The sequence below is a fragment of the Nyctibius grandis genome, chromosome 4, assembly GCF_013368605.1.
Source record: "Nyctibius grandis isolate bNycGra1 chromosome 4, bNycGra1.pri, whole genome shotgun sequence".
In the NCBI taxonomy this organism is placed as follows: Eukaryota; Metazoa; Chordata; class Aves; order Nyctibiiformes; family Nyctibiidae; genus Nyctibius; species Nyctibius grandis.
Genome location: NC_090661.1, coordinates 74,763,830 through 74,908,008, shown reverse-complemented (window position 1 = coordinate 74,908,008; position 144,179 = coordinate 74,763,830). Strand labels below are relative to the sequence as shown.

The 144,179-nt window shown below is 42.2% G+C and overlaps 4 protein-coding genes across 5 annotated transcripts; 3 read left to right on the top strand and 1 right to left on the bottom strand.

Moving 5' to 3' along the window:
• The first annotated feature begins 19,360 nt into the window (after window positions 1-19,360).
• Window positions 19,361-20,944, top strand: SLC18A3 (solute carrier family 18 member A3). Its single transcript, XM_068400042.1, has one exon. It carries the CDS (start codon window positions 19,361-19,363, stop codon window positions 20,942-20,944), a length of 1,584 nt encoding a protein of 527 aa, XP_068256143.1.
• Window positions 20,945-26,218: 5,274 nt separating this feature from the next.
• Window positions 26,219-56,167, top strand: CHAT (choline O-acetyltransferase). Its single transcript, XM_068397419.1, has 14 exons — window positions 26,219-26,281; window positions 28,382-28,573; window positions 30,770-30,888; window positions 32,321-32,374; window positions 35,070-35,250; window positions 36,243-36,420; window positions 40,912-41,081; window positions 43,077-43,177; window positions 43,367-43,495; window positions 44,681-44,803; window positions 46,340-46,481; window positions 49,612-49,674; window positions 54,054-54,191; window positions 55,898-56,167. The coding sequence occupies exons 1-14, from the start codon at window positions 26,219-26,221 to the stop codon at window positions 56,165-56,167; spliced, it is 1,923 nt and encodes a 640-aa protein (XP_068253520.1).
• A 3,608-nt stretch (window positions 56,168-59,775) lies between these two features.
• Window positions 59,776-63,632, top strand: C4H10orf53 (chromosome 4 C10orf53 homolog). The gene is made up of 4 exons (XM_068397418.1): window positions 59,776-59,799; window positions 60,384-60,477; window positions 62,454-62,573; window positions 63,568-63,632. Exons 1-4 carry the CDS (start codon window positions 59,776-59,778, stop codon window positions 63,630-63,632), a joined length of 303 nt encoding a protein of 100 aa, XP_068253519.1.
• A 12,945-nt stretch (window positions 63,633-76,577) lies between these two features.
• On the bottom strand, window positions 76,578-134,296 carry OGDHL (oxoglutarate dehydrogenase L). Of its 2 annotated transcripts, XM_068398461.1 has the most exons (22): window positions 134,090-134,296; window positions 127,599-127,778; window positions 121,684-121,786; window positions 118,137-118,252; window positions 116,046-116,200; window positions 112,959-113,105; window positions 112,269-112,359; window positions 108,096-108,275; window positions 107,590-107,718; window positions 107,028-107,207; window positions 106,602-106,754; window positions 105,175-105,277; window positions 104,432-104,560; window positions 102,028-102,178; window positions 98,598-98,725; window positions 85,992-86,170; window positions 82,634-82,705; window positions 81,185-81,310; window positions 80,497-80,569; window positions 78,250-78,413; window positions 77,459-77,613; window positions 76,578-76,701 (listed from the first exon to the last, which is right to left on the bottom strand). In XM_068398461.1, exons 1-22 carry the CDS (start codon window positions 134,294-134,296, stop codon window positions 76,578-76,580), a joined length of 3,045 nt encoding a protein of 1,014 aa, XP_068254562.1. The 2 variants fall into 2 exon arrangements, with proteins under 2 accessions (XP_068254562.1, XP_068254563.1); XM_068398462.1 differs by lacking the exon at window positions 107,028-107,207 and having other exon boundaries at window positions 134,090-134,228.
• Between the last annotated feature and the right edge of the window lie 9,883 nt (window positions 134,297-144,179).

The window sequence follows — 144,179 nt, the reverse complement described above, 5'->3', positions numbered from 1 at the left end:
CCAGACAGGTCACTTATTCTCCTGTGCTCTCCCTAAAGGGCTTTGACTATCATTAAGTGCTGAGGCAAAGGGAGCATTGGTCACTGAAATACATTTTCAAGGGCCTACTGCAATGTGCAGAGACTGGCTGTGATCGCAGATTGACTGATTTATTGAGCAGGTGTAACATTCTGTGTCACTGCATCGTGGCAGTCTCTTCGTGACACTTTCCCTTAGAGAAAATAATGCTGATCTCTTACAAAACACTAAGATCTGTTGATCTGTTATTAAATATATCTGTATCATACTATTTTCCTTTTCAAGGTCTTCCATACCTTTCTATAGTAACTAAGCATGCCACATCAAAAATCAAATCAGTGCAAAATCATATTTACCCCCAACACATCACACAACTCACGTTGTTTCAGCATATGATACAAAAAGCTAATCAAAGGACAGCAAACGGTCTTTGCAACAGTAATCGTTAGACTTACTTCTCCTAATGTGTTGCACGTGACATCCTGATGGTTTCCCCAGCTTATGTGCTGCAGGCTCACCTACCCACCATGCTGCAGAACTGCACACAACACAGGACCACATCTAGGTATGTAACCTGTAACTCCTTCACAGGTCCTCTTCTAGCCATTGCCACTGCCATTTTAAATAAGAACAATAAATTGACAGAAAGTTCATTTTAAAAATGATCATTGTCTAAACCTGCTGTTCTGATTCTGATATATCTTTACCAACAGTGGTACAGACACTGCTTCAAAATTAGAGACAAAAAATTCAGTCCAAGACATTCTCCTCTGAGGGGACTGGCACTGCCCACCCCATCAAACATCTAAACATCTACACCTGCACATGCTCCCACATAGCCAGAAGCTGGTCTGCTCTCACAGTCACAGATCCCCCATGACTCTCCCACTGCACTCACAACGAGCCCCTGATCAGAGCAGGGAGCTGGTGACCCTAGATATAAATATAGGAAAATGAGCCAGGAAGGGATACATAACACAAACACAATTATGGTTCCTGGGTAATAAACTTCATCTTTAGTTTCCTGAAGAAAATCTTATTCCATCAGCATGACTCCAAAGGTGAAGTCAGTTCCCATCACCCGTCACAACAGGAAAATAAAAAATCACCTTTGGATAATCTCCTCCCGGGGATAATCAAGTTAGCTCAGCCTGGCAGACACTGCAGATCTGAGAAGCAGGAGGAGTAGATGCAGCATGATGTGCCCAGCCCAGCTCTTTATGAAAGTCACCTTCGCTCCTGGGTGGCTGGAGCCACGCTCAGGGCAGGGGTCTGCGCTTTTCTGGGCATCCCACCCTCCCACAGCAATGGCAGCACCTGACTGTTGCTGCAGCTTCCGAAACTACAGGACAAAATAGCATGATCTACTTAAACCACATGATCCACCTGGCAGTGGATTTCTGAGTGATTATCACATGCCTCAGGTTGCCTCTGGACTTTAATCACCCAAGAAGTGCAATAATCTCCAAAATACATGCCCTATTGTGGCTTATCAGTGGCAGAAAATGACAGTGATGCATAAACAAGTTGTGCTTTCCACTCACGCTTGTATCTGGCATGGATCCCAGGAGCCAACTCATGCCCTCTGTTGGGTCAAGTGCAGAAAACAGCTCTCCTCTGCCACTGCCAGCTCAAAGGTACACCACAAGGTCATCTCCAAACACACTGCATCAAAGATTTGCTGACTAGATACTTGCATGCACAGCTGGGAGACGGAAAGGTCATTCAGTGCTGTACCTCCTCTCAAAAAATGACATTAAGTGGAAGAAAGCTGCTGAATATAGATCATCAGTTCAAGACTGACAGCACAAAGCGGCAGAGAGCCAAGCAATGAGAAGGGAAAGCCACAGGTCTCTGTGATAACTATTTCTTCACTTTTAGAAATTGCTTTGATGAGCTCTCAACAGGGGGTAGCTGCCTTTTCCTTCAGTCTTCACTGAAGCTTTAGCAGAGGCATGGGCTGTTTCCGCTGGATTTTGAATCAGACATGAAGTGGACTATACAATTTCCTGCAGAAATCAGGATGCCCTCTCCCAACACCCATCCAGACTGTATGAAAAGGGAGGTTGGATAAGTAAGAACAGAACCAAAGGAGTGTTTAAGTTCAAAGATGGCACCAGAAGGATGCCTGAAAACATAAAAAATAAGCTTTGGAAGAAGGCCAAGATACAGATATGCACCTCAGACTGTAGTTACAAAATAGTTGAAACATCCAAACCCCTGGCTGACCCCTCCATTGAGCTACTTGTCTAAGGAGCCCAGCCACGGCTCAGCTTCTGGTTTATTTTAGACTTACAGGACAGAGCTGTCTGTAAAAAGTCAGAGGGAGGTTCATTGTCCAGTCTCTTCAGGCCAATGGCCACTGGCAGCACACCTCACTGCAGCTTAATCTGCTTTAAGCAGCCTAGACAAGAGCAGCTGCCGTTTGCTTTGTGCTCTTGCATAAATGCTGCGGATTTTACTGTGAAATCTGGATTTGACAAGCTGGGAGCAAATAAAGAGAGCTGATGATGATACCCAAGCATCTGAGCAGGTTGCCCTTAATGGAAACAAACTCTGCCAGAAAGATATTTGTTCCTCTAAGAAACTTACATTTTTAAGATTCATATCTTTCTTTTCTGTTCACCAAACACATGATTTGAACAACATTCATCTCCTACATTGTGACACATCTTCACTGACATCATCTTAATGCAATACTGATGTAACAAATAGAAAGAAAAAAGACAATGTCACAACCAAATTAATACCTCCATTGATCATAAAACATAGTGTACCCACTCTCAGAGAGAGGAAACCTTTACGATGATCCTCATGAACGTTTAGAGAATACAAAACTAGGACTTTCTCATACAAAACTCCTGTTGAAGCCAACAACTTTAAGGCAATTCCTATGTGAAGGAGATGCTAAATGTTCTATTAAGCACAAAAATACCAATATTTGTCAAGGAATGCATTACTTTATGACAAAAATGCTGTCTTGTAATTCTTAATTCCTCTCAAATAATTCTACCACTAAATACACAGTATCACCCTATAGAGGATCTAGTGAAAATATATAACATTTATTAACAAATTTTCTAAATATATATAACTGCCATCAGAGTCTCAGAGACTGAGAGCTGATGTTTCTGTGCAGAATTCGGTGTCAGCGCACACCAGCCAAGAACAGTACTTGTTAAAGCAGCAAATCAGTGCTTATACTGGTAACTAATAGTGAATGAAGTTTATATATCAAACACCCCAAGAGAAAATACTAAGTAAGTGAGGTCTGTCAACCTGAAGGTGGAATTAAGTTCTTAGTATGCCCCAATAACTAAGTTCCTTCTCACTTCAGAAAAGCAAGTCTTTTTTACATGCAAAAGGTGGCATCAGGTCTTTGTGCTAAGGAATGAAAAAGCAGCAGTTGCTCCACAGCTCAAATATGAAAATAAAATGTTTTCACACCAAAAAGACATGCAGAAAAATGCAGTGCTGTCAGTAACAATAAAATACTATCTAGTAAATAGAAGTGAGTTACAGTAAATAGAAGGAACCCCATACCCTGCCAGGCTGCACCTCTTATAGCAAATGGTGTATGTGCAAAGTGAAATGAAAGTCTATCAGGTAATGCTTCTCCGTCTGCTTCCACTTTGCTGCTTCTACGCTCTTTTCCCTCTGCTGTCAAGGAAAGGAAAGAGGCAGCAGATAACCGCTGCGGGGGGAAGATGAGTCAGGGCTCCCCACCCCCAAACACACGCTACCCTTGCGCCCCCTGCTGGGGAAGGGGTGACGCGCAGACAGCCCGGGGGGCCCTTCGCCGAGAGCTGCCCCCCCCCATTAACTACCGATGGTGCTTCTCATCTTAAACATTCTCTTCCTTTTAACCCCGTGATATCAATCCGATTCCAGTCATAATCTCTACCGACTTTAGTTGCAGTTAGCAGAAAGTTTACACATAGGATTAATGAGTAATAAGGGAAGCTCATGAAAATTCCTCTGTTTACGGTCACCTTCTTGCAAGGTCACTCAATTCTTTGCTTTTCATAAGCAAGGAGACCTCTTGTGCTGGCTAGAAAGGCCATTTTAATACCAAAAAAACCCTTAAGTAGCAATGTATCATTAAACAACAGGTCAGGGGGACAAACATTTGCTAGCTGCAGAAAAGAGTGCCTTGGCTATTGACACACAGAAATCACTGCAGCAGATTTTCTGTAGCAAGGATGGCGAGCCGTCTTCTGTAACCTCGGCTCTCTCCCTTTAAGGTCAGCAGCAGCAGATCACAGCATGATGATTTTATTCTTATCAGTATTTTTTATTAATTTAAATAGTAATTCAAGGGAAAATGTTCATGTTACTGGGTAGAAAATGTGTTAAAGTACTCAAGAAAGCTACTAAAGAAGTTTGATAAACTGAAACAAACAAATATCTAAGATAGCAATAAACTGATTTTTAAAAAGCATCTCTGCTGTTATATTTATAACCAGAAGGTGGCATCAAATTGCCACAAATCTGCTCCAAGTGTCCTTAACTGCTGCCTAACAGAGCCTAGCAGGGAAGAGTCCTGGGCACTTCACAACTTCACACAGCTACAAATTTGTCATTTAACCTACCACTTGGGTAAACTCCCTGGAATTAGAGCAATAGAGCCAATAATTAACTCATGCTACACTGGCAAAAAAATGCGTGATTTCTTCCCTCCTGCCTGATCCCCCCATGCGACCCGCCTCTGGCCTATCTGCCCTGGCTTTTATGGAAGACCACTGAAACTACAGGATTCAGAAGGACCCCATGTCCCTTAGCATGCACAACACATGCAATACTATCTTATGTCAGCAATGGAGCAGAACCTCAAACACTGAGGGGAGTTTCAGAGGAACAGGTTCCTATGATCCTTACCACTTACACCATCTCCAATGAAAGGGTCACACTATGGAAATTGGGGGCTTGGCTGGATCCTCTGTTGGTTTCCAGCAAGTCTGAGGGCCACACTGCCACCTTGCCTCTCCTGCAGTTTCTGTGCAACTTCAGATATGCGTTTGTATTGATTGCCCAAGCAGAGGCTTCCCAGTTTTTACTGAGAGAGAAGTTATCTCAGTAACTGGTCCACAGCCTAGAGCCCTACCCAAGTTCAATGGAAAGCATCCTGGGTGCACAGGCTCATATTGAAAGCATCTCTCAGATGGCTGAAGCTTCAGGAATAATAACCCATACATGCACACCTGCACACTGACACCAAAGAGAGCCTCAGAGCCCTCAAAGTTTCCTCCACGTGGTTCAATTGAGCAGAAGGTTCGATTCCCTCCTGCACTGCTCCAAATCTGCACTGCTCCCCTCGGTCCCGGTGCTGATACGCACTCCTGAGCAGTGGGACACCCTGGGGCAGGCACTGCTCCGGCTGCACCACCAGCTGTCTGTCACGGATGCAGAAGAGCTGTCCCATGACATAAAAAGAAAACATTAAAGGAATGCTGGGAACATCCTGGAAAATCTGCTGTTACAGAGCAACACTCACGTCTGCACTGTGCGCAAAGTGAACAGTGGGGTGTAAGAGCAACACTAGAGACAGGCACAGCTTGCCTCACTCCAAGCCTCCCGTCGGTGCAATGGCAAGATTTCCAAGCAGGCTGCGGCGAACAGCGGAGCAGGCAGAGAAGGAGAGCCAGGGTCCTGCTTCCCCTGGCCTGCCACATCCCCACACCAAGTCACAGCCACGCCACCTGCTTTGAAGGAGTGGGCTTTGCTGCCACGGGGCTAGCTGCCAATCAGACAGCTAACAGCATGCAAACACGTGGTGCTCTGCCCACAAACAGTTGCTGTCTCAACAGAGATTCTAGCGTACTGCCAGAAAAGAACTTTAAAACAAAAAATTTATTTTTTTTTTTTACTGAGATAGCTCAACATGGTTATTTCATTTTCCATTTTTCTTGAGTTGGTCATTATTCTTTTTTAGTGAAATCTTGTCTTATTTTATTCTGATGTTATCCCACCTCACCAAAAAACACACTTGGGAGAAGAAATTGCTATTTACTAAAAAGTACAACAGAAAAAAATAAGTAGGCATCCAAAGTTGCAAAATGGAAGGATCAACATTCAGGATATTTCAACTCTAGCACAGGATAAGGTGACAAGGTGAATATTGGGACTTCTTTCTGTGATCATCTCCACACAAACACAAAAGGAGACTCCAGCAAGGAAGAATCCTGGTGTCAAATTACTCTGTATTTACACAGAATAAGTAGGAACTCTCTCAGTAAATTTTTGAGATAAGGACAAAGCTCATTTGTGGCTTTGCTTAGGAAAGAAATAAAGAGAAAAATATAATAATTTTATTTCTGTCTTTCAGAGAAATAATTCAGAGGTTTCTGAGTGTTTGGAGGTTTCTTTGTTTTGAAGAAAAGGAAGGGGCTCCAGTGACAGACATTTAAAGAAGAGATCAGCTTTGCCAACACCGGTGTGGCAGCCCAGACAATATGAGTATGTGCATGCAGAGGGGAAGCACAGAAATAACATTCACTGTTGGAAGAAACCTTACCATTTGGGTTGCCAATCATCTGGATCAGCACAGCCTCCTGACAGCCCACAAATCTGCATTTCCTTTGCCTAGGACTTGGTGATGAAGGGACAGAGAGGACAGATTGAGACCAACTCTCAGCATGTCATGAGCTAGATGTGGTCAAGAGCCATATCTGGACCCACAGTATAAACGTGGCAGGGCGGGCAGGGAGTGTTTATGTATGAGCCCTGAGGAAACACAAGGCAGGGAAAGGTTTGGAGTGAACAGGCAATGGCAGGTAGCTCTGATGAAAAGCACAGTGATGCTCGGTTTGTAGCACGTGAAACTACTGAAAGACCGAGTGCTCAGAGAGACCAAGGTAAATGCAAACAGAGCCCCCGAAGGGAACCATATTTCAGCAGGTCATGAGCAAGCCAATAATGATTTCCACTTCATTTGTATGTGTGCTAAACATACTTGGCATTACTTCAGAGACTGGGGTCAAAAGTTCGATGATTATAGATCTTTGCTAAAGGCATTGTGCTAGAAGATGCATCTGGATTGCTGCTAGGGGAGGGTCAGAGCCAGGTTTGCACTAACCCTTACCCCTGCCCTGTCCTGGTAGGGTTTCCCAGCTGAGATCCATTATATATGTAACTGGTACACCGAAAAACAGCCACAAAGCTTGTCTCGTATGTTACCTCACTGCCAGGATGCTTCAAAACAGCAAACTGGAAGCAGAGCAAGTAGGGCCAGCGCTCATTTTGCATCTCCCAACAGCCTTTCCATGCTGCCAGTTTCCCGGGCCAGGAAGAGCCTTCCTTTGCTCCAGACCCTCTTCAGCATATCCTCCAAAAACATATTTAAGTACAGCATACACAAAAATTAAGTCATGCATATATGAGGGAGGGGGAAGGATAGCCATCTTCCCTATCAGCCGTCAGGGAAAGGTAGGTACTTACAGAAGGCAAACTAGAGAACTTTGAATTAGCCGGTGCCTAACACAGAGAGTGCAAATACTCCCCCTTGCAATAAGGCAGCATACACACTCTTCTTGTCTCCGCAGTGGTGCCTGCACTGCGGTTGAGGCCCTTGTACATGTTTCAACACCCACTGATTTCTCACCACACAGCAGGACACCCATTTTCCAGGTACAAACACAGCACCCAGTCTTGAGGATATCCTTATGGGGCCTAAATGGGACCTAACTGTCTGCTGCTAAAGGAAGCTTTGGAGCAGCCTCATTCCCCCAGGGGAAGTAGTAGCAGATACCTGTTCCTAACGCCGGGGCAGCTCTGCAGCAAGCCAGCGTCCCTCCAAGCACCCCAGCCCCCAGAGCAGCACCAGCAGGCAGCTCCCTCACAACCATTGCCTCTCTGGAAACAAAGGACACTGCACCCTTAGCTGCTTCACTGCTTGCCTCCCCGTAATGCAGCAGCAGCAGCAAAGCAAGTCCAAGCACTAGCTGATTTGCCTTGACCAAAGAGAAACACTTAGCAAAGGGTCAGACAGTGAATAACTTAATTTCTTGGCAACATTGACAGCGTTTTAACCTTGCCCTTTAGGTTTTGGTGGTCTGGTGGACTCACAATGTCAACCCCACACACTGAGATACATGCTGGAGCTCCCCCCCCACCTCCAAAGAGGTGGTCCTTACACCACCCCTTATGACCACAGTAGCACTCAGCTGTTGCTGCTTGGGGATAAGATAAAGAGAAGGTGACCTGCAAGCATAGGTTTCTCTGCCTGAGGAAGATAACAGAGCTGCAGCAAAAAAAAGAGGGTCAAGTACACAACCACAATGCTGGGAGTGTCCTTTTGCACCAGCTATTGATGTCTTGGCTCTCTTGCCTTTCTCCAAAACATATCTGTGTGACAGAGACTCACAACTCACTGAGTTTCAGCACACAGTTTGACTTCCTTTATATTGAACTGTCAGGAAAGGAGGAGATTTCTGTTGGCTCCAGGGGCATTACACTGACTGTGTTTTCCAGCTATGAGTCGCCTCACAGAAAAGAAATCTTCCAGGGAAACCCCAAGCAGATTCAAGGGAAATGGAGGACCAGAGGCTTTTATTAACTCACACAGGGCTTGGTTGAACTGGATTCGGGTAATGAATACTGGCTGAGGAAGATATGGGTTCATTTTTCAAGGATTCCTGTGCAATTCAGTTGGACTTTAATAGGAGCTTGCAATGCATGCTCTAAGGATACAAACCCGAGAGACACACATTGTCAATTTGACTTTTCACAAGTGGGGGAAAAAAATACAAGGAAAACAAACCCATATCTTTTTTAGAAACTTCCCCCCCGCCTTTTTTTTTGTTTTGGTAATTAAATTCACCATAATGACGACTGCAATCTAAATCTAATAAGAAGTCTGAGTTTCTGTTTTCCATTGGTAGCCATTTGCACAGCTCAATTTAGGCAACTCCCTAAAGCATAAGAACAATATTGCAAGACAACCATCTTGAGTCAGTGGGTAAGAAGAAAAGCTTACCTAGACAGTATTAAATCACTAAAATTGATTGCACCCTATTGCTTATGCACCGATTCCACTGGCAGGAAAGGTATGAGCTGGCTTATTTACACACGCACTGGTGAACTCATTCACACACAGCTGCTTTTCACCTCAGAGCAATAAAAATTAATAATAAAAATAATTAAACCTCATCAGCCTTCAAGAATTTGGAAGCCCCAGAGCCCCATTGCCAGATCCTCTGAAAATGCGTCAGTCTCCTCATGAGAGAGATCAGGGCTTGGCTCCTGCAGGGACTGACTGCCAGAACTACCACGGCGCCTGGTTGTCACGCTCCAGCAACAGATTATTCATGGTATCGACCCCCCTGCTCTGGGTTAATTCTTTTAATTGTCTCGCCACATCTTTTCCCATTAGGCTGATGTAACTTGTTTAATCATACACAGATTGATTTATGACAGCACTAGGGGTGTTAATCAGATGCCTGCTCTCCAGTTAATGCATGCTCTGTAAGAGATGCAGGACAATATAGGAGCTCTAGCCTTTTGCCTTGAGATCAAAGGCAGCCCCACAGCACGAGCAGAATTACACCGCACTAAGAATAAGCAGCTTCCACCGGCGTTGTGGGTAAGGCAAGGTCATTGCCTCCTGCTCTCAATTCTCAAGTGCCATCTTCTTTAAATACAGCTGCAATCAAGGAAATGGAAAATCTCTTTAAAAGTACACTGTTAGGAACTCTATTATCTACCGGCAGTCCTAGTTAACTGGAGAAGTTCCAGCTGACTGGAAATTAGCAAATGTAACACCCATCTGCAAGAAGGGTCGAAAGGATGATCCAGGGAACTACAGGCCTGTCAGCCTGACCTCGATACCAGGCAAGGTGATGGAACAGATCATCCTGAGTGCCATTACATGGCACATGCAGGACAATCAGGGCCAGCCAACATGGATTCATGAAAGGCAGGTCCTGCTTGACCAACCTGGTCTCCTTCTATGACAAAGTGACCCACTTAGTAGATGAGGGCAGGGCTGTGGATGTAGTCTATCTAGACTTCAGTAAGGCATTCGACACTGTCTCCCACAGCATCCTCCTAGGCAAACTGGCTGCCCGGGGCTTGGATGGGTAGACTCTTCAATGGGTTAAAAACTGGCTGGATGGCCAAGCCCAGAGAGTGGTGGTGAATGGGGCAAAGTCCAACTGGCAGCCAGTCACTAGCGGTGTTCCTCAGGGCTCAGTTCTAGGGCCGGTGCTGTTCAATATCTTTATAGATGATCTAGATGTAGGGATTGAGTGCACCCTCAGCAAATTTGCAGATGACACCAAGCTGGGTGGGAGTGTCAATCTGCTGGAGGGTAGGAAGGCCCTACAGAGGGATCTGGACAGGTTAGATAGATGGGCTGAGACCAACGGCATGAGGTTCAACAAGAACAAGTGCCGGGTCTTACACTTGGGCCACAACAACCCCATGCAGCTCTACAGGCTGGGGGAAGAGTGGTTAGAAAGCAGCCGGGCAGAAAGAGACCTGGGGGTGCTGATCAACAGCCGGCTAAACATGAGCCAGCAGTGTGCCCAGGTGGCCAAGAAGGCCAATGGCATCCTGGCCTCTATTAGGAATAGTGTAGCCAGCCGGTCTAGGGGAGTGATTGTCCCTCTCTACTCGGCACTGGTGAGGCCGCACCTTGAATACTGTGTTCAGTTCTGGGCCCCGCACTTCAAGAAAGATGTTGAGGTGTTGGAGCGAGTCCAGAGGATGGCGACCAAGCTGGTGAAGGGTCTGGAGGGTCTGACCTACGAGGAACGGCTGAGGGAGCTGGGGTTGTTTAGCCTGGAGAAGAGAAGGCTCTGAGGTGACCTTATTGCAGTCTACAACTACCTGAAGGGAGGCTGTAGTGAAGTGGGAGTCGGCCTCTTCTCCCAGGCAACTAGCGATAGGACAAGAGGACACAGCCTCAAGCTTCGCCAGGGGAGGTTCAGGTTGGACATCAGGAAGAATTTATTTTCAGAAAGGGTTATTAGCCATTGGAATGGGCTGCCCAGGGAGGTGGTGGAGTCACCATCTCTGGATGTGTTTAAGAAAAGACTGGACATGGCACTTAGTGCCATGGTCTAGTTGACAGGGCGGTGTCAGGGCAACGGTTGGACTCTATGATCCCAGAGGTCTCTTCCAACCTGGTTGATTCTGTGAGCCCATTGAAATCCTAAAACCTCATCAGGAGGTAAAGGGTTCCCTTCAAATGCAACCTCATTTGTCTCCATTTAAAGAGGCACTTTCCTTCACAATGTATGTTCGACATCCTTTAGCTCACTGCTTCGGGTTGCCTGCATTTCCCTTTTACTGAAGGGATGTGCGTAGTGCAGAAGCCTGCACAGAACAGCCTTCTTTTCCACATACACAGTTTAGGTCATGCAATTCACAAAAGACATAATGTTCAGATACTATGGAGATAGTTGAAAAAGAGAGTTCTCAATAGTACCAATAAAAATTAGAAAAATCTTTAGAAAAAATAATGACACCCTGCAGATCCAACGTACTTTTCATTCTATGACTGTGTTCAAAATTAAATCAATTAGATACATTCAGTAAGGATGAAGTTCGTCTGCAGGTGCCACCATTTCACTGATAGTCAAAGAAAACTTGCCCCCAACTTTGTGCTTCTGGGTTAAAAACAAACAAAAAACTCCCACACATCCACTTTGCCAAACTGCTAAAAAACCCTGAAGTTCTGATTCTGACTCTAACCTATACAGCCAAACACTGTTTGGGATTACAATCAGGACACCACCAGTCCCATCACATTTTGACAGCAAATCCCATGCATTTTCCCACTAGCAAGGGAGCTCAGAGCAGGAGGTCTCAGCTGATTCTCCCAGGTGCTCCTCCTGCTACCCAGCTGGTCCTGCCTTGGTTAGCAAGCAGGCTTCATCTCGAATTTGCAAATCCTCCAGAGAGCTTTCAGTTCAATTTCTAAACACAAAGTTACTGGATGTGCTGACAAATCTCAGCACTTCTTAAGAAATTTATTCCACTTACGGCCTAGTCTTCTCAGATTCAAGAGGGGGAGGGGAGGAACTTACATAAAAATTTATAAAAAATTGCAGAAATTATCTCTCGAGCTGAGTTCCAGACCCATCTCAGACCCTTTAAACACAGCAAGGGGGAAGCTGATTTAGACATAACCAAGGAAAGAGAAGAGCAAATACAGCAAGGCCTAAAAGCGATCAAATTGATGGCAGCAGCAGAGGCTTTGGGGAGGAGAAGCATTCACACAGTCAAAGCAGGGACACACTTCCAGAACTAAGTAACAATGATGCACCTGCCCTTTCACAGTTTTCTTACCTTATGTGACATTTTCTGCAGCCAGGCCACAGTCAGCAATGCCTCTCCATCACTGCTGTGCAGCCTGGAGCCTGCTAGCAGCAGCCTTGCAGCCCCCCAGCAGGGGCCAGGACTGCCCTGGGCAGGGAGCAGGATATGGCCCCACAGCATCAGCCAGGACAGCACACTGGCCAGCACTGCCTGCCGCTTTGCTGCCAAGCCCAGCTGCCACCCAGCAATGGTCTCCAGAAGCACCAGCCCCAAGAAAGATCTCCCAAAGCCCTGCATCGACATAGACAGGCTAAGGATGAAACACTAAGAAGAAGTGGGGAAACTGGCACTAACTCCACACGCTTCCAGCCCAGCCAGGGAGGGAGGCAACGAAGGCACACAGCCCCCGAGAGCCAGTCAGTGCAGTCCAGGTTTCTAATCTCAGGTATCTTGTATTTACAGCAAGTTCTTTGAGAACAACCTTCATGCCAAGAGCAACTCACAACATTTTCAAATAAAATACATGAGACAACTGTGAAAGCACCTTCAGGTGATTCATGAACAAAGACCCAAAAAAACTTATCTAATGTATTATTAATTATGGATTATCATTCAGCTCTATTCAAAAATACCAAAGGCAGCTTTGATAGATCTAAAAGCACCAGCAGGAGCCACTGCCCTTTGTACCTTGCTAAGAAGGGCCCCCAGCCGACAAGGGCCACATGGACCATATACTGCTCTGAAGTAGCACTGGCAACAGAGATCTCAGCAGATATTCCAAGTGAGAAAAAGCACCATGAAATCACTACCTTCATTCTTCTTCCTCTACCCACAATCTATCCCAGGCCCTCACTCCACCAGCAGCTTCAAACCAGCACTGGTTTGTCCCAGCCCAAGATTAGCCTCACCTGTGACCTGAGCCCATCCTCCCTAGCAGAACAAGACTCAGCCTTATCTACCTTCCTGAGGAACCAGCCCCAATGCACACCTGATGTCGCTTCCCAAATTTGTGTGGATACTAATCCTACACACCTGCAAGTACCTACAATGTGGCTTCAATCTCCACTGATTTTATCTATGCTGCAAAAAGGAGCATTTTCTCTCCTTGTTATCAAGGGTTTTCAACGTTTTGAAATGCCACAGTCATTCAAAACGTTAAGGCAAAGGATGAAAGCTACAGAAATGTAACTTCTTATGAACAAAAGAATGCAATGGAAAGAGATGGGCAAGACCAGTGAAAAGTGGCCACAGCCACACCTAACATGCCTATAATGAATGCACATGAGTAAATATCTAAGGCACTGAGTAATTATCTAGGTGTATCTTTTCTGCCTTTCATGAGTCACATGGAAAAGTAGAATTCACTAAAACATTATGTTGTTTGTCTCCAGACACTAACACCTATTTCATACTTTACTCAGAATTGTCTCTTTTGCAATAATTTTGTAGAACGGCATTACAAAATTGCCAGATGCCAGAGCTTTTCTTGACAGTAAAATTTCACTTAAATACTATGAAGATACAAGCTGACTTGTATCCTGTCACTGGGGTATGTCACATACAATATATCCTGCAAACACGTTTTTAATTATTTGCCAAGAGATTTGCCTCCCCATTTAAGTAAAACATTCATATTCAATTCATTCTGCTCGGAACAATGTTGATCAAGTTGCAGATTACCAAACCAAAATATCTGAGAGATTATTTGAAATAACCTTCTTCTGTAGCCAGCACGAGGAGAATGCCCAGCATGATGGAAACTGACAGCAAATCAGATTGCCTATCTGATACTGCTTTTAAAGCCACAGAAACTATTTGTGAGGGTGTGGAAGATGTGTTTCCTGCTGTCTTAGTTCTAAGGGGCTGTTAAGCAATGAGGAGCTAATGAGGAATTTGATTTGGGCTACAGCAAAGCCCCAAAAGGTGAGCAGACTTGAGTGGCTAGTGAAGCACGTTAAGAATCAGTAGCATCCAAACATTTCTTCAGTTCCTTCTCCCTGCAAAACTGGATGAGAAATGAGTGCATGCATGAACTCAAGGGGTTTTGGAGCAAGGATAGATTCTGTATTTTTACAATTGAAAAGCTGAAAAACAGGCTAACTTTGGGAAAAAAAAAAATATAGTTGGTTGGAGAACAATTTGACAGGCTTCCTCAAAAGAGCAAAGACAGACACGATAGGACAAAAATAATGCTAAAGTACTAGGAAGAGAAGCAGTCATTGGGAGGAGCAGGATCTTCACAGATCTTATAGCTGCTTCTTGCATCTCAAAGAGGGACAACATTTGTAGTCCTTGTCTAGTCTGGGACTGACAGACCAAATGTTTGAAGGACGTAAAGAAGAGACAAGGGTGGTTTAAGGTGACACACACAGTAGACGCAGGCATAGCAGAAACAGAACAGGAAAAGAAATTTCAAACCGAACATCAGGAGACTACTCAAGCTGTGAATTTTATTGGACAGGTCAGTATTCTCCAAGGGGTGGAAGTGGAAACTCCATTTGCTCAGCCATTTAGAAGTAGAGACGTGACTTTATTGTAGAGAATACCCTGTACTTTCAGAGTTGGAAGACACACTATAATTTAATAGCTCTTTTTTAACTCTAACTGCACAACTGTCTATTACAACTAACAAGAACATCAACTATTGCTAGAGCTAATGTAAGCTTAGACACAAACCCTTGAATTACTTTCTCTCTTCTCTTTCTCATCTATTTTTCTGTCTCTCTCTAAGCATTATTGCCAAAGAGTGAAGCAGCATGAAGTATGGGTGCAACATTAAAAAAAAAAAGATCATTTACCATTTCTCAAAAAAAAAAAAAAGGTTATGACGACCATTTTTAAAGAGCAGTTTTGCTTATTGAACACAGCTTTTACAGAAAAGGACAGGCACACTTTAATGTACAGTCCCCATCCCTCATCACTTCTGTATCATGCATGAAGTTTTGTCAGAGAATTACACCAGACAGGGTCTCCCCAGAAGGCTGTGCGTGGTGGCTGTTCCCGCTGACGCCAAAAGCACCGTTGGCTGAAGGCGCTAAGGCTTGTCCAGCCAGTACTGCCAACCAGAGCCGCCCAGCGGGAACCCAAAGCAGGACTAGGGGCACTGAGCCCTGCCCGGCTTCTCTCCCCTGCTGGCACCACCACATGGTGCCACCAGCCATGGGATTTGCCAGCCTCTGCCAGGACTCCCTCTTTCCTCTGCTCTCCAAAGCTCCTGTGTGCGCTTTTGTGTGCCTCTGCCTGCACCCATGTGCTTGTCTGCCTTGGGAACAAAGATTTTAGTGCCCAACAGGAAGGGTAGGAAGCTCAACTACCACTCACATACAGGAATATGCTAATGGCTAAGGCAAAATAGCCAATGCTTTCTCAGTAATTCCACTCATGGCAATAATTTATTGGTTTCTGTTTGACAGCCCCACCATTTTGTGCACAAAAACGCTTTTGAAATTAAGTTGTTGAAAATGGACTTTACCTTCTATCTCCTCCCTTTTCCTCCACCACACTTCTAAAGATTATAACATACTTGTCAAACTAGGTGAGCCTCTTCCATTTCGCAGGATCAGATTAGCAGGTCTTTTAATCAGAAATTAAAATTTGAAAAGAAACACATAATTAGTTGCGCACTAAGTGCTAATTAGTACTGCCATATCCTTAAGACAAGCTCTCTATTGCAGACATTAAGTACTCAGGCTATTAAGAAAATTAATATTTTGCAGACATGAGGAACTCCAACTCTCTGACTCATTGTGTTTGGACTCCTCATAGCAAAAAAGTTTTTCTCCTGTGGAAGAAACACTCCTAAGGATGCACAATTAACTTAAGTCCATTCCTGACAGCAGAGTGCATCACAGCAGCTGTTGCTTCTCTCTCTCTCTCTGTAAAATTACCCTGATACAGCATCAAAAACAACTGTCATTCCAAAGAGCAAGGACTATCAATTCAGTAGGTAGCAGGACAAGCAAGCGCAGATTGTACACAAGTCATTTTTTCTGTTTAACTACTTGGATATTTATTTTGATGTTTGGAGAGAAACCTTTCTCATTTTTCCAAAATTCCCAATGTAAGTAGGTCTTTCTTCTTAAACTAAAGTGAGCGTTAGAAGCGTGGCCGTACTAAACCCCACTTTCCCCTCATGTTCAACTTGAAGGGATACCATCACCAGATGTGTAGGTTTATATGCCTATATGTGTGTCATATATTTTCTGTTTCTGAAATCTTGAAGATCCTAAATGTAATTTTTCTTCCTGGGCCCTGGACTTTTTTTAGAGTCAAGAATAACTTCCTCTCTGCGGCAAAACAGTCATCATGAGCTGCATCTTCCTTCACCTACAGCCTCTAGAACAAAGAAAGCGGTTAAGAAGTCCTGGTGCAGTCAACTCTGTTCTTTATACAGACCTAAAATCTTCTCCATCTCCTTGACATTAACAGTGGCTTTCCAAAACCGCATGTTCTGCACTGGAGGACAAATGAAGTACATCACCTCCTCCACATTCCTCCTCTCAAACCAAATCAGTGTCACATCTTCTGGGCTTTGGGATAAAAGTACAAAATTTTAAAAGTCATCTCTTCTCATCCTGAAGCCTCTTGCCAAATATAATTATGAGTTTCTAAGCCAAACACCAGGGAGACTTTTTTTTTACTTTAATTTACTGTGGGTCCATCAACTTTGACCACATTTGAGGGTACATTTTCTCCCCATTAGTTCTGTCTAGTCAAAGAAGCTCACGTAGCGATGACGCATCTCTTGCAGATAAGGGTATCCGCTGATTTGATTTACTAAGAAGGCTAAATTTATTACACAACGTTTTACAAGTATAATTCTGCTTTCCCTTGATGGTAATAAATTCGATATCAGCTCCCCTGAGACAAGACAACCAGTCCCTTTATTATCCAGACATGACCCCCAGAGCCAGATTCCATTTTAGAGACGGGAAATGGCCATATCTCTGATTAAAAGGGAAACTTTAATCAAATAAAGTGCCTCATCAAGCAAGAGCCAAGATTCCAATACTCCTGGCTGCAGCACAGCAATGATCCAAAGTCATATCTGCCCCCAGCCCATTACCTCTTACTGCAAACGTGATATCCATCCCAAACAGGAGGTGCATCCTTCAGCGGTTTCCTTATCATCCTGGGAGCTGCTTCTCCTGTGCCCACAGTCCCTTACAGAAACATCTTCTCAGGCTGCTACCCCAGCGTCTGTTTGAGGAACCAGAGGAGGGTGGGCTTTGTGGTGTTTGGGTGTTTTTTTCCCCAACTAAATCAATCTCACATGTGACAACTAGCCTGAACCATGCAGCCAAATGCAGCAGCCATGGCTTTCAGCTCAGTACCCTTCCAATAACACTCTTCCATTCTCTCACTTCCCTTCTACACTCTGAAATGACCTTTTGAAGCATTTAGGATACTGGCTTATTTAGAGTCCCAGGTCAAGGGCTTTGTCCTTGTTGTCAGTGGTGTATTTCTGCAGTTTTACATGGGGATAGTAAATGAATAACAAATGGTGATAACAACGGCAATACGGACATCTAGGGGTATTGTTATTTTAAGTACTTTTAAGACTCCACTTCTGTGTAAGCACAGTCGGATCTGTATGCCACTCCATGCAGGGATCCACCTTAAAGTCTTTCTGGCCATCTAGACAGTTTTCTTGCAACAGAGCAAGATACAGCAACTGACAGATCAATCATCTCCCTTTCAGCCAGAGGAGCCCAGCTATGCAAGCAAATGAATGCGCCTAAACTCCACATCTACTCAGGAACCGCTCAGCTGAGAGATCCAGCCTTCTGCAGAGATCCTCCTTGGATCAGCCCATGTGTCGTTTCTGCTACAGGAGTAATGATATTTACCATCTGCTTTATGCCACGATATTCCTAATATCAAACTTCTGCACCAAGCGAGGCTCCTTGCTCCGCAGGGCTTCCAGCTGTAGCACTAGCCTGGCAAAATGCGGGAAGTATGTAATACCACCGCACTTGAAGATTATTTCCCTGGTACTTGTCTGAGTGCTACACACACATGCACGCAGGGAGATGGTTACTGTGTTTCTCTCTGCTTTCCATTGTAGCTTCAGTGGCCTCCGAGGTGGGAGCACTGGACCCACTCAGCCGGCCCTGTCTAGCCCCGTTCCCGGTTAGCCCGAGCACCCCAGGGCGCCACCACGCTTTGCCCGGCCCGGCTACGCCGTCGAGGGGGCGTCCCGGGCGGCGGAGCTGCGCCGGGTGTTGGCGGCCTTGCCCCGTGAGTAGCTCTCGGGTTGGACGGTGGCAGCCGGTGGGTCCGGCTGCGCCTCGGAGGCACTGGGTGGCCGAGGGAGGGGGCGGCTGTCGCTTGCGGCCCCGGCGCGGGGGCAGAGGGGGCCTTTGCGGCTCGCACCGCACAGGGGCCCAGCCGCTAATCGCCGACCCCCGCAGGCGAGCCGGGCTCCGGACCGCCCCTCCGGCGCAACGGCGGCGCAGGGCCGCGAGGAACGGGACCGCTGTCCGCAGCACCGGCGGGCGCACGTCGGACCCGGCCCGCTGCCCCCTGCGCCGTTCAGGCCCAGAGCGAAACGACGGAGCAAGGGTTCCGGGAAGCTACCGCGGGAGCCGGGGCCGCTTCCAGGGCTGCCCGGGGGACCGCGGGCAGCCGCGCCGTCGGGGCGGCGAGAGCTGCCGGCGGGCCCCCGCCTCGGGGGTGGGGCCACCTCCCCTCCGCCCCGCCAGGCACACCCCCGGGGCGGGCAGGGACCGGCGGCACCCCCGCCCCGCAGCCCCCTTACCTCGGGCCGGACAGAGCTGTCGCCGTCGGCGCGGTACAGCGGGGCGGGGCGCGGAGGGCGGGCGGCTGGCGGGGCCGGGCCGGACGGGCGGCGGGGGGGCGCGGGGCCGGCGCGGTGGCAGGGGCGGGTGGGGTTTCCGTGCGCGGCGCTTATTAGTGTGGTGATGGAGGGCCGGCCCCTCGGAGCCGCCTCGCAGCAGCGGCGCGGGCTGGCGGCGGCCGCCGGGAGGTGAGCGGCGGCGGCTCGGGCGGCGGAGGCGGCGGGGCCGCCCCCGCCGTGCCCCATGCGGGCAGCGGCGGGGCGGCGGCGGTGCTGAGGGCGATGTCGGAGACGGGGGGCGCGGGCCGGGCGCGGGCCGCCGTGGCGCGGCTCTCGGAGGCGGTGGGCGAGCGGCGGCGGCGACTGGGCACCGCCATGGGGGAGGCGCGGCGGCAGCGGCGGCTGCTGCTGGTGGTGGTGTGCGTGGCGCTGCTGCTGGACAACATGCTCTACATGGTCATCGTGCCCATCATCCCCGACTACATCGCGGCCATGCGCGGCGGGGGGGGCACCGCCGGCCCGGCCGCGCCCGCGGGGGGCAACGGGAGCGGCGGCGGCAACCGGAGCCTCCTACCGGCGCGGTACCCGCCGGCCGCGGGGGGCAACGAGGACGTGCAGATCGGGGTGCTGTTCGCCTCCAAGGCCATGCTGCAGCTGCTGGTGAACCCGCTCAGCGGCACCCTCATCGACCGCGTGGGCTACGAGGCGCCGCTGCTGGCCGGGCTGGCCGTCATGTTCCTCTCCACCGTCACCTTCGCCTTCGCCGAGAACTACGCGACGCTGTTCGCGGCGCGCAGCCTGCAGGGGCTGGGCTCGGCTTTCGCCGACACGGCCGGCATCGCCCTCATCGCCGACCGCTACGCCGAGGAGCCGGCGCGGAGCCGCGCCCTGGGCACGGCGCTGGCCTGCATCTCCTTCGGCAGCCTGGCCGCCCCCCCCTTCGGCGGCGTCCTCTACGAGTTCGCCGGCAAGCGGGTGCCCTTCCTGGTGCTGGCCTGCGTCTGCCTCCTCGACGGGCTGCTCCTGCTGGCCCTGGCGCCGCCCTGCGCCGCCGGGGCACGGGCCAACATGCCCGTCGGCACCCCCATCCACCGCCTCATGGTCGACCCCTACATCGCCGTGGTGGCGGGGGCCCTGGCCACCTGCAACATCCCCCTGGCTTTCCTGGAGCCCACCATCGCCAACTGGATGAAGGAGTCCATGGGGGCCAGCGAGTGGGAGGTGGGCCTCACCTGGCTGCCCGCCTTCTTCCCTCACGTGCTGGGCGTCTACGTCACTGTCCGGCTGGCCACTGCATACCCCCACCTCCAGTGGTTTTACGGGGCCCTGGGCATGGCCATCATTGGCGCCAGCTCCTGCCTGGTGCCAGCCTGCAGGAATTTCGGGCAGGTCATCATTCCCCTCTGCGGCATCTGCTTCGGCATCGCCCTGGTGGACACAGCCCTGCTGCCCACCCTGGCCTTCCTGGTGGATGTGCGCCACGTCTCTGTCTATGGCAGCGTCTATGCCATTGCAGACATCTCCTACTGTGTGGCGTACGCCCTGGGGCCCATCGTGGCCGGCCAGATCGTGCACACCATGGGCTTCGCGCAGCTCAACCTGGGCATGGGGCTCGCCAATGTGCTTTACGCCCCTGTCCTCCTCTTCCTTAAAAACGTCTGCCAAATGAAACCCTCTCACTCAGAGAGGAACATCCTCCTTGAAGAAGGACCTAAGGGACTCTACGACACCATCAAAATGGAGGAGCGCAAAGGCGTGAGCAAAAGCCTCCGGCCAGCAGGCGAAACAGAGAACGGCACGGACTCCTACCGCAGAGACCTGACAGGGGTGTTCGAGGAGGACTCGTCAGACTATGAGTACAGTTAGGTTCCCCCACACGGCGCAGCCCCGGGAGCAAGGAGGGGCGTGTGGGAGAGAGGGACGGGGGGGATGAAAGCGTTATTGCATTATGTTTCTGTACCGATGTGCAATATATACAGTTTAACCTTTGTCATGATGTAATGGCTTTCTTCTTCTAGACTTATTTTTAATCAGTATTTCCTTCAGCATTCTGGTAAGGTGGAGGGAGTGGAGAATGGGGGGACAATCCTGAAGAAAATTATCTGAATAATCATTGGCATAAATCTGGGGGGGATCCTTCAAAAAAACCAACAACTACAAACAAAACAGAAAACCCAACAGCCTCATACCTGGGGTATAACTGTGCAAAGTTTTCTCAAGCTGAAATGGCGTGTGACATACTGTATATCTCTGTAAAAAATATAAGAAAAGCAAAAAAGTCTGTGTAAAATTTCGAATGGCATATTCAGGGACTCAGTAAATCTTGTGTACATATACTTAGATTTTCAGTTGGTTTCATATATTTAATAAGAGCAACAACTATCACGACGTCTTATTCTTCCTTGGGAATAAACTGAAGTATTGTACTTTTTTTTCTCTCTCTCATGCTGCTCTCCAGTAAGTGCAATATGCTGTACTATGTTGAAGTCCAAACTACAAGAATAATACAATCTGAATAAACGGTATTGAAGGGGATCGATTGTCTTTGTTTCATTGTTGAGGGCTGCTTGAGGGAGGGAGCTGGCTGTGCTCAGTGTAACACCTACGATAACAATTCTTTATAACACAAACCTCATCAGTTACCACAATCGCCCAGGAGAAAACCCCGGTACAAAATGTTCTCATTCATTCCTCAAAACATACATTAACGGGTCCAAGCAAACAACATCACACTGCAAACATGCTATCGATCGCCTAAGAACAGCTCCTCGTATTCTCACACGAACATAATTTTAATTCTCACAATCATGAATTTCAATTTTCGAATATTACATTACCAGCATTTAGAGACACAACACTAGAAAACGCCTTTCTTGGTGCTGAATGTTGCCCCAATTGCAACGTGCCCACCTCAGTGTAGCCGACAGGGATTAAACAAAACAAAAGATGGGTGAAGTGCTTCACTCAAACCTTTACAAAAAGCGGAAACCTTCGATCTGACCACAACGGAACCGGAGTGTCTATTTTGCCCTGTAAATTTATCTTGATATAAAATAAAATCGTTTATTTAAATTCCTAGGTCATTAGGAAACAAAATAAATGACTTACAATCTCCGGAGGGGAAAAAAACTACTTAAATGGCCACAGCAACTATTATAGGGCTCCCAGCCGTCCCTGGGGAGCTGGGCGCCGCGAAGGAGGCGCGGGGAAACCTCTCGTGTGTCCTGCCGAGCTGCGCGGTACGCGCGGCCCCGCCGCAGCTCCTCTCGGGTCGGCCGAGTCGCTGCTCACGCCGCGCAAAACTCATTCATTAAAACAGCGGCACGGTGCTCTGGCACGGTGGGTTCCGCGAAGGAGCAATGGCCACCGCGGTGGGAGCCGAGCCCGCTCCCCCAAACCGCAGCCGCCCTCTGGGCGGTAAGTGGTAGCAGCGGCGCCTCCTCTCCCCGCTCCCGCCGCTGCCGTGGCCCGGCTGTCGCTGCCGGCCCCGGGGCAGCTCCCGCAGAGCCCAGGCCCCTCCCGGGACCGCTGCCGCCCCGTCGCGGGCTGCCGCCCTTCCCGGCCGTGCTGCCGGCAGCTCGCAGGCAGCGCCGTCCGCCCTGTTCGGTCACGGAGCTTTCAGGAGCCGCAGATGCACCACGGCGACACAGCTCGACACCGGCGACAACCCCCGTGGCAACGCGGGTCACTGAGAGCTGTAACCCGCAGGTGCTTCCCTCGCCGCCGCCGCCGCGGAGCCTCGCAGCTGACCACGACGGCGGTAAGGGCGCAGGCGAGCCCGGCTCTGCCCGGCTCCTTCCGCCCGCCCTCCCGGGACACAGCCGGCACGGGGCGAGCTGGCGCCGGTGCCACCGCCAGGCGCAGCCTCCAGAAGGGGCAGAAAAGGAGCGACGGGGCCCGGGCGCGGAGGGAGAGCGGCAGCGCCTGTTGCGCGCAGCGTGAGGGGCGGGCAGGGCCGGGCCGGGCCGGGCCGGGCCGGGCGGTGCCGGGGGCGCGGGGCGGGGAGGAGCCAGGCGGCGGCGGGGACGAGCCGCGCTCCGCACGCCCCCGCCCAGAGGGGACCTGGCCGCGGAGGAGGCGCCGGTACCTTGGACAGAGCTGGAGGTACCTTGGACAGAGCCGCCGCGACGCACGGAGCCCGCCCGGGAGCCGCTCCGGAGCGCCCCGACGAGCAGGTACGGGCGGTCGGGCTGCGCGCCCCGCGCCTCCCGCAGCCCCGACGGCGCGGCTGCAAGTGCCGGGGCGGGAAAGCCGCGGGCCTGGGAGCGGGGAGCGGGGACGGCGCGTCCCGCGGCGCAGAGCCGAGCCGAGAGGGCTCCCCTCGCCAAACTCCGCGGCGCCGGCGGCACCCGGGGTGCCGCCCCGTTGCCGCCGCCCGCGGGTCCCGCCGCGACGGGCGGTTCGGGAGGGACGGGGCTCCCCCGGGGCTGAGGAGTGGGAAGGTCTCGGAGCGCGCCGGCAGCCTCCGGCGGGACAGGAACGCTCACCGACGGGCCCCGCCGCTGCTGCGGCCCGCAGAGAGCTCACGGGAGGCGACAGGGCGGCTCCTCTCATAATGTCAACGGCCGCAGCAGTGTGCACTTCACACGTATTCCCGCTAACGCATACATCCCTCTTAACTTTAAGCATAGATTCCTGAGAACTTTAAGCTTATCTTCCTGATAACACTGAGAGCGAGGATGAAGAGATGGGGGCTGAGTGTAATGCCCCAACAACGTTATACACTGCCAGCTGCCTCCACAATGTATGGAGAACTCAACTATAAGCACATGGGCTTACTTCAGTCCTCTGCTATCTGCTAACGGAGAGATCAGTGCCTTTTGTGGATTTGAGCTGCTGCTTTGAGCTGTGGGGAAGGCCACCCGACTCCCCAGCCTGCAGTGACTCTCAGCCACCCTGCTAAGCTGCTCACTTCAGCCCTCCAGCTAAGCCAGCTGTAAATAAAAACAGCTAGGACTAATTTTTTTGCCTAATAACATTGACAATGCACCTCACAGCCATGCCAGTAAGCAACTTTGAAGTCATCTTGAATTTCTGCAGGATTTTCTCTTGTGTCAGTTTCCTTGTCCTTTATTAAGCAAATACAGGATTGGGCGGGATGCTAAGCTGACAGTGCTTGAACCAGAGACAAAGCCTCCATTCATCTCCATGACAGAGAAAAGTACAGTTCAGGCTACCACCCCCAAACTGTTTTTCACACTGATTTTACAGATATGCGAGTCTGTTATTAGTAGCATTTCCCACAGATGGACAGCCAGTATGGACTTGCCGTCAGTGTGACTCCATAGTGCAGTTTGGCAAAAAAACATAAGGAAAGAAAGAACAAAAGTCCCAGCAAGAAGAATACCAGCAGGATTTTTCCTTTAGGAGAATACAGTTTTAGGGGCTCTGAAGATAAAATGGCTGTTCTGTATTTGAACACAGGTGGGGAGCTGAGGCCAGCCCATAAACAACTGGGCAAGCCACAGTCTTGCAAGAGTTACAGGACGTGTCCAGTATTTGAGGTGCTTTGAACCGGTATTGCTAGGAGTAGAGTGCACAGTTAAGTGATGAGACCTGTGCAGCACACGAGAGGGAGAAGAGCAGTGCAGTGGGTTAACGTGGCCTTTCCGTCAGGGAAATCGTCTCTCACCTGGGTTGAAATCGTGAGCAGATGACAGATCAACACGAGTTTGCTGTGTGGCTCACTGCAGAGCCCGAGAGACATCTCAACCTTATACAACCCACTTCACAGCACATGGCCCCACTGGCAGCCGGTGCAGGACAGGGAGAGGACAGGATCAACACAAGATGTCTGTGACCACATACACATTGGCAGAGCCATGCTGAAGCCGCAAGGCTGCACTAGCCAAGCCAGTTCCTCAGGAGAGGAATAATGCACAGCCATCCCTGCCCATCGCGAAACAAAACTCTTCATCTCACTTTCATACACTGTAGGTTTTTATCCAAATAGTTCTTAAAAGCCGTTGTAGAAGTACTTCAAGTGCCCTGAATGTATAGTCCCAGGGGTTTCAAAAAGGAAACATGACGTTCTTTTCTAGTTAGTCAACACATGTTGTCTTTTATATTTTGCATACACACAGTGCAAAGTAGTTAAAAAAAAAAAACAAAACAAAAAAACTGTGATCCATCAAGACCTGACTGAACACATAGAACTTACTCTGCTTTAGCTGTACCACTGTAATTGAAGGACAACTGCTTGGTGTGGGCACTATTATATCGGAAGAAATACGTATGCCATATAGCTTATTCTCGTACAGAAAAGGAATAAGAGGCATCTTTAGAAGTGAAAACCAGGATAAGCACAATACCAGAGAGACACAAGTGGAAGCATTTGCTCTGTCACAGATGACTTCTGTGACTTTTGGCAGGTTAAGCCATCTCCCTGGATATTTGGAAAGACTGCTGTGTGAAGCGGCCTGCCAGCCTAGGCAGGCTCACAGGTCCTCCAGCCCAGTGCCCAAAGCACCGGCACCCTGTGAGCTTCTAGCCTGCAGGGGAAAAAGGCACGTCTCTATCAAGCTCCCTACCACAGCTTCCACATCTTTAATGCAGAGATGACAGCACCTTACTATGTCCATGGAATCATGCAATGACAAATACGTTTAAAGACTGTGGTGCTTTCATATAAAATGGTAAAGGAAGGACATATAAGATCCTTAGACAGAAAACTGAAACCTTACTATTACCTGTGTCAACATAAGTACATTCAAAGTCACCTCTTTCCTCCAGCTAACGTGTAACAGTAACAAAAAGCGTGCAGATCACGGCACAATGCATTGCGAAGTGAATTAGAGTGACAAAATAAACCATGCTCAGAAGGGAACATTTACGAGCATCAGATAGTTCTGGATAAAGAAATTTATAGCAAAATGAGACAAACAATGTCAGCAATCTCCACAGGGCTCAGTTCAGCTACTTTGAATGTTGTACTTCTATTTCTCTTCAGTTTTGCATTCTGAAGCTTCTGTGTATGCTTGCGCAGGGAATACTCCCCATGTACATTTTGATTATAAATAACGGGTACTGACTGGACTTTAAATCTTTTCTATTTCCAGAACTGAGGCGTGAGGCTCCATAAGTGCCCCCAAGTGGCTTCAATTTCTGTCCTCAACAAAAGATATCAAAAGAAATGCAGGAATGCCTGTCATAGAAAAAAACATGCAGAAGAAAGAGAAAGATACATGCAGTAAAGATGAGACAGTAAGTGACTGTTTCTGGGAAAACAAAAAGAAAAAAAAAGAAAAAAAGTTGAAGATAGATGACTTAACAGCTTTTAATGCTGTAAACTAATGTAAATTAATATAATAATTATAAACTAAGCTCTGTTCCAGAGCCGATTTCTTCATTTCAGTGAACACTAATTATCCTGCAGCAGTTTATAATCAGGAACTTTGATCTAACATTAGTGCTTCTCATATCCAAATACACTCTTCCTCCCAACATCCTGTGAAGAATTCCAGTAAGCGAAATAGTATTACACACCAGCAGATGCATTACTACACAGTCAGAGATGGCACGTAATTATTTCTTAATAATACAGAACTATCAAACTATCACATATGATACATTTTCAAGCTGGTTTAAAAGATGCCGGATGTGTATGCCTATAAGTAGTCAGACCCTTGGTTTAAAGCTTTTTTCCTAAGCAGACTCATGAACTGTACAGTACACTTACCCAGAAAGACAGGGCCAAAGCCAGGTATCAAAAAGAAATACTATTTGGCACATCTATTTCCACTGACCAAGAAATCAATGACAGAAGAGATATGCCCTGACTAAACATAGCTTGAAACTGTAGAATTACCATTCTTTTATTTCTGAGATCCAGGGTGCATTACAGGCTAAATTGGATTTGCATTTCCATTAATAACAGGCAATCCTATGACACTTTTTATTTCGGTTTCTAGATAAGGAAACATAATACAGCACTGACTTTTCTGTGGATGTCAAAAGGCAGAGCTGGTATTTGAGCTCAGAGGACACCCACTCCCTGCCTTCCGTTCAGAGCACTTCCTCCGCCCCCCTCCCTCCCCACATGCACTAGCAAAAGAGTTTGCAGCTAGACTTGCTCTGAGCAGCAGGTGGGACTAGGTGACTGCCAGACATCTCTTCCAACCAAAATCACGCTATGGTCCTGCGATCCCATGAAGATGAAAGTCTATTACATCAAGAACTAGTAAAAAAAAAAATCTGAACTTTACCTGATTTAGGAGACAGGCAAAGACCAAATTAGAGAAATAAACCCTCCAGAAGTTTATGGTCTACACTAACCACTAATGGACAAGCACAGCAGAATTAGGAGACAGTTTCTCAACTGGGAGACACATCCACCTCCCTGCAGAACCATGCTTAGAGCATCATAGCCTCTTGCAATTTCCTAGTCTTTCATGGATTACCTCTTTGCTTGATTTTCCCATTGCCCCCATGATTCCTCTGGCTTTTAAATGACTAATTACACTTCACTTGGTTAATTCTACATTGAAAGACAAAGGAAGCTTAATTGCATGGACAGCATGAGATTTTCTTTTCCCAGATACTACTATTGTTTTCCTGCCCCAAACAAGGTAAGGATAAAGCAAGTATAAACAGAAATGTTTTATCAGGCCTTCTAGGAGGGTTCCAGACTGGCTGACAGCAGAGGTTTGGCAGGGTAAAACACAGGTTTATTGAGGATTGTATGTAGTCAGTGCTAATAAACAGGTAGACCTGCATGTTTTCTATTTCTGCAATTTTATAACTAGTCATATTACCAATCAGACAAGTATTAACCCACGGTTTTACTGATCACAAGCTAAATGCACTTCTCTACTAATGAAATACCTTCTCTCAATGCATTATTTTATTATGCGCTAATGTATTTAAAGATTTCCTAGAATCTGGCTCAGACTATATGCTTGTATCATGCCTATTTGCCCGTTTGTCCTAGGATTTCTAGAATTTTTACCACGGAATATTCTCTCATTTCCCACTAGTTTTCTGGCCTATCCATTTGAAATCCTCATTGGCCAAAGGCCTACAACTAGGGCCACTGCAGAGCTACCACTGCTTCAGTAGTGCATACAACTGCATACTATGTCCTAAAATCTGGGCACTGTAAGACCTAATGAAAGTCCACTGAAGTCACATAATTACATTTGCAGTAATCAGGCACCTCAACTGCTAAAACAGAATAAATGGATTAAAGAAGGGATGCAATATACTAATCAGCAACAGAAGAAAAAAAAAGAAGAAAAAAAAAAAGAGGACAGTTTGGGAACAAGTAGAATTACTTGCTAATCTCTTTTTTTTTTTTATGATTAGGCAGTGCCAAAACTTCCAGTCCCACCACTGCAACAGACCTTACACACGTACCTACAGTGCATGAAACACTTGGTGCCAGAGGAGCAATTTAGAAAGACCAAGGTCATTGTGGAGCAATTTGGGATTGCAGGAGGCCTGGGGGAATCCTTGCAGCAAATCCTCGAGGAAAGAAGGGAAAAGACAACAAACTGGGTAAGCAAGTGCAGATGAGAAAAATAACTGCTGTGTTGGATGATGCTCATTTACAAACTCTTTGTGATGTTCTATATGGGATCACTGCTTTCTTTCAGTGGGTCAATGCAAACGGATCACATGGGATTCTACCACAGGGAATGAATAGTTCAGACATATTAGGCTAGAATTTTTGAACTATGTCAAAATCCATGTCATTATTATGTCTTCAGATCAACAGTTTGTTGACATAAATGAGGGAATTCATTCACCTCAGGTGCATGCACACAGGTGTCAGCTCTACCTGTAGGAAGCACTATATTACATCCTTTTTGGATGTAGTTTCTTCCTTTCTTTAGTAACAGGATTTAGGGGTTTTGTTAAGATGAAAAATGCTTTCTGATAGGGCTATAAAAAGTGCCTTGCATACCCATCTAGCCAAAGCTCTGATCCAGTCAAATTGTTCTGGAATGGAATACTTTAGGGTAGGAATTACTCTTTTTAAATTAAACTATTATTTGCTATTCATTGTCACACCATACCAACGTAGTTACCCTGAATTATTTATTTTGCCAAATATACACGCACATGTATACATATAAATATATATCACATAGACTATGCTGAGACCTCAGCCTTTAAAAAAGCCCAGCTTTCTGCTTCCCAAGACAGAAAAATTAAATAAGCCATAGATAAAATAGATTTTATCATTCCACAAAGTCACAGTTCATCCTGCCTGCATTAACCATGTTAGAATATGGCAGCTGAAAACTAGAAACACTGATTTTATTGAAGTCAGTCCATCCCAGCAAGGAAGAGAGACACTGAATGGTTCCATGGATTCAGTGAAATCCCACAGGCTTCCTACCAATGTAAGTGAAGTGTGGTTCGCCCTTAACTTTTCAGTTGTGTCACCCACGAGAAAACTCCATCAAATTGCTGCTATAGTCAGAAAAAAAGGCTACAGTACTGGCAGCACTTTTATTGTAGAAGCAGTGCTTAATTTCTGAACTACTTGTTGCCACAGCCTGAGGGCTCCACTAAATGCCGCCCAATCTCGTTTTGTTATTCTGATCATAGAACTTCATGGTTTTGGTGGCTAAATTAACCATCACTTCAATAGTGTTCCTGATAACAAATAGTGTTGCAGGAGACAACTGTTCATTTAACCACTTAAAGCATGAAAATTATAGAGGAAGGATATGTATTTTCTAAAATGCCTCAACTTTAAATACTGGTTATTAAAATTAAATACCTGATTCTTAAGATAAACTAGAAATGTTTTTATTTGGAATTTAACTTGCCAGGACTACAGCTCTAGCCTGTTCTCCTGAAGACTCCAGAGACTGTGGGGGAAGCATCTGTTCTAACAGCAATGAAATATCTCAGAGGAAAACTTTTTCAACTGATGCATGCATTCATAATTATTTTTGCGTAATTTCGTTGTTGTTTGTAGTTACTATACGCAAAGCATGCCTGCTAAACTCAGAAAGACCATTTGATCTTTTTATGAAAGCCTCCATTTTCCAAATAATGATTCTTCAAACTCTGCTGAGACATAAAGGAATGCAGTTACCATATATCTGTGTTTTCAATAAAAATGGTTAGAAATTTAATATTTGTGTCTGTCTGGGTCAAGCATCAGCAATCTGCATTTGTGTCAGTGGACACAGAGGGAATTCTCCAGGGGCCTTATCCACATGCCAGTATCTGCAGGACCAAACCATTAGGCTCGGTAAATTCTTTTCCCACTCCGTCTTGCTACAAGACTGTATCTGATGGCTAATGACAGAGCATCTTGGCATCACTGACAAATATTTGAAGCCCCCTGAGGAAAGCCATCACTACTAAAATACCCTCCGTCTCTTAAATATATCCCAATCACTATTCACGAGTCAGCACTTAGCATGTTGTACTCAAATGTTTTTTAGTTGTAGAGAGAAGCAAACAACAAAATACCCAAACCACCACAATATGGGGCTTGTTTACTTTTTAATGGAACATACTGTAAATTGCCATTGATTGAAAATAGGATTATGGAATTGCGGCTGATTTCAGCTGAGCTGAGGTCACAGAGCCCAGACTGAAAATGCTCGGCAGCTCCATTAATCAGAGCCCATGCCTGACACCAGGAGCACCAACCACTCTCCCCCCACCCCCAGACCACCTTTCCGCATGTTGTTTATAGCTTTAAGATTTCATGTCCCCTTCCCTTAGGTGTTTAACTACTGGCTGGATGACATGTACCTCAACAACCGGCTTGCTCTTCCAGTCAATTCCAGCCCAGCAATTATCTTTGCTCGTCAGTATTTCAAGGATGTAAATGACCAGCTGAGGTAATGTACTATGACTTTACAGCTTTTGCTAAATGAAAGGATATTTTAAACGTGCTGCCTTTGCAAAAAGACAATCAACTTTCATTAAAAAATAAGGGCTGTAACCATTAAATGATTTCCTACTACAGTTACTGACTGAGGGCAGTGTTTCTGGAGGTACTACACCGATATTCAGAAATAAAAGTGTCATCACTGTTAAATTTATTGCATGAAAAAAATGCCATATGATTTATAATTTTTTAAAGGAATATTTGCAAATCTTTTCGTTGTATAATTCAAGTAAATATTTTGCGATGGAAAAAAGAAATACTAATTTCTGACACATTGTTTAAAGAAAAACATTATCTTTAACATGCCATCATTATAACTCGTATCCCCCCTGCAAATGAAAAGGCCACACTGGCATTATATTGTCCCGCTCAGGTGCCCAAAAGAGCACCAGAAACACAGGGTATTTAAGAATAAGAATTCAGAAATCATTCCTCCCCAAGAACAGTTTCCTTCAGGCCCACCCTTCCCAGCCCTGAACTGACCTTTCTCCTTTGAGCTGTTGCAGGCAATTACAATCATTTAAAAAGTGAAAAGGTAAACAAGTTGCCAAGCACAAAATATACCTCTCCAGACACCCTTAAAACAGGATTCCATTCATCAGCCTTTGCCAAAACATTTTCTCTTTTTAAAACAGTAAACCAGATCAAATCTACCTTCATCTAGTGCAATTTTCCTCTTTGCTTTTAGCACTCTCTAGCTGCTCGTTACCGAAAGAATTAACTGCATGTGAATTTATGCTATTATAAAACAGCCAGAACCTTGAAGCTGATATGTGTTATTTTAACATTTTGCGTAGACTGTCGATGTATCTTTTTACTTTACTTTAAAAATAACTATAAATGCTTCCATTCGTTACTGCCTAAATTTATTGTGCGCCCAGCTTTCAAAAAACCTCCACTTTGCGTTTTCTAATGCACGTGCTTTAACAAGGAAATATTTTTCTCAGAGCCTCTCATTCAGACACAGTGCAAATGGCCAGTGTCAGGAAATAATACACCTGTCCACAGCTCTGCAGAAAGAATATCTGCTTAGGACAGGAAGTACTCCAATAAATTGGACAGCTTATGAGTACTGATATTGAAACCCATGTTAAGGATTCTATTAAATATTCAGCCTCTGCTCCCATTCTCTAAATAAATGCTTTCAGGCTTCCTCCTGTGGTAGTCTGTTTAACCATTTGAAGGGACCATCTCTAGGATTTCATATTTCTCTTGACATGAATTAATTTAGGCTTTGGGTGGGGGGCTCTTCTTGCCAAGCCAGAAGACTTTCTCTCCTTATGCTGTGTCATCAATCATTCAAGCTCTCCTCTGTCTCTCAGAAGCAGCCCAGTGTTGCCAAATGACAAAAGAGTGATGTAACTTCTATCTGCTACTTGCAGGTTTGCCGCCAATCTCATTTCAGGAGTGCAAGACTATAAAGCTTTACTGGACGTGTAAGTAGCTTGGAAGGAGAGCTGCTGCTTGAGTATCCACAGGGCTTCTGGTTCAAGGGTGCTCTAACATGCCCAATGTCAGGCTGCACTGCACCTCCACCATTTGCAAGGACTGGGGCTCCAGCATGCTTCAGGGCAAGGGCTTCAGCGATTTTTTATGCACTTTCTGCTTTATTACTGCAATCTAACAGGCTGGAGAAGGATCCTTTTTGATGCCTGGTAGTCATCACTCTAGCATGCACAGTGCAGCCCAAAGGACATACACAATCTGCCTAACAGAGCTGTTGAGAACACACCAGGAAGTCCGTGCTCCCCAGACCCAAAGAGCAGCAGCACTGCAGTTACACAGCCTGCACACCTTCCCCAGCACCGGACACCTGCCAGGGTGCTGCACGCCCTCCACATACTGCACCCTCCATTTAGAAGATCAGCCCTTCCCACCTCCCTCCCCCCAAAAAAGAACTAACACATCCCACCGTAAGAAGGAAGCCTCACCACAGACAGGCTGGTTCAGTGGCTAGTAAAAATACTAAGTTACTTATGCCGTTGTTACTGTCTGTATATAAACAGGGGAAATCCATGATTCTTTAAGTCATGTATGAGGGAGCTCATAACAGCATTTTACATAGCACTTCTTAACCTCACCTAGTATGTTCCAAGTTTACTGCTGAAATCACTGCTCCCCGAAGAACAGGAACAGCGGAGAGCCAAGCACAACAGAGACTACACCATAGTAGGGAAGTGGTCATTTTCCTGTCTGGAAATACAAGAGGCCTATGTATGTGATACGCTTTAACCAACACTTATTTGGATTAGGAACGGAAAGTCCATATTCAAACAACAAAGTCCCTATCATCTATGAATTAGATAAAAGGAAGAGGAAAAGGCTGTTTGATTTTTCACTTCAAAAGTCTGACAGCTAGTCAGAAAGCATAGAAGAGGTACTTCTTTAAGAATACTTGCTTTTGTCCAAGATATGCCATGCAACTGCATACACCACACTGGCGTGCTGTGAAGTACTATTGCATACTAATCTATTTCGTTGCATCTTTATGTGACAGCATCTGAGATGAGACAAAAAAACACATTGCTCAAACAAAGGATAATTTAAGTTGTTATTATTTTGACCTCGCTACTCTAGATCGAAAGACTCCTATGATCAGATTTGGTTGCCTTAAATCAATAATCACTGAAATCCTCACTACTGTGTCCTCATATTGTTTGCTTATCACCCCTCCTGTATAATTATGAGGACACCATAATTGTAACATTTTCAGTTCCTTGTTGCTGTTAAGGACTTCTACCAGCGAGTGTATGGCTAGCTTCTCTTGGATCATCCCATATGCAGATGCACAATATTCCAGCCCAAACCCACATGTTTAGTTTTAACTGTGCAGATATTCCATACAGTTGCCAGGACTAAGTATTTCAAACAAAGCCTAGCTTGCTCACATAAAGGAGTTATAGGATCTTATGCAGTCATCTCCTAAATCAGTACAAGATTGTCTGGTGCCATCAGTCAGAGTTAATAACCCCTTTCTTAACTGCTATAATTACAGATTGTCATATCTAAATCTACCATGTTATTCTACTATTTTTGATCTCATAGGTGCTCTTTAAAACCCTGTTAAACATAAGAGGATTTCTGCATTATGCGAAACGTGGGGGAAGGAAAACACTAATAACCCCGTTTTGCTGATAAGGAACAAAAAAAGTTAAGCACCTGTACAAGGAAATAAGTGATACAGAGAATTTGAGAGCCAGGAACTAAAGTGAATATCCCTGGTTTAGAACTGCAACAGTTCTAAGGAGACAGTTAAACAAGATAAACAAGCATAAAATGTTACCCCTTATCAGCTGTATGACAGTAAGCCTCCTTGTGTGCTTCTTTGCCCCTGTCCTCTCTGGCAGGCTGGAAGCTTAGTTCCCTTTTGCTGAGGGAAAACCACTGCACCACAAGATCTTCTTCCTCCTGTGGTCTCTGCAGCCTCTCCTGAGCGACAGCACCATTATTTCCTGCTGCAGTGTCAGTGGGATATTTTACAGTCATAATTGTGATAACTTTTTTTTTTCCTGGCCACTAAAGAAGCCTTTTAGGAGGTATTGTTTACACATGCCTTCCAATAAAAAGGGAAGAGGTTTTCAGCACTTATTCCCCCATAGGTCTACATAAGGATTGGCACATAAGCGAGGCTTTCTGAAAAACAGAAATGCCCTTCTTATTGCCCCAGTCATTCCTGTTCATCAGGCAAGGCCCTCTCACACACCCTCTAACCACTCTGCACGGGATAAGGCCACTGTGATTTGCAGGGAATTTCATCAGTACTTTTTTCCAAGGTGCTATGTCTTTTCCAGCTGTTCTGCTGACTTCTGTCCTGGCAAGTTTCTGGGGTCCCATCTAGGCAGGCTTCCCACGCACATTGCAAAGCTGCTTGTGACTTGCTACTCTTTCCATTTCCACAGATGATAATGCAATTGCTTAATGAATATGCATGAAGCTGCCAGGAATGATGTATTTAACTTTGGTATGGGAATTCATCTATTTCCCTTATACTGTAATCTTGTTTTATTATTCAATTTGTGTTATACCTGATCTAATTGTAACAGAACAAAGGACAGATTAGATTTCTTTTCCTTTCTGTCTCTCTCTCCCCTCTTCTCCTCTGGCTTTGTTTTTTTCCTTCTCTCTCTCCAGCCATGCTTTACCTGTTGATTTTGCTCGTGGACAGCTGTCTGGTCATCCTCTCTGTATGAAGCAATACTATGGACTCTTTTCTTCCTATCGTCTTCCAGGACATACCAAAGATACCCTTGTGGCCCAGAAAAGCAGTGTAATGCCAGAACCAGAGCACATCATTGTTGCTTGTAACAATCAGGTAAATTAGTGTTCTTTTTTTTATACCTTTCTATATTTCTTAGTTTGCTTAAATTCACTCAAGAAGAGCCTAATCTGATCACTGTTCAGAAACACAATTAGTGTGCTATGTATAAGCTCACTTCTTACCAAGCATTCGCTGTCAGTATTTCCAAAAGATGCTTCTGCAGCATTTTTGTCCTTTGCCCACGTTATGTTCCAGGTACAGTGATGCAGAAAGGAGGAATGTGGCAGAATTCATTTGCTTTCTCATTCAAACAAAAATGTTTATTAAACAGAGATGAAACCACAGAGAAAAAAAGTCTTATTAGAGTGCCTTTGCTGGAAATGCTCTTCTCTTGACAGTCAACTATTGGCACACAACACAAGGCACATATACCACCATCCCATGTAGGGGAGGCTAAGCTGTGCCTGAAGAAGTTAGCACAGGTGCAGGCAGAAATACTGAAGCGTTAGAATGAATCTGCCCCAACCAGTAAATGCCATCAAGCAGCAGAGTGTATTGGCTGGGCAGAGTACCTTATAGCCTAGCTTGACTATTTGTAGTACTGGAGTTGTGCCTGCAGGCTGCCTTAGTATGAAGGGAAAGATCCCAGTGGTCCCTTTTCCAGGAAGTCCTGTTCTTCACCTCAGTGGGGAGTTCTCTAGATTCTCTAGGTTATTTTTAAACAAATACTACCATGGAAATTATTTACATACTTCCTGACTTTCTCTTTTCATTTTTTTTAAGCTTATTCAAATAACAGATGTTTTATTTGAGCCCAACACACAATATAAGTCCCCTATAGCACCTGGCATTACACTAGTGTAAAAACACAGGACGGGTCAGCCCTGGGCCAGTCCCCAGTATTTTGTGCTCTACTGCCTGCAGGCCTGGCTCTCCAGGCAGGACTTCAGCATCTCAACACCTACCCAGGCAAAAGCAAAATGTTGGACCAGTAGGGGTCCAGCCCATCTGTGACTGTTCTTCTGACTTCTGTTATTTTTTTGCAGTTTTTTGTTTTGGATGTTGTCATTAATTTCCGTCGTCTCAGTGAGGGAGATCTTTTCACCCAGTTACGAAAGATAGCCAAAATGGCAGAGAATGAAGAGGAAATGCTGCCTCCAATTGGCTTGCTGACAACAGATGGAAGAACAGAATGGGCAGAGGCCAGGACGATCCTTATGAAAGGTTAGCAGCAGCAATCCCAGCTTTCTCTTCATCATCTTCCTCCTCACCATCATTACCTTTCTTTGCTGGGAATGAACATTACAGCAAATATAGGACTGAATGTGCAAACTCACTGCTGAATTTTTCTAGCAGGAGGAAACTCAATACCTGTAAGTGTTCAGATGTGTGTTACCAGGGAAGCGGCAGATATGGTCTGACCCTTTGGCTGTGTACGTTTAAGTGTTACACCATGTAAATAGCTCTCACTCCATTCTCTGTTTTTCATCACATAAATTACATTACATCAGATTTTGTGATTTGTCTCTTTCTTCACATCCATTTTTTACCAATGGGAACGATGTATCCTCTTAGCTTTTGGCAACTATTAGACATTTTTCATCTCATCTAACAAAGGCATCTACAAGTTAAACACCTATTGAATCTAGCTGTGTACTCTCTCTAGTCAATGGAGAAAAATAGAAAGTACCAGGGTTGATTCATCCAAACCTTAAATAAGTATCTAGGAAAGGTGACACCAATTATTATCTGGGGATAATTCTCTCTCTCTCCCTACAACAAGCAAAATTTAGCTGTCTTGGATTCTAGACTCAAATGCCTGACTTTGAAACAGATGAAAATAAAGGGTGAGATTAGTCACCTCTATCACTTCACACTTTATATATTTTACCCTGAAGCTCAGTGATGTAAATGCCCTCTTTTTGCCGTTTTAGATGACTTAGGTATTCATTTTTCCCTCCTGAAAAAAATGTTAACTCAGCTCTTTATTCCCAGTTGAGCAATGCTACAGAAAATGTTGCTGTTTTACCAATGCCCTGGAATATGCAAGAGTTACCAATAGTCTCAAAATATGTTTCCCATCCCAAGGACGATCTTCCCTTTTCTTATTCAGGTTTATCTGTGCTTATAATACCTTTATATAGATAAACACACACACAGTCCTGGCCATTATTACAGCATTATTATGTGGTACCAGTCTCGACTTCAGGCTTTCCCTTCCCTGTCTTTTCTTTTTAAAGCAGGAGAAAAAAAGATTCCTTATTTTAATGAAAACTGAGATAAACACCTAATAAGTTATTTTCATGCCATGCTTTTAAGTAAAACAGTGAATACCTTGAAACCTGCAGAACAATCATCTTTGTAAACGTACATCATGCTAAAGAAAAAAAGACAAATAAAAACTAGCAGAACCACCTCTACAGTGGTTTTGGATTGCCTGGCATTTGCTGAAATACTCACTTTAATGAGGAAGCAAACCAACTCAGTTATGCAGCTGAAAAAAACAGATTCTGCACTAGCAAATATCACAGCACCATGATGTGAGCCTTCTCTACTCTAAGCAGGAAGCCCATCCTAGACCACTCATATTAGCACAGCTCCTCTATATAGTATAATGCATTGCTGTTACACATGGATACATAATGATTAACAGCCCTTTTTTCTTTCTTATCTGTGGTGAAATGTTCATGCAACAATAACTAACAGAGGAAGAGAAAAGCCTCTAGTGAAACAATGTGAGGTGGAAGGAGTCACTCCACAACTATTCTGCACTGGGCAGGGAAAGAGAGGATGCTTCGGGATGGAGAAGATCTATACAGAGCTTTGCAGAGGTTATGAAGGAGATATATACATGGGCCTGCATAGACCCACAAGTAGAGGATAGGTCTTCTAGGTGAGAAAACTTCAAAGAAACTGTAATAAACCCAGCCATCACTGATTTATAAACACATTCGGTATTTTAACTGCATTCAGGCTGCAGAGCTAACTCACCCTCCTAAGTACAGGAAGTGAATTCTTACTGCTATAGAGGCTGCTGTCCCATGCATACTATATCTGAATTTGATTCAGAACTGTCTTCACATATTTTCCTATTTAAAACAAACCCCAAAACCCCAACTAACCAAAAGCTGGCTGGCCCATTTAATGCAATTGTGTGCATTAGAAAGGAAGAAGGGCAAGAAATGTCTTGCAGGGCTTTAGGCTTGTTCTTACACTTCTCTGTTTCATCTCTTTCTGGAAATATTTATTTTCCATCCCAAGTCATGGTTCACAAGTTCTTGTGCAGTTCATTGCCTGCTTTACATGATTTTTTTTTAGTGTTTGATCAGCTCTCTGGACATGTCTGTTTCTTTCTGTAAGGGCATCTTTCCCCTACTTTTCTGTTTCTAGAAGAGCTTAATTTTATTCACTCTAATACCTAGACTCAAGATACCCTGAAGCCATATGTCAGAATAAGGGCTTCATATCTGTCAAAGAGGTGTGGGCAGCAGCCACAATGAAATATATATAAACCTATCAGACAACATAAAGCACAACACTGAGCAAGCTGGGAGCAGTTTGTAAATCACTATCCAAGCAGTTTTTCCTTGAAAGTGCCTGTCTGCAAATACCAGCAGCTGATGTATACGGGGCAACTTCCATTCACAAGGATCTTTTCAGCCTTTGCGCTGATGTACACAGACCATCAATGGAATAGATACCACAGTTGCAGTCAGCCCTGTAAGTGTCAGATACTAGAAGAGCTTTACAGCCAAGAGGACAGGGACACGTCTTCTCCCTTATAAAGCTTCTGAATGTTTTTGAAGACAATTCATAGGGACATCAGTGTTTCACATGTTGTAGGGTGGCACAGATCACTGGCAGAAAGCTCAACCTATCTGCATGCCCCATCAATTACAAACTCCTGGCTCAAATCTTTGTAGGATCTGGCAGGAATGCCAGGTGCCTTCCTTAGGACTCTGTGAGCAAGGGAAGACAACACACTGTGCGCTCTACCAGGTCCCCGCATAGCCTGCAAGAAGTCGGGCTGGCCACCCCTGTCACTCAGACCCATGGCTGCCAACGCTGCCTCGCAGGAGCCACCAGACAGCAATAGACAGTACCTTACCATAACCTGCAAGAGGCCACTTCTCCCCCTTTTCCTTCTCAGCCACTGCTAGCACTCTTGACACTTTTTTCATTTCTGGCTTATTTGCGCTCTTTTTTACTGCACAGCATCTGGAGAATGAACCTGGATGACAATAAGCATCTGGGTTTTTTCTAGCTCCTCATGAACCTGTTACTCATTTTGGGAAGGTACATTTTTTCTTACTTTGAAAACTGCTGTTCTTTCAGAGGATCAAGCTGCTTTTCATATTTGCAAACATTAAAAACATGCACATTTTGAAATGGCTCCATATTTCAATGCAAATCAGAATTGTTTGATTTTAAATATTTTTTCCATTCTTTCAGCTAAAATCATCCGAATTGATCACAGATTTGTTGAACTTAGCACAGACTTGCAAGAAGTTTTGATCAATCTGAATTCATATCTTTAGTTAAGAACACTCTGAAACAAAAACATTTTCACCAAAATCTAGCAAAACCAGGAGATGAAAGCTGATCTGTTAAGAATGGAAGGAATTTTAAGCTGATGTTTGAAAGCCCTTTTTCCTTTGATATTCTTACCATTTAACACCAGTTAATGATGTTATATGCTTTTGAATAAAACAAGTTCTTGTTATAGGTTCCACACTTTTATCTTTTCAATTAAAAGCTGTATTAAGTGCGCACAATTAAATATTTCCTATGCCTCAAACTGGCCCTCAGAAGCAAACAAACCTTTACCTTCATAATATTTCCGAGTTAAAGAAACTGAGAAACAAACCCTGCCTAAATACACCGTAAATAAGGAGGAAAGTGCTGAGGATAACGTGAAAATAGCCTTTGTAATCCACCTGTAGAAGGAAGAGTGACAGGATAGGGAAAAGAAACAGAGAAAGATAGCCAGAAAAAGCACATTTTATTCAGCAGTACACTAGTGATAGGAGGGAAGTGGAATGTGGCAACCCACGGTTTTGGCAATACCATGTTCAAAAACTAAACCTCACGACCTCATCCACAGATGTTTCCTCATGTGATGTAGGCAATACACCCAGTCCAGGGCTTACTTCTCTCAAGTACAAGAAATGACCAGGGACAAGAGAGAGAAAAGTGTTTTAATATAGAAACACAAAACCAACACAGGCCCTGCTGTTCCTTGTCCAGGAAAGGATTTTAATGGGCAAACAGCACAAAACCAGGATAGGCCCTGCTGTTCCAGAGCAGAATACTGCAGCACTACAGCAACAGCGTGAGTTCTGAAATTCTCTATTTTCCACCTGTCCTCTCTGTAACTGTTATATATAAAAGAAGTAAACATTGCTGGCTTTAAGAGTAAAATAGATCTATTTTGTAATATAATTACTTCAGGAAATGAAAGGCAGAAAAAGAAAGTGGATATTATTGAATCATATGAAAGATACACAGAGATATTGCAAAAGTTAACACATGAATGAATGCCTCGGTGTAACGTTTCCTTGCACTGAGACGTTCTGCTGTTGAGAGAGCTCTGCAGACACCAGCTCATTGCAGAGTCAGGGTCAGATCTCCAATGCTCTCCAAGGCAGCAGGGTTCCTCAGCCAGTCCTGCACTACAGGTAAGAGGATGTGAACATTTCACTCTTTTATCCCCAGACTCTACTAACCGTGACTCTCTTGACATGATTGAACGGTGCATATGCCTGGTGTGCCTGGACAGCCCAAGCGGGGTGGAACTCAATGATACAAACATGGCATTGCAACTGCTACATGGGGGAGGCTACCATAAAAACGGGGCCAATCGTTGGTATGACAAACCTATGCAGGTAAAAACCTTACAGTACTATGATATTACTTGCACTTGGCAAAGGACACTGCCCTTGTGGTAGGGACCACTTAGAATCAAGTGGGAGAAAGAGGGGAAAGTGGTGTCAGCATCTGCCAAGGCAGGGTTAGCGTGAGCAGCGCTGTTCCTTGCAAGGCAGGGGAAGAAGACCTACTGCCTTGCTGGCAGTGGGGGGGCCTTCTCCAACACAGGTACTCTTTCACCTTCCCTGAAGTTGCCCTTTGCACTTGAGAGGTAGACAGACACACAAATATACAGGTAGGTAGGCATCTGATAAAAAGAAAACAGTACGCATTTAATTACACTCAATCAAATGAAATAAAAATGCTGGACTAGCATCCTAGAACGAAAAAGAAAAGCACAATAGCTTTCTCTGTTTTCTCTTCTCACACATTTTCCTGACGTCCTAGAAATACTACTGCTTATAATCTAGCATGTGTTTAAGTTAGTATTAAGTTCTCACTTAACAGTCTGTTTACTCATTTAATGACATCCTTGCTGAGACTTTCCTAGAAGTATTGATTTCTCCAGCCCTTTTCCCAATCAGATTTTGATTGTCATCTTTGGAAGCGTTGTACTGTTATTTTCATATTTTGCAATAGACCCAGGGTGAAGCAATGTATTAATTTCCAACCGTCAACAATGTTGACACCTCATGAAAAATTGAAAAAAACCCTGACTAATACATTGCTTGTGCTATGCTTGTTGCTTTTGCCATATCTAAGAACAGCAACATGAAAAGAGAAACCACTAAACTAATTTCACTTGCACCAACTTACCCCAATGCAAATACATTTCAGTATTTATATTCATTTGTCTTTAGTTAGAATCCTGTGTTATTTGCAAGACCACTAGTTGAGATGTTTCACACAGATGAGAATAAACAAGATTTTCTTTTTGTTTACTATCAGAAGGTAGCAGAAAGCAAATAAATTTGCATAGTATATGGGAGAGCTTCATCTGTCCGGATGTATTCAGGCCAGAAGCAGTTCAAAGGCAAAGAGAAATTCTTAGGGAAAAAAGACGCCCTTTCCTTTCATGCAAACGCAGATTATGTAGGAAGCCATTCTCCCAGTAGGACTTGTTCTTTCTCTCCATATTGTTCTTCAACTTTGCAGTAAGGCATCAGAAAAACATCTAGGTAAACTTTTTGCATCACCGACTTATTCTGTGAAAACCTCACGGGAACCAGGGAGGCAGGATGCGTATGTGTGATACAAATGCGCAGAGTGAGCTGAGTGGGAGAAGTCCAGCCAAAGACACTTCAAAGGAAGTGAGGGGGGAAAGTCCAGAAAAAGGACAGGAAACGTGAGAAAAGTTGCAGTTTTGTCCTAGACATCTGCTTTTCTTTGAGATGCAGAAGTAACCAGCTGCACGGGGATATTAAAGAACTACAGTGCAGCAGGTTAAGTGTCACCAGTTATACCATGTGTATGCAATGAAATCAGGAATGAAGATAAGTAAGAGGGAAATGAAGAAACCACCACAAAAAAAAGGTAAAGAGGAAGCAAGGCAGTAAAACAAGCTATGAGAAAGCTACCAAATAAGGATGAGCTTGCTTATTTGATATGGTATTTGTAATAAAATGTGATCCTAAGGGACATCCCAGATAAAGAAGTTGCACTGCCCCCAAACGTGGAAGGAGAACCCCAGCCTGTCTTTCTGTTGACGGGTTTTCTCTATCATAAAGCAGATGCCAAATGCAATTTCTGGGCTCCAATGGGAATTGCTGAAATTTACATTCTCACAGGACTCAGTTCAACATAGCAGCATGAAAGGGATCCAGTGCAATGCCCTTCACAGGACAAGAAAGTCTCCTGCTATAAGCCTGTAAGACAAGGAAGTTCATGATATGAGCAATAAGAAAACCACAGGAGAACGACAACATTTTTTTGTTAGGTTGCCATCATGGGTAACTTACCCAGAACATGATTTATTCCTTATATATCTTGCACTTGTTCTTTTCCTTGCTTAGTTTGTGGTAGGAAGAGATGGAGTCTGCGGTACCGTGTGTGAACATTCCCCTTTTGATGGCATCGTACTGGTGCAGTGCACTGAACACTTGCTCAAGCACATGTGAGTCCCCTTTCAGTACAGCTATTGTACCCACTCCAGCCTCTGCCAGTGGCAGCCTCCCCCTGATGCGCAGGGCCACTAAAACCCATATAACTGTTGGAAACCAGTCCTTTACCCGCTAAAAAAAGCAGTCTTTAACAAATAGATTATTCCGGTGACCTTAATGACTTTTTTCTCATACACTAACAGGAAAGAAAGCTCCAAGAAATTAGTCCGAGCTGATTCAGTGAGTGAGCTTCCTGCTCCACGGAGACTAAGATGGAAATGTTCCCCTGAAATTCAGGCACATTTGTCATCATCAGCAGAAAAACTCCAAAGGTAGAACAGATGCCTCATTTTTCTCAGCAATGACTGCAAGCTGGGAACTACCCAGCACAGTGAGTGCAAGCATTGGTTTCCTCCTAGAAGGCTCTCCCTGCCCTCCCAGGTCCTCCTCTTTTTCCCGAGCTGGACACACCTAGCATCTCTTTGCAGGATGGCACTCTTATGGGCTGGAGCTACTTTACTGTATTCAGGAATTGCATTACCATTGTTTTCCTTCCATGTAAACATTAGGAAAGCTAAAGACCACTGGGAAAACAGTTGAGTCCTATTTGCACAGGATGTAAACAGTGCAGGTCCTCTGCTTCATGGATGCACTTTATGGGTTTGACCTGACCAAAACTGAAGCCAGGGCAATGGAGATACGTATGTGGGACAGCAGAATACAACTGATTTGAGTAAACCATTTGAATTCAGGAATGTAATTTGTTTACATCCATGTTGCTCCTAGAAAAGTCAGTTCTTCTGACTGTGTTTCCAGACTGTAAAAGATTTGCATGATCTTTGGGAGTGGGGATGGCAATGAGAGATTTTTTTTTCAAATTGTTTCATCTCAACACTGAGGCCTGTGATCTCTCTGTAGAGAATTAACACATTGCCTGCATGATCAGCTGTAAGTATGTCCAGTGTGATTGCATTAGATGAGACCTCAAAGTGGCTAGAAGCCACATACATGAGAGCATGAAAACATTCAGGATGCAGAGTAATTACTTTTTTGGGTTTAAATAAAGGTAGTAGTCCTCTAAATTGAAACTTGCCAGGAGCTTACAACCTTCATCAATACACCCATTTCTCACACTAGTAAATCTCATAGAAATTTGTTGAGAACAAAGGAGGCCCTGGCTTAGGCTTCAGGAGTGGAAACACTAGGGTTTTTTGCGTTTTTTTGTTTGGTGGTTTTTTTTTTAAAAAAAAGGTATTTTACTCAAAAGAACAGAATGACCTGAGTGCCACAGCTCATGTGAAGGCTGCAGATAACAAGCCCAGTCTGGAACCTGTACGAATAAAAGTTACTGACTAGGAAAAAGCTATCAACGGCCAGGACTGTCCGCAGAGCAGGAGCCCACTCACCTCCGAGTGGGTACAGGCAGGAAATGATCTCTGGGTTTTATTTGCAAATGGAAATGGAACATGAGATTCTTGCATCTTCCCCTGCAGTAATTGCCTCTGCTTGTTTTCCAGGATAGTAAAAAATCTGGACTTTATCGCTTACAAGTTTGAGAACTATGGAAAGGAATTTATTAAGAAACAAAAGATTAGCCCAGATGCCTACATTCAAGTAGCACTTCAGCTGGCATTTTACAGGTAAGGTTAATTCAAACCGCAGGAACAAGGTGGCACAAGAGGAGATTCACAATTTGCTTTTACACAGAGGGTCCATTTTTCCCTCAGCACCCAAACAAATGCCTCCTGCACAGAAATGAGTGATCTTGCCCAATAACTGTAGGTCAGACAAGATAGAAATTGTCATCCCATTCTGAGACAGAGTATTCCTTTCCTTTCCTTCACTTCCTTTCCCTCTCCTTGCTGTACCTTCCCATTCCCGTGTCCCACACACACCATTCCCAGCCGGTACCCTCCACACACCATTCCCAGCCGGTACCCTCCACACAAATGTCCCTGCACTTGGCACAGAGAAGAAGGTGAGGGGACATGGCAGGGAGTGGCAGACAACCCTGCCACCCAGAGCAGCAGAGCAGCTAGGGAGTCCAAGTCCCTGGGGCAGAAACACTCCCTTGCCGCTGTGGGCAGCTTGGGAGGAACCGTGGCAGTAACCCATAGCTCACCACATATGCCTCCCGTGCACCGTAAGGGGAAAAGCATTCAGAACAGCAGCATATCAGATCAGAGTTCCTACACAGGGTAGTAACTACTGCTGCTGCCTTCTTCACAGGCATCCCAAGATTTGATAATATCCTCTAATTTCCAGGGTATTATCAAAGTTAAAAGCTCCTTTCTGCGTTGTCAGAACAGCTAACGCTCCAGGCTAGAGATCGGTTGCATAGTTTCCTGCAGAACAGCCTATTACATGAATAATTCTTTATCATGTCAAATTAAATCCTGAAGTGGTCTTTACCTAGTCAAAACCAGAGATGCCCAACACATTTTGCATACTCCATTAACATCTGTTAAACATTCATTTTGCATATTCCATTAACCAAACTCCAACAATGACTGGTCCAAGATTTTCATCTGGATCCCAGACATTATATAATCTCACGTATGCAACAAAAACCTTAGGGGACAGTTTTGTTCCGAGACCCCTGCTTCTACTGGAAGGCAGAATAGGTCTCCTGAAGCGAGGAACAGTAGCCATATACATGGGCCCAAATTAAAAAATAGTCTTCACACTCTGTTCTATTTGCTATGTGGATTTTCATTCCAGCACACAGTCTCAAATAGTACCCTTTTCCCCTTTTAGTTTTCTATTTTTCATTCACACACAGAGTGCATTTTTTCTTGTTTTAAATAAAACATATTTCATGCCCGTAAGTAAATGATTAATTACGCAATTATTTTATGATGCAGTACAAATAAATATTCCTTGAGATCTTTCAGTAAATTTTAGTTTTACTAGCCTTGTTTTTACACAGCAAGTCATTTTTTACTGGCAGTGCATAACTAAAATGTATACAGCTGTATGCAGCTCCTCATATGAGAAAGGAGTGAGCATCCGTCTTTTTTAAGTTTCTTATAGAATTCTATCAACATTAAGACGAATACTATGTGAAAAATAAAATTGTGGCTGTAACAATAAAACGTACCAAGCCTATATTTCTTTTAGTCTTTATGACTCCTTGAAAATAATTATTCTTTGTTTTTCTTACTTCATTCTCTCAGATGCCACAGGAGACTTGTCCCTACCTACGAAAGTGCTTCCATACGTCGATTTGATGAGGGCAGAGTCGACAATATTAGGTCTGCTACTGTGGAAGCATTTGCTTTTGTAAAAGCAATGACTGATGACAAGACAGCTCTATCGGTATGTTGGTCTCACTCCCTCTGCCTTCTTTGGCAAAACAGTAAGCGAATAATGAATTCATGATCCCCAATCTCTCACTTTTTAATTGTTAACCGAGAACTTAAAGGCATAGGACCTAGGGTAGCAAGCCTTACAGGATTTTACTTTTTGTGCAAACGAACCACTAAGCTAAACATAAATATTTCCTTATTTTTATTTAAGCATCCAAAAGATTCAGAGGTGCCTAAAAATGACATTATAAGAAACAAACCATCTGATTTTAGACTTAGTACTGTCTTCTGAATGATCTGTCATCAGATCCAAATTCTGCTCTCTGGAGAGATCTAGGCTGAACACGCAAAGTTCAGGATCATTATACTGCCACACCAGGGGAACTGCCTGGCACATCCCCTGCAGTAGATAGCTCTGCTGCAGATTGCTGTGTGTGAAGTGATGTAATTCACATGCTTTGATTTCTGGATAAGGTGGATATGTGCTGGCCAAACGTTTTGGTTTTAAAGGTATGTTTCTACCAAATAGAGTTAGTTTTACAGGATCTTCAAGGGGGCTACACCTACATGATGAAAAAACTTCATCAAGCTAATAAAACAACTCTTCAAACTCTCCTGCTATCATCCTGCAAAAAGAAAAATTAAATTGCCTTTCTTTGAGACACCACCACCTGTTTGCCAGAAGCATAAGTACTGTACACAGTAGATGGGGATGCAAAGAGGTACAGCTGAGAGAGCTGATACTATAGCTGCACAAACAGCTTTGTGCACTGCCTCTCCCACCATCCCTGGAGAGCCTCCCTGAACGTCTCTCTGTGTGTCACTTCCACCCACTGCACTTCGCTGCTGTACAGGGAATTTCCAGGTGGCTGTTTAGATGCAAAATGCTGCCACAATATAGTTTATTTTGCACAGTAAAGCCTACTCCAGTGGCCACAGCCCACATGGCTGTTCTTTAGAATCTAGTATAGCATTGCTAGAAGTATTGCTGGGCTGTAGATTAAGTGTAAATTAATGAAATATATCCCAGAGGATCAGGAAAATTTGCCCAAAGAAGTGCTCTGTGTCTCCACTGCTTCTTCAATCTCTTTTAAGGTTACCATGCCCCAAACTTAGCTCATGATGAACAAGACTCAAATAAATTCCATGCTAAAATGATAACTCAAAGGAAACCTGAAGTAATTCCCTATGCTGAGTGGGTAATTCAAGGCAGATTATGACCATACTATTACACACAATGGTGACTACCATACAGTAGACAAGAAGAGGCTGTTGTTATTTGCTATCAATGTCCTGTCTGACAACATGGTTCTTAATCGTATTTCATCAGAAGCTGCTGTCATCTGTGCACACCTTCCCCTCCACACTTGGGTGCTCAGCATACCCCCAGTCCCTACACACGTTGCTGCAGGCTGACTGTACTCCAAGGAGAAGCCAGCCTGAACCTAGCATGTTGTTTTGCCAGATCCTTCTTGTTCCCTCCAACAATCCCTTCCTACCTTCCTTTTTCCAACACTTACTGACTTCTGCAGCTCTCCCAAAGCTTCAGCATTTCTCACTGTTTTACCACCCAAATCTGAGATTGTGGCCACCTTTCACAGCATCCTAAACTGTATTGCTTCACAGAAGCAAGTAGAAGAATGCCATGCATGCCTAGAGTGAGCTCAGTCTCAGCCCCCAAATCTTTATATTGCATGCCTTGGCAGTACCAAATAGGGAGAATAATGGTTTCATTCCCCCTGAAAAACCTGCAGTCATAATACAAACCAATCGACTGATAGCTCTCCTGGCTTCTTGTCCACTGTCAGATGCAAAGGACATTTAAACTGATCTGTGATTGTTCTTTTCCACAAACTTTTAGAAATCTTTGTTTTAATGTGAACATCTTTCAGTTCAAAACTATATATATTGTTATCACAGAATCATTAGAAACAAAATTCACTTAACACAACTCTATTCCAAGGTGATTTCTTTAGACCTACAGATTGCCTCTGGATGTGAAGGAGTTAATTCTATTTTTTGGAAAAAGAGTTGCATCACTTGGTTTAAGTAGCCTTGAACTCCCCAAAATATTGTTTGTTAATAGCCATTAACCCAAATCAAAATAAAAAAAATTTTCTCTCTGATGCTAATAAAAATGATCTTTAAATGATAGCTTGAACAGTCACCAAAGATTGATCATGTTGGATTGATTCTCTAGCAGGAGAAATATCTCATGCGTTTGACACTTGCTGTAGAAGAAGCAGCAACTGACACTGCAGAGATTGCTGAATAGCTGTAAATTAATCAGATTTAAAGACTGCATTTGGTAATTTAATCTGTATAAGGGAACTAAGGCCTAGCTCTAGCCCTATGAAAAAATATCAGACTCTGTTTTGAAGGTCCCTGATGGTGGCCTTGAATTGCTTCTAAAATGAATTCTTTGTTCAAAAGATCATTCATTGCCCATAGGAGCTGAAGGTTCCCTGTTTATCTGGACATCCAGTCATTTCTGGCTGTTTCAGGGTCTCTCAAAGTTGCAGTGTCGGTTTTGATGTACAGCAGGGCAGCACTTCTTAGGATCGTTCCCTTAATATAAAAGGCTGCCATTTGACAGGAGTCAAAATTTACTAGCTTGTTATCTGAAATGTGAGGCATCTGTGGAGGGTAGAGCAGCCTTGGAAAATTCTAGATGCCCTTTCACACAGGGGAGTAATTTTTTGACCAGCCAGTAAAATATCAGTAATGGTTTTCATTAACATCACTGTGATTGTCTAGATAAAACATTACGGAGAAGATATACTGCCTGACTGTTTTGAAAACACTGAATTACACTAGGCAATTATTTTCCCTACTTCAAACGGAGTGATTCAATTAGTAATAATCTACACCCTCAAAATCCATGAAAGAAACTGCAAGTCTTTCCCTGACTTCAAACAAACCACCACCAATAAGTCTGTTCAACCTTTGCACAACCAGGCACCGTTGCTGATCAGGACATTGAATCCCTATGGCTTTTCATTTATAAAGCGTACCTACACCTAAGCCAGGAGCAAAGGACATTTGAGAGTGCTTGCTGTTTGGCTGCTGGTTAATTGAGGGAAGATGCCATGTCTTTGAAAGTTTATTCAATAGTAGATATATTTTGATTCTCCCAACAGGATTCTGAGAAGATGCAGAGATTTAAGGACGCAATTGCAGCTCAGACTAATTACACTATTCTGGTAAGTAAAACACTGCTTTGTCTGAATAAGGACTAGTTATTTTTTTCAAGGAAAGTACGAAGATACACTCAATAACTATTTAAGCACCAGAAAACACAGGCATCTCTAAATAGGGAAGTATCTGCTATGTCACACCTACAAAACTTTCTAATGACCCAAACACCCTCCAAATAGACATATTCAACTAACCTCACCTTAAAAAATACTTCCTGGAAAGCAAAGTAACAGAATTCTGCATTAGACATCAGTGGGAAGACCATCACTCTCAGGCATTAGCTCTCTTATCTAGAACTGTCATGGAACACGACACTCTGTATTCAACATATTCAAGGGGAATGTTCATCTGTGAAATGTTTATGATTTGTATCTGTGTCATAATGAGGAGTCCCAGACACAAATTAGGATTCCACTATTTGGTGCTGTACAATTAACAATTAAAAAATGGCCTCCATCTTAAAAAGCTTGCAATCAAAACTTAATAAAGGGATTTTTTAATAAACATTGAAAGGTTTGCAAGGACAAACAGTAGCCAAAAGAAATAAGCCTTTATTCTGTGTGCTCTGTGATCAACATGAAACATTAGCCCTGCAGATAGCCAAGAAAAGTGACGAGGACAGCTGAGAGCCTTATCAGATGAGAAGTAAGCAAGGCTTAAAAGCAGCCAATTTAACTGCTGTGTAACAAGCACGAGAAATAGAACTCCAACTGCAAATTCCAGATCTCCCAAATTTACAGGTATTTAGACCCATAAGCTATAACATTACGGATAAGATCAAGACAGCTGTAACACATCAGGAACTTTTTTTTCCCCCTGAAACTAACCATTTATGCATTTTCTTAAGTTCCTCTTCCCTAGAGGAGACAGGTCCTTATCTGGGACCTGATCCTCAGATGGACTGGTATTCCAAAGTGCAATTTCTAATAAAGGTCATTAACAATGAGAGAATGATTATAGTAAGCTCTCTTTTAAAGACCTGAATGCAGTGTCTAATAAAAGGAAGAGACACCGTCCAGTAAAGAAATCTGTTTAGTATCAGATACAACTCATTTTCTGTTGATGAAAAATGAGACAACTCAGCCTGGCTAATGCTCTACATCCCATTGTGCCAAGACAAAGCACAGACTTACTCTACAAACAACTTAGTCAAACCACTCTAACTTAATAAATGTTAATAACCACCTATGTTAAGTGAATTTACTACCTATGGTTTTGCCTCAGACCATTGCCTCACAAACCCACATTGCTGATTACTGTTTAAGTACTCATAATATTCAAGAAATCATTCACTTCCAAAGGTGGTTTCAAAGGTATACTCAGACCACTGGAGAGGCGAACTGTTGCTTTCAGGCAGGATTTGTTCCTAAGACTGTGAAACAAAAGAAGCAGGGAAGAAAGAGAGTTTTGTGTTTCAAGAGTTGTGCTGGGAAGCCACATCCTAGAAGCTGAGACTCCACGTCATCTCTAAAGCAGAGGCAAGTCTTACTTCAGGGCAACTGTCTCAACTGAACCTTCTCAGGGTAATCTCACAATGAACACAACATACTGTAGGTCTACTAGGTCACAACCAATGGAATTCCTGTACATCATCTCTTAAAAAAAAAAAAAAGAAAAAAATCCATAAAATCCCCCTTCCAATTCATTTCAGTTCCAGAAACTGTTATGAAATTCAGCCTCCAGTGTAGCTCATGGGAAAATATTAAAATTGCCATTGGAAAATTAATTTATCTTTAAATTTAAAAAGGTCTTCACTCACCAAGCTCCTCTTTCTTTCTCAGAAGCGCAGAATGTAATCGTTCTGCCTTTTAAACTATGGGCAAGACTTACATGATCTGACTAAATCGTGTGTAACAGACTAAAATGTAATAGCTCCTAAGAAAAACAAAAAAATCTACTTCATAAAACAAAAAGCAATTTAATGATTTTATTTCCCCTTGTTAGGGCCTGCTAGTAGCATTGCTATCTTAAATGTGGAGGTCTAAAATTCAATTTAGCACGGTTTTTTCCTATGCTTTGACTCACAGTTTATTTTGTTAGCCTGTCTTGGCCTCTCTTCAGACATGACATTGATCTATGTTGCAAAAATGTCATTGCTAACAGCCTTATAAATCTTGTGTGATAGCAAAATATTTCCTTTGATTATCAAGTCAGTTTCCCTCTATGGGAAAAACAACGTAAACACTGCCCTGATGTATGCTACTTTTTTGCAAGCATCCTTGCTCCATCAGGGCTGATGAACAAATAGCCCTTTACCAATGGGTGCCTCCTCCTTAATAAGCCAAACAAGATTACGCACTCCTGCCCTCCTGCTTCAGGCACTTATTAGTGGTTAAAATGATTCTCCCTTTAAGAGGAAAACCAAGCTTGTGCTCTTTTTTAAATCCTGCCTTCCCTTCTCCAGGCTGAACAACCCTGTCAAGGGTCCAAACCAGGACAAACCCCAGTTCTCTCAGCCTGTCTTCATAGGAGAGGTGTTCCCTCCCTCTGATTATTTTTGTGGCCCTCCTCTGGACCTGCCCTAACAGGTCCATGTCTTTCCTGTGCTGAGGACTCCAGACCTGGATGCAGTACTGTGGGTGGGGTCTCACCAGAGCGGAGTAGAGGAGGAGAATCACCTCCCTCGACCTGCTGGCCACGCTTCTTTTGATGCGGCCCAGGATACAGTTGGCTTTCTGGGCTTTTCATCCACCAGTATCCCCAAGTCCTTCTCCTCAGGGCTGCTCTCAGTCCCTTCATCCCCCAGCCTGTATTGATATCAGGGGTTGCCCTGACCCAGGTGCAGGACCTTGCACTTGGCCTTGTGAACCTCATGAGGTTCACACGGGCCCACTTCCCAAGTTTGTCCAGGTCCCTCTGGATGGCATCCCATCACTCAGGTCTATCAACCACACCACTCAGCTTGGTGTTGTCTGCAAACTTGCTGAGGATGCACTCAATCACACTATGTCATTGATAAAGATATTAAACAGTACTGGTCCCATTATGGACCCCTGAGGGACACCACTTATCACCAGTCTCCATCTGGACATTGAGCTGTGACCACTACCTTCTGGATGCAACCATCCAACCAATTCGCCATCCACCGAAGAGTCCACCCATCTAATCTGTATCTCTCCAATTTAGAGAGAAGGATGTTGTGGGGGACTGTGTCAAAGGCCTTACAGCAGTCTAGATAGACAACATCTGTAGCTCTTCCTTTGTCCACTGATGTAGTGACTCCATCATAGAAGGCCACTACGTTGGTCAGGCAGGACTTGCCCTTGATGAAGCCATGCTGGCTGTCTCAAATCGTTTCCCTATCCTCCATGTGCCTTAGCATAGCTTCTAGGAGGATCCATTCCATGATCTTCCCAGGCACAGAAGCGAGGCTGACAGGTCAGTAGTTCCCAGGGTCCCCCTTTCTACCCTTTTTAAAAATGGTTGCAATGTTCCCCCTTTTCCGGTCAGTGAGGACTTCACCTGACTGCCATGATTTTTCAAATATCATGGAGAGTGTATCAAGTAGACTGCTCTAGGTCTCTTGCTTGTCAAGCACATTATTCTCCTTTGTTAAGCCCCGTTTAATTTGATTCTAGACCTGGACTACGCTACCTTCCAACTATGCTATCCTACACTTACTGTTTCCAATTGCCTCATTAGAATGAGGGCTAAAGTAAGGGCTGCCCCTGAGATAATCCAGCTCTGCCACGACGCCAGCACAGGAAGAATGGGAGGGAATTGGGATATTTGGGCAGTGAATTAAATTGAGAAGGCATCTGTGTCCCTAATCGCAGTCTTCTCAAGTGGTGGGGGGTATGCTAGCAGATCTGTGATAGATCACTGGTGAATCTACCTGTTATTCTGTGATCACTGTTAAATCTGTTGCAGACATCTGCCAGATCTTTGGATCTAAATTCTATAGAATGATACATGCTTTACCTGCCAGAGTGAGATGCAGGCAGCAAGGCAATGAAAGATTAATTTGTTCCAATTTGGAGGTGTTTTGGAGCCTCTTATCTTGAAATATAATCCAAGTGACACATAGGAAATTCCAAAACAGACTTAGAGATTTCTGGCATCCCATATGCTCCCCTCAGCAGCTTTGGAAGCCCAGCACATGATATTCAGCTCTGAGAGATGATGAACACCCAGAATACCAGATAATGCCAGCACATAATACATCTCAAGACCACCTCCTTCCTCATTTTTACATCTTCAGAGCACCATATGAACTTCTAGTTACTGATCATCAGCTAAGTACATACTCATAGTAATGTCTGAACATTACAGGCATTACATCACTCAAACCAAGTTCTTCAAGTCTGACCAGAAAACAAGGCAGTAACAGCCAAGAAAATGTCTCCATACTCAGTTAAATGCTGGTGTCTTATGTTGTACACAGGCTATTACTGGAATGGCAATAGACAATCATCTGCTAGGGCTCAGAGAGGTGGCACGGGAACACTTAAAGGAACTGCCAGAAATATTTACAGATGAGACATATTTGACAAGCAATCGATTCATCCTCTCAACTAGCCAGGTGAGTTTCTCCTGTTCACTGGTCTTGCTAAGCAAATGCTAATTCATATGTGTTCTGCCAGACCTTGTAGCTCACAGTGAGAACGATGTATTTGGGGAAAAAAAAAAAAAAAAAAAGCTGATACCATCAAGAAGTCTGCAAAATTCTCCAGATTTTTAATCCAGTTTTGGTTCACTCCGCAAAATCACCACAGTAAATTCTGACCGAAGTTATTACTTCCCTTGCAACATCCCAAAGCCTTTCCTGGAAATTCTGGAAATACACACAAACAAACTCAGTAAAAATTGTAGGAGGGATCAGTGTTTCCTCACTTTACAAACTACATATCTTCCCATTCCCTTTCTTCTCCTCCTTTGCCTAAGGTGACAGCTCTAGTGGGAATTCTTTACTCCAGTGACAGTACAGCCACAAGCCAGACAGGCTACCACTCTGAGAAACAAAAGCCAAGAGCCATGAGGACATTTTACTCTTAAAAGTAGATGTGCTTGAAATCGTTGAGAGCCTTCAGTTATTCAGTGTAAGACTGCAACCTCTTCAGGCATGCATCTTGGATTTACAGACATTTTAGACATTTACAGACATTTATGGATTTAGTTATTTGCAACTATACTAAGATACTCTAAGAGTCAACATTTCCTACATTTAATGTTCTGAATAAGGAAACATCTTTATAGCATACAGCCTAAAAATTAAATGTTTCACTGCATATATAGTAGCAGTCCTAATGAAAGAAATCTATGTAGGAATTCATTTACTGAAACACTAACCCAACTGCACAGATTGGAACCCTGCAACAAAAGAGACTTATAATATCATGCTACAGCACAAAACCTTAATAAGTAATTTGATCTTGTCATAATGTTTGTAGGCATTCAGACATGAGTGAATGTAACCAACATACTACCACATAAATTCTCCAAGAAACCATCCATGAGCAAAGAGTGCTTCTGAATAGCTTTATGGCCTTCGGCTGTTGCACAGCAAATTTATCTGACAATTCTATGGCTCTATTAGCAGGACTAATGGCTTGTTCTACGTCATTAAAAAGCCAAATGTCATTTGTGAAGGCCCATGTACACGAATTCTGAAACATATAGATTCTAACACATCTTTCATTTTCTGCAGTAGAAAGTGTTTCACTCCTGTATTATGCCATGATTAAACTGAGGTGCAACAGAAATATAACACCTAGATGCATTAAAATACATTTTTATACAGCATCACAATTATAAATGATTATTAGAAATGGACAATACTACTTTCTATAATTGATTACAGTCTTCACATTACAAGTTTAATATAACCTTAAGAAGTTGAAAACCTTGGTGAAGTTTTATGTATCATAATTCTATGTACCAGAATTACATAGAGCCTTAAAACTTCCCTATCTATCAGTAACAAAGCTTATAGCTGTTAAAGACGTATATAAAGTGAGCAAAGAAATGCATTATATCCACTTCAAATGACACCAGTTTTCAAACTCTGGCAAACAAACAGAGCAACAAAATTCTATGCTGAGATCAGCTTTTACCTTCCAAGGGTCAGCTCCAGGTCTGGACTTCTGAAGGAAGTAATACTCTGTAAGGGGGATTCACCACATTTCCAGCATTTGTAGCATTTGTTTGTCTTTTTCCTCATTGCTCACCAGCTGATTTCAGGTGCCCTGATTAATCAGAGATCCCTCCTTACTTTCTCCCTGCAACCAGGTTCCAACTACTACAGAAATGTTCTGCTGCTATGGGCCTGTGGTGCCCAATGGCTATGGGGCATGTTATAACCCTCAGCCAGAGCATATATTATTCTGCATCTCAAGCTTTAAAGACTGTGAAGAAACCTCTTCAGACATGTTTGCAAAAGCTGTGGAAGAAAGTCTCCTAGAAATGAGAGATCTGTGCAGCAAATGCAACTCTACTGTGGCAAAGCCACTTGAAAAACAAGAAGCAGCCACACAGCTGCAAAGTGACCACAAACGCTAAGAGCCTGTGGGAATTATTCTCCTGAATTCACCTTATGAAGAAACAATGACATAGCTGTTCAAAGGCAAGATAGTGCTAGTAATATATTAGTGTAGAACTAAAATGTCATTTGTTTTACATTGTTGCCAGCATTTAAAACCCTGTAAGTACTAAACTACCATTTCTTGCTTGAGAGTCAGCAAAAAAGATTTGGTCTCACTGGCTGAAATGAAGGAGGAAGTAATAGAAGTATGTGTTGTAGTACCATTTCTAACCATAATCAACTTAGGCCATTTTATCACCTAAAAAATTGAGTAAGTTTGTACATGACATAAATTAAATACTAAGGCACAACAATTAATTAATATCCCCTGCAAGTAGTGCTAAAATATTCACATCTATTTCTGCAAGATTTGCATGTAAAAAAAAAAAAAAAAAAAGAAATTTCTCCTATTGGGAATGTTGAGAGTAACATTGTAAATAATAGGCTGATGCCATTAAATCTTGAAAATTTGCATGAAGAGTATTTAATACCACCATGCTATTTCCTATATAAGAAAAGTAGATTATTTTGAAGAGTGGCCGCTGTGTATTTCCAAAAACAGGGTTTAGGAAGATTATACTATTGTTTGCGTGTTCCCCTAATTCAAAAATGCTACAGAAAGAATTTAGCCTTTATTCTGGTTTGCACTGGCCTCAAGCACAGTCCCATTCTGAAAGCAGCACATTGGAGATAAGATCCATCACAGAGAGCTGGGAGAATTTTGTCAGTAATAAATTGACTTAATTATTTCTTTCTATCATAGAGCAAAATCCAGTCTGACAGAGAGGCAAAGCACAAAGCATAAGTGCAATGCAATCCTCCTTAAGATCTTTTTTTGTTTGCACAGGAATGAATTTAGTCACTGTGACTAGCAGGAGAGTGTACACAACCATGCAAAATCAAAGAGCAATAAATAACTAGAATGAAGAGGCAAACTTGCAATATAAGGAAGTCTCCAAGCTAGAGCTATAAATACCAGTTTAAGAGTACTGGTACTTGTATCAGCTTTGCATCACCCCACTTAGGAGGGATTTATATTTTATATTTTTTAATAGTAGGTTTAGGGTATCATATTCTGCAATATACAGTAAATTAATTCAGGAAAATAATACAGTATCTGGTAATTTCCATATTCTGTGAGTGTTATCCTGAAGGTTTTCTCATTCTCTCTTTCATTCCTTACAAATCCTTCCAAGGACTGATATTTTCAGTTACCTTCTCTCAAGATGAATGAAATATGTTGCCGTGCCTAGAGGCGTTCAGTCATCATTGTTAGAATACAACTTACTCACTGGCTAAAGACACACACTTACTAACTCCAGTGCAGATCCCTTGCTAAGCAAGCTGGAGCATGCTCAGAAGCCTGGCCAGGGACTGCTTACTTGCCTGTGGAGAAGCAGAGACATTTCTTCTTCCTCTGCAGACTGAACAATCACATGCTTAAGCACTCTCAAGCCTAGAAGAAGAATAGATTTATTACAATAAACTAGAAGCACAGATACGTTTCTGTCTAAGAACTCTAGATACCGATTCAGTACTTTATATATGTCCATGCTTATTTTACTGCCTCTTTGGAGTTGCATACATGCAATTAAGCAGTCCGCCGGGTAAAAGCTATCCACGACCCCATATGTGAAAGCACCGTGGGCCTGATAGTCAGTTGGAGCAAGTCAGCTATGTTTGGAGCAAATCAATTGATTTACAGCGATTGAGAGCTTGGCTCATTTTTTAAAAATTAATGCGTCCATTTAAAAATATGTATGTTTCATTACTCCATGAGCTGTGCCTCAACCCAAAGATTAAATCTATTTTTAGAATATATAAGTAACATTATGGCATAAAAGCTGCCCCAAAGTTAAAATGTAAAAAAATTAACAAAAAAAAAATCAAGAAAACTGTTAGTCAAACCAAATGTTCACTTAATGAATATACTGTTCAAAATATGGCTTTAGATTGTTCCTATAATTATGAAAATTACTTTGAAACATTCCCAGTAATTTTGCTTTGTTCTCTCATGTCACTACAAAGGCATTCTGCATTTTTAACATAAATGTAGCACTACAATCTCAGTATTTTTTCATAGAATTGTATGTTTAAAATTATAACCATGTTTTAAGTGTATAAAAATGCTGTAAATAGTTATTTTATTATTTATTAATTTGCTTCTAATGAAATATATGATTTTATTTTGTATTTCTAGTTCCATAGGTATTGATATTTATTTGCAAATATTACCTGTGTTTTTATTTTACTTTTTTGGCTGGAATTTTAACAGTAGCTCAGACACTGTGCTCAACACAGTCACTGAGAATTCAGGCAGCAACAACAACCATACCTGAAATTTTATGCCAATTTATCACTAAGAGCCCCTTACTTGTCTACAGCTGCCAGAACAGGTGTTTTGGATTCTCCAACACTGCAAAATACTGGTGGTGGAAAATACTGACACCATATTTTTACTCGAGGAAGAAACCAGTGATCACCCACCCCTACTTCCTATTTATTTAGCTAGCCATTCTGTAGTGGTATGTTAAATACTTACTGATCTGGTTTTATTATTTGGGCTGAGTACCCGAAATGACCAGGTTCAATGAGCTCAGTCCCTCCAGAGGAAGGCATTTGCTTCACCTTAGCCATTACCCATGCTCAAAATATTATCTGCAGAGTACCTGACTTTGTTGAAGAAACTTCAGACTCAGTTCAGTTATGTTTAAATTGGAGAGTCCCAATTAAACTACAGATGGATAAAATTCACAGCACAGGGCATTACAAAGTTATCGGTTTGCCAACAGGAGCTTCATAAGGGACTGTGCTGCTTCTCAGTTAACAGAAACTCCTACACCTGTGTGGTACGATCCCATGCTGCAGCTGCATCTCTTAAGGATTTCAGGAAATAGGTAGTTTTCTTAGGTACTTATTTAAAAGTATTTGTATTATACAGATTAAGTTCTCCTCTGTAGTTTAAAAATGCACAGTCTGTGCACATGCACTTATGGAAACCAAATGCGAAGCTTTTAAGAAGTTTCCAACCAGAAAACTATGGAATAGATTGTTCATTATAAAAAGGGACAAAATCTTGATTGATAGACTAAGTGTAATTACATTAACGTAACAAGTGTCAATGATTTAATGAGACCTCTTGGTGGGACCCAGGACATGCAAACGCCCTGCAAGAGAACTTTACGGTGGTAATTGTTTCACTCTCTCTGCAGGTGTACACCCACATACACGCAGTACTGGAATGTAGAAATTAAAAGCCAGTTTTTGTGAACTTCTGTATTCACAGGGAACAAAAGCAAAAGAAACTTGATTCCAAACATCAGTGGTTTAAGGGTGGGAGAACCTGACCTCGCTCCCCTGAGTGCTGTCAAGGCCCCTGGGCTGTCTGTAATTAAGCAGGACATGGTTGTGACAACGCACCTGAACTTCTGCCAGTGTATGAGTTGCAGAAGACATAAAAATATTTTAGTGATACTTTTATTTTTATAACATAGATTTATGACAAATGTAAATGTGTATTTATAGCCCATTTTGTTTCTGTTACGTTCTGCGCTCTGCTGAAATATATTTACCTGTCTGTATCGATATGTATAACCTGGGGCGTGCGCTGGTACCGCGGGTTCAGCTCACTCGCGGACGGAGCCCCGCACCGCCAATAAACACCACGCGAGCAAACACACCGCGTCGCCTCTCTGTGCCGGGCAGCCCCCGCCCCGCCGCGGGGCCAGGCCCGCCGCCGGCCGCCCCTCACGGGAGGGGAAGGGGCGGGGGGGCAGCACCGCCAACGGCCGCGGCGCGAGCGGCGTGGCGCGCGGGTTTCCCGCCCGCGGGGCCCGCGCGGTGTGCGGGTGTGCGCCCCGCAGCACGCGGCGGAGCCCCACACCGCCCCGCCGGCGGGGTCCGCAGCGCGGCCGACTGAACTGCCGCCGCCCTCTGCCTTTCCCGGCGGAGGGAGGCAGCGCAGGCAGCTGCGGGCAGGGCTCCGCACGCCTTGTGCCGCGGGTGCTCGGTGCTGAGAAGGTCTCACGCCGCACGGCCCGCAGGCTGCGCGGGGAGGCTCCAGCAATTGCGTTATGCGTGTGGCGAAGGAAAGAGCTGCTCCTTACACACGCCTCGAAAAGCGCAACCGCTTCCACCCTTTATGTTTGCTAAAATAAGCTGCTGTTACGGTGTGTGTATATTTTTCTTTTCCAGTTACACAACCTCATTATAAAACGCAGGCTTTTCAGTCTGAAACTCATCGCAAAGCTGAAATTCAGCTACAAAACCCAGTACCTGGGAGTACAAGGTAACTTCTGTTGCTTACAGCTCACCTACAATCCCCAGCAGTTCCCCTGAGGTGGTGGCCAGTACCCCCGGGCTCGGGGGCCTGCGCCGTGTTTCGGAGCAGAGCTCTCCCCAGCTTCTCGCACGGGCAGGCAGGAGCTGGTAGGAGCGAACCGGGGTGTTGCCACTCCGGGCGTTGCTGCAGGGCTTGAAACGGCCTCACGCTGATCTAACAGAGGCACAGCGCTTCAGGGTGTCACCCAGTTCGCTGGCACTGCACGAGTTTACTATCCATACCCAAAGCTGCCGTGACGTATCGCCCACAGAATAAGGTGTAGCTATTTTTTTCTGATTCATCATGAATTAAGGATTGGTGTAGTCTATTTTCTGTTTATTAGGGAATGAGCAACAGTTTTCCTCTGTTCTGCGGCTTTCCAGCTAATAAAAATTGCTGCCTAGCAAAATTAAGCTAAGGTTGCAAGATAAATTAAATTGTATGCATGTGATCAAATGTATGCAAATAAGTAAAATTTTGTTATTATAAAGGCTTTAGATCACACAGATGCATCCAAAAAAAAAGAAAGATAAACTCAGTATCAGACAAATCACTATTCGCTTGACACTGGAAACTTACAAAGAGTATGAGTTAATGCAATATACAGGCTGCTGGCGATTCAGTCAGATTGTCTTCCTGGGGGCTTGCTAGATCATTTCAATGTACCTGACATGGACCAAGAGACACCAGGCCTCAAGCTAGGGAAACTACTAAGGTGTTTTTTTTTTAATTTAGAGCTAACAGTGTAGAGATGTCATCTCTTTCATCCATTTCATAAACATGAATTAATTGTCAGAGAGTGCTATTAAAGCTTCCTAGAAAGCAGGGAGAACTGTCTGACGAGGATGACAGAACAGCAGCTGAGGCTGAAAGCACGCTGCTTTATGAACCAGACTCCTTCCTCAGCCCCTTCCTGTAGTTTTTCAGTAAGTTGAATTAAAATGCTGCAAGATCTGTCACAGGTGGACACAGGTTAGATGTTTGAGAAACACCGACCCTTGCAAGTCATGCAGCTGCAGTGGAACCGGCACAGAGGAAGCGGTATCTCTACCTGCCTTTGCCTTTAACAGATGGACCAAAACAACAGACGTGTGTTGGTCAGTATGCTGCCTCAGCCTTAACGCATAGCTGACAAAAACATGGAAAGGTGAGAGCCCGAATGTTTGCCTATACAGGAATCTGCTTCTGCCTTGTAAAACAGGTCAATAGAATAAGATTAATTAAAAAAAAAATTTAAATCTGTGGGGGCCCAGGCAGAGGCACAGGGCATTTCTGTGTTGCTGGAATTGCATTATCAGCCAGTTCTTATTTCCCCAGTTCTAGTTAATTTACAACACCACTATACAATGTACAGTAATAAGCCCAAAAAGCACCTAATTCATCTAAACAAATATGTGGGTCGAGAGAGGATTTTGTCCCTTCTGGTTTGATTCTCAGCTTCACAAAATCTCAAGTCCTTAACGTCCCGAGGAATTACTCTTTCAGCAGAAGCAAAATGAATTATGCGTCAATGAACAATTGGGTTATCAAGGTTGTTCACTTAATGTTCCAGCTGTTCTATAGCACCATCTTAACAGTTATTGGAGATTTCTTTTGAATTTAGTCTTATTCCATGGTACTTACAAATAAATGCACTGTGTTTCTTACAGCTGCTGTGCCAGTTAATAGCGAATACAAGTACATAATGAATTCATGCCTTTTACCGCTAGAACTAGAAATGACAGAGGGTGGAGGCTTCATTCAAAGGAGATCCATTAATGTAATAATAGCGAAGCCAGAGATTAAAGCTGATAGGATTTGTGGAGAGTTTTGTACGGCACTTAACTACATTAACACTGTTATTTGCTCCTTGCTCTCTTACATGCTACAACTTAGATACACTCGGAGTTCACAGAAAACCAAGCAAATACAGTGCTGGCCACAGGTTCTTTGCCCTTCTCCAGCTGTCCTGCAGGCAGATGGCCATCAGCTTATTCTGGAAGAGATACCAGACTGGAACGCTGTGGAGCTGGTGGTCAATGAGGAGACTGTATTTCGCTGCAACATCCACAACCTGGATTTTGGTAAGCACAGAGTTTTATTCATTGCAGTCTTGCTGAAAGCACTTACATTTTGAAACGAGTGCTTCCTAAGGCACAAACAGCCCGAGTTCTGTTAACATTAGCACTTATAAGCTCTGCAGTCCTTTCTATTTGAGGCAGTTTAAAGGGCACAGTCAGGAGGAGAGTGATGGTTTGCGAGTTAAGGCCGTGCTCGGGAGAGCACTGTTCAGGGCCTGCCTGCATGCACCAGCACACAATCACAAGAAAACCCACTCAGTTTCAGTCCACAGAGATATTGGGACATCCTTTTGCTTTCAAAATAGCAAATACTTTTCTTTGCTTGGGCCTTAGTTTCTTTGGGTTTTTTGTCTTCCCCTCCTCCCACCCCCAGCAAAACACAGACAATACCATTTCAATGCCTCAAGAGCAATTTTTTAATATAGTTTTTTGCTGTGGGTGAGACAAGGAGATTCAGGGCTCAAGTTTTCTTATCTCCTGTGCAAGTGGCTTCCCAAGAAAGGCTGAAAGCCACTGCTTCTCACCTCCCCACTATTCAACAGCCTCTCTAGAGCTGGGGAAGGGGAGTTGTGGAGCAAAAGCAGAAAAATGACCAAGGATAATGGTATTTCCAGCACCACAGCTTGGTTGGTTTCACCTTCCTGCAAGGAAGGCAGACAGGCCAGGAACTGGGAGGTTTTAGTTCTGCTCCTCTTGGAAATGTCTTCCAACAAAACACATCTTTTTTTGTCTGAAACCTAGACCTACGCTAGCCAATAGGCCATGGCTGCTGTCTGCTGAACCACCTGCACTGCGGCATTCACTGTGCTCTGTTTCAACTCCAGATCAAAGCTGAATCAATCTCAGATTATGCAGTTAAACAGGGTAGAGACAAACTACGTCCAAGTACTGTAAGAGAGAACGCAAACGAATATGGATGCTGGGATAAGGAGTAAAAATGCAAAATAAGAATATATTTACTTGCATATTTTTTGTAAGCTGTGTTTTTCTCCTTTAGGAGGTGATGGCAAGTTGGATCCACTTTGTGAAGAAGCCAGAAAAGCAGTGTTAAATGCGTGCTGATTTGCAGGGACACATTCCCTTTTACCTTGGTTTTCTGTCAGGCAATTTACTTGCATTACAAAGGTATCAGAAATGTCAGGATGCAGTTGGTTCTTCACACCTCTGTGCCTGTTAATGAAGCTCTAGATAATCTTACTTGTTACACCCATGTGTCAACCAAGTAAGAATATACTGCCTTTGCCAGAAAGGTCACATATTACCACCCTGCATATTGCAAATTCATGTAGAATTGTGACGTGCATGTAGTTCTAATAATTTGATTTTAATTAAAAGAAGAATGAAACTCCTGGATATCTGGCATTCTTTCAACTTTTAGAAAGTTTCCTATGTCAAAGATGATAATTTCAAAGTCATTAATAGCTGATGATCAAGCTATACATGTTCATACAGATGTGCCAGTTCCGCACTTCTCTTGGCCACAAATGTCCCAGAGAACATTCGTGCATCATTAGATGCAGCCCAAAGGTACAGAGAGAAAGAAGTTGGCATAGCTGTAAGCACAAGATTAAAGCTGACCAGGTGTTACCACAACTGATATTCCATGTATCTCAAAAGTAATGCGGACTTTTCCTCTCCATTTCCCCCACCTCCCATAACTAGAGTATGAAGCTTCTTTTTTTGCTCCTGATTTGTCCATATATACTCTCAACTTCCACTTCATTTTAGAAATACTTCTGACCCAGGTAAATTCAGCAGTTTGCAAATAATCATATGCCAGAATGCTGGTACCCGGGAGCAATCTTCAGTTCAGCTCATAATTAGTTATGAAGGAAAGAACTGGTTAATCTTTGCATCCTGACAGAGTGGTATGAGCAAAGCAGCACAGCACTTGTTGACGCTTGGGAGAGCTGGGCAGCAAAGCTGCAGGTTCTAGTGCAGCTGCAGGAGAGGCAGGCTGCCTGTTATAAAACCAAAGACAAACAGCTCCTATCACTCAGTATCTCCTATCAGCTGTGACCTGCAGGGAGATAGCTGCAGTTACAAATAACCAAACCACATTTACAGTGATACTGATCCAACACAAAAGCGTTGTCAAAACAACACTATTGCTATGCCCAAATACAGTCCCCCGTTACAAATGACCTAAAGATGCCAGAGGCATTAAGAAAATATTCTTTAGTAAATGACAAAAAAAAACCCCTCAAATTTAAGCAAAGCAAAAACTGTATTGTCTCTTGAGAAGACCGAACCATTTTTGCTTTCTACAACTCTGATATACAAGATTAGAAAGTTAAAACATTCAGAGTGAACCATATTGAGAAGATCAGTAAAATGAAGCTTGGCACAGGTAACGAAGGCACTTTCTGCAGCAGGCATTCATGCAGACAGCAGACTGAGGTTTCAGCATCTGCCCTGCTCTTGCTCTGCCCTGGACAGCAGTGAGTTAGTTCCCACTTCACTGTGAAACTTACCTGTAACTACTGAGCAGGCTGTCCTGCAACACAACCCAGCTCCAGCCTCCAGCTCCAGTGCAGCCCTCGGCACAGAGAGGTGCTTTAAAAAAAAAACCACACTACAGCATTTGTCAGTGGGACACCAACAAATGGCTTTCTGCTCTGACAGTAAATTGTTCATTGCCCTCTTAGGTAAATGCAAATTAATTAGACTAAGTTAGTTTAAATAATGTTAGTTCTGGGCAGAATTTACTACCAAAAATAGAAGACTAACTTCCCAGACCTTTTGAGCATGGAATGCCATGAACATCAATGGAAACGCTCCAGGCAGATGAACTCACCAGTGTGACTAGTTTACCTTTTAAAAAAAGCTTTAGTTTTACTGTGCTCAGTGCCCCTGTAACATCACTCTGAGGACACTTCTGACACACCTCCAAGTTAGAATGCCAGCAGTTTTGTAGGGAGATATTAAGCCTCAACAGATCAACTTGTTTAGCTAAAATAAATACAAACAAGCTTTGAGGAACAAAGGGCATCAGGTCTGAAAGAGAAGCAGCAAACTCCAAGGTTAAGTATGGGTTGAAAACAACTGGTCTGACTTTGCTTTAGAGCAATATTGTGACCAAATTGTAGAAGACCAGGGACAGATGAGAAAAGATTTTTAATATGACAATTAGATATCTTCCAGTGAGATAAAAAATTAGCTCCATGAGACGTTTTGAACACAGCTGGCTAGACTGCATAAAGATCTCAGGCCTCGGTCTTATGCTTTTGTTATAGAAGGGAAAAATAAATACAAATTTGAAGTAGCCCTTTCAGTTTGGTACCTGTCCCCCAAACACTACCTGCGATTAGTTGCCATGGCACTAGCTGGCAGCTGGATATTTGAAGGCACTGTAGTAGCCACTTGGACAGAGGCATTTCATTTTTTTCTATGTGAAATAACCACTTTTTCCTCAAAGTCTCCCTCATTTTTAAGGGGATTATCTGCCCCACAGATAATCATGGCCATTTGAGAACTGAACCTAGCCTGCAAGTCCTCTCTACAGTGACTTTCATCCAGACCATTGTGATAAAGTCAAATCAGGAGGAAGAAAACAGCAGCAGCAAATTATTCCAGTAGTAACGCCAACTAAATTGCTGTGCAGCTTTTATGGTTTGACTAATTGTCTCATTAAGACACATTTCTAATCACTGAAATGAATCTCAAGTATTTTTAATCACCGAAAAGACTGTACCACTAAGAGCCTCTCTCCCTCCTGTCCCCAGCACTATTTGCAATGGAAAACACACAAAGGCTCCTGTTGATTGGAGCCCCGCTGCTGCACGGTTGGCAGTCAAACGGTACTAATGGCACAATAACACAATATAGCTAAAATAGTTTGCCTTTCAGAGTAACAATCTCTTATAACATGATTAAGCTCTATTATGCGCATTTCCTTATGTTTTGCAAATGGCTCAAAAAAATCTCACCATTTTTCCAGTAATTCCTTCAAAAGAGGAGAGAAAATAAAAAAATCATTAGCTATCAAGAAACAAATAACAACACTTGCTACACTAAAAAAAGATGAAAACAACTGCACCAAGCATGGGCTGCACAGCCACATGTTTGTGTGGCACCCAGTCCACTCTCCCTTGCAAAATGCACCTCCAAAGACCAAGTTTGTCACATTTAGTTGCAGACACTTTATTGAAGCACTTAATTTAGGAGCTGGCTTACCCTAGGCTACCTCTGTAACTGATGAAGAGAGGCATCTCCACAGAGCAATTCTGTTCTATACTGAGTATAGACTGTAGGAACTCTGGGCTCCTGATTTAAGTACTTTTTTGGTTTCAAACAATATTAAAAGAGATGACGCTTCTTCATCATATGAGGAGCACATTTCAAAAGGTGCAAGCTGGTATCATCCAACACGCTACTGACATGCTCTTTACACTCTCAGCAAAGAGGAAGATTTTGCTCTTGGCCATCACTCCCAGTGGTTGCACAAGCCATACGTTGCAACAAGATATTTCCCCTTACAAGAGGTGTAGGTGTTTATACAATACATTATCATATTAAAGACAGCAGCCACTTAATGTTCAAACAGCTTATTCTCAGAAGCCTAATGCAGAAGTGGCACAGCTATTGCTAGGAGAGGTGTACACTTTCATCGTGGCCAGCCTGATCAAAAAACCTGCAAAGACCTAAGAGTCGAAAACATCCAATTTATTCTCAGACATGTTTTGCTTGTTTTGAAGTGACTGTATGATGGTAATCATCGCCTTCCCATGGGTGCACTTCTGATTGTGTACTTGGAAAAATAAAGCAACATACAGCTGATATCAGCATAGCTCTCAGAAAAGAGTTTAAACTTCATTAGAGGAACAAAGTTGAATACTTTTAATAGCTCTGTTTTTTTTAAATAAAAAATATTAATGATACAATGATACTATACATCGTTAAATTTCCTTCCTGTCCATTTTGCATATTGGCCATCCAGTAACATGATATTAAACATGGCAGCACTAAGAACTTCCATGCATCGTTTTTACATATTAAGAGCAAGTCTGTGACAGATTTGCTTTGCAGTCTGTAGGAAATCACTTCTCTCTCTCCTTCATCTAAAACAGAGATAACAGCTTTGAGTCAGAGAGATCTTGTGTTCCCTAAAACATTTTCCAATTCTTCAGTAAGAAGTGCTGTACAGCTAGCTGTATGGCACTCCACAATTACTGCAGGGAAATGCTTTATTCCAGTAAATTCTTTCTTTAAATAATTTTTTTTTTTAGCTTAAAAGAGATGGAATAAAGTGATACTTCTGTTTTTAACAGTTGCTTTAAACTGTCCAGATTTCTTTTGGTTATTTTAAGGTATTTTTGTTTAAAATATTGAGAACATTCCCTATCAATGCCCACACGTGCTATGAGTGGAAAACAGCCCAAGAGAATACATGCGGGATTCTTCTGCTCTGTCAAGGCACATATTTACAAGACTCATAACTCAGTACAGGCTCATTCAAGTGCAAGACAAGATGCATTACTAATTTAAGACAAATTTGAAATGTGGCCATTTACTTGCTACAACTTTCAGTTTTGATCAATTTTATAAGTCAGTTTTAAAAAAAGGCAGGGTTGGCCTGCACCCACACACAGGCACTGTTCAGACACATAAATATTTGCTCACATACACCTGTATACGTAAACGCACCCAGGAAGGCATCCACCAAGGTCATGTGAAATATAGCCAGAAACATAACAAATTAGTGGTCTTTGTCATAGGCTTTGGAATTTATTCTGGGGAACAGAATACGCTACAGAGATCTCTCTTTACTTCCCTTTGGGCTTTGTTACAGAAACAGGTACCACAAAGTTCTGCATAAATCTATTGAGCTCATGAGCTGCGCAATATTGTGCTCACTAAAAAATACAATTTTACTGACAAGTCTAATGAAGGGCCTGAGGGCTGTGATAAGGGCCTAAGAAAAAAAAAAGAAAGAAAAAAAATAATCACACTTCACATAGCATGTCCCTATTTTTTTAATGCACGTAAATATCAGAACAGTGATGCTGAAGAGAAGGAAAAATATTTTTTTTTTCTGACAGTCCATGCAGAAGCTATTTATGTGCAGCCATGTACTGACATGCATACTCAGATATATTTTCCTGAAGCCTGTAGAGTTTTGTCTAAGCAAAAGCTTCAGAATGTGTGCGTAAATAAATTAAAGGATGTCTGTTTTATAATGAGAAGGGTGTATTGTGGTATAAATATTGCAGAGTACATTAAATAAACATGGTCACATACGACCAGGTATCTATTAAATGAGCACATCACAGGAGAAGTTAATTATCTAAGAGTGTAACTAGGAACCGTTTAGAATCACTGGAGATTAAGTTGCTTTATTTCTGTTTATCTTTCCTTCCGAATAGGCAGTAGGTTGTTGCAATGAAGAGTCCCAAAGCAACACGAAGCTTCAGCTCTTCACCAACTCTAAGGCGACAGAGTATTGTTAACAATAGTTTGAAGTTCTGATAAACCAAAAATTTTCCTGAAAGTAATTTTGTGTAAAATATGCTGTCACAAAACAGTATTTAAGATGTAAAGATGCAAGGTATTTATGGTTCTTTTGGTATCTTAAGCTGCACAGGAGAAGGAAGAAGACTTACATGGTGTACTTTATGTATACGTATTTCTGTCATATATTGCACCCCAAAAAAAAGTATCCACAGACTTCTTCAAAACTGATGGTTAGTGTCAGAGACTAATATCCTAGAAGTAATGTATAACTTTATTAATAAGATTTTTCTAGACTTGAAGAGCTATTGTGTTTCAGTCCACATGCAAAAACGTTAATTCAGATGGAATTTGACTGTTCTTGGGCCACGAATTCATGAAGAAAACTGTCTGCTATTCTTCCTATACAACATAATCAACACTGCAAACACTGTTTAGTTAGGGATATGTTTGTGCAAACCACTCTAGCACACCAACTGATGAAGAAGGATTTAATCACATAAAATTCTTGAAAGCAAGACAAAGCCAATCCCTTTAAATTACTTAAGTACTGTTTAAACCCTGTAATTAACATATAGTAATAAATATTTCATCTTTAACAAGCCTATTGGGAGCAGTTTGTTAAACATTTATTTCTAGTCACGGGGAGTTATGTATGATCATTTTATCATATTCTCTATTAGACAATTTTATTTTATCCTCTTTATTTTATCCACAGCGGTGCAGACACTCATTTGGGGAAATATACTCTTTCCTCAAATGTGGGGAAACATGCTCTTTCTTCGAATGTGTTTTCCTTTTTACTAATTAGGTTTACCCTTGCAAAGTCCTGGCCAGCACACAGTGACAGTTCACACTTACTTGATGTCCTCTCCTGTGGAACTGACTTACTATAGGTACAGGAGCTTTACTGGAAACCCCAGCAAGGCTACCCAAGGTGTCACTGCAGAAGTAACCTCGCAACCTGGGCAAGGTCATTTTGGGAGACTAGAGAGATGAGCCGAGGTCTCCTCTACGGCACAGCCAAGCCCAGACAGTGGATACCAGGGGTGCGTTTTCAGGCACCTTCTAACATTGACCTGCACTTTTTCCTCTACCCTGGGTAGCATCGCAGGTGCAGGGAGAAATCTGCAAGAGCACTAAACATCACTGCCCTTCAACCAAGTCCAGGTGCAGACAGCTGTTACTCCACCGCAAGGCCAACTGACACGCAGTCACTTAAACCGCCACTAAAACAAACCCAGTACACTGATAGTGTCTAATGTCAATCCAAGGGAAGTGATGGAGAGCCAAGCTGAGCTCTTACGCAGAGCTGCCTCACTTGTGAGAGTCTGAGCACACCCTCCATCCTGAAGGGGAGGAGAATATAAAGCTGGCTGGGTATGACAGGGGCAGAAAGTTTCTCTGTGCTCCTTTATGACAGTATCAGTTAATTTACAGGCTATTGAATAGGAAGTAAAGATATCTGCAACAGAAGTTATATTTCAGTGTTTCACGCAGCATCTTTAGTGATGACTACAATTGTTTTCCCCTCTAATCAAATTAGACCTCCATTTGCCATTAATGACTACACCACTTAAATATCACAAAGGAACCGCCTGGTGCGTTTATTAATAATTGAAAACTTTGAAGAACTCTGTGAAACATTTTCAATCAAAGCTAATAAATCTCTAAAAATATTATTTTTCCTGAATAATTTTTCCTTTTGTTCTTTTATTCCTTTTGGATAATAGGCTACATTTTAAATAATGGCATTAAGAAAAGCACAGTCTGAAATAAGAGTTGAGAAGTATCTAAAATCAGAAGTGGTTTCAACAGTTAAAAAACCCCCAAGAATTGGAAAAGAGGCAATATTCGTCTGTGTCCTTCTTGTAAGTATGTCGAATTTCTGTTTCAGTCTGCATACTGTTCCCTGATACCTTAACACTGATGATTAAGAAAATGTACCCACTTAATCTCTGTCCTTGTTCTGCATAAGCATGAATAAAACCTTTCAATAATAATTTTTTAATCAGTAGAGTCCATCAAATCAAGACTCCTGTTGCTACACAATTGGACTTTGCAGAACTACTAAATGACTGAAGGGAACAAAAAAAATACCCAAAACCTTTTCATCAGAGCTAACAGAAATCTTGAATGCCTTTTGCCATCTAACGCTTCACATTGGAGTTACTCTACTCAGTAACCTTTACTAGCCAAGAACAAGGGTAGAAAGATACATGCAAAATTACCCTCATTTGCAGACATTTTTTTGCTGTGCTATAATGGTCCGTGTATCATCGGCACAGCAAAGTTGTATGACATGTAACAATCAAAGCTCCAAGACCTGCAATCTTGTCCACAGGACATGGGCAGCAGTGGTCCAGTGTCCCACCCAGCAGACCTTGCCTGGGGATGATGGCTGCAGCCTGGCAAAAGGCAGGTCGTTCTTCACCTCCTCCCAGGGAAGGACAAGGGATTTTTAAAGGGTTTGTTTTGTTGTAGGCTTTTTTTTTGGTTTTGTGGTTTTGTTTTTTTTAAAAAAAAAAATATGCATTCCTCTACCATCTTTCACTCAAAGGTTTCCTCACCTTTTCCAAACAAACCTCACTGCACTTGCACTGCCACGTGGCTGTAATTATACACCCTGAGCAGCTTTTGCCACTGGCTTGCATCAGAAATCCCTGGCCACACTGTGAGTTTTTCTCTAGGCCTTGAAGTCCTCAGCAGCTCTGATAATAATTCAAAGGACAGTGTCCCCTTCACCCTGAGGGCAAGACGAGGCACCCCTACCCAGTTCCCACCAGCCAGGTCTCTTACCTGCCCATAGAAAGCACCAGGAGCCAGGAGACTTGGGCCCCCCCTTCCCTCCTAAGCCTTTCCCAGCAGCCATCCTCAGCCTCTTTGCTGTAGTTTAACTCCATAACTCTTGTCCTTCCTACAGCAGGAATGGCCGGCAATGCCCCACAGAGGCCTGTGCAGGTGTCCAGCCACAGCCCTCCATTCTGGGGAAAACAAGGTGAAGTATTTGAAGTATTTAGGGGGTGATACAAAGGAGACAGAGATGGGCCAGCTGGGACCAAACCCTGGGCTTTAACCAGTTAAGCACAGGCAGCATTTGCTTGGCCACCCCCCACAGGCATAATAAGAGGCCAGTCCCATCAGGCATAATTAGCAGTCACCTGTGCTGGGCCCTGACAGACCTCCATGGCCCAGCACCAACCTAAGCAGTTGCCTGTAAAATTAAAACATACTGAATTCACCAAACCAACACACAAAGACAATAGCAGACCTTTTTTTTCCTTCATCTTTGACCAGACTTGTTAACTTTACAAAGATATTTCATCTGCTTTTAGAGATTTTCTGCGTTTACATGATTTTTGAGTGCACCTCTATTTCATGTTTTAAACAATGTTCAAAGCCATCATCTGTACCACCAGCAAAAAGCTAGACGGAGCAACAATAGTCTGTGACACCTGTGTAAAGTTAATAGCAATCAAAAAGACTGATTCTTTGACACATGCGTGCACGTGTGTGTGTAGAGCAGAGGCTCCCAAGCTTTCATTTTGTTATTAGCAGCAGTGCTTATTCCCAACTCTGTATCAGAGGCAGCTAGTCTGCTGTTTGTGCAGCAAGGTAAAAGCTACCAGAGCTCTTAAGACAGCGGCCAGAGAATCTAGCCAAGGGGTTCTTCCAAAAAAAACAAAACCAAACCAACCAAAAAGCAACGAACACCACCCCCCCAACACACACTTTCATCTCCTCAGTTCAAACAATGCACACACATTCCTGTTTCTTGTCTAGTCTCACATATTAATTTTTACCTCCCAGAACAAGCAGAACGATTCCCTTTCCACAGAACGGGTTACTCCTCTGCTCTAGCAGACTGACTCCAACTGCACCGCGAGCAAAGGTTTCCACCAAGCACACGCCTGCTGTTAGCGCAGTTCATCAGGTAGCTACTAGGAAACAAAAATAATTCTGTGACAGCAGCTCTTTGTCTTCGCAAGTCTTCTGCTGTTGTGGGCACGCATGATGTGGCGTCTCACCCACAAATACGGTGAAGTCAATTGATTCTAACATTTGCTGTTTCTTCTGAGTTAAAAAGTCGTGATTCAAATTTCAGGGCAGACTACTTGCAGAAGAGGCTTATGTAATATGTAATACTTTATACAATACTTTATACAGTCCTTTTCAAACACTCTACAAAGATTAATTGATTGCTGTGTAGTATGTAAAAAGTATTTAACTTGTCAGCTAGTTCTAATAAAGTATTTGTTTTCTGTGAGATCAGATATTCTTAACCTGGTTTAAAGCTGCCATTCCAGAAACTTGCATTCATTGTTGATCATGCATCTATTTAATGTGCATCGATTTAAGAACTCTCTGTAAGAGTTTTTTATTCAAGGGGCCTCGTTGAAGAAAAGAAGCAGAATTCTGCAAATAAGTATAATCTATGCATTTAGCAATTTTTAGTAGCTTTTGAAACATTTACTATCTGAAAGTGCAGGCAACAGGAAAAGTAATTCAATAGAAACATATGTTGATCCAACATGTTTAGAGAAATGAATTCCAGTGTTTAGAAATTAGAGATGTTAATTCCAGTCTACTTGCAGTATTTTAAAAATTCTGCTTGAAATAGAAATGTGTTCACTTATTACTTTAAAAAATTAGAATATAATAAAACAAAATATTCTAATATAACCTCAATGCTCTTACTAATTTTAACCCAATAGTTTTGAATAATTATCTTTTTCTAACGCTGTCTCTCTCACTGCTACCAAATTTAAATAAGCCACTATTAAGGAAACAAACAGAAGACGGAAAAATGAGCTGCCCTAGCACTCTTACGAATGGGATGCTAATGCCAGCACTCAAAGAAGAAACCGTCAAAAAGAACAGCCATAACAGAGGATTTCGTTCTTACATATTTTTATTGGAGTTTTTTACATTCTTTGATGGAATTCTTATGCAACTATTATGCCATAATCTATGATACACAATGAAAATGAAAACTTGTCATTTACCACTTACATTTTTATGTTAATTTTGCTTTCTACCTCTGCATATACTGTGGCATAAGTGCATTTATCATATTTCATGCAGCACTGACCTGCCTTATGCAAACTGAGAACACAATAAATGGTGCCAGCAATATTTAGGTGCACTCAATTCTTGCCACAGAAACAAGCATTCATAAAAGCATTAAAGCACTTTGGGTGATGGTTACTGCCTATCAGATTAATGTTTTGAGCTATAGCAATGGACAGGAGACAATCTTTGCTGCTGTCAACTGCAGTACTTTCCAAGTTCACTAGGTTTCAAAAGACTGAATTAGCTTCACTGTTTCAATGAGAGAAAAAGCCCAAGGCAACCAGCCTGATTTAAAAGGATCCCACTGAGTTTCATGAGCATTAGACTAAGTTTGGTTCTGGATCCCATGGTAAGTACCTTACCACATCAATTTTATGCTCTGACAGAAGGATTATTTTTTTCACTATCATGTTGTCTCCAGGCCAAATAAAGGGACAGCATCAGGCATACATCCCATTTTGGTAACCTGCTTGGACAAGTAGTACCTGATCATTGCTGAAAGTTTTTAATACAGCCTTTTATTTTGACAAGACAAGAATCTGTCCAGCATCACCTGACTCTCTGAATCAGGCATAAACTGTCAAGCCTCATTATGTCACAGCCAATACAGCGGCAGCAGGGTAAAACTTGCTGCCAAGATCACAAGTATGTCCCAGGAGCACGCTCAGGACAGGGAATTGGAGATGGGGGTGAAGTCTCATCGATGTGTTTTCCAGTCACTTGTTATGACGTATCAAAGTGGCTGCTCAGCAGATCTAGCAGAACCCCCCAGGCACTGCAGGGCCGCAGGGCCCTTGTGCAGCTAGTTACTGCTGCCTGCTTCAACATGGCATGGCCATTCCTCTCTGTCCTACTACACCGCTTACCCTTTTAATTGAGTAACTCCCTCTGCCCGCCAGCAGAAAGCAGGGACGAAGTCTCCTGCCACTACATAGTCCAGTGTCACAGAAACCTGCAGTCACAAGGTTCATCTAGACCCAAGTTCTCCTGGGGCAGAGGGAAGAGGACTTCTGACAACAGTAGTTCTTACACGAAGAGGGGAGAGGAAAGCTGTGCCCACCTGCCTTCTAGCACTGCGGAGGAAGCGCAGGCAGCGGCACTCTGAGACCACCCTGCTGCGCAGTGCCTCCCAGGACGCCAAGCACTGTCTCCCAAGGAGAGGAACAACCCCTGCTGTTCCCTTCCCTCCAGCATCTGCTGTACATCAGCCGCCTTACACAGAGCCAGCTCTCACAGGCGGTTCACTTTTATGCCCATACTGAAAGTACATGGCAATTGATATCCTAATTGACAAGTAAACACAAGGGACAAAAAAAAAAAATCAATTGCTACTTGTACAAAACCACAGAAGGTGCCTTTGGTCCTGCTGCTTGTCCACCTTCCTCTTAACACAAAAAAGGGTGACTAAATCAGCAATTGCCACTTCTGAGTTGAATTAATATCAGCAAGGAGTGTGAGGCAGGGATTAGCACTGGACAAAGCAGAGAACCCGCTACTTGTTGCACAAACACAGATTTCTCATTCAAATACAATCTTTTCACAGGTGCTACCAGGTCAAAGAAAAGCAGATCCTAGTAGTTTGGTGAGGGAAAGAGTGTTCATCCAAAATGAGGATGTTCACAGGACCCCACAGTTCCCTAATACCACAGAGCATCAAAGCAGGCAGCCCAGGGAGTGGAAGCAATTGGTGCCGTCACCTCTTACTTTTGAAGTCATTTGATGCTGAATTCTCCGCCTGATCACCTACTGCTCTGTCAGCTGTGGTCTTGTGTAGGCTTCTTCCCTCCTCAACTAACGCCAACAAACCTTTTCTTGGTCCCTTTTACTTCTGCCTTCATCACCCTCCTCCACCTTATACCTAAGTGGTCCACACCACTTTCATTATCACCCATAGTTTAGCAACTTTGTAATCTGACTCCCTGTTTCCAGCCTCCTCCTCACATCACCAGGCTACCTTACCATCTCCTTCCAACAACCACAGCCAGTACATTTCTCTACCAAAGTCATCTATCAACTCTTTGCTTTTTGGTTTCATTACTCCTCTCCAATATCTCTAGAAATAATTGTCAACCATTTTCCTTGTTTCCTTAGTGGCTCCCAAATGTACTCTTCTTTTTCAGGGATGTGTATAACTATCATGCTGTCCACACCTGCTCTACTTACAGTAATTAGACAGTGCCCACAGACTGAGACTGGAGCCTCACTGAGCTACACACTGCATCCTTGGATAGAAGACTCTCCTCGTGCCAAAGACGTCCCAATCTAAATAGACAAGTGACAAAAAACATTAGAATGTAAGTTGGAATTATTTTTTTTCCCTTACAAACTGGGGAGCAAGGTGCAGATTAATGAAGTCAGCTGCTGGATCGTTTCATCTGGTAAAGCAAAAATACATAATTTCCAGTATTTTTCCCACTTTTATTTCCTCTTTCGGATGCAATGATTTGAGAGACTAGTAGTCAGAGATGGGTCGGTGCCCTGCAGTTAGAATGTCTTTCCCTCAAAGGCCTCCAGGTTGAAAGCTGTATCCAAGAACCTTCTGAGCGACACCAGATGCGTATTCTTGTTGCCTGTGGCAGCTGCTGCAGCAGGCTCTCGGCCAACATACCTTTGTGACAAAAAGAATTGGGCAGACAAATGAGGTGAGAAGAGAGACTATTTTGACACTAACAAGCATGAGAACATGCTGCTAAATGCATTCAAGCCAGCTTGGCAGATTGGGACATTTAATCATCCATCTTTCTTAAATAAAAATCAATCTAAGTTGCACCATTAGTTATACCTTCTGGTCAGCTTCCCCCTCTTTTCCCCCACCCATCAATATTAACTGTGTCTTCTCCCCTATCCCTCCCAGGGCAGCCAGCTACACTGACTCATAATTAGATAACTTGCTTTTGGCGATGAAGACTCTCATTCCTTTGACAGCTGCGTGGGCAGATCCGAGAGTCAATCATCTAAAATAAATGCAAAGGTACCTGGACTGAGCTCTTACAACAACTGTTGCCTCCAGAAACCTAATATTTGGAGTGAAATTCTTAAAAAAGACCGAATCTTAGTCAACAAGAGAAAAATCCAGGAGAGCTAAGTGCTGTGCTAAGTGGCAATAAATATAGAGCTAGTTCCTACTGGTTTTCTTTTAGAACTACCAGGAGGAGCAAGATATGCATGATGGTTTTGAGAAATAGTCATCTAGACTTTTCCCTCCTTCACCCAAGAACCCAAAATCAGAGGTTTTGATTTGTGAAGAACCTGACTTCCCCATGAATAACATCCTCAAATCAAAAACAAATCTAAAAGGAAAAAAAACACAAGTATATTTAAAAGCAAACAAATCAGCCCAGGAGCAATTGTTTAAAGTCTCATACCATATAGGTTGGGTGTGGTTCACAATAGTGCGGAAACGAGGTTTGACATAATCATAATATCCACTGTTTTTGTGTTCCTCCTGACACCAAACTAGATCAGCACCTGGATACTTCTCAAGTTCTTCTTTCAGCAGGTCAAACGGGAATGGTGAGATCTGTAAAGAGAGAGTAGTAACTGGCAAAGCTTTCTCTTACATGGTATTAGCCCATGGTAGGAAAGCCTTTTACCTATTGGGTATTACAACCAACCATTGTAATTAACGATTTAGTACCTAATATAATTGCTATATGTTCTTTAAAGTGAGTCATATTTCTTTAATTGATTTCATGATGTCAGAAATGAATACACACATATTTTATAGTTGCACCAGTACGAACAGAACTAGGTCATAGTCCAGATCTCCTGCATTCCTACAGTTTTTCTAGTGAAGCAGCTGTGACAATACAAGTCCTTAATTAGTGAATGACGATATAGCTGCAAAGTGTACTATTCACAGCATTTAAACCTAGCTGATTGGATATACAATTTAAGGTGCCATCATATTGTAACCTTCACTTTGTTAACGTTCTGGAAAAAGTCATCAAGCTTTCTGGATCTCATTGTCCAGTATACTATTGATGTGCTCCTTCTCCACAAGGCCATGAGGGTTAGATAATGTCTTGTAAGATGTAAAGTGCTGTAAAAACACTATCACCATCCCTTCTGGCAAGTGATACCTATTTAAAAACATAGGAACCCCTTGTTGAAAGTCTCCCCAAGGACTCTGTCTTCTGAGCATCAGGGAGCTCACCTGTTCAAGTCTGGTTATAGCTACATGTTTCTCCAGGTCTTGATTCTTTCTCTCTTTCACAAGATCATAGTACACTTTTCCTGTGCAGAAAATCACTCGCTTGACCTCATGCGGTGCGTGAGCTGCCAGCCCATTCTCAGGAATCACGCGTTGGAATGTGGTACCTAGTTAGAGCACAAATTAGAAAAGTGCTCCCAGTGGAACTGACATTGTAATAAAGCAGCCCACGAAACAGTCCTTTACTGAGGAAGCAGCAGGTTGCAAAGGTCACAGGGTTCTGCTGCCTCTGTATTCCTACTTTTCAGACCGGTAATTCTGCTAAAGTGACTTTCAGCATTTAGTTTCAAGAAGTTAAGAGATTGCCAATAATCCACTCTTTCACACGGAAACATATTAACAGTGGATTCTTTTTTAGTTTTGTGTTGTGCATTACACCTCTAATTTTAATTTGATCGGATAGCTCACCTTTGCTTACAGTTTTTTTCAGAGAATTACCTGAAATATTGTTTCTTCTTTCCAAGATGATCTCAACCATGTAACATTAATATAGGCTTAGAAATTTAGAAAATTTTAGAACATTTTTATATAAAAGCATAGCACACATTCATAATGCAACTAAATCTGGCAACTGCAGAAATATTTACACAAGCACACACATTATTACCATATATTTATGTGATTTAAACCTCTGTTTGAGAGCTAAAATGGCATTACCCAGAGGAAGAACTAGCATAGTACTGAGCCACAGGTGTAAGTGTTAAGATGCAATTTCAGATGCATATCCTCACTGCTAGATATCCTTTCTCCTGTGATATCATCTCCCAGGAGAACAATTTCCTTGGGATACATGAAACTGGAAGAGGGACTTGATAGCCTAAAAGATCCTTTTCTTTGCTCTCTTACGTGATTGATTAGAACTATTCCCACATTAACCAACTGCGAGGTAGCAGACAGTGGCATGACCTCCCAGTCTGAATCAGCACCCCCACTTATCAGGAGAATAAGCTCCTGTTTGAACCATTTAGCTTGGGGGGAGAAAGGCAGCAGCACAAACATATAAGAGAGGAACTGGATTTATGTCAGAATTATCCTGTCTCACTGAACAGCCGAATTCATCATTAAAAAAGACTGAATCTATGCTTCATTGGGTCAGCTGGAGTCAGTGTTCCTCTCCTCCTCAGCTTTCCGTTAAAAATCAGAGCAAAAAGAGTTAGCTGAGAGTCAGCAATACTTTACTACTTGCTGTCGTCTTCAGCAGGAACATGAAAGTATGTCAGAATTCAATGTTAATTAGGAGTTTGGCCACTATTGAGGGCTAGCCTGAAGCAGAGGGAACTCCGAAGACAAAGTGACAAATCACAATCCCTACAGAATTTCTGATCTGACTCATTCTACAAAGCTTTTAAACAGTAATCAAAAACAGCAAATGTCTTTGCTTGAGAAGCAAACTTTACTCACTTACAAAAAGGAGACAATGCAATATTTAAGCAAGTTTATACACTGTACCTTGCTTTTAAAAAACCGAGCAGTTACTCTCTCCTGACAGCAGTCAAGACACCTGCTAGAACTGGAGACAGACCACCACACCTATGCACACTCTCTCACTCCGAACTCTCACTCACTAAATCTCACTGCATTTCCTCATACCTCTCTAACACATTCTAACCAGTGCATGGCACAACAAATCGCTCCAGTTTTTGGTATTGCCTCTGCAGTCGCTACCTATGTCTTGGTGCTGATGGCATGCCCACAGAATCTAGGGTGGTAGCCTACAGCTCTGAACTCACTGATCTCACTTTAGATCACTGGTGTGACACAGCAGCCCCAGAACTGAGTATTGTATGAAGAAATGGGCCCCTCATTCTTCCAAATGGGCACAGTGTGATTACAACCTATCCCTCACTTTTTGGGGGGCAGTACAAAGAACAATTCAATTTTTATATGAAGAGAAAAAGAGTGGAGGGACCTAATAGTCTATTGAGGGGAACATCCCTGCAGAGAGGGGAATGCACCTTCCACTGCCTTTAAGATTAAAGGTTGGTTACAAGATAAGCCTGTTAAAATTAAGAATCCATACTTGAAAGCAGACTTTTCAGCAAAAGTCCATGCTAGATCTCACTACAACAGCTCCACAGAAACTATGCCAAAGGAAAAGACAAACTCTCCAGGGCAGATTCTCTTCTTCGTAGTCTGACATGCGACTTGGTATAGCTAATTATTTGTCCATAATACTTTAAGGTGACCTACCAGACACCATTTCATCAAAACTGGATTTAGCTTCTGGATGCCTCAGCAGTGATTTGGGTGTCAAAACAATCAGCTGTAAGACAGAAATTTTTCCAACACTCAGGAGCTGCTTTATCTACATTGTCACATGCAACATTTGTAACACTACTAATCCAAAAACCACAAACTGAATATGCCACAGATCAAATTAATGTGAATAGCAAACACAGTATATTATTTTTTCCTGTTTTGAAAGCCTGGAAAGTTTCAAAACTATTAAAAAGATTTGGGTAGTCCACTCCCTTTGAAGGTTCTCAAAAACCATTGCTTATGCTTCTTTTTGAGAACAAAACCAAATCACATGCTATGAACCAGTAAAACATCCAACAGTTGTATCTTAGGTTTTTGAACCTCCAGCAATTAGACATGCAGATTATAGTTATGCAACCTGTTAGCTACACAGTGTCTTGACGAGCTCGTCTGAAGGTCTGCAGAGCCAGAAGGAAGTAAAGCTGAAAATCAAGTTTTAGAATCGTAGTAAGAGCCGAGTTTCATTCCATCAAATCAGCATCTTCAACCTGTGTTCAATCAAGGTTTTTTCACCAACGACTCTTGTTCTTTTCAGCAGTATGTCACATGCAAACAAAGACCCCTCTTTATGTGAGGGTTAATATACCTAGAATAATCAAGTCCATTACAGTAACTTTACCGGTTTTCTGAATGGCAGCAAGATCTGTCTTCTGAGGACGTGAAAGTAATTGGCTGGAGTTGAACAATTCACCACAATCCAGTTGCATTCATACAGCTGGGAAACTTCAAACTGCTCACTGAACTCCTGAGAGAGACATTAAAGGCATTAGAAAAATGTTTAAAAGATCATAAAAAAAGCCTTGAAAGCCATCCTTCTATTTCTGACTCTCAGCAACTCCCTCAAAAAACTTAATTAGTAGATCTCTGCTGAGATTATATTATTAGCTAGGGAAGCATCCCTACAAATCATTCTCTTCTGTTTCTACTTCTTCCTAAAAATGTATGCAAACAAAGGCAAAAAGCTTCCACTAATTTCATCAAGATGGGAAGTCCAGGAAGGAAGGGTGAGGAGGACTAGGACTTCAGTAGGTGGAAGACACAAAATAGAACCACTTTGAAAGAATCTTAAAACTGTAATTCATTTTTTGAATGTATAGTTAACTCTCTCACATTTTTTGGTAGATGTCCTGTCCTCTTATACTATTTTAATACATAAATATAAAACATATGAAATTTATGTATTTTATGAATATAGGGCATTCTTAATCCATATCTACATACATATATATTAGGTAACCATATTTATAGGTATAGGTACAATAATCTCATTACAGGTTGGTACAGCATCTAACATGATTTCCTGGTCCATGGTTTGAGCTCCTACCTTCTATGATAAAATTTATAACTTGCTTATTACATGCAATTGATAATGCTTAAATGGATTCAATCAAACAGGTCTTTATTCTGACAGTACACTGACAAAAATCGCTTTTAGATGAGGAGGGACATGGCTTTAGAACAATCATTGCCCCAAGGGTAACAAACTCAGGGCCAAAACTGAAACATCCATTTTATTTTGCTTTTTTTCTTAATTGGTGGGCTTTTCAATTAATGTATAGCAGTGTTTCTCAGGAAATCTGCAGTGGGGAAGTGGATGCCCAGTATCCTGTAGAGCTATGCACTCTATCTGTAGAAATGAACGACCAACGTATGAAGGTCTTAGCTGAATCAAATTTAGAAGTTGCTTATTTTCATGCTCCCAGCAGTACAATTTAGCTCCACTGCAAAAAGCCAGGAGTAGTCTCACTTGGCCTTCTTTAGAAATTAGCTACAGACACCTACTTGCAGTATACACAGCAATATAAACAAGCAGAATCACTGGCCCTGAGGAACAGCCATAAAAAGATCATGCTGCCAGAGATTAATTGTATATGACCTCAGCTTTGAAGTGAAGCAGCACATACTGCATATTTCCATTACTTTTATTGGGATCAAGTTAACATTACACCAACTCTTGAAGCTAAATCTTAATCCACTATACCTGGCTAAAAGGATGCTTCTTACAAAAAAAATATCTCTGAGACATGAAGAGCAAAAAGAGGATGTGGCCTTTGACAAATCTACTTACTGGATAAGCATCAGAATCATCATTGCTCATCTGCAGAAACCTCTCAGGCCTGGCTGATGAATGCTCTGGACCCTGGTAAAGGTATCAGTTAAAACAACATTAAAAAGCCAAGTCAGCAGTTAGACGTCAGTCTAGATCACTCACTGCTTAAGTACCTCCTATCACCCTGGCAGCTCTGCGCCAGGCTGCACACCTGCCCCCCCAGCCAAAGGCATCAATGGCAGCAGCAGTGAGAAAGCAGAGGACACTCTGCAGGATTGGAATTCTTTGTCTTCTATAAACTGTTTTCATAGGAGAAGATTAGGTTTTACATGGATTTCCAATGCTTTTAGCAGCTGCAAGTAATTTCTAGCCTCAGTATAGCTGCACAACGAAGACCAGTAAAAGGGCAGCAGGTCCATATGGGCACAGGAACGACCTTGCTAAAGCAGGGCAAAAAGGAGCAGAAGAAACGTCAGGAGAAGAAACACCACGTGCCTCAGTGTACTGCAGTGACTCACCCTTCTTTGGGCCAAACCGTATTTGCATGCTGAACAGGAGAAACACAAAGTTAACTGCTGACTATCTTTGCTATATTAGCAACACAACAAGCAGACTCAGGATCTCTCTCCTACCACTGTTCACTGTTCAGTATAGGACAAAACAGCCTAGATGAATGCTTCAGCTAAAATGGATCAAAATACACGTATAGATTATGTGCCAAACTAACCTATGATTAATTTCTGCCTCCTCAGGAGGTATTTCACATTCTGTCAAAGTAGTGAACACTCACATCCTCCATCTCACTAGCAGTACTCACTCAAGGTAATTTCTTTCAGTGCGCAAACGTTGTTAGATCCATTTTACACTAGCAAAACATGCATGCTAGTAACAGACAATATCAGGAATAAGGAGTGTAACGGAATCTATTATCTTCCCTCTCATGCCCTTGTTCATAAAGGATGAGAGAAAGCTGTGAGGAGTACAAGAATGCAGTGTGCTTTTTTATTTAATCCTAACACTGGCAGCCTTTGCTTTTTCAAGTGACAGTTACTGTTAGGAACGGCTTTCATTTTGGAGACAGTTGCAAAGTATTTTAACCTGAAGACAAACTATTATACCTCTCAAATCTCTCCATGGCTCCTAAGCTAATGATGTTCATAAAGAGCTTTTTTCTTTATATGGCCGTCTCTCATCATGACTTCCTCTGTTGAAACCTTAACATATGATCTCCAAAATCACTCATTATTTTGGTAGTCCACCTTGATTCAACACAACGTCCTCCCTGCTTCCAAGTGCAGGATTCACTCTACTCCATGGACTAAGAGAATTCAAAGGAAAAAACACTCCACTGGCAACAAAGGAGTAACACAAACAGCCAGGAACTGTGCCTTGCATAATTACTCTTTTGAAGTTTGTCTCCACTTTTGATGTGCCAAATAATCTGGTCATAAATGGGTAAGGGCTTGAGAACAAGAAGAAAAGCTGCGCAAAACTACGGTCCATAGTAACAGTCCAATATTGCAATACCTCTGCTGTATACATCTATTTGCTGTAAATCAAATCCTACACTAAGCACAACCTACACATGTACAAACATAGTGCTTCACAAGCACACTGAATTCAGTACGCTAGAAACACAGATGTTACCAGCAAACAATTACAGGAGAGACACGTGAGGCTTCCCTAACATACACACATATGCTGCCCCAGCAACAACCTCAGCCCAGAGCCTCAACGTTCACATCCATCTTTGATTTCTCTGCTGACACCACCAGTCAGATTGCCAGCAACTGCTGCGTGGGATGGGGCAGTGTTTATTTCTACTATGACCACCTATCCAGTGAGACCTATACAGAATCCATTAGCTACTTTCAGATGAGTCCCCAAGGAGCCATTAGGCAGCAGAGTCTTTCAATCACAGCCAACTTGCCTGTGAATGTATGACCTAGCGGTGAAGGGATCCATATCCCATTACGAATTCTTCCCCAAATCATTCTGTCCCCAACACTGTAGTTATAGAGAGAATAACACTCCTGTAATGGAAAGCTCCTCTGGGAAGACAATGGATTTCAACAGCCTGGTGGGATTCTTAAATATTCCGCAAAGACCTGACACTAGTAGCAAAATAAGCATGTTTCAGAAGATCTGGGCAAATCTTAGCTGCCAAGTGGCTAAGAGAAAAGAAAGATTAACTGTATTGTAAGTAGCAGAGAACCAGCTCCCTTCAGCTGAGTGCTTCCCTGCAGAGAACCACACCTCTTGCTGAGGGCACATTCAGGCTGTCCCTCAGGATTCATTTGAAAAAAATTAATTTATCAAAACTCTTGTGAACAGCATCAGACCCTTTATTCTTTACACAAAAATGGGTATGGAAAGCCATTCATAAGATATGAATGCACCCCAGTATATCAGGACAGGATTTTAATTGAATGGAAATAAACTAAATTGTTTGTGAGAATGGAAATGACACAGATTGTAGTGAAAGGGTCTAGAGCATTTATACAGATGGAGATTGCCACTGTGGACCATACTATGCTTTTCTTAATAGAAAACTAGAAACATACATGCATCAATTCATGAATGTTAATGCATTTGAAAAGGAGAAAATTAACCTAGCCTGTCATGATGTTCATGTAACCTTTAAAAATAATTTTAAAAATTTGAAGAACAATTCTGCTGCTGATATGAACTTCATATAACATTATATACAGAGCTTGCCCATGCCCTTTCCCTCTAAGACACTGTCTAGTTCCTCCTACTAGCCACCGAAGAAAAGAGAGTCGAAAGGTAGTGGACACATTTTCCTTTTCAGAAAGAGGGAAATTTCTTATTATGTCAAAGTTACCCAATGTCAATGATTTTTGAAGAAATTTTAAAGTCATTTCATATCATTTCATTGCAAGTGAATTTAGTGCAGAGTCTACACTTCTCTATTACTTGCTATTACTGAAGTCTATTACTTCATGCAAAATAAAACCAAGGAAGTACTGCTAGATACTAATGATTTCTTTCTTACTGTATGCTAAGAATCTGGCTTTCCAGGGAAAGAAGACAGTGTCTTGGGGAAAGATATAAAAAAAGAGAGAGAGGAAAAAAAAGAAAAAAGGGGGAAAACGTGGTACACACCACTGAGAAGTACGCAAAGCTAAGAGCTCAGAAATATTTCTCAGTTTTCTTTGGTTCTCACCTATCTATCTATCTATCCACATTCTTTTCTGCAGCGCTGAAGCAGTCTAACATGCTAAACAGTGCCTTCTTCCCCGCCCCACCTTCATATCACCATTGGATCCCCAAGACACGTTTGGCTTTTACAGCCGCAGAGGAAGGGGCGGTAGCCAGCATTTCCCTCCCGCACACACCAGCCAGCGGCCCTCACCATTCCTTCCATTCCGTGAGGCAAGAGCAGGACGATCCCGTTGTGACGAACCCACTTGGCCTGGCCAGAGCTGATGAACTGGTCTATTATACACTGCGCCGTGTTGTGGAAGTCACCAAACTGGGCCTCCCAGCACACCAGGGCATTGGGACTCGCCATAGCGAAGCCAAGTTCAAAACCTGAGAACCAAACAAGTAGGAGAATTAGAAAAGAAACAGACTTGCTGAGAAGTCTGTTCATTTCACATTAAAAAAAAATTACACAGAATCACAGAATGTCAGGGATTGGAAGGGACCTCGAAAGATCATCTAGTCCAATCCCCCTGCCGGAGCAGGATTGCCTAGACCATATCACACAGGAACGCGTCCAGGCGGGTTTTGAATGTCTCCAGAGAAGGAGACTCCACAACCTCTCTGGGCAGCCTGTTCCAATGTTCGGTCACCCTCACCGTAAAGGAAGTTTTTCCTCATATTTATGTGGAACCTCCTGTGTTCCAGCTTGCACCCATTGCCCCTTGTCCTGTCAAGGGATGGCACTGAGAAGAGCCTGGCTCCATCCTCATGACACTTGCCCTTTACATATTTATAAACATTAATGAGGTCACCCCTCAGTCTCCTCTTCTCCAAGCTAAAGAGACCCAGCTCCCTCAGCCTCTCCTCATAAGGGAGATGTTCCACTCCCTTAATCATCTTCGTGGCTCTGCGCTGGACTCTCTCTAGCAGTTCCCTGTCCTTCTTGAACTGAGGTGCCCAGAACTGGACACAATATTCCAGATGCGGCCTCACCAGGGCAGAGTAGAGGGGGAGGAGAACCTCTCTTGACCTTAATTAAATTAAACCAAAACCAAAATGATAGCATGAACTGGATTTTTGTAGCCCTGTTATAAATCATGCAGTCTTCAGTAGCACCATTTCCATCAGAAAAATTAGCAAATAATGTTTTTCCAATACTGACTCTAATTCTTTAAACTTTTCGGCAAACATTTAAATATCGTAGGAGTTTTTAAATTAACTAGAACCCCTCCCTTAGCTCAGACTTTCACGTGGCGTTTTCCTGAGAGCTCACTGAGGTAGGTACCATCTTTTCCTGTAGAAACCCACTTACAGCCCAGTACTAGTTCAAGAAGCTACTTGTTAATTTTATTACTCGCACAGCCCTGCACAACATAGTCTTCTTTCCCCCGCCCCGCCTCTCATAGTAGGTGCTGAACAAAATTATTGGTGACGTGAATCTTTGGTCTATATCCAGGATCATAGTCTTCAGATCTTCAAAAACACTTGAATGTAATAGGTGCACGGGAGACACATCTGGGACTTGGGTAAACAATGCTTTCTTTGGCAGGGTTAAGGACCCTTTAGATATCTGCCTTAGTGGCAGAGAGGAGACCAGAAGTGCTCTTCATGGGGAGGACTCTCACTACAAGAAAGACATTGAGGTGCTGGAGCAAGTCCAAAGAAGGGCAATGAAGTTGGTGAACAGTCTAGTGAACAAGTCTTATGAGGAGCAGCTGAGGGAACTGGGGTTGTTTGGTCTGGAGAAAAGGAGGCTGAGGGCAGACCTTATTGCTCTCTATAGCTACCTGAAAGTAGGTTGTAGCGAGGCAGGTGTTGGTCTCTTTCTCCAAGTAACAAGTGATAGGATGAGGAAATGGCCTCAAGTTGTGCCAGAGGAGGTTCAGATTGAGTATTATGAAAAATTTCTTCACCGTAAGAGTTATCAGACACTGGAACAGGCTGTCCAGAGAAGTGGTGGACTCACCTGGAGGTATTCAAGATATGTATAGATGTGGCATTTAGGGACATGGTTTAGTGGTGGACTTGGCAGTGCTGGGTTAACAGTTGGACTTGATGATCTTAAAGGCCTTTTCCAACCTAAATGATTCTATGACATCACTACTTCAGCTAACGAAAACAGAAAGACGTAACCTTCTCCCTCTCCACTGTCTCAAAGATCTCAACCCATTTTCAGGTGGTTTACTGTAGCAGGTAAGTGCAGAAATTTCCCTAAACTTGTGCTGTTTGAACTGTAAATTCATCAACTCCATACAGAGCAGAAGAGCCACGCGTTCCCACTTACACAGCCATGTCAGGTTAACGCAGCAGGACAAACATACAGCATCAGCCTGGTTGACAGCAGCTCAGGTGTTCTGCACAGAGTAAGCCAGGGAGCTTGTTGTCTACTCTTAAAACTTGTCAAGGCCCAAACATAACTGACAGCTCTCGACAGGCTCCATGGGTATCTCATAAAAGGCAGAAACAAATTATTTCTCTCACTGAGACCTGCTGCAGTATGATAAAGCCCCAGCTCTACAACAGGACCTGAGGAGATGATTGGCAAAGACAGAAAAGAAAACCAAATCAAACTGCTACTGCAATGTAAGCTAGGTAATTGATTCCTATCAGCTCTGCAAAGGCAAAAGACAGAAAACTACAAGGGTGTTGGCATGTGCTACACGGCCTCTGTCGTGTAGCTTTAAAAAAAATGCAGGATTTTGTGTCACATCAGAACATGAAAACCTAGCTATGTGCAATGTACCTGTCTCAGTTTAATGACTACACTTAAATTTAAGGTATTTTTCTATACCACGTTCCATAGTGAACACATACATGTATCTAATAATATAAAAATATATATTTGATCTCTGCTCATATTTTCCTTTGACACTTCGATATAGCTGAGCCTGGAGTGCTGAGCTAATACCTGTACTCATATTCTATACCTATAGTTTGGAATGATTAAAACCAAAAAAGTTAAAGCTCTCAGTAAAAAACAGTGCTACGTAGCACTGCTCTGGATGTAGAGGTTCTAACTGAGGGAAAACTGATTCAATATACATAGAGAATAAATATTTGATGGATAAATATGTTTTAAGTTGAAGTTTTTAAGTTCTGCACAGAATATAAAGATATGATTTCAAATACAGAACTGCAACACAGGAAGACTCTCATTGAAGTTTACCCCAGCAGAGCAACTAGCTTTGCTGTTGTAAAATTTTATTTAAAATGCTACTATAATGAGTTGTAACTCTTTCCTGAGTAATTGCAAGACTGTAAAAAACCTCAGAGCGAGCTAACAGACTGATATGGATTTCTTACTTCTTTACAGCTTCTTAAGATCTGCGCATGTAACCTAAGTTGCAGAGAGAGCCCCATTGTGCTACCATTGATCTACACTGAACGCAGCTTCATGTTTTTGCCATATACAAGTGATTGTAATTTCCTTTTTTGCCTTACAGTGACACAGTAGCCACCCAAACGCTATTCTACAATATAGGCTCGATAGCAAAAATCAGCTTAGGCAAAAATGAACACAGTTTCTGGTAACAAAATTTCTGTACTGCTTAATTTGTCCCACTGGCCCCCAGCTTCCCCTACCCCCAAACAGTAACAAGAGTAGTGTACATTTAATTAAGACAGAAACGTGCCTAAGACTGGCACCTGGGATGCAGAGAGAAATCCCTTCGTATCTGAGAGGATGGTACACCTATCTAGATATTATGCATTAATTTGAGTTTCTCCTCCTTTTTTAACTTGCAGACATTCTCAGGTGGACAGGACAAAAATATCAGTCTGTAAAACCCCATGTGGTGGATAATATCTCCTAGATCAAATACAAACTATAAGCCCAAATACAAACATAAGTCAGGAACCTCATACGCCTCCTAAATATTGTATATCAGTAAAATCCAATACTGCTTTGTGACCATCAGTATTTAATAAACTACAGTAAACTGTTGCGAAGGCACGATAAAACCCGAAGTCATTGGAACTACAGTTTCTGACTCTGATCAAACCCACTACAACTCTTCTAAGTTTCAGGAACTTCAAAAAACCTCAAGCTTCCTGGAAGAGACAAGCTTAGCATCTTGACACTCTCCACACACAGAAGGCTACTGCTACAGGGTCACCAGCAAGTGATAGCTGACATCTCTGATATACTTGTCATTTGTGATTTATACCCTGCTGACTGGAGGCTTCAGGCCCTCTAGGAGGGCCTCTCTTTGTGGAATTCGGTGGACAAGAGAACTACTTCAAAGAGAACTATAATACCAAAAAACCATATATATTGCTTATATACCAATATAAGCAATAATAGAAAAATACCTAAAATACCTTTAAGATGGCTCGGTATTCCAGGAATTAAAAAAAATTTAATATATTATGAAATAGAAGAGAACAACATGTGGCACATAGAGCATATGAGTTTAATGTAAAAGTAATTGACTTAGCTACGGAGGAAGATTTCAGGATCAAGTCAAACTTATTCAAACCTTCTTTGTCCTTTTTCATTTTTGTTCAACTTTTACTTTATGTTCACTATCAGAGAGACACTCAGAGCTCTAAGCTAAGAGATTGAGGTCTTTGTGTGCTGGATGCCACAAACATACACAAGTAGTTCCTTCCCTGAAAGTTTTACTGTCAAACTGGAAAAAAAAAAATAAAAAAAGAAAAAGAAATAAAAGAGTGAAGGACAAGCATTTCTGCCTTATAAAATTGAGAACTAATGAACATGCGGTTTCAGAAATTTTAAACTACCTTGCCCAGTTCCACAAGGAAAACCCTCAACAAAGCTAGTGAGATTAGTCATGTATCAAAGAAGTCCCTCTGTAACATAAACTACAAGAACATCCTTCCAACACTTGACATGAAGTTTTGACATAGGTCATCTATGCATGAAACTGAAATTGCTTTAGCTTAACTCAACGACTACAGCTAAATTGGAACCACAGGATTTCTTTCTTCTGCTCGAGGAACAGGCTCTTCAGCCAATGTCAGTATACAAACTTTCCTGGAAGGTTAGTACAGGGACAACTGCAGGACAAATTAACTGCATGAAAGAAAAAGCAACAAGAGCTTCAAGTGAAAGCATTTATACACAGAGAAAACAGTTTCACATACTGTTTTTAGAGTGTGTTTTAACAGTCTACTCCTTGGTAATTCCAACCCAGTTTTTTGTTTACCATCTCCACAGCAAGAAATCTTTGAGTCACTTGGCTTCTGGACTGCTGAACTCTCAACAGTCCATCCATGACTCCGGCAGATGCTCAGGTTCACACCAAAAGGCAACTAGTAAGTTAGAAGCCAAAAGGTGACTGCTAAGTCAGACAGATGGCCTTTCATCTGTGAGTCACCATGCCAGTGCGTTACCAAAGAGAATGGCTTTTGCTGACCATTCCTTTGGCCCGACTGCCTGAACAGCCTTTCTTTCAGAACATATTTTAAATCTCTGTCATCCTTATTTGTGTGATTCTATTGTTTTTAACACAATGCAAACAGTGGAAAAATTTACACAACTCCTTCAATGCATGTTCCCAAAGGTATCTGAAAAATAGATTTCCCTAGATAGGCTTGAATCCCATTCTCATTTTACACAAGCTTTAAGAGACTATTTCCACTGATTGGGTGACATGGTTGAGAAAATATGCAATATGTTCAAGACTTATTTGTGCATATGCTGCTCTCTGTAAGGATGGGGTAATCTAGCTTTTATAGAAGAACAGACTGAGGTCTTGACCGTTTGGAGTTATCAATAATCACACAGTGCTTTTCAAAGGGTATGGAGCTCTATGCATATTTAAAACTTGGTCAGAGCACACACCTAATTCTGTTTCATATACCAAAATCACCCCTAAAATTCACATGGGAAAAAGAGTGTAATTTCTCATTTCCTATCTTGTTGCCCACTTTGTGCTAATAATCTCCATAAGGTGACAATGTCCCAGGTGAAGCTGCATTGAAAGGTGTGATCCTAACACAGAGCATTTGTAAGCTTTCTGACAGCCATAAAAATATCTGGGAAAATGTATACAAATGTAATCTATACCTTCTGATTAATATTTTGAAATTAATTCTGCCAAGAACACTATTTCATGGAACACGTACCTGTGGTACACCCATCCTTGGTACACCAGAACTCATTTTCCACCATGGAAATGACAATGAGAGTTCCTAACATTAAAGCTTTTCCACAAGCGATTATAGCAATTGCTAGGGAGTCAAGAATTATGACTCCTACCTCCATGTGGAGAAAATCATTTAAAGAGCAAGATCTGAACTGCCAAATTAAAAGAGAAAAAAATTATTGGTGGAAAGACGTCTAGACAGATGCAAGGTGAACAACCCATGAGAGGGTGAGGTGCTTCTCCTGAAACGGATTTGCTGGGGCACCAGATGAGTAAAGGTCAGTGAAGGTGACCCAAGCTAGAAAGACTCTGCAGTTCTAGAGATGGGACATGAACTGCAGGAGAACAGGTTCCTATCCAGGCCCATCGTGAGGGCTCAACCTCAGACCCGAGTAAAGGGTTAAAAAATTGCAGCAGAGACCTTGCAAACTTTTATTGTTTGTATCTGCAGAGACAAGAACTGCACATTTCTTCAGAATGCTGTGAAAACTTTGTGAGCTTAAAGGATTAACTCTTACACAGCTAGAAACACAGAGAACAGGTTTGAACTGTGAGGAAATCTAGCACTAAGACAACCAGGCTGCAAGACGTAGCTTTCAAAGAACGACAGGTAAAGAATCTGCACACCTAAAAGGTGGTGGAGAGCCACCAGCCAGCTCCCAAACACCAGGCAGCTGCTCAGGGCTCAGAGCACACCAGGGCACAGAGGACCGAGACACAGCACAGCAGTTTGGTAAACTTCCAAACTGAAGGGAGAAAGGAAAGGAAAATACACAGCACTTGACTAAGGTTGCATAACTAATGTTTTAATTGCTGAAGTTCATTAAGGTCCCTAGATGACAGGCATAGCAGAAATGCTTGTTTCTATTAGTCCAGTTCCTGCTGTGCTCCCTTACTGTTCTTTCATCACTCTGGCAGAGAAAAAGGTGTTGTCAAGCAAAGTGGCAGCTTACGCAGCATATTATGCTGTGTTTTTCCCCACAGCACTTTCCATGATTGTCATAAGAACTGTAGTTTTTCAATTAACGTAAGTAAGGCTATAGCTTAATTCAATATGATTTCAAAGTGACTTAAGGCATGAATGTTAACTAATGGTTATGGAGGGCTTATAAGTGCAGGGATTTAATGTCAGAACGAGGAAAGTTACAAAGACAGATTTGTGCTATGTTTAACAGAAAATCTAAGCGCAAGAATGAACAGAGGGACATGTGTCCTTTCACAAACCCAAACACAAGCCAGGAGAAAGTGAAGTTAATACTCATCTGGTGGCTGACTCTATTAAACAGAGAGACTGATGCCTTCTTAGCACTCCATGCAGATGCCATTGAGAACCTGGTCCTTGGTTACTACAGTCTGACCTATTCCCTAACACAATTTCTGACAGGCAATTGTATTTGCTACTCCTAACCTTAAAAATATGTTGTTCTGAACGAGTAGTAATACTACATATTTCATCCTAGGAGGGTATTGCAAAAAAAAAGTTTAAAACAATCCCTGTCCTCTTCCCTTCATCTTTTGATTTAAACATGAACTTCCCCTTGAAAAAGCTGTACTCCAGGTCTCATGGTTCAGGAATTTGCTGAACTACGCACTAGTTCCAAGTCTATCTTGCCCGGATGTTCCCTGGAAGTCTCTAGTACTACTACTTGGGATACTACAGCCCAAGACCTCTCAAAGTCAGTACCGTACCTGACAGAATCACACCTCCTGGATGGAGAATCAGCACTACACAAGTCATTCTGAGGGCAGTGAAGAAAGTCAGGAGAACCTTTCAAGTGTTTAAAAAAGGCTGAAGAAGTAGCATGGAGTGTCTGTAAGTTACTTTTGCTTTTCTCCTCTATCTCGATCAGCAAATGAACTTAAGACAAACTTTTTTGCTTAAACGATTTCACACAGCCATCACTTATACTCCCAGACATTCAGTTTCAGTAAAAGGGAAAATTTACAGCTAGATAAGTGGATGTACAACTACATTGTAATAATCAGGATATAGCCAAAAATGGTAGGCATAGGATGTCAAATAAAATTATCAGAGATTGTTAAATACTCCGATTTAATGCCTCAGTACACACACTCCACAGCTTCCTGTATACAAAACATAGCAATTGTTTGAACTACAAGTTAACAAGACTGCCTTTGTTTTATTTCTAAGTGAAATCAATCTTGTCAGAGTATCATTTTAATGGAGCAGTTACACTCCAGGTGTTCCTAACCAGCTCAACAATAACTTGGTGCAAAGCTCACAGCTTTGAACAGATGCCAGCTCTTGGCAATGTACCTGCCAAGGAAATAATCTGTAGTTTTATCATGCTGCGCTGTTCAGTCCATTTTTACATAGCTCTAATTCACAGAAACTAAGGGAATTCCTAAAATGCTTCTGAGGTGCTGCATGTTAACACATCATAAATTAAATTCTTAACTTTTTTTTTCCTTTATATCCTCTCACAACTCTCCCAACCCCACCAAACACTTTATGGCACGAATCCCAAACTGCTCCTTGTAACAGGCTTATATAGTAAAAATAGCAGTTAGAGAAAATAAAGTGTTGGGGGTTTTTGCTACTCCTGAAGAATCAACTCCTTGAACTGCAAACGTTCACTTATTCTTCCATGTACTAAATAGGAGACCCAGTGATGTTACCAGCCAAACAGGTAACAATACTAATAGCTCCTCTTTGACTGAGATGCTTAACTAAAAGAGGCGTGTTCACACACTGCTCTTTATCCCAACGCTGTCTCTCTATGGATACAAAACAAAAGAGTAAACATGTTGGAGAAGGTTAATAAGTAAAAGCTAGCAAGGGAGAGGAAACTTAATTATAAAATCACTTCAATATAGAAACATGGCATTTTCAGTTAAAAAGAAAATCATCACTCATCAATTATTTCTATCAATCAATTTAATCTCCTTTACTGTTAGAAAACATCTCAGACATGAGGGATTTAAAGTTCTTAACAATTAAAAATATCAATATCGTTAGTTTTGAAGAACCTGTCATCACATCTGCTGAAGCAGAATTGCACAGAAATGGTACTCTTGTTTTCAGTGTATGAACAAACCTGTATTTTGCCCTATTGCTTGTATTCAATTAAAGTTATTAAATCAACTTTCACATTGCTGCTGCTGCTGGGGAAGGGGGAAGAGCAATAGTGAGCAGGATGAGATCAAGAAAGAGAAAGAAGGAGAGCCCACTTGGTTAATTTTTTAAAGAACAGAATTGTGGCAATAAGAATTGCCCTTCACACCATATCAACACCAGGCTTCCTAGACCTATTGAGGTGCCATTTTTGGAACAAAATCAGATTTCAACCATATCCAGACATTTGTCACTGTCACATTCAGATACATTATTTGAATGTAAAAAAAAACAAAACCAGAAACCTATGACCCACTTACTCACAAAATTTGCAGCAACACTGTAAACAGGTTCAAGTTAAGAAACCCCAGACCAAACTGTGAGAAATAGGAAACTAGAAACAAACAAAAAAATCATTCTCTGAAATAAAATTCTTGCTTTTTATCTATGCCAATTTTTTTATGTTTATACACATCCTCTTTTGCACTCTCCTAATTAGAGTTTACATTTACATGTTACTATATGAGCTTATAGAGATACAAACTTCTTTTCACAACAATTCTACCACAGAGCTAACAAAAATACCTAAAAAATCTCAGCTCTTCAGCCAACTACAAAGTTTTTTTTGTTCCAACTATACAGTTTTATACCATTTTAATTTTAATATTATTAGCAATAGGTAATATGTAGCATATGTTGTGCTGGTTTTGGCTGGGATAGCCCCATCCTAGCTACTGTGAAGAAAATTAACGCTATGTTTTGGATTTGTGCTGAAAACAGCATTGATAACACAGGGATGCTTTCATTACTGCTGAGCAGGGCTTACACAGAGTCAAAGTCTTTTCTGCCCCTCACACCACCCCACCAGTGAGTAGGCTGGGGGTGCACAAGGAGCTGGGAGGGGACACAGCTGGGACAGCTGACCCCAGCTGACCAAAGGAATGTCCCACACCATATGGCATCGTGCTCAGCACATAAAGCTGGGGAAGAAGGAGGAAGGGGGGACGGTCAGAGTGATGGCGTTTGTCTTCCCAAGTAACTGTTACGTGTGATGGAGCCCTGCTTTCCTGGGGATGGCTGAACACCTGCCTGCCCAGGGGAAGCAGTAAATGGATCCCTTGTTTTGCTTTGCTCTAGCTATTAACTGTCTTCATCTCAACCCACGTGTCTTCTCACTTTTACCCTTCCGATTCTCTCCCCCATTCCACTGAGGGGGAGTGAGTGAGCATCTGTGTGGAGCTTAGTTGCTGGCTGGGATGAAACCACAACATATGTAAAAATGACTACATGATCAAATATTTCTGGAACATTGAAGCACGTAGCTGTCAATTACCATCTTTGTCTACTACAATGTTTCATCTTTTTCCTTCACAGTAGCTCTGAAATGGATACGAAACAATACTTCATTATTTATCCATAGAATCAATAACATTTTTGATAAATTATTAGATGTATTTGTTTTGTGCTCCGCATTCCTCTTGCCACCCTCATCACGTCAGAGTGAGGTTATCCATTCTCTGCGGCTGAAGGTAAAATGTCTGTCCAGTACCAAAAATATAATTCACTATGATTAATACTATCACTAACAAGAATTTGTTTTCTTGAAATAGCACCATTCAGAATAGCAGTTCAGATGTGTTACGACCTGGTCGCAACTAGTTCATAAATCCCTTGGAGTAAATTAAGGTGAAACGACACCAAATAACTGGTCTGAAATTAAGAACAATTTATTAATACAGGGAAAATTGCATGGTTATAAGTGTCTTGGGTTTCTAAAGGCATTGAGAAAAGAGAGAAAAGGGAAAAGGAAAAGAGAAAGAGGATAGAAACTATGAGAGAGAGGAAAAGAGAGATCACCACCCTTGGATCCAGCGATGTAAGTTGTCTGTAGAGTTGATAAGTTGCTTGCAGAGTTGCTCCTCCGGTAAATCGCTTGCAGGATCGGTCCTCAGGTGGCGGGCGGGAGCGCGCACCAGCATCCCAGGCGAGAAGGTCTAAATACGTTAGGTCATTTGCATGCAAGATAGGAGAGGGTGGTAACATCCCTCGTCTCCCCCGCTCTGCTCGCTTCCCATGCTAATTGGGACGCCTGCGCTTTGTAGTCTTAGATTGTTCTCAAAATGAGTCGGTGGTCCCCCAAGGGGTGTCTGGTGGTCGTGATCCCCTAGTTGTGGTGTCCGTTGTATGACCCCGCTTCTGCACAAGCGTGGCTGAGGCCTTGCAAAGTTGTTGCACATGTAGGCTGGTCCCAAGGAAAAGATACCATCCGGCCTCCGAAGGACTTATCTCTTCCTCCAGCCAGAGTTGTAAATCACAACAATTAAGGCACAGCAGGGGTATTGTTCTGTTCCCACGACCCTTATATCTTGCCAGACTTGCAGGCCTCTGTAGTACACATACCCTCCTCCAGCCAGAGTTGTCAAACAAGTTGTTTAAGGCATACAAACTCTGTCCGTCACAAGATGACGCTAGGATGGATTTTTATATCTGTATTAGAGTGTCCCTGATTTTGTTGACAGTTCCTCCCCTTTTGAGAAAGCATTAGGTGCATATTCCAGCATTGCCAAGATAACCACAACAGATGGATACTTTCAACTGAATCCCATAATTGTAAAGTGTGGGGATGCTTGTTTAAGAGTTTCCAGAACCTGAGAGGGAAAGCTTTGATGCCTGTTTTACACATGCCTGTTTTACAGCTTTTTTCCACATTCTCTTTCTTGCTGAGCTCTGCTTCTCATATAGCTATGTTATTCTCTGAAATTCATCCTCTGTCGTTACTATATAATTTCCTGTTGAATACTAATGAGACCAATGCTAGCATATTCTGTGACTTTTCCATCAAAAGCTGCTTAAGTCTCCCAGTTTATAGTTGTGAAGTACAAGCATGTTCTAAGCAGCCTAAACAAATATGCGTATCATTTAAAGAGTGCAGAAAGTTTTGCACTGCAAGCACACTGAAACCTGCAAATTCATATGCCTGATACCACAGGCAACACATTCAAAAATTAAAGAAAAAAAAAAAAAGAAACAAAACCACAAACACCCAGCTGAAGTTTTCCCCTCTAATTTTTAACTTATGCTAAAAGGTTAAAACTAAAATATACATTAAAAATAAAACCCATCATAGCACACTGTAGGAAAAAAACAAGAGTTTGGCTTAAAGTTTATACTACAATGAGTTTTTTTAAAACGCTTCAAGGTAAGAAGACAACAAGGGACAAATATTACAATGAACAGGGTAAATTTATTGAATCTCTTGGTAGAACTACTTTTTTCAGGGGGTGAGGTGGGGGAAATCAGTTTAGGCATTTTGATTAGATTTTAAGCCCCTGTTCTGCAGTTCCTGGCTCCCACATGATACAAAACTGCTATGAATGTGATAATGTCAAAATACAACAAACACAGACTCTGTTTATTTTTAAATGCCAGTAGTAGAAGGAGACCTTTGTTTGTTTTGATGCTTGGCAAACTCAAGTAACAAAGTAAAACTTTGTAGCCAGGAGGCTTAACCACATTAAAGCAAAATCGGAAAAAAATTCCTCATAATTAGCAGTCATTAGTTCCTACATCTTGTTTGAGACCTATTAAAACATAAGCAGATCTGTCAGATAGTTACCCCGAGACATACCTAAGACACCATACTCGGAAAGGGAGCTGTTGCACACAGTATAGGGGGCCTGCTGCTCCCAGAGGTGATTCATGGGAACACAAGTTCTCTTGTCAACTTCTTGATCATGAAGCACATGATGACGATGGCTGCAAATAGGAGTTGAAAGAAATTTGTTAGCTAAGAATAACTTCAGGCTTTAACACAGCTTTTTTCAAAGACAAACCATCAAAGCCATGTTCTAGAAAGCACGCAGGCAACACAGTTATCTTTGCTTTACACAACACCCTGGCTTGGTTGAAACCTAGTGATACCATCACATGTCTAAATACAATTGCTGCACTATAAGGATTTTCAGTGACTATCCAGGCTTGTTCTCAAGCACCCATGGAAACTGAAAAGACCTCATCACTAGTAGAACGGGGTGGGGGGTGGGGAGGGAAGAGGTGAGCAGGGTGTTGCTATAAAATAGACTGATTAAAAGTAAAAAAAACCCCAACAAAACCAAAACAAACAAACAAAAAAAAAACACAGAAGAGAAATATTGTTATTAAAAACATTTCATTCTGCCTACTTGCCAAATTCTACTGATCTTTTCCTTAAAACAACTGTTGTTTGTCTTCTATGCAAAAATTTAATCTAATCTCATCTCAGCACCAAGACTTGAAGCAGTTGTATCCTCTTTCCTGCTACTTCCACTCATATGCACCATTTACAGTTCTCTAGAACGCCATTAATCAGCACTAGAATGGGGCACCGAGGAACACTACCAAAACAGAGATGACTGAAGTAATTACTGTAATCCATTAACTCCCTGAGCAGACTAACTGAGTGAATCACTCCAATATGTCCAGCTTTACAACTGCTAACATAAGGACAGTTATTATACTGGTAACAACTAGTATGTGTTGTATAGCTGCCAACACTGAACTGAAGACTAAATCTTCTTGTACTTCCCTTTGCTATAATGAATGCTAGCAAAAGACCTCTGAAATGTATTTATTAGTCAACAATATAAGGCCAGGAAAAGACAGAATCTTTGAAGAACAGCACAGGGAGGGAGGTAGATCAGGGAAAATACACACAGCAGCCAGCTGTTAGGCAGAAATAATTTTTGCCACTGTCATTTTATTTTTGTCATTCAGCCGAAGACAGAAGGCCTAGCTATGTGATAAGCTTCTTGAGCATGAAGTTCTGTGTTTCCCCAGGAAAAGGTAATTACACCAAGCATAGACAGCTAGCCAGAAATATACAGGCACGCAAGTCAGATTTTGCTGTTGTGCGACTGGCAGGTTTACTGACATCAAACCAGCACAGAATCAAGTCTCTCTCCCCCTTTCCTCCCTTCTCCAGTGTGTCTCCAGGATGAGAAGGGGCCCAAGTCCTTCCATCTGCAGCTTTATTTAGCTTCTGTATATTGATAATGTTGAGTACTGAAATAGGAAGAAAGCAAGTCATCACATTGAACACTGAAAGTACTATTTTCTAGACAACACTTCAGAAGCTCCAAAATAATGAAAGCACTCCCATCATGTTGTTGTCATTATGGCAATGCAGTATCTTCAGTTCTTCCCAAATTCTAGCTGATACTCCTTCAAGTAGTCCCAGAGATTTGAGACATTATGTACTTCAAGGATTTTAGGGGGTGAGGAAGGGTCTTCTCAGTACAGAGAGAGGATAAAATGACACATACTTTCTATGTGTTTGCAGTGTTTTTTCCAATAAAAAACACCAGTATTTGCAAATGTCTTCAATTGTTAGGGAAGTTGCTGACCTTTATTATAAATGACACAGAAACCAAACCACAGCTAAAAAAGAGCAGCTTTACAGAGAACTGCAGTATCTCTTAGCTGTGCTTGTACCACAAGTTAACTTTTCTACCTATTCTTCTGATTAAATGAGTGTGAATACAGAACAACAGGCTAAGTCTTACACATTTCTACAGTGTTCTCTTCTGTTTAACTGAGTAGTTGAATATTCTCCGACTTCCTCAGGTCCAAGGCATTTTTTTAATCTCACCCTTTATTGTTCAACTGCCCTATCACATTCCTAACAAAAATTCGTAATCACACCATAGGCTAGTATTTTGTAGATCCCACTACCCCTCAGGCAAACTCAAAACCCAGCAGTAAAGCAGAACCAGGTTACTATAAATCAAACACCTGCAGTACCAGCGTCGGTCCTGAACTTCACAAGAATTTATCTGAATGCCTTTTTACTCTTTTTCTAAAAGACTGAATAATAAAATTCAGATGGCACAGGAATCCTTAGCTAGTCTTCACCAGCCTGAAGAGCTTTTTATTTGAACAATTTTTTTCTTTTTTCCCTGTATTGCTGTGAGCACAACAATTATTTTTATCTTAAACAAACATCAAGAAAATCTGGATGATAGTTCTGGAAAAACCTCTTCCACCAGTGAGAGAACTGGGAATACAGAGAATCAGTATTCTCATGACAAGTCTATAGGCGTGTGCTAGACATGACTAAGCACTCACCTGAAATAGGTGGGTAGGTTGCTAAACAATGAACACGTGTGTTCCTCTCCCAGGAGATGCTCACCACTTTACAATACCATGCTACTGAAATCAAGGAGGATGAGAAATCAGGGGCGGGGTGGGGCTGGGCATCTCCCCATTTTGTTTTGTTTTCAGGTCTTGTTTGAAGGATTTTGTTAAACTGCCATTAGAATGGGAGCAAAAAGAAGAAAGCCCAAAAGACTGGATACCAAATGAAGCTCAGCACAGAAACAGAGCACCGTACCAGAGAAGACAGGCACCAAGATTTATCTCTCTTTCCTGCAAGCATTCAGAATGAAGCACAGTGCAGCTGCTCATTCTTTCAGCCCCTGCAATGGGCTTCGCATCAAAGGCTTCAATTAAATACATCATTAACATTTCACTCCACAGAGAATCAGGTAAGGCAGCAGAACTGTATATATTTTTACCCAGTGATCAGATTCTGCATTCATTCATGCTCCATAGTCATTAAAAGTCTCAGAACAGAGGATCTTGTTTCACTTAAAAAAGCCTTGCCAGCTGGCAATGTGTTTGTTCACAGGATACCCGAGTTCCAAGTAGCCACCACTGGAATGGTATTTATAAGACTTCAGAATCTGCAGCAGCAAATACCCTTCTTTTAGTTCTCAGTAATTAGATGTATTGCAGCTGAATTTTTCGTTAAAAAGCATGAAAAAAAAAATAATTTCTGCTTTTCAGGAAGAGAAGGAAGAAAGTATCTAAGAACATTTGTCCTGCCTTAAGTACAATTCTTTAAAATGCTGTTTACAGAGACACAGGAGATTGATTATTCTTGACTGCCAGAATTTATAACATCCAGATCAATACTCAATAGCTTCAACTTCCTCTTCCCCGCAGAAGACCATACTGTTTAAAAAATGTCAAGGTGATTCTTTCAGTATGGGACAGCATTTAACAGTTATCTCAGTACTCACCTAAAAGTACCCCTCTCCACATCCTGTCCACTTAGTCGGACATGGATCCCTTCTTTCAGAAAAGAGCCAAAAGCCATGTATTCTGCTAAGGCCCAGTCAACAACCCTGTTCTTGGTCATTTCCAAGCGGGCTCTCAAAATCCGAGAGAGTCCTACATTGGAATAAAGATCAGAAATCAATGGATCTACTTCAGAGATATTTTATATTTACATTACATTTACCATTCTCCTTCCCCACTGGCTAAGTTAAACACAGAACCTAACAGGGTCTACAAATTGTTCTTCTAGAACTGAACTGCTAGCAAAGTAATATCACTTGTTCCCCAGGCAAAGGGTTGCATAATGTTCATACCTTGTTTCAGAAGAAGAAAATAAGATCGGCTGTGTCAGAAACTACTGAGGACAATTAAAAAAGACTCATGGTGAAATACTCCTCCTTAAAGATTTATTTTCACATCTCTAACATGAAGTACTGTTTTATAAGAGACTGAAAATATCAGCTATTGAGTTCATAATTTTTTCGTCTCTCTCTCTTATTTTTTCTTGGCATTTGCCTTATTGGACTTCTGGAGATGTTACAAAGAGAAACAGGCTGGATTAATCAACACTATGAATATCATATAAATAGGAAATTGTAGCAGCTGCCAATGGATTTTCAGTTGGTAACCAAAACCTGTTTTTTACAGTGAAGATTGTATAACTTGGTAAACCAAAACACAAGTTGCAACACTATGATTTTTAAAGGGAATAAAACTTCAAAGCTGCACACGGGTGCTTCCAGCTTTTAGGCTATAAGCCTAGTGTATTCCATGTCACTTAACACCATCTTATTTTCACATCTGCACTGATGCTTTTGGCAAGCTGTCCTATTTGTTATTTTCCCATACTTCCCTTTGTTACTTTCCCCATTTTTACAAAAATCACCCTGCTTTCTTTCCACATAAAACTATTCTCATTGAAATTGTTGCATTTTAAGTAAAAAAAAAATCTTGAAAATTTTCTTTTTAGAATATACTAAACATTTGTTAAAACAAAATAATCTTCCAATTGTTTGTTGAAAGACTGCAATATATTAAGCTGTTTTGCTCTAGTGGAAGGACAAACTACTTCAAAGGTGCTCTTCCCCTTCTAATTCTCCCAAAATTTTCTCTTTCATGGCCTTTTGAACTGCATAAAAGAATCTAGCAGACCAAAGTTTGCTTTGAACCATAAATCTATCTTATATACTGGAAAGTGTTACTTAGTGTCAATGGTTAATCAAGTTACTAAAGAGAGACTGTCTTATCTTTTTAATTAGAATGTCTAATACTAAATTTTATTGGCTGACTATAATTTCAAATTTATCAGTGTCATAACAAAGTGCACAAATGTGTAGAAGAGTTTTAAAGTTCATCTATTAATTGTATCTGCTCAACAAGCTTGCAATTGCTAACTGGGAATGCCCTATCATCATTACTTGTGACAATATTTAATTGTCCCAAAGGAACACAAACACATAGAACATGTACAGCAGACACACTTTATTGCTTGATGAATGACTCTTGAGAAGAAAGATTAGCTAGAGATTTTACCCATGAAAAAAAAACCTCTTTCTCCTGATCCTAAGTACATTTCCTACCAGCCAAGAAAAGAAAAAAGATCCCTAAACAAAGTGTCTCCATGTTTCCCCATGGAATGAACATGTTACTGCTCCCTGTAGAGCTGCTAGACTTCAACCTGACCAGGGAGTAAAAGAATTAACTCAAAACTTTGACACAGTGCCAGGTGCTCCCCAGTGAAACAGGCACATTTAACTTCATACTATAACAGATGTCAAATTCAGAACTGAATCTCTTCAGACCAAAAGCTAAGACTTTTTGAGAAAACGCTAGATTTGTGCTATCATCAATGCTAAATGGTAAGTTGAAAGAAAAACTGTCTGAATTTGCCTACACGGAGTCCATTCAGCTATACTAAAATTAGGCTCACAGTATATCAGCAATGTTGCCAGGTCTGAAAAGACCAAGTTATATTCCTGAGTAGAAAGTTATTTAACTACAAGAAAAGTGTCTGAAGTGGACCTCAAATTACCACTGGTTTTAACATTAAAAAGACCATTAATAGTGCTTCCTGAGATGACTGCCTAACTTCCCAATAAGTCCTACAAACGTGCTGCATAAAGGCAGCATTTTCTTGAAGAATAGAAGAAGGTATTAACTTAATGTTACAAAGAGACTTTTACCTCCCTCGAAGGAAAATCTATTTTAATGACGTAGGGAACAGAAGTGCTGTGATACTGAAAGAACTTTATGCTGAGAACAAGCAGCAAGCAGGACCTTAACTGTCACATTCTCCTTGCCCACGAGCCAAGAGCAAAATCTGAGCAAGAAACATAGCCACTAGGAGAAACAAAGACTCCAGCTGACCTGCATGTATTTTGAAGTCTTTGACTGGCACTGAACTAGCTACATTGCCAATGTGAGTCAGCAGGTCTTCTGAAATGCCGGTTGGAGGACAAGACATGCTCTTGGGTTCTCCATCCACGTTAAAGAATCCTGGAAGTAAAAGATTTGGTGAGATGTTCAAGGACTGATTAAGAGATATCTACCCTACCTAAAATTTACTTAAAAACTCACAACTCTTAAAAAACATTCTAAGCAGCAGCCTAAACCTTGTTCTTCACCTTTCACTGGGAGACACAATCATTTTGATTGTCTGCATGACAACAAAACTTGATCTTACAGGCGCAAAATGATCTGTTTTGTTTCTGCTTTCACTCCCTGTGAAGTCCAACTATATGGGTAGCGGCAGCTAATAAAAGGCACATAGCACCTCAATCCCTCAAAAAAAAAAAAAGGAGCATGAAACATACTCCTTCTTCCTGAAGGCACAGACAGTTAACATTACAGGAAAAACACCTCTCTGCTGAACTGAAAAAACATCTTTTTCTAAGTCACACCTCACTCTGCATGTTTTTCAAGAAAAGCACCTCTTTCAAGTTGATCTGGCAGAATGTTTTATTTACTATTAACAGGGGCAAACCAAAGGTCACATATTTTATTTTAAAGGAACATTGTCTGATGAAAAACATTTAAGAGTCCTAGAATATGGACTTAAAATAAAAGCACGATAATATTAACAGTAGGATAAGTGAAAGGACACTTCTTACCAGGCCAAGGTGAATCAAGCCAGTGCTTGATATGTAGGATCTTGTTATCCTTAGATCTAGTATATGCTTCTTCACATATTCTATCATACTTCGCAATTTCTTCCTGTAGAACAAAAACTCTCTTTTTAAAAGGGATAAACATAACACCTTTGTATCTTACAGATGACACCTACCATTCAGTATGATAAAAACAGTTATTTAACTCCAGAAGAAAGTTTAGTTACAATTATGCCAACAATTTCATTTTATCTAGGATCAAATTGCCTTCTACAAACATGCTTACCCACATAACTCTAAATAAATTATTTAGTTTATTGGACAGGTGTTACAGAGAAGAGTACCAAGAGATGAAGTTGCAAGCAATACTCTAGAATGCAACAGAACGGAAGTACCAAATTAATTTACAGCATACTTCTAAGATCAGCATTATCCAGCTTTCATACTTCAGGATACAGAAGCCAATAAAGACTAGAAAAGAACCTCCTAGAAAAGTAGTCTGGCTAGGAGAGTTTAGCTAAGAGTCTATTGGCCACGCCTATCAATGGCAACAGATACAAAGCCTGTATTGTAGGACACCTCTACAATATCTATGTTTCAGTCCAAAACCACACCCAAGTTACTGAGCTAGCTAATCTTTAAAGTAATTAACAGCGATGTTGAGCTCAGTCTGTATAGCAAAACATCCATCCAAGATCCTGGATCCAGCCACCAAAGCCCAAGCCACTACTGCCATACTCTTACAATGATTCTGGATAGCTAGTTCTGCATGAGCTGTGATCATTCTTGCGGAAAACAGAATTCACCTACGCAAACTGCTTTTTTCTTGATCTGCAATACTCTGTCACTACACAGTTAGCCACACCTTCTCAGAAGGTCCCCTGTTGCATCTGCACTCTACACATTCACTTTCAAAAAGATTAAAGACCTAACCATCTTAATACAGGCACCAGACTCTACACTTCATCCTTCTAGAGTATTTCAAATGATCTCTGAACTTAGTTGAATTATTGCAAGAAAATAAAAAGGTTAAACTGATTTATTGCATTATTGCTGGATATAAGCCTGTTAAGGTTATCAATATGAAGCTACAGTTATAAGAATTCAAATACTGTCTTACTGCTGAATCAAGACTCTAGAGATGAAGAACAGCTGACAAATGCCTCGATCTCCAACATTCATGTGATCACCTTTTACAAATCTCAGAACTGAAGCAAATTTTTTTTCTGTGCAATATGTATTAATTACTTCACAGCCTTTTGTTGCAATACTAGCTATTTTACACGAAAATCCAAACCAAATTGAATCAGAAAGTATCAAAGTGTGAAGACTTATCACAGTAACGAAAGGAAGGTTTTTAAGCAGACAGCATACAGTGACAGTTGTGTCTTCCTACTGACAGCGTCTTACGTTCCCTCTAACACATGTACCTCAAACTCCTGCAGTGTTACAGTCCCATCTGCAATCAGTTTGTCAGCATACTTCTTCAGCACCGGCACCTGCTTATGAATCTGCTTGTACATTAGAGGCTGGGTGAACATTGGTTCATCCATTTCATTGTGCCCTCTCCTACGGTAACAAACCTACAAAAGGAAAGATTGTTTCTGCTGGTAAGGAAAAAATGTAAAATGAAATCTTTCCATTTCATAGTTTTACAGAGATTTTATGAGGTTTACAGTATAAAAACAGTTATGGATACTTGTGAGGCTGTTAGTTGTTTGGGTTTTTTTTTAAATGAAGAAACTAAAGGCCATTAAAATCAAAATATGTTTCTTGGCTGGGTCTTCTAAGCCACAGAAAAATAAGAGAGTAGTACATAATACACAGAATAAAAAGTTAAGAAAACCAAGACTTACCAAGTCAACCACCACATCTTTATTGAATGTGTTTCGCCATTCTGCAGCTACACTGCACACATACATCACTGCTTCAGGGTCGTCAGCATTCACATGAAAAATGGGAGCATTGACCACACGAGCAACATCAGTAGGATATGGAGATGAACGGGCCATACGGGGGTCCGTGGTGAAGCCAATCTAAAAATTCCAGAAACTTCCATTAAAATGTGGGCATCTCCCTCTAATGGTTTTGAACGCTTGAGGTTTTCATTTAATAGTCATTTACACAGCAGTAGTATCAGTTTTTCATTTTGGCTAGCTAGCTTCTTTTTGCTCCCCTAAAACCAAAACAAAGCAAACCTAATCCAATTAAGTGTTATAAATTGAATTAAATAAATCTAGGTGATAAAATACTATCCACTTAAGAGTTGCTAGATACTATGATCATTTTCAGGAACACTCTAACCATTCTAATAAACAGAGGGAACAATGCACCCAGCTAATAACAAACAAGAATAAAAAGAAATACACTAGCAACTATTCAGCAGACAAATTGACTGGAAAATGATCTACTTGTTACCTGGTTGTTGACCACAACATGAATAGTGCCATTTGTGGTGTAGGATGGGAGGTCACTAAGATGAAACGTCTCATAAACCACTCCTTGTCCTGCAAAGGCAGCATCCCCATGTAATAATATGGACATAACCTAAGAGGGAGGATTATACATACATATCCACACACATATGAGCAAGCAAAACTGCAATTTAAGCTTCTCAGCAGGATTTCTTTGCTCCATATTTCTACAGTGCTTATAAAACAGAACGGTATTTTTATAATAAACCATAGACTTGTCAGCATTCTGCTGCCTTTGCTCCGTTCACAAATGAAAGTTTTAAGCCTACTTCTGAAGTTACCCTTGAGGTACCATGTCAAAAATCTTACCTAGTTCAACAGGTGATATATCCCTTTTGTGAAGGGGGAAGAGAGGAATACTCTGTGATACAAAACTATTGGTAAACTATTTTTATTAAAAATAACATGAAAAACTACCAGTAAGAGCTACTATAATAAAAAAATCTTTACCTTTTTCCCTGCTGTATCCCCTCGATAAAACTGTTCAGCTTTTGTCTTCCCTTGCACAACAGGATCAACTGCTTCCAAGTGAGATGGGTTAGCCATCAGGGACAGAGTGATTTTCTTGTTTGTTGCTCGGTTGATCCTCTCATGGTACATTCCCAGATGATATTTTACATCCCCAGATCCCTAACATGCAAGATGTAGTCACAATTCAGGAATGCCATTCATACCAGCTGCATCCAATTGACTATGCCTAAAATTTGTGCTTCAGTCTGAAAAATGCATCCAGCTAACTGTACATCAGTATGCACTATGGGTTTGACACCACAATTTCAAATGGGAACACTGTTCCTATTTTATTATCTTAGTGTCACTATCCAATATTGGACAAATATTTACAGAATATTGATACTCATTTCATTTATATGGAACAAAGAAAGATGCTTAGAGATTGTGTCAGTCAAATGACACGGAACTTGCTTATCTACAGTCATTCCTAAGATACCTTCTGCATGTTAGAGGTACGCTATAGTCACACAGAATCACAGAATGTTAGGGATTAGAAGGGACCTCGAAAGATCATCTAGTCCAATCCCCCTGCCGGAGCAGGATTGCCTAGACCATATCACACAGGAACGCGTCCAGGCGGGTTTTGAATGTCTCCAGAGAAGGAGACTCCACACCCTCTCTGGGCAGCCTGTTCCAGTGTTCGGTCACCCTCACCGTAAAGAAGTTTTTCCTCATATTTATGTGGAACCTCCTGTGTTCCAGCTTGCACTCATTGCCCCTTGTCCTGTCAAGGGATGGCACTGAGAAGAGCCTGGCTCCATCCTCATGACACTTGCCCTTTACATATTTATAAACACTAATGAGGTCACCCCTCAGTCTCCTCTTCTCCAAGCTAAAGAGACCCAGCTCCCTCAGCCTCTCCTCATAAGGGAGATGTTCCACTCCCTTAATCATCTTCATGGCTCTGCACTGGACTCTCTCTAGCAGTTCCCTGTCCTTCTTGAACTGAGGGGCCCAGAACTGGACACAATATTCCAGATGCGGCCTCACCAGGGCAGAGTAGAGGGGGAGGAGAACCTCTCGTGACCTGCTAACCACACCCCTTCTAATACACCCCAGGATGCCATTGGCCTTCTTGGCCACAAGGGCACACTGCTGGCTCATGGTCATCCTGTTGTCCACTAGGACCCCCAGGTCCCTTTCCCCTACGCTGCTCTCCAACAGGTCTGCCCCCAACTTGTACTGGTACATGGGGTTGTTCTTGCCCAGATGCAGGACTCTACACTTGCCCTTGTTATGTTTCATTAAATTTCTCCCCGCCCAACTCTCCAGCCTGTCCAGGTCTCTCTGAATGGCTGCGCAGCCTTCCGGTGTGTCAGCCACTCCTCCCAGTTTTGTGTCATCAGCGAACTTGCTGACAGCGCACTCTAATCCCTCATCCAAGTCATTAATGAATATATTGAATAGTACTGGTCCCAGTACTGACCCTTGAGGGACTCTGCTAGACACAGACCTCCAACTGGACTCAGTCCCATTGACCACCACTCTCTGGCTTCTTTCCTTCAGCCAGTTCACAATGCACCTCACTACCCGATCATCCAGACCACACTTCCCCAGTTTAGCTGCGAGGATGCTGTGGGAGACCGTGTCAAACGCTTTACTGAAATCGAGATAGACCACATCCACAGCTTTACCATCATCTATCCACCGGGTAACATCCTCATAAAAGGCTATCAAGTTGGTTGAGCATGACTTCCCCTTGGTGAAGCCATGCTGAGTGCCCCTAATGATCCCCCTATCCTTGATGTGCCTAGAGACAGCACCAAGAACAAGTTGCTCCATCACCTTTCCGGGGATGGAGGTGAGGCTGACCGGTCTATAGTTACTTGGGTCCTCCTTCTTGCCCTTTTTGAAGACTGGAGTGACATTCGCTTTCCTCCAGTCCTCAGGCACCTCTCCCGTTGCCCACGACTTAGCAAAGATGATGGAGAGTGGCCTAGCAATGACTTCCGCCAGCTCCCTCAGCACCCGCGGGTGCATCCCATCAGGGCCCATGGATTTATGGATGTCCAGATTGCTTAATTGGTCCCTGACCCAGCCCTCATCTACCAAGACAGATTCCTCCTCTATCCTGACTTCTTCTGAGGCCTCAGGGGTCCGGTGCTCCTCAGGACAGCCTCCAACAGTATAGACAGAGGCAAAGAAGGCATTCAGTAACTCCGCCTTCTTTTTATCCTCTGTCTCCAGGGCCCCCACCTCATTCATCAGTGTGCCTACATTGCCTCTAGTGTTGGCTTTACCTGCAATGTATTTGAAGAAGCCCTTTCTGTTGTCCTTGACCTCTCTTGCAAGGTTTAATTCCAAGGAGGCCTTAGCTTTCCTAGTTGCCTCCCTACATCCTCTGACAACAGACTTATATTCCTCCCAAGTGGCCAGCCCCTCCTTCCACGATCTGTACACCCTCTTCTTCCACTTGAGTTTGCCCAGCAGTTCCCTGTTCAACCATGCAGGTCTCCTGGTAGCCTTCCTTGACTTCCTACCTGCTGGGATGCTCTGATCTTGAGCTCGGAAGAAGCAGTCCTTGAATGCTAACCAACTATCTTGGGCCCCCTTACCTTCTAGTACCCTGTCCCATGGGATTTCCCCTAGCAATTGCTTGAAAAGGCCAAAGTTGGCCCTCCTGAAGTCCAGGGTTGTGATTCTGCTAGCTATTCTGTTCCTGCCACATGAGATCCTGAACTCTACCATCTCATGGTCACTACAACCAAGGCTGCCCTCAACCTTCACCGCTTCAACCAGACCCTCCTTGTTAGTAAGGATAAGATCCAGCAGCGCTCCTCTCCTAGTTGGCTCATCCACCATTTGCATCAGAAAGTTATCACCAATGCACTGGAGGAACCTCCTGGACTGGGGATGGCTGGCTGAGTAGGCCTCCCAGCAAATATCAGGGTAGTTGAAATCCCCCACGACAACCAGACCCTGCAATTGCGAGACTGCTCTCAGCTGCCTGTAGAAGGCCTCATCACCCTCCTCATCCTGATCCGGTGGCCTGTAATAGACACCCACAACAGTATCACCCCTGCCAGCCTGCCCCTTAATTCGCACCCACAAACTCTCAACTCGCTCCTGATCCGCCCCTGGACAGAACTCAATACATTCTAGCTGCTCACTCACATAAAGAGCAACTCCACCACCTCTCCTTAGCGGCCTGTCTTTCCTGAACAGGACATAGCCATCCATGACCACATTCCAGTCATGCGAGGCATCCCACCAAGTCTCTGTGATTGCCACTAAATCATATCCCCCCGACCGAACACGGATTTCCAACTCCTCCTATTTATTCCCCATGCTGCGCGCATTGGTGTACAGGCATTTCAGGGAGCGAGCTGGGCACACCGATTTCACCCCAGGGGGATGGGAGGCCTCCTGGTCTGCCTCAACACTAGAGCGTTGCCCCAGTGGTGCAAGCCCAGCTACCACCCCATCCCCCTTCGAATCTAGTTTAAAGCTCTCCGAATGAGCCCTGCTAATTCCTGTCCCAGAACCCTTTTGCCCCTACGACATAAACCTTTCCCATGTATTACAGTCACGCCCGGTGTCTTATAAAACCAGCCATTATCAAAGAACCCAAAGCCCTGCCTGTAGCACCAGTCTCGTAGCCAGGCATTAATAGAGAGAATCCTACTATTCCATCCCACGTCATCACCTGAAAATGGAAGGAGGGAGGAGAAAACAACTTGTGCCCCAGACTCTTTCACCAACCGTCCTAGGGCCTTGTAGTCTTTCTTCATCCCCCTCAGACTACGGGATGCAGCTTCTTCCCCACCTGTCTGGAAGATCAGCAGGGGGTAGTAGTCTGTGGCCTTCACCAGGTTGGGGAGTTGCCTGGTGATATCCCTGATTCGGGCTCCAGGCAGGCTGCAGACCTCCCTGTGACGGGGGTCAGCTCTGCATATTGGGCCCTCAGATCCCTTTAGGAAGGAGTCTCCAACCACTAAAACTCTTCTCTTCTTCCTGTCAATTTGTTAAGAAATTTCACCAAATCATATTCCTCAAACTAGAAAAGAAGACAAGGCATTTTAGTAGCTGATAATACTATTTTCATAATAACCATGACCAAAATGACTAAAAACTACCTCTCTGTATAGATCTATTGAAGAAGCATCTTACCTCATCAGCTGCTTCAAGTTTGGGATCAAACTGACAGAAGATCTGCTCCAGCTCTTTTCGGATTACATTAGCCAATACATTCAGCCTACCTCTAAGAAAATTCCAAACATAGTTATGTCTCAAAAATGGTAATAACGGAGTTAACACTTATAAAATCAGCAAGCCATCTCTGTCAGAAATTTGCAAGTAAGAAGTTCACTTCAAACTTTTGAACCTGAAACCCTTCATTCTACCCTTCTCCTCCCATTGCAAAGTTCCTCCAATGCATTCCCACAGACATTTGAACACCTAGTTATCCAGGTACAAGCAATGAATTTTGTAGCTATCTAGCAGTTTTAACATGATGACATTAATAATTAACTAATTAAGGCAGACTGCAAAAGTAAGTTTGATACTCTCTCGCCAAGCTTTCTCAGATCTAGACTCTATGCAATGGGATAGATACCATCGCTGCTGCTGTATTTGCTTGCAGCTTCAAAGTACACTGAAGAGAGTTTCACTAGCATTAACCTGTGAAGGCTGTAGCCTCTCACTGACAGGTATTTGTTACAGTTCTGTGCTCCCATTACTCGCTATGACTGACTCTTGCTACCCTAGCTTTGCTAGTATCAACTTCATTAATAAAATTCTAGAACCTGAAACTTGTCTTAAGACAATAAGCCCATTTGTTGGGGTTTCCATTGACATTACCTATGAGGCATCCCCATTATAACATATTCAATTCCCATTTCACTGGATTTATCAATGATGGTCTTAAGTGCAGGAATCATTACTTCACATCCTTCCAATCCAAATCTCTTTTCGGAAGACCACTTGCGAGCAAGGAAGTCTTCAAATCTTTGCCGGAAAGAAACAAAGAAAAAAAAAAAGAGAGAGCATTTGTATTAAGATAATGTAGAAAATACTTATTGTCAAACATCTTTTAGCAAATAAAATTACATTACACTGTTTTAAAACATCTGTGAATACATGTTTTTAGGCTCCTGGAAGTATGTCACATGTAGGGAGGGAGACATAAGAGAGAATTAAGTCATCTTTCTCCTACATCTGAGAAGTATTTACCAGGACTTCGAAACAATTCAGACAGGAAGAAGAGTCTCCATCTCAGACAAAATTCACTTCCCAAGTTAAACTCTCCTCCTTCTCACGTTTAAAAAACGTATACTGACCATTGGGAATGCAGAGTAACAGCAAAGTAGTCTCTTCTACGGATTGAAGAAGACATAACAGAGAACCTGTATTTTCTGGAAGCAACCATTAAAAATTTGCAGAAATACAGTTGAAAGCACGCCTATTTCATAGGTCCTATTCAATGGCAGGGCTCCTCAGACTGCATGATATAACGGTTGGTAACGTGCCAAGAACTAGGACACTGGTATCTCTGCTGCAGCAGCATCAGGAGAAAGATGTCAACCCTTAACAGCTCTGTGTTCTTTCATTCTTTAATGCATTTGGGCCAGAGGCAATGTGAGTGGTTAAAAAGTACCTTTTAACAAACGCTGAAAGGGTTATATGTTGTAAAGCCTGGAGATACAAAAGGCAAAGAAAATAAATTTTCATGAAAATAGCTGTATTGGTTACATCATCTGTGCAACGCCTTGACTCATAACACTGCCATAATCCATTAATACTCATCTTATTCCTCACTTAGAATGATGACATTTACCTCTTTAGATTGAAGTCCTAAAAGCAGTGAAATGAAGAGTTGCCAAAAGATTCTCCATAGCTCACCCATCAATACCCTTACAATTCAGGCATCTAAGCAACAAGCCAGACCCTCAACTGAGCTATGCTGCCAGAATTCCTCAGGGAAGTCTGCGGGGCTATGCCAGTTTATGTAAGCTCAAAGTGGGGTCCCACGTGAACAGCAAGTCCTACAGGGCAAATCAAAGTAGTGGTTGTACACGCTGTTTTCCTCCTCTTTGCAGCTACAGTATTGGCCAAGCAGAAAGTTCATTATTTGAGGCAAACTGCCACTAAGTGTGCAGAACTACAATATTTCACAGTGACATCTTGCAAGTCCCCCATATGCCACTGTGAGTTCACAAGGGCTGACAGCTCATCCACTGTCACCGCATGTGTTCAGTACCCAATAAGGAGCAAGTCTTATGAAAGATGGTTACTCTCAGAAGGGATCATCTAGAAATGCTTGACCCTGCACAGGCTTAAGATGCTCAGATCAGACTATACAATCAGGGTCTAAAGTGTTTACTAATGCATATACAAAGTAGCTCAAAGATATACAATGAGTATTTTACAGGAGGAAGAGTTAAAAGTGACCCTTTGTTCAATAACCTATCAGTGAACACCACAAAGGATGAGAAATCCTACTTAAAAATTCAGTTTCAAGTACCTGAAGTAGGTAGTATTTGGAATGAACGTTTTTGAAAACAGTATTCTTGAGCAAAATGATGACTATCTGCTTTATAAAGCCACAAATCTCAAGAGCATAACCAGTTTTCCACAAACACAGTTTTTTTCTTGATTATTTTCAGACAAAAAAAAAGCACACTATAGATAGCTGAATAGAAATTTATGTAAAAGTTTTTTTCTTCCATTCTCAGCAGACAATTAACTTGGCAGAAGATAAACGTTTGGTTCCTTCACGCTACTAGAAACCCCAGATCTTTCCACAGCTTAGGCAGGAATAAAAGCACAAATTCTTGTCTCAAGATAAGTGGAGATGTTTCATACTGAGGGCTTGTTAAACAAACTTACTCAAGTGCAATATTCTTTTGACCATTAAGTGACTTTTTTATTTCTGTTTAAATTAAACTTTTAACCAAACAATCTTGCTATAATATTAGCAAACAAAACCTGGCAAAAATATCTTCTAACACCTCCAATGAGGACTTAATTTTTAAGTCTCTGAACATAGAAGCTTAATAAAAAAATGTGTCTTTATAAATCTCTTGTGTTTATCAAAGGATATGCAAACTGTTTCAGATTGTAAGAACTGTAATAAATCTTATGCCTGAGAAGACAGTCTTGTTCTATGGATGAGAGAGTAATTCAGTCTCTGAGATCACAGGATTTTCATACAGATAGCCACAATGGGAGCAATCAATAAGCTGTTTCCAAACATGCTTTCCATATATTGCAGAGACCAAAACTCCTGCTGCCAGATCATGCAACAGTACAGCACATCTTGGCCACCTCAAAAGGAAAAGGGCAAAACCAGGACTTGAAATAACATTATGCCTCTCAAATCCAGTCCCATCTTGGCACAGCTTTCCAATGAGACTGTTAGCATCCCAGCGACTCAAACAATGCTCGTGTCAACATTTCACCCATCTAAAAATTCTCCTTGAGCTGACTGTTAGGATAGCTTCCTTTGATCACGTGCTACTAGAAAGATGCACAGTAGATAGAAATAGCAGAAGATCGGTATCCAACGTTGTTCTGACACCTGTTTTCTGAAACAGGTTATGAATCTTTAACATAGATGCATATTATTAGTCTGTTGAAACATTTTTTTCCCAGTTTATTTCTGCAACCCAACGAAAACATCGCCAGATATGCCATTAAAGGCTGCACAAGTGTTACAGAACACAACCTGCCTTTTAAGAAAATAGAATACTAGAAGTCACTACGCAGACCCTGACACACCTCACAGCATGCACTTTCCTTTGATATCACAGCCAGGTTAACACCTGGACTCCAGATTTTACTTAGACTCTTTATCTCCACCTCAGCCGTTTACATACTGCACCAGCTTCCCGCACTACCTTACACCCAGCAGTCATAGAGCAGCCTCCCAGCACCACCCCAGCATACCTCATTGAGCGCACCAGCCTTGCCAACAAAGTCCTTTTTTCCTCATTAGTAAACTTCATAACTCCTGGAGTCTCAAACTTCTGCCGGATCCACTGGCACTGCTCCACATCATTGATGAACATAAACTCCAAGCCAATGTGTTGGCAGTAGGTATTCTAGGATGTGAAAACACCAACACAGAAGCTTTAGGAGTTAATGGGTCATGAAGAAACAAATATATTTTTTAAATTATATTTTCTGTATATATTACTCTTCTGAAAGAGATCTTATCTTCTTCCTCTTCCACTGTATCTTCCCCACAGTAATCCTATAAGCAAATAAATTATTTTACTGAATCTAGTTTTATGCCAGAAAGTCTTCTCTACAAAGTAACATTTCAAAATTTTGAATGTGGAAGATTCTCATTTGGTAATACATTCAAAGTAGGCCAATAAACCTGCCTTAAACTGACTGGCATATTTCACCTAACTCACTACTGTTCTTGCAAGCATAACAGATTCTTGCCTTTAGATGTATCAGCAAAGATTTCAAGTCATTTATCAAAATTTACTCTTTTTCAAATGCCTCCTGAAATCAAGCAATAAAGACAATGAGAAGACAGCTATGAAGTCTCATGCAAATTATCTGATAACTGTCAAGTCTCAGAAGGCTGGAAATCTGAAAAAGAATCCAAGCAGCTGAGAGCAGAGAAAGGACAGGGAAAAATGCAAAGACACTTCAGAAATTTTATCTCTTTGTTGCTTTTTTTTTTTTCTTTTTCTTACCTTAAAAAAAGTATTTCACCAGAAAAATGTGTCCAAAATAGAAGTCAACAGAAGTAAGACCTATTGTGAGTTTAATTTGAGACAAAACCACCCTGACCACATAGTATGTGCTCTCTACTGCCTCTAAAAAGGAACTTAACGTTAACTTTAATAAAAAAAAAAAATTCAAAGCTCTGGAGAGAAGAGGGAAACCAGAGGGTTATTTCTCTTTAACGCAAATCAGTTCTTTGAGGCTTTTACATTTTGCTATTGATTTTGTCCATTTATTTGCACATTACAATTTTAAGGATTATCTCTTGAAAATTGCTGCACAGACATGCTAAAAGTGCAAAAACCAAATAGCAAATATAGAGCTCAAATGCACAACAGAGATGTTGTGGCATTACAACTTACCATGCTTCAGCTAAGCCAATGTAATAATCAAACATGCAAGTTAACACATTCTCTCACACTTGCAACAGGTGAAAGCCACGAACCCTTATATGTTCAGTAATTATTTTATTTTTATTTTTACATTCTTATAACTCAGTTCCACATTTCATCCTTTAAAATATTTCTTCACCCCTAGACCTTTTTACTCCAATATATTTCATTACTATGCAACAGAAACCTCTACAACTTCAGTACTCCAAAATCCTGGAAAAAGCACAATCGGGAATATCCCATACTAACTCACTCAGTAGTTTACAAATTCATTACCATTCCTACTTGCTGTTTTGCTATTTGATGTTCCACTCTAATTATATTTATTCCTTTAAATTATTTTACCTTTGATGACTTCACATGGCATAACCATACCACCTCTCAGATCATAAAACTCCAGGAAAAGGACTGGGGATGGAAAACAAGGACCATCGCTATCTAAAAGCTACAGCTGGGCTTTCATTAATTTGGTACCAAACCCTCATATTTTTACCCAGGTAAAAGTCTCACTAAAGCTAGGGGTCTGAGAGCAACCCTTGCACATCCTGCTTACTGTATGCAAAGGTGTTCTGTCTGTGGTAGGACGCTTAAAAGACAAGCTCTAAAGGCTCCACTCCTTTTAAACAACATCAGCTCTTTACAGAACTAGGGCCCAAATTAGTATTCTACCATATTCACCTCTCATACTCGTCCTTAATCTATGTATTTCAGATATCCAGGCAAGGAAACTAATGGTGCTGCCATCTCCAGAAAAAGTACACAAATTATTTTTAATGTCATTTTAATTCTTTACATGCTCTATTAATAATTTACAAATTATAAGGTTTTTTTGTGACTGACAACTGGAAAAAGTTCACTTCTGTTTGGATGACAACAATCACAGATTAAAAAATGTCCCACTGACCTCCAGCCGTTTGATGATCTCTCGTAAAGAAAGGCTGTTCTCATTTCCTCCTATGAAGGTGGTTGTAGGCAGCTGAAAGACTTTGTCCAAATCTGATTCATGCAAACCATAAAACCCTACAACAGGTACATTATCAACTTGCAAAGCAGGGCAGAAGACAAAAAGGAAACCAGCATTGTTTTTCAAACCACTACAAATTAAATTTAATAAAGCATTATTAAGAAAGAGGGTACCAAATTAAAAATAGAAAGTGTGAATATTTTGGAGGTATCCATTAGTACAATGCACTTTAGTCTGGATTTTTAAAAGAAATGCTTTAATTAAATTTTTATCATTTGATTAGTAGTACCAAACGATTCTTCCTTAAATGCTCAGATAGAACAATTGAAATTAAAATCACACAAATCTTTTTATATTTCAGCATATCAGCATATACGCCATCCATATTACATCTTGCACTTCACTGTGTAGTAAAATAACTAACCGTAATGACTGGGATTTCTTCCTGGCTCTATCATGAGCAACAAACACAAAAAGAACCACTTTTCGCAGACAGAGCCAGTTGGTTGGAATTATTTTTCTATATGTCTATAATTTAGATTAATTTCCATAGATTTCCATAATGTATAAATTAGATTAATTTATACAACTTTAATAGATAGACTAAGAGAAAACACAAAACATGTTCAATGTAATGCTGTGCAAACACTCTGGTAGAACTTCCAGGGTATCTCTAGTCACCCTCTTTATAGGGAAGTTAGTTTGAAATAGCCATGTAACGACCTGTACAGCTCTATTTCCCAAATCAGCGATCCCTTATAAAACAGACAGATTTCCACGCCCCCACACCCCTGCAAACAAAACAAGGGCTTGTTTAAGCATATCATCCCATCTTGATTTAGGCATATCTAAAGTTGTTCTGGCTAAGAATATGGTTTAAGAAAATATTTAACTATCATGCAGTTTCAAAAGCCAAAGTACGCAACAGACAAGACTGAAAGACTGGTATCTATGCAAGTTAAAGGCTTTGCATGATAAAGTTTCATCTAGACCTGTTAAACGAAGAAAGGAAAAATAGTTCCTTAAAACTGTAAGAAGCAAACATAGTTAGAAACTTATATATGTACATAAAAACTACATATGTGTGTGCACATGTAAAAATATTTTAAAAACTATAAAAATAGCTTCTCTTTTTTTAATTTTGAACTCTCTGTCTTGGTTCTGGATATGCTGCAGGCATCCACTTTAACACTGATGCAACAGCCTGCACATAACTCTTAAATCGATATAGAATAGTGCTCCATATTCCCTGTTAAATGAATTTTCTGAAGATGAAAGTGAAGAAGCCATTTAAAGATGAAATAATAATGGAACTTAGCATTTAGATTTGAAGTCAGGTTATAGGACTGCATTGCCATCACTTTTACTATACAGCACTGTCAGTAATAACACATTTTGTGTTTTAAAAATAATACATTTAAAAATAATACATTTTAAAATATTTTTTTTTAAATAGTAATTTTAACAATATATTAAAATGTCAAATCTGGAGCAACCAAAAAAAGTGCTTCTGTACCATTGTTTCTCTTTTTTGGTACAGTAATAGGTTTTTCCAGCACCAAATTAATTCTGGTTTTCTATAATGCTAAAAAGAAAAAAAGAAAAAAAGGAGGAGGAGGGAAGGACACAGGGGATGACAGGGGCTTTAGTGTCATTTGAAACAAAGCAGTGCCAACATCCTTTTCCCACCCCCCCCCCCCCCCCCCCCCCCGGCTTTGCTGATTTTCTCTCAGACTTCACAGGCTTTTCATGTTCTGTCATGCAAAAAACAGAACATGTACAGGAGTGATTTGGGCACGCACAGAACATCTGTGCTTTGTACTGCAGCAGTGCATATTTACTGAACCATCACCTCATGTTTAAAGAGATACAACCTTATTGAAATCCAAGAGTTCCTGAAAGCAATTCTATAACTTGAATTGTGTAGTAGGTACACCTGTAACTAGCTGCATTTTTAGAAGCAACTCCCAGAAGAAACTTCCTACGAGGAGGATTCTCAAAAAAGAAACCAGAAGACAAGACAAAGAAAACACACAAAAAAATCTAAAAAATACTTTCATTAAAAATTTTTTCACAGAAAAACACTAAAATACTTTCTGTACTACCAGAGACCCTTCATAAGTTTCCTGCCTGGAACATTAAAGGATAGGCAACATTTAAGATCCTTCTCTTTTTTTGCTGTGCCAAGACTAGGCTAGAAACTTTGTTTCCCCTCACAAACTGAAATATCACCTCAGTTACACTCTCAGACACATCCCCCCATCTCATTCAGAGGTCTAGCATATTTTTCCTATGCTCATGAGGGCTTCAGTATGATGCCTTCTGACCAGTCACAACACTCTGTACTACACTGTCTGTAGAGTTTCAAGAAATTTGTACTGACATGCTAGCAATCACCCATGCACCAAACAAACGATATTTCCTCAGTAAATATCTAATGTATTTTCTAGTAGGTACTTTTCTTTAATTAAAGCTGACAGACTTCAAAGAGAACCCCTGATTTGTGTAAGCACCTCTCTATTTATGGTTTTAAGCACTCCACTGCCTTTATATGATCAAGGGTCAGAACTGCTTCTTTCCCTACCATCAGAAATAGAAAACACAGCAGCAAAGGGGCAGATGTACTCACAATAAAACTAAGCAGAATGTGTTTTATCTACTACTTGCACTATGTTTTATGTCTGGTCCAAAAAGCTTACCTACATATCAAAGGAAAATTGATTCAGTGTCTTTATCAAGTAAAAAAACAGCTTTAAACGTACCAGGTAGATTGAAGAGTAGAGAAAAATCAATCAGATGGTTTTTTATTCAAGCAGAGAGAAGCAAAGAAATTGATCACTGCAATTTCTCAAAGACATGCCCTCTTAGCAACCAGAACAACCTTTGCAAAAGCAGACCCCGGTGTATTACACTCTTCCAGCAGTAAATTAAAATGATCACCATTGGATTATATACACAAGTCAAGAATTCTACACTTTCTGTGTTTGCTTCTGATAACTTCAAACAGACTTCTTCAACTAATACAGAAGGAATAAGTATCAAAGGCTAGAATCCAAACTTGCTATGAAATTCACCCTAGGTTCCTCTATCCAGTGTTTTTGTTTATTGCTTGGTTTTCCTATTGACCAGCCTTCAGATATCCCCAGTCAAAACAAGTATCAAGTATAATGGTATAAAGGTAATTTAGATTACCAGAATCTTCATGTAATGTATTGATTAGTAGTAATTTCTGGTGTTCAAAACCACAGTTTTTATAAAGTGTTTATAACCATCATTCATCAGAAGGTGAATTCACAGGAACCTCACCTCTGATCTCAGAGTAGAAATTCCATCATTCTAAAATTTGAGCCTCAAAGAAACTATTTCGTGATATCAGCAAGCAGAAAAGGTAGAAGTTTCCCTGAAATGTCCTATTAAATCACCTCAGCCCAATGAGACAAAAGAGGCAAATGACCATTGCAAATAACAAGGCATAGAGTGTACGCACCAAGTTTATCGATTGTAGTGATTAAGTCAGATGGAACAAACGAATCCAAGTCTGCATCCAGAATTCCAAGGGGATCCAGCTGAGCCACATGATGGCCGCGGATCTGAAAAAGGAAGAAAGTGAGAGAAAAATGAAATCACAGTAACAAAAGTCAGACAAAGGGAAAAAGTCACTGATATGTCTCCATAGTATGTATATCAGCCATGAAGTCAAACAAGCAAACACCACTAATGTCATGAGAGGGTCATATTTCCCAAGTTTTCCCATAAGAACAGGAAACAAGCATTATGTCTCTGGATATGTATACTACTTCTATTACAAACTGCTGAATACACATTACAACATAACCTTTATTTTGTCTGACGCAGAATTTAAACTGGAATTACACTGAAGTCTCAGTAAAGAAAACTACTAAAGATTCTACTCTAAATCTCCGGGCAAAATTAAGAAACTATGACTAGTCTATAGATCCTATCATTTGCTAATTCAGTCATTTTGTATTTTTGCCTGAAACCTCCTTTCCATACCTACAGAATACTAAAATACAGCATTGCTGACCTAAAACACAGACTGGTGCTGAAGAAGTTTATATTGGAAGTGAAGGGATCACTCTTCATGAGCTCTGCTCCATATCAGATAGCATCAGATATCATTTACTTTCATTCATGAAATTTTGGGATTTTCATCTATGATAAAACTGACATTCAAGACACCAAAGAACACAAATTCAATACGGAATTTAGCCAGCTTTCAGTTAGCAGTATGACTGGTATTAATGCGTGCCACAAGCTGCTATAAACTAGTGCCTTATATTAACATATAACATTGCTACAGAAGAAATAACTAATTGATTCAATATAGCCACAAATAAAAACCAGGTTGTTTAATGTAATGTCTCTTGTGCATGATTCTCATATACCAACTTAGCTCATTAAAAGCTTTTTATAGATTAATATATGAATATTTTCTCCTTAATATTTTTCTTTTTAAGGACAAATTCAGATCACTTGGGTGGAATTTCATTCACGCTACTAGTATCCTAATTGCCTCTGAAAAAAAATACAGATAAACTGCAATATTAATAATGAATTGCATCACACGGTAATAGAGTGTGTTCAAAGCGTGGCTCATCAAGAAGCGACTTGTAAAAACACTATTCAAATGTTCTACGCTTGCAGGAGAATTAGTAACAAAATGCTTTCCACTCATAAGCAAATAGAAATACGGCGTCTTTTTTAGAACCACCAGCCCTGTAAATTCAGCCTGGACTCTGAGATTCTTTGCATCTCATGAATCACCAGTAATAAAACTCTGACAGGCCAAATGATGCCCACGGCAACATCTGTGCCACCTCATTGTTTACAGCGGCACAAAGTCTATCTGACTGGAACTAAGCAAACAATTCTGTCTCAAGCATCATCAACAGGAAAGAATTCACCTCCCTAAGCTACATCTGCTCTGCAGTATTAGTGGGAAGAGGAAGACGATTAGCAAGAATGCCAAAACCCAGGAGAGGAAATCAGTAAAGTACTGTGTCATATTACACTCCAGGAGCAGTTTGATCTTTAACTAAAAGACAGTATTTTCCTTAATAACAAGTTATTTTTTAATAACTTCCACTTCTTTCACTGGATACAGCAAACAGCAAGAACTGCAAAAATCAGAGAAAAACCTTGTGAAAATACATGCATGGAAAATTTTCACCAATTGCCATAAATTTGACTAAATGCAATGCCAGACTACCTGAAAGTAGACTTTAAAAGTCACAGTTTCTAGACACAGATGCAAAAATAAAATCTACGTTATAAAAGAAGACTCAATAAATTCATTTATCTAGACTAATTTTTGATAAGCACACACATTTCACTGGAAATCTTTCTTTCAGTGTGTCCCGTGCTCTGCATTAGAAAAAGCAATAGATTAACTGCCTTTTCAGAAGACCACAAAGCAGTTTACCACAAAAAACAAAATACTGACAGATTTGAGAAATGATAATTCTGTATCCTTCTCCATTTCATTTCATTATCACGCAAAGGAAGGTCACAAATTGATTGCATCCTTTCAACACTGAATTTAGAGGTATTAAGTACCTTTTAAAAACAGACATTTGCCTTAGGTACTCCTCTTTCACTATCTGTCACAGACACATGGGTGCCCACCATTTATACAGACATTTCTATCCCTTGAGTCGGACGGCACATTCTTTCAAATACAGGAAACAAAATGGCAATCCCTGAACTATTTTCGAGTAAATGGTATGAAATCAACCTAATGGGCTGCCCTCTTCAGAGTCCCCCTCTTCAGGGACCTGCTTGGTAGAGTCCCTTGGGATAAAGCTCTGGAGGGAAGAAGAGTCCAAGAAAGCTGGTTAGTATTCAAGGATCACCTCCTCCAGGCTCAGGAGCGATGCATCCCGACAAAGAGGAAGGCAGGCAAAAACGCCAGGAGGCCTGCATGGATGAACAAGGAGCTCCTGGATAAACTCAGGCACAAGAAGGAAGCCTACAGAGGGTGGAAACAAGGGCAGGTAGCCTGGGAGGAATACAGGGGAAATTGTCTGAGCAGCCAGGGACCAGGTTAGGAAAGCTAAAGCCCTGATAGAATTAAATCCGGCCAGGGATGTCAAGGACAACAAGAAATGCTTCTATAGGTATGTCAGTGATAAAAGGAAGACTAGGGAAAATGTGGGCCCTCTCCAGAAGGAAACGGAAGACCTGGTTACCCAGGATACGGAGAAGACTGAGGTAACTCAACAAGTTTTTTGCTTCAGTCTTCACCGGCAAGTGCTCTAGCCACACCACCCAGGTTGCAGAAGGCAGAGGCAGGGACTGGGAGGATGAAGAACCCCCCACTGTAGGAGAGGACCAGGTTTGAGACTATCTAAGGAACCTGAAGGTGCACAAGTCCATGGGACCTGATGAGATGCATTCATGAGTCCTGAGGGAACTGGTGGATGAAGTTGCTAAGCTGCTGTCCATCATTTTTGAGAAGTTGTGGCACTCTGGTGAAGTTCCCACTGAATGGAAAAGGGGAAACATAACCCCCATGTTCAAGAAGGGAAACAAGGAAGACCCTGGGAACTACAGGCCAGTCAGTCTCACCTCTGTGCCTGGTAAGATCATGGAGCAGATCCTCCTGGAAACTATACTAAGGCACATGGAAATCAAGGAGGTGATTGGTGACAGCCAACATGGCTTCACTAAGTGCAAATTGTGCCGATAAATTTGGTGGCCTTCTACGACAGGGTTACAGCGCTGGTGGATAGGGGAAGAGCGACTGATGTCATCCACCTGGACTTGTGCAAAGCATTTGACACTGTCCCGCACGACATCCTTGTCTCTAAATTGGAGAGATATGGACTTGACGGATGGACCACTCAGTGGATAAGGAATTGGCTGGATGGTCGCACTCAAAGAGTTGTGGTCAACGGCTCAATGTCCAAGTGGACACCAGTGACGAGTGGCGTTTCTCAGGGGTCGGTATTGGGACCAGCACTGTTTAACATCTTTGTCGGCGACATTGACAGTGGGATTGAGTGCACCCTCAGCAAGTCTGCCGACGACACCAAGCTGTGCGGTGTGGTCGACACGCTGGAGGGAAGGGATGCCATCCAGAGGGACCTTGACAGGCTTGAGAAGTGGGCCCGTGCAAACTGCATGAAGTTCAACAAGGCCAAGTGCAAGGTCCTGCATGTGGGTCGAGGCAATCCCCAGTATCAACACAGGATGGCCAGAAAATGGATTCAGAGCAGCCCTGAGGAGAAAGACTTAGGGGTGATGGTGGGTGAAAAGCTCAACAGGAGACAGCAATGTGCGCTTGCAGCCCGGAAGGCCAACCATATCCTGGGCTGCATCAAAAGCAGCATGGCCACAGGTCGAGGGAGGTGATTCTGCCCCTCTACTCCACTCTCATGAGACCCCCGCCTAGAGTACTCCATTCAGCTCTGGGGCCCCCAACATAAGAAGGACATGGAGCTGTTGGAGCAAGTCCAGAGGAGGCCACGAAGATGATCAGAGGGCTGGAGCACCCCTCCTATGAAGACAGACTTGAGAGAGTTGGGGCTCTTCAGCCTGGAGAAGTCTCTGGGGAGACCTCATAGCAGCCTTCCAGTACCTGAAGGGGGCCTACAGGAAAGCAGGAGAGGTACTTTTTACAAGGGCATGTAGTGATAGGACGAGGGGGAACAGTTTTAAACTGAAAGAGGGTAGATCTAGATTAGATATTAGGAAGAAATTCTATATTGTGAGGGTGGTGAGACACTGGAACAGGTTGCCCAGAGAAGTTGTGGATGCCCCCTCCCTGACAGCCTTTAAGGCCAGGTTGGATGAGGCTTTGAGCAACCTGGTCTAGTGGAAGGTGTCCCTGCCTGTGGCAGGGGGGTTGGAACTAGATGATCTTTAAGGTCCCTTCCAACCCAAACCATTCTATGATTCTAACATTCTCCAATTTTCTATAATTCTTCAACAAACTTTTACTGCAAGCAAAAGTGAATGGGCTGAAGTGGTTGTTTTCTCCTTAGCTATTTCTAAGCAAATTTCATATATTCTTTATATTCATAAACCTTTATACTCTTTTACAACACCTCTCCAACAGCTGGAATAACATGGTTCATACCTCAATCAATGGTGACAATGCGACGTGTACAGAAAAAAGTAGTTTTTAAAAACGTTCCTCTTCTATTCCTCTGATGATAGCAAACAGGAGTTAAAGTTCTCAGTGCAGGGCAGAACAGATCTGCTCAACTCAAACTATAGCAAACCTCTTGGGAAGTTACACACTTATTTAAAAAAAGCAAAGAAAAGGATTTAAAAATCAAACTGGAATATTTTGCTCAACACAGATCTATATGTTTAACAGGTTGTTGTTTTGTTTCACACAGTTTTTAAGCCTTTTATTGAAATTAAGATATTAAACACAAGTCTAAATAAAAACGTTTAAACTTGTTTTACATTTAGAAAACATCTAACTAAAACCACTGTGCTATTTCCAAAATCCTTCTTTTTTTAGAGGAAAAAAGGAAAATAGACTTAATTTCTTAATTTAATAAAAGGGTTAAAAAATGTGAGTGTGAAACAAAGTCAGCTTTGATGAACAGCTCTCTAAAAGAAATTCATCAAAGCTGACCCAAACTCAGTACCACCAGCCTCCCAAAATTCAACTTCTGGTTAATTCATTATTTCTCATCTCTCTTTTTACCTATAACACCGCTCAAATCAGGAATCTCAGAATTCACACTAGATGTATGAGAGAGCAAGCACATTTCATCCTTCTTAAAGAAAGGTAGTAACATTTAGAACTGTAATACAAACCTTCCTAGAGGTGAAGACAGACTTGGATCATGGAAAAGTTTGTTGTTGAAGAGAGGGAAAAGTTTTTATTTCACTGCACACATCAGGAGATTCATTAGTACCAGTATATCCAGGACAACTCCCTTCATATGAAGCAAAATTATTTCAGATAACTTAGTTTCCCAATTTGGTCAAGTAACTTACTGAATCAGAGACACACACAAGGAAGTCTTAATACAGTCAAGTGAGCCACAAGAATAGTAAAGGCTAAGCTTTGGCATCTGCTCCTGGTAAATGGGCAAAACCCAACAGATTCACGTTCCCTTTCAGAAACTAGTATCTCCATAAAAAAGCTTCCATGTTAAGTCAGATGACCCGCATCAGGGCTGTGGGTAATCTGAATCCTGAGTTTGTTAAGCCAGAGGAGCATCCCAGTCTGAACCCAGGATGTCAGTGTTCAGACACTGTGCAAGGAAGAAAACACTGTCTAGTTCAAGACATTTTGGATCAGAAGCAAGACAATAGGCAAGAGTTAAGACCAGAAGACAAACAAGAACATAAAAAGGTAAAAAAAAGGTTGTTTGCAAAGGAGAGGCCCTCCCACCCCCTACCCCAAAGGACACTTACTTGGTATGCTCTTATCAAAGACTGAACAGCAAGGTGATCTTCAACGAGCTTTTCAGCTTTACCTGGTGTCTGGGCCAGGCCATGGCTCTGAAGAAATGATGCCTTTCTTTCCAACTGATCTGGTAGATGGGGATCATATGCTTGGCCAGCATTAGCATTTCGGAAAAACAAGTCCCAGGACTGGACATGTGTACAGAGAAGGAAAGAAGAAGGAAAATGTATTACCTCAAACAAAAGTCTCAAGCAAAAGCAGCTCCTTCAAGCTGCAAACGGTACCTCACTACATTACAGCATTAAGTACCACTAACAGCCAGCAAAAAGAGAGCACTGATACGTCCACATCTCGGTAGCAACTGTGTGTTTCATTTACACAGAGCCCTTTTCATCTCATTTCTTACACTGAGCTTGTTCAGTCGAAAACTCTCTAGCACATGAGTGCAAAGCATCTTCGTACATTATTCATTCACATAGCTCTTTTTAACTGACGTTTATTCAGGCAACCAGTAATGGGTGTGATATTATGCTGCTGGTAAAGAGGTATCAAGCCTATAAAACTGAAAACCTTAATAAATGAAATTAATCCATTCCTTTAATGATACTTAAAGAATTTATGATGCTTCAAGACACTCACTGAATATGCTAAACCAGAATCAGTCCTTAAGGGCCTTTCTTGAAGAAACTGTTTAAAAGCAATTACAGCTTTTCTGAGTGAGGCTTTTGGTCTAAGATCCTTTCCTCACTAGCTTAGGTTACCTTAATATGAAAGAACTTACAGACCTGGTTTCAGGTGCAAGTCATAGCTTTAGAAGAGTACATATTTCAGAAACTGAATCACAACAAACGGAAGACCCTTTTATTTCCATCTGCACTTTTACACAAGTCACTTTCTCCACATATGCCCAAATCTGTTTTTCCTGAACTGTTTCCTTTCTGAAGAGGTGGTCACTGTCCCAGGTTAGAATGCTATTAGATGTATGGATGCCAACAGACAGCTGCAGAATGGGATAAAACATCTGAGATGCTTATACCCAACAAAGAAGCAGGGGACTAATCAATACTTGTGCTCAGCTTACAGTTTCCATAAAAGGTAATGAAAGGTCATAAAACACTTTCCTCAGTTTGGCTAACTTAGGAAAGAAAGGAAGCTATTGCAAAACTTTAAAATCTTTGTGACTGGAACAGAAGAACTGTAAAAGCTAAATTTCATTTTGTACAGTGCATGTTATTGACCCTGGCTGTGAGCTTGGAACTAACGCGTTTCAAGGAACCAGTCCCAGAAAAGACAAAAAGTAGCCCAAAGATCTGATTTTTAAAAGAACATTACTTAAAATATTCATTACAGAATATACAAAAGAATCAAAATAACGTAATACTAACACTGCAAGACAGAAAAATATTCATAAAATTCTGATTTCACTAACAAAAAGTCTTCATATTGAAATTTCTACAAGCTTTAAGGTGTTCAGAAACACTGTGAGAGGGGCAGCACACAAGAGCTAAACATCACGTAACCTTCCAAGTTCAAGTTACGGAAGTGAGGGGACTCACTGAACCTGTGGGTGGGAACCTCATCATTAGCATTAAGCCACTGCCAGAGAAACACTGCTTTAATGCACCTCTCTTACTTCCTTATTAATACAAAGCTGCATTGATACAAATATGACAAACTTACTTAATTTATCACCCTGCTCTTACACAGACTTTATCTAAACATAGCCCAACTTTTATATGCCATGACAAATTAAGGCAGACAGATCATGCTTGCTGGTCAGTTCCAGACACAGTGATGAAGAATTCATTCCTCCTCCCCTCTCTCACTTATGCCCATCTCCTAAGCCTGAATTTACACGACATCCTATAAATTGCCTACAAGAGTCTATCAGTGTAACTGCATTTCCTCTGGTATTCTGTCTATACACCTTCTTACTGTGTATTAAGAACAGTATTGTTATTCCATGCGTACACAGCACGTAGTCTGAGAACTTGCAGGTCCCAGACAGTGAAAAACAGATACAATCCCTTTGTGTTACAACTAAGGCTATTTAGACTGGAGGAATTATTTTGGCAATACACAGTTATTAACTTTCATTAAATTAGGAAATGCCAAACACACATTTGGATCCATGACCAATCTTCATTCAAAGCTTTAATAAAGAATATGCTTTGTTTATGTTAAGGTTCCTTCCTCACTTTTTCCAACACCATGGTACACATACAATGATGACGATAATACAACTATTCCTTCGTTGAGTTAAAAGCTGTCACAGCACAGTCCCACCACCAACAGAATATGTTTTAAGACAAGTGCTCTGCTGAGACAGTTGCTAACAAAATCCAAATAGATTTGCCCAACAAGCTACCTGTTTAAGGAGAATAAGCATTGAACCCTTTCTTCATGCAAACTCACAAATATAAAGAAATACCTTCAAAATGTTTACATCTGAGGATGCAGCCAGCTGGGACAGACGGAACCCATACTATTTTTTCCTATCACATTTTTGAACTTATTGATTTGTTGGGCAGGCTTGACATTTAATCAGAAGGGAGGGAAAATACATCATTTGGCTACAGAAAATTAGTTTTTTCTAGATACACATCCATCAAAGCCTCTACAAATTTCTATAGTGTCTTTCAAGATTGATACCAGATTATAGTCTTCAAGTCCTGTGTATCAACGTCAGTCTTTGGCAACAGCACTTGCCATGTGACTGAACAGACAGAAGACCAGCTTGGCCTCACAGCAAACCTGTAGGTTCTCAACTAAATTAGTAAAGTTCTTTGAGAAAATGGTAGAGGAAACTTATAAGAGAAAAATACATCTGTAAAATATAAATTACTATAGCGATACATAATACATTCCTTTTTTTTTTTCCTGTCAGCAAATCTATATTGTAGTTAACCATTATTTTCTCAAGTAACATAATACAATTCAAGTGATTCAGTGGTAATATTCTACTCTCATATAATAAACAGTGTTGCACTTCGAACAACAAGTAACATATTCATTATCTTGATGGTTTGTTTCTTTTCTAGTGACATCATAATATTTATCAACTGCAGTGAGGACAGTAAAGCCTTAGAAGACACACACTGAGCATCACTACGTCATTCAAAAAAAAAGAAAAGAAAAAATAGATGAAGACAAAACAAAACAAAAACCCCACACTTTTTCTAAGTACATAAAACAAGGAAGTGATTACACACTCACGGTAGAGTGGCTGCACACAGGATAACATGGCAGACATTAGGTACTCAATATCCAGCCATGCAGTTTTGTAATTAATCTTGTGATAGTAATAACTGAGCCTTGTCAAGCTTCTCCCTTATGATCTATGGCCCTGACACCACACTTCAAGGAGAAATAATGATGCCTTTTTCAGAGCCCACGTCATTTTATTCTGATTGTTGTTTTGGCTACTCTAAGGATAGGAAATTCAAAAGACAAGGAAAAGCAAGAAATCATCAGGAATGGATTTGCACAAAGAATAAAAACTCCTATGACTATAAATGCATATTCCTTGATATATAACCATGGTATACATAGAAAGGAGAGATTCTTAGAAAAAACACTAGTAACACTGAATACGCTCATTGGAATGTGACAGCCATATTTCAAACAGTTTTAAATAATCATACATGGGAAGACATGTCCTGTCAAATCTTCTGAGAGGGAAATAATTTGAGGAGTCTTGATTAATTGGAGTTTCTAAGTAACAGTGAATAAAGTACGATTTTTAAAGCCCAGGAATAATAAAGGGTTTTCATCCCATCAACTAGAAGGAGGCATATCCCCTTTGATAAGGAGAAATCCAAGAAGAAGAAACATGAGGAAAAACAGAAAATAAAGAGGAAAAAGAGGAAAAAAGAATGTAATATCTAAACGCCTAGCACAAATTGGCTCTCTAAACCATGCTGGACATACTGGATAAAATAATGAATATGAGTGGCCTGCAGAGAGAGTCAAATTATTAACAATACCATAACCAACATCACATAAGCCTTTGGTGTCTCTTGACGTTATTTTCCAACACTTGCACCACTTTCTGTAGCAGAATGACAAATTCACAACTTGCCTACAGTCATACAAGTTGGCATGATTTTTTCTGTATTTTTAAGAAAACAGTGAGTTCAACTCTCAACATTTTAAACCTGTTTTATTAAAGTCCAAATTGAACAATTTCTGTCAACAGAAGTCTTGGGTAGGAATTTACAGCTTTCAGCTGATGAAATGAGATGGTTTTCAAGAAACCAAAAATTAATTTTGTTGATGAAACAAAGTAAAATTAGTCGGCATCATTCTCCTCCCCCTCTTTTTTCTGGGCTGTGAAAAACCTAGTTACTTAGGCAAGAATAGATGTAAAGTAATCCATGACATCCATCAATCATATTCTTTTAAGCCTCACAAACCAAGCACAAGTGAATTTACTTCAGTTCATTACTGTTTTAAGTATACTACGTATGGTTAACCTGGAAAAGAATTCACATGTTTTTAAAACGCATCTTGAATTACCTGGGATCCACTCCCTAGGCCACAACCTACTCCACCAGTACACTTACATTTCTCTGTCAATTCACTTCTGCTAACTTATCAGTCGCTGTTCAACCCACAAACTGGATCCCCTCATCAGGATCCATTGCCCAACTGTGCCTGAACCGCCAGACAAATTGGATAGTCTTTCGGCAGGATTTTTAGCATTTCTGCCTACCCCCAAGTATTGGTAAAACAACAAGCAGGCCTAAATTTATCAGAAGCCTCTGCTCTTTGCTGGGTGGTTGCGCGGGAAAGCTTCCCGCACCCGCAGGGGACTTGGCCGGCCTTTACGCGGGGCCTGACTGCGGGGCGGGCCCGGCCGTTCAGCACCCTGGCCAGCTCCGGCCCGTTCAGCACCCTGGCCAGCTCCGGGCGGCGGCGGAGGGCCGGCCCCTCCTGGGGGGGGGCCCTGGCTCCAGCGCTCCCCACCTCCCGCCTTCAGCTGGTTTAACTGCCTAACGCTTATGTTAAGTTACTGAGGTTTACGCCTCATTAGAAGTTTGCAAGACTTCGCGGCAGCAAAATTCACTCTGCCGTAAAAGGTCTGAACGAGAAATTTAATTCTTCTTAAAGGAAAAAGGGTTGTTGCGAGTCGATGCAACTCAAATAAAACAAGTAAAAACAAGACATTACCACATACGCTCCTTCTGCATGACTTCATTCCTTCAGTGTCCTCAAAATAAAGGGTTAATATCGATCTATAGCACCAATACATCACAAGGGCTTCTAGAAATTAATTCAATGCATTCTCACAATGTGCTACCCTGCTCTACACCATTTGGAAATTTAGCTGGCAGTTACACGACGAAGCACCAAGGACAGAAGAGACGAGAGGAGCCACCCCTGGAGAAGGTCTCCTCAGTTCCAAGTTAAGGTGTTACACAAAAGACCTAGGATCTATCTGCCATGTGAATAACAGTCTTCAGAGTTGTCACTGCATACGCCACCTTCCAAGAAGACTAAATTAATACGCAACATCCAAAAAAAAACAGCTACAAAACTGCTTTTTTTGGTCTCCTCCCCCCCTCCTCAACATGCATCACTTCCTCACACTCTAGATAGATTATCAGACTTAAAGCAACAACTTCTAAGTGACATTTTGACATATGTGCCTCAAGAATAAGGGAACACACAACCAATTTGGTAAACATTTTGGGCACAATTCACATCACTTCTCTAGAAAATGACTTGTTTGTCTTAGAATTTATCAGGCTTCTCATCAGCTTCTTAAGTTAACATACATGTATCACCATAAGAGAGCCTTCCTTGTCAGCAGTAACCTTGTTAAAAAATAAGTCTGTATTTTGCCCACAAGAAAGGATCTGGGCAATAAATTTCAAGTTAAAAAAAAAATCAGACAAATATGTCACCGGGGGGGGGGGGGGGGGGGGGGGGAGAGAGAGAGAGAGAGAGAGAGAACGAAATACTTTTAAAGATACTTAAGAAGGCTTTTGTGACAATTTCAGATTCAGTTTTAAGGTTGCAACTTCCACAGCTACCTAAATGGAACTGAACACTCATCTTCTTCAGACAGTTTAGAAGTACCAACGTCAACACAGACTATTTAAATACAACATATCCTCTGATACAACCCTATTACAATAAACCAAAAAATTAAAAGTATTTTATTTCTTGGGTCTTCCTCCAGATGTAACTAATTACTTAACAGACTGCTTGGGCAGCATTTCCATGGAGGAAAGCTAAAAGTTTCTGAGCAACTTACTATTTCTGGCCTAGGCTTCTCATTCTTCCTGCTCAGCTCACCATGCCTATGGCTCCTCTGTACTTTTTCTGCTGCAATATCACATCCTACAACAATCAATATGTGGGAAATTAGTTTCACATTTTTCATTTCATACAAGACCTTTTTCTGGACTTTTTATAAAACAAGTTAAAAAATAAAAAAATCAATTCCACTCTTAACCTAATATTATCATTTACAGTCCAGTTTTAGACTTACCTTATGTACGCTTTTAGGGTTTTCAAGCCATGCATAATACATTTCCTCCACATAATTTGAATTACTCCCACTCAGGAATGGTTCTGAGGTTCCTGATGAAGCATACCGTTGGCCATGTAAAAATACCCTTCTGGCTATATCTTTCTTTTCCAGAAGTTTAATGCCATGCCACTTCAGCGTAGCCGCAAACAACTTCAGATGACTCATGTTTGTTTATTAGACAGAAGATCCAAGTCTATTAATAAAGACAAAACCAAATCTAATCAGAAAAAAAGCCAATGAATTGCAGACACATTTCAGCCTCACAGTGAAAACTGAGGTTTACGGCCAGGGTGCTCTTCAACAAAGCTCAGGCCTAAGCACGAAGTTCTCTTCAGGCGAGAGGCTACTCCATGACTGATTGTAGAGCTATAGTTACAGCAGTGGAAGTGTTGCTGATGGCCATCCCCACATCAATCAGTTCACCTCACAGCTTCTGTAACTGATAACATCATCCTGGTTCCTGAAGCAACTATGATAAAACACTTGTACTGCATCCCCCATTCCATGGGAACAAATGAGTCTGCTAACCATTGACTTCTCTGGAGCTCCTGGCAACCATAACTGCTGCTTCTCAGTTGTAGAAAGCTGCGGTCTTTTACCAGGCCAAACTGGGGTAGGTTCAGTGAACAACGAGCACCAACCGCAAACGCAGCAGTTGAAAAAAAAGCCTGCTACCTCAAATTTATGCTATGAATAACGGAGCTGACAAAATAATTAAAAGTGTTAGACTTCAATCAAACTGTGTTACACTAAGAAAAGGCTCAGTTTAATTTGCTTTCCTAACTAGCAACATTAATCTTGTCCTTCCAATGACCTCTTAAGAGCTCTTTAACAAGGAGAGCACATTTCCTATAATTTTGAACATGGTGAGAAAAACAATAAGGATTGAACCTGGGGAATGCTGAGCACCACCAGCTCCAGTGCTAGCAAAGGGAATCAAAGCTCACCTTCAGAATAAAAAGAACAAATGTAGCTCACAGTTAGACCAAAAATAGTATAATTTTAATGCTGAAGTTGCTAAATTTGCAAAGGAATAGCAATAATGTGAAAAGAAATTACTAGTTTTGTTTTCACTTGAGAAGTGTTTGGAAAGCTACAAGAACATAAAGGGTAGGATACTAATTAAGAGGAAGAAAAATTCAGATTTAACTCCGAGGTGTCTCATTTGTTTTGTTGTCCATGTAGAGAAAAAATATATTTGGTCAGAAGGTAAAATCCAAGTTTTTTGTTGTTTAGTGTGACTAGTTGAACAACTGCTAAAAACAAACAAAAGTACTGAACTACCAAATGAACTTCAAAGTGTTTTAAAAACAACACTGCCATTTTGAGTCATAGATGAAATTTTATGTTACCTATTACACCTAAAGAATGCTTTATCTCTAATTCCAGAAGTAGTAGATACCTTAAATATTCTGTATAAACATTTTCTGTATATAAATCCCATTGAATTATTTTCTCACTGTTTTTCCTCTTCCCCTTCTCCCTCTAAAAAAGGTACTACACAGTTACAAAATTCCTAAATTTGTAAGAGATAGGAAGAGCTATATTTTTCATCATCCAATTTAAAAATTAATATTGGTCTTAAGAAAAAAAAAAAAAAAAAAGAAAAAAGAAAGGCTCCACTGAATGGAAGTGTATTACTGCATGCTTTTCTCTGGCATCACATTTTTAACATGACATTTTTAACTCAACATCTATTTTGAAAGCTGCTGCCTGGATCACTTTCCTAGTCGCCAGCTTTAACTGTATTACCCCAGCAGTGAACTCTTCTCCTCTATCACACCAAATTTGCTTGTCTCCTCTTTCAAGAATCCTGCAGCCTTTTCACTCTCATCCACTAGCAGATCTGATGCCTAGCTCGTTAACACCAGCTGCCATCATCCACTTACTGAATTTTCCAGACAAGCATTTGTTCACATTCTCCATGGTGCCCAGATACATGGAAAGCATTGTCCCAAGGCAGTTATCACCAAAACTAGCACACAATCCTCCTTTAAACCTACAAACCCCCCAAAACCTCAAAACCACACACTCTTCTCTCCCTGCTTGGCATTTTCAGCAAATTGGCAACGGTTAGGCTACTAATGTGCATTATTAGCATTATTTCCTGTCTACCTATATTCACTTGTCATTTCCCATTTCACGAGTTCAAAGCTTGTTACAACAGTGGTTTCCTCCTATGTCAACACCCTGTCTATGATTAGGGCGCCTAAGTAACTGTAGGAACATAAATACTATCAGCACCACTTTGAAAGCAGATTAAGTCCTGCAAAAGCTCAGAGCAACTGGGACAACACTGACAGAGTTAATATATTGTCTGCATGCATAATTCTCTTTAAGATGTAACAGCACTAAAAACACTATATACGCATCACGTCATTTTGCAAAACTTGGTAAGATTTCAACATGTTATAACAGTAAGAACTGAGAGGTCACCATGGCACTTAGGACACTATGCTTGTTCTGACAGAAATGATTACTCCACCTATCTCATTCCCTGCAAATCCTGCCCTCTACTACCAAACTTCTGCACACATACCTGAGGGGTGGACACTCATTCCTAAAGAGTTACCCACCCCCATCTAAAGTGCTTTGCAAAGAGCTGGGAGAGAAGGGAATGAGAGGAACATTTTTCTCAGTTTATCATACTACAGCAGCAAGCTTCTTAAGTACAGGCAATTACACGTTCTTTCTTCCTAATATGACTGCCTGGAGAACATGTAGATCTTTCTTCTAGCAGTTAGCAAAGAATGTATAGCAAAATAACAATTGGTCAGGGAGATTTGAAAATGGATGCAAATGACATAACATATAATAGAAACAAAGAGCTTATAAGTGGTACCAGCCACTTCCCTCCAGTCCCATTTAAATTTCAAAATGGGGTCAGAGCCATACTTGAAGTTGTAACTACTGAGTACACAATCTATAAGAGCGGAGATGGGCTGTGTCACTCCTGTGAAGATACAAAGATCACAGGTGAAGAATACTGTTATCACAGACATTATTCCCATCTCATGAAAAAGTAATGCCTCCATTTTTATGCAGGTATGAAACAAAAATGGACAAGTCACCAATTGTGTAATTCCAGTCAGATTTCAACTACAGATTATTTTCACTCAACAAAACTGACTTCTTCCTAGTTCTTCCTTTTGCACACACTGCTCTTCAGCACAGATGTCAGCTGTCAGCAGCTAAACGAATCGGAGACCACCAGCATGATCATAGCCCATTCCAGCCCACTCAGCTTTGAGACTGTCAGTCAAAAATCAGCACACAGGACAGCAGGCAGAAGTCAGAAATAGGTAGGATTATTCCACTCCGCTATGTTTCCTAAATCAACTCTGAAATGATAACAGTGATTGGCAAGGAATCAAGCTGAGCTAAGAGCAACCTAAAGGAAGATATTAATTAAATCCCTACCGGAGGTCAAAAATAAGAAAGAAGCAGTGAACCAAAAGAACCACCTGATATTTAATGCACCAAAGCACCCTTAAAATGGTGCGAGTAAATGAAAGCCCTAAGCAGCTGAAAATTTGCACAGCTGTTCTGCAGTACAGCACGTGTGTCTCAAGCTCTGAGCTAGCTTTCACCTTGGCACTTTCAACTCTAGAAGTGACCTAATGTCATGGACAGTCTTGTGAATTATTGTACCCAGGTTTCTAGACAGTAAGACACTTCTGATTGATAGATAGCAAAGTGTTTATCTAGATTTTTTCAAGATCACTTTAAACATAAATGCATTGCACAGGCTAGTATCATATGAATCAATGTTCTCCTGGTATTGCCAGTACCCTGAGTTTCTCAACACACACATGAAGTCCTGCTACCAGTGCTAACAAATGTTCTTTATGCTCCGCAGAAGTGTTCATTAATATGTCTGGTCCATATTTCACAAAAACACTCCTTCATCCACTATGATAGTCATTTTCTCCCATATTCCCCATACAACTCACTCCTAAAGCTCAAGGTTGACAGTGAAAAAAATGCAGATGATAAAGTATCGCCAAAAGCCTGTCATAGGCAATTGAAACTAGAGAGGCATCGAATATCCTTATCAAATCAGGCTATTTCAGGAATATATACCTCCACATGCTAAATGTTTCTTCTCCTTCCAGCACAGATGTGCCATACCATGTAAAGAAGCATAATTCTCCATCCAAAAAGCTGACCTGGAGGAAGTTTACAAGCCGTGCATTCCCCCCAAGGTGTACACGGTAACTCTTGGGCAATGGAGGCAGCTCCATGCAATAAAACTACCCGATCTATCACTCTCCCCTCAAAAACCCACCTTCAGTGGGTACCAAAGGGACAACATCACCACAGACTCTAAGCTACCAAAACGTTGTAAAAGAGCTGGGGGCACATATCTGGAAGGGGTCGCGTTTGTTATCCTGCCCCTGCCCGTAACACAAGGACACATCCTTCCACGGCCACCCCGCAAAACCTGGCCACGCCAGCGCCCTGTTCACCTTGGCCGCGACCAGAGGCCGGAGCCAGCGAGGCTGTCAAGGCGCTCCCGGCTGCGACGGGGCTGAGGTACCACTGGAGCCCGGGCCAGGCGGGCCGCCTTCCCCCCTCGCCCCGACCCGCGGCGCCCCGCCGCAAGGCCGCGCCTCGGGGCCCAGCCCAGCCCTGCAGCACGACCCCCACAACCGCGGGGCAAGCGGCCGCCCCGGGGGTCTGCGCGGTGTACGGCGACCCCGACCGCCCGGAACGCTCACACGGGCCGGGCCGGGCCGGGCCGGGCCTGGCCTGGCTCCGCCACACCGCCCACAGCCAGCCGCCCCCGAGCCGAGCCGGACCGGACCGGCGGCCAGGCCCGCCGCCCGCCGCCGCCCCCCGCGGGCGCTGACAGACCTGCGGGGGCGGGGAGACTCCGGCCCGCCCGCGCACAGCGGCAGCGCTCCCGAGGCCCAGGCCCAGGCCCAGGCCGCGCCGGGGGAGCGGCGGGGCGGGGGACCGTTACCTGCGTCACGTGAGCCGCGCACCACCGCCCGGTGCGCGCGCTGAGGTCACGTCGGGGCGGGGCCGCGGGGCGCTGTCCCCGGCACCGCTGGCGACGGGCGCGGCCGCCGCGCCCCCGCCCGAGGCCACGCCCCCTCCCCTCGGCGCCGATCGCTCGCGGCGCCATTTTAGGGCCGACCCCCGCCCAGGCCGGGGCTGGTGGAGAGGTGCGAGGCGGGGGAGTGTCGGGGTGCCGGTGTGCTCTAACGAGGAGCCGGGCCTTCCTGGAAGCTCCGTGGTTGCTCCGGTCACCTCTCCCGGTGTGCAGTGACGGCATGGCTGTGCCGGGCACCGCCCCGGCCAGGGTGCAGGACCCTCTGGTAGGGCCACCCGCTGTGGGGTGTCCGCAACAGGAGACCTACCTGGCAGGAGGGAAAACAGGGTAAAATGAACATCCATCTGCGAGATTTCCGGGTGATTGTCCAGAAAACCCGTGATAAAAGCGGACGCCTTTGCAGCTGCACAGCGTGAGGCACTGCGGGGACATAAAAGGTTATCCCTGCCTTGAAGACAGCGTGCTACCCCTTCCTCAGTCAGTCTTCAGGCCTATGAAGATACCTGGGCAAAGAAAGTGATTGCACTTGACATTAATGGCAGAGGACAACATTAAACTGTATGTGTACGTAGAAAGTCCTTTGGTGATCCCTGCCCAACGGTTTTCATTAAAATAGAATATAAGTATAAACAAAAGCATTGGTCAGATGAATAGCTGTGAAGGGAACACAGAAGGAAAACACGTCTAAAGGACAAGTTGTTCACAAAACTCCCGTACCGGAACGACTGGAAGTTTCATGAAAGAGACATAAAGTCTTCCAAGGATTCTTACGCTTTCTCTCCAAAATTTGTACAGGTAGACTGAAAGTAGTAGACCTTGACAAAATGATTGGAACTACATTTGAGGCAATTTTTTGAGTGAGTTATTGTCCAGGTTATGTGGCCAAATGTAAAATGCAAGACAATACAATTTTAAGTGTTCCTTTGCTGTCAGAATTTTATTTATATCTTCCAAGTCTTCTTCTGTCCTGGATGTCTTCAAATTACAAATGTCTATCCATTTTCTGTAATAATTCACAACATGACGTATTTGTTATTTACCTGCTCTTAATCAAGTTACACAGTACATACAACCAAGGTCAATTGTCTATACAGACACTAAAATTGATTTTTCAGGTAAATATTGACACCATCACATAAATACTAATGTTTGATGATTTTCTGTGTAAATAATAAGATACAAATAATGGGAAGATTGGGTACACCTTAAAAGGAAGGAGGAGAGAAATAGAGCTATAATTTGTTTTGTGCTAAGGGTATACTGCAAAAATGAGTTTCTCAGGGTCAGGTGGGCAGCAATGGGAAGAAAAACCTTAGGAAGGAACACAACAGGCTTCATCTGGGGCTTTGCTGCCTAATGGTCACACAGATTCTCATGAGGCTTATTGGTTATTACAATTGTTGAATAAAGTAGAATTAATTTCTTCTAGATAAAAAATATCTTAATCCTCACATAAATAAATCAAAAGCCTTATTATCATCTCAGCAGTTTTCCTAGCAGGTGTGCATCTTCAAGAAATTGATAAATACTGCAAAGGGAAGGTGTGAATGATTTTGTGTTAACATTTTTGTGATACAGTATTTAGTGCAGGGAATAGATTGCGCAGAGAGACGGCACAGGAACCACCGCGGGACGGCCCGTCCCACAGACGGTGCTGCCAGGGAGGGTGACCGCCGCGCTGGCTGGGGGAGCCCATCACCACCACGAAATGAAACGTGCTGAAGCGGTTACTTGCAGCTAGCCAGATGCTGGTTGAGCCTTCTGGCAAGTGGTGAAATATTGTTAGATGCTGCAGCTACTAATTGAGTTTTCACCTTATTATGAGCAGACAGAAGCCATCTTTAGAGCAATCATGTTATGCTGAGTGAACATAAATTCAATTAAAAATTATAGTGAGGACAAGTAGACCTCCCCTTTACTTCAGAGGGAAACCCACATGTCAAATCTGACTCTGAATACCATTGCAATGGACAGGGTAAATATGCTGGGATAGGCACTAAGAGTATGTTTTCAGGGCTTATGTTGTTCCCTGAAGTCTTTGCCCAGTTTCGCAACATTTATGTTCTTTTTCTTTTCTTTTTTTTTTTTTTTTTTTTTTAATTCTTCACACAATGGGAATTTGTGTGCTTGAAACAGCAAATTCTGGTTTATTGTGCTTTGGAGCAACTCCCAAATTCTCCAGTGTTTATTGTAACTGGATTTCCCTCCCACCTCTCCCACTCAGCTTTCGGTGCCTGCCTCGCCAGCTCTTGCTGTAGTAAAGCATTGCCTTACTGCTGCTGGCTTTCCTTCCGTCAGTGTCACTTAGCCACCGTTCTGTGCCTCCTTCATTCTTCACCTCCTTCTTAACACTCATCTGTTTGCTCTCCAGTGAGCCCCTGTGATGGACAATCAGCTATTTTCTCATGATTCTAGTTTTAATTCTTAAAATTTCCAATCACAGTTCATGTTTACCTGCCCCTTTATGTGTCCACTTGTACACTTACCTCTAACTCACACCACCCAGACACTGGCTTTGCTTCCAGCTAAACTATTACACTTTAAACCTGGCTGGAATGAAAGTCCATCAATGGAACGAAAACTTAGAAAAATTGCAATTCGTAGCAGAAGTAGAGCCAACTTTGCCAGCTTGCTTAGCATTGTTCTCATGCCAGCTCCTCACTGAAAAAGCGTTATGTATTAGAGAAGTTTTGCACTGGGATAAAAGGTGTAACACAGGATACTCACGACAGTACCCCTGAAATGGAAGTCAGATGTGAAATTGTCTATTGTGTTGAAAGACACACTGCCTCACCATGATTTATTTTTATATTTATCCTTATTTTCTGTAGCATGTCAACATCTGACATGTTTTCTTACTTATTTCTGCCTCTTTTCTGTCTTAGGCATGAGTTAACAAAACTAGAGCCAACCTATTCGAACAAACCAAAGCAAGTCTCAACAAAACTAGAATCAAGCTGTTTTTGGAAACATACCATGTTGCTCACTGGGGGCACAATGTGACCCGTCGTTTGTTCCACGGTATGGTATTGCATGACTCTCTAACGCCTTGCCTCAGTCTTTGCTTGTTTTTGGTACATCGGTTTTCCTTGCCGGATCAGCAGCTACTTGCAATCAGCATTGTGGTTGCTGTGGTTAATTGCACGACACAACTCTCTCTCTAACACAACATGACTTCTCAGTAGGCTTGTTTCTTCAAAGGGTAATCTCATAGGAGGTGGTCTGGATACAGGATTACTCATAGAAGGACAATCTCATTAATAGCTTCCCCTCCTGAGACAGATATATTTATGTATTTTAGGCAACTCTTCGTTGTTACTGGTAATGTAATTTCACTAGAAACAATGTTTACCAGAAGTTCTCTTAAGCCAAGTACAGAAACTCCATTTTACTTTAGTTCCCAATGTGTTTGTTACACATGAAGACTACAAGCTGAGATTCAAATCTGAAGTATCATCTCTTGTTAAAGCAAGGCATATGGAAACGTAAAGCATCCTCTCACTTTGAGCCTAACAATAAACACAGTGAATATCCTATGGGGCTCTGGTCATTAGGCTTGTCTAATATTTAAATCTGAGATTCAAAACACTTAGACCATCCTAGACTAAACAGCTCCAACAAAGTAATTCAGTCCATTTTCAAAGGTGGGTTTTTTGGGTTTTGCTCTTTATCTTAGGTAGACATTTCGAATAAATGCTAAAACACTTTTAAAACCCCTGTGAACAGTAGCAGAGTAATGGCACTCACTCTTCCAGTCGGGATTTGCACCAATTCCTTGTACAACATTTCCTTTTCCGCAACCCCTTCAGTTGGAATACCCTGAAATTCTTTGGCAGGCACCTCCTCTGCCGGACACAGGAGCCTTTCCCGGCAGGGTATGTCACTTGGGGTGGTAGCAGCTGCTTTGACCTTTCTCCCCAGAAGTGCTCTGCATATTGAGCAGCTCACACAGGCAGGTAACCACAAATTCTTGCTTCAGGCCACAGACAGCATAATGAAGACCTTTCCCCTTCCAGCCCCAGCCCAGCACTCTCCACTGTCATCACATGCCTTACTCTCCCTGTGCAGTATCCAGTGTCCTGCTTGCCGTTAAGCACCCTGCGCTGTCAGCACTGCACTTATGTCCATTAGTATGAAAAGATATTAATTGTAAACACTTTTCAGCCTGGAGTTCATACCATGTTTTTGGGAGGAACTAGATTACTTTTAGCAGCAACTGACAACTGTCGAGTGCTGCCAGGCAGTTTCTCTGGCAGATTTCTAACTCAAACATGCCTGGTTTGCTCCATGGCTTTTGTTTTTATCCTAGCAGACATATCGGCTTTGAGTGGAAAACTGTTTTTTTGGTAGCACTAGTACAGATCTGCTTTGAGCTGCTGTGGAGCCAGGGTGACAATACTACGTTTCTTAGTGAACTTACTACACTTCCTAAAATGGCACGTGCTTAGGCTTTGGCAGAAGGCTTGTTTGAAATAACCCAATTCAGTGCTTCATGCTGATATTCTCAACCGTTGGCTCAAGTGAGTTCCAGCATCTGGGAATACCCTTACTGGATACTTCCCTGTAGTAGCTACACAGCCACATTCAGCACATTTTACTACTACAAAGTCTACAGTTGAAACCATGACCCTAATGAATCAGCAGCAAATTTCCATTCACTTCAGTGCTTTCCCCTAGTCTCTTTTATCTTCTTTTTTTGGCAACTGGTATAGTTTATCAGGCTTTTCCCCAGTCCCACATGGAGAAACTTATTAATTACCTCTGACACCTCCTGCAGCAAAGTTTATGTGAGGAATTTCATATGGGTTACTTCCATTCCCTTTGCTTGCAGAAACTTTAGCTTTGTGTGCCACAAACTTCAGTCACATCCCTGACTTCCCAGAATAAACTTCCCATGGTAAAGGAGACATGGGCTGCTGGATGTCTGAGGGGCAGAAAAATCAGTCCCAGTTTCACACTGCTGCTTGTATTGGGTAGGTTAAATGTGAG

What these genes read in the sequence shown, in the direction of transcription:
- SLC18A3 (XM_068400042.1), top strand. Translation starts at nt 19,361, where the DNA reads ATGTCGGAGACGGGGGGCGCGGGCCGGGCGCGGGCCGCCGTGGCGCGG.
- CHAT (XM_068397419.1), top strand. Translation starts at nt 26,219, where the DNA reads ATGCCTGTCATAGAAAAAAACATGCAGAAGAAAGAGAAAGATACATGC. An exon ending in GATGTAAATGACCAGCTGAG is followed by an intron (nt 30,889 to 32,320) that starts GTAATGTACTAT and finishes TGCTACTTGCAG; the next exon opens with GTTTGCCGCCAATCTCATTT. An exon ending in TATAAAGCTTTACTGGACGT is followed by an intron (nt 32,375 to 35,069) that starts GTAAGTAGCTTG and finishes CTCTCTCTCCAG; the next exon opens with CCATGCTTTACCTGTTGATT.
- C4H10orf53 (XM_068397418.1), top strand. Translation starts at nt 59,776, where the DNA reads ATGTATAACCTGGGGCGTGCGCTG. An exon ending in ATAACCTGGGGCGTGCGCTG is followed by an intron (nt 59,800 to 60,383) that starts GTACCGCGGGTT and finishes TTTCTTTTCCAG; the next exon opens with TTACACAACCTCATTATAAA. An exon ending in CCAGTACCTGGGAGTACAAG is followed by an intron (nt 60,478 to 62,453) that starts GTAACTTCTGTT and finishes GCCCTTCTCCAG; the next exon opens with CTGTCCTGCAGGCAGATGGC.
- OGDHL (XM_068398461.1), bottom strand. Translation starts at nt 134,296, where the DNA reads ATGAGTCATCTGAAGTTGTTTGCGGCTACGCTGAAGTGGCATGGCATT. An exon ending in AGATCATCAAACGGCTGGAG is followed by an intron (nt 116,201 to 118,136) that starts GTCAGTGGGACA and finishes TTCACATCCTAG; the next exon opens with AATACCTACTGCCAACACAT. An exon ending in GTGGAGAGGGGTACTTTTAG is followed by an intron (nt 98,726 to 102,027) that starts GTGAGTACTGAG and finishes TCCTATTTGCAG; the next exon opens with CCATCGTCATCATGTGCTTC.